At 46.8% G+C, this 141978-nt stretch overlaps 4 protein-coding genes and 1 long non-coding RNA gene across 7 annotated transcripts in view; 4 read left to right on the top strand and 1 right to left on the bottom strand.

Annotated features, from left to right (window-relative positions):
• The window catches only part of Galnt16 (polypeptide N-acetylgalactosaminyltransferase 16), an 89867-nt gene extending 88846 nt beyond the window's left edge, over positions 1-1021 (top strand). The window contains exon 16 of the mRNA XM_052739444.1: positions 1-1021. This exon is cut by the window's left edge and continues 1176 nt beyond it. The gene's annotated coding sequence lies outside the window, so the exon portion shown is untranslated.
• A 27512-nt stretch (positions 1022-28533) lies between these two features.
• Erh (ERH mRNA splicing and mitosis factor) lies at positions 28534-39686 on the bottom strand. The gene is made up of 4 exons (XM_052739443.1): positions 39471-39686; positions 37045-37132; positions 32310-32430; positions 28534-29232 (listed from the first exon to the last, which is right to left on the bottom strand). The coding sequence occupies exons 1-4, from the start codon at positions 39669-39671 to the stop codon at positions 29130-29132; spliced, it is 513 nt and encodes a 170-aa protein (XP_052595403.1). The 5' UTR covers positions 39672-39686; the 3' UTR covers positions 28534-29129.
• A 209-nt stretch (positions 39687-39895) lies between these two features.
• On the top strand, positions 39896-86845 carry Slc39a9 (solute carrier family 39 member 9). 2 transcript variants are annotated; one of them, XM_052739442.1, is made up of 7 exons: positions 39896-40697; positions 66129-66237; positions 70317-70517; positions 76766-76834; positions 79087-79172; positions 80197-80326; positions 82715-82926. In XM_052739442.1, exons 1-7 carry the CDS (start codon positions 40602-40604, stop codon positions 82924-82926), a joined length of 903 nt encoding a protein of 300 aa, XP_052595402.1. In that variant the 5' UTR covers positions 39896-40601. The 2 variants fall into 2 exon arrangements, with proteins under 2 accessions (XP_052595402.1, XP_052595399.1); XM_052739439.1 differs by having other exon boundaries at positions 39914-40697; positions 80197-80331; positions 82710-86845.
• A 10706-nt stretch (positions 86846-97551) lies between these two features.
• Plekhd1 (pleckstrin homology and coiled-coil domain containing D1) lies at positions 97552-124687 on the top strand. Of its 2 annotated transcripts, none has more exons than XM_052739437.1 (14): positions 97552-97941; positions 105982-106075; positions 106429-106518; positions 106715-106791; positions 107516-107607; positions 108538-108590; positions 117467-117561; positions 118763-118856; positions 120259-120437; positions 120896-121028; positions 121730-121874; positions 122178-122327; positions 122561-122729; positions 124441-124687. In XM_052739437.1, exons 1-13 carry the CDS (start codon positions 97793-97795, stop codon positions 122725-122727), a joined length of 1518 nt encoding a protein of 505 aa, XP_052595397.1. In that variant the 5' UTR covers positions 97552-97792; the 3' UTR covers positions 122728-122729; positions 124441-124687. The 2 variants fall into 2 exon arrangements, with proteins under 2 accessions (XP_052595397.1, XP_052595398.1); XM_052739438.1 differs by lacking the exon at positions 124441-124687 and adding an exon at positions 123451-124433.
• Positions 124688-138589: 13902 nt separating this feature from the next.
• The window catches only part of LOC128111153 (uncharacterized), an 11401-nt gene continuing 8012 nt past the window's right edge, over positions 138590-141978 (top strand). The window contains exon 1 of the long non-coding RNA XR_008218505.1: positions 138590-139013. This is a non-coding gene — a long non-coding RNA (uncharacterized LOC128111153). The remainder of the gene's footprint in view (positions 139014-141978) is intronic.

The raw sequence follows: 141978 nt of genomic DNA, 5'->3' as shown, positions 1-141978 counted from the left end.
GTCCTGTCTGTGTACAGAATTCCCTGTTCTCTCCTCTCTCACTACTGAGAACACAAAGAACACACATTGATATCATCCTGGAATCCCGGCTGCCTCCTTACCACTGGCTTACACAGTATAATCTTGGGTAAAAGACTGTTGGTAACCAGAACTCTTGGGGTCTTCCTCCAAAGCAAGACAGCCTAAGGAGGCCACTTCTACCCCAGGAACAACCAGTCTTTCCTTCAGAGACCAGACAGTCACACATTCATAGGGAATCTACAGACTCCAGAAACTCTAGAAATCCCCCAGAATATGGCATGTGTACCTACATATGCAATTTCCTAGATGGGGGTGGAGCCTGGATTTTCCCTGCTTCCTGGTTTCCAAAGGATCTGGTCCTCTGCTCTTGAGGAGCGCTTCCATCTCTCTGTGTCGCCGGCCTCCACCACCCTCCCTGCTGGGCCTGGCTTGTCCACCGCCAGATGTTAGGAGCCAAGTACCCGGTTTATAGTACCAGCTCTGGAAGGTTCTCCAGCAGTCTCCTTCACCTTTGGCTCTCACCAGCATCCTGTCAGCAGTTCTGTGCCAAATATGTGTGCGCCCTGGGCGCAGCATAGGGGCCTCTCACCAAGTGACCAAGCTTCAGCCCCTCCTGTGACAATGTCTCATACACGGCTTTCTGCAGAACTGGCCTGGGATCCCCCAAACCTCTGGGAATCCTCCTGCCGAAGTAAGGGGCAGAACTGGGGCCAAGGTAGAGGCTTTCCCCTAGAGACTTGGACTCTGCTCCAGCATGGACCTTGGGCCTGGGAACCTGGGCTTCTCTCTGTGAATGTACTGACAGCTGCTGAGCCTTGAGAAGGCCTCTCCCCGTTTGCTGTGGTCAGACCAGACTCTGCACTTGTCGGCTCTCCGTGGCGGGGACTCGGTCCAACTCTGTTTTTGCTTTTCTTCTTGACCAAAGCATGTGCCACTAAGCTGTCCTGGGGGACGCTGTCTTTATGAAACACACCCGGAATAAAACCACTTCTTACATGTCCACATGGGCCGGTGCCTTTACTTCTGACCTTGCAAGCACTCAGCTCGCTTCCACGGCCTGAGAGGAATCGGGTCCCTGTCCTGTAAGAGTGAATGAAAGTGAACATGGCAAGGTGAGTGCCCTCCTGTCCCTGACACAGCTGTTCTGAGGGGAGCCAGCAAGTGGCCTTGCTACTGGGACAAGCTGGGACCCGGGAAGCAGTGTCAGGCCGAGCCCAAGTTCCTTGCTTCATCACGCAGGCCCTGTTGCTGCTTAGAAATAGAAACCCGGGCCGGGCAGTGGTGGCGCACACCTTTAATCCCAGCACTCGGGAGGCAGAGCCAGGCAGATCTCTGTGAGTTCGAGGCCAGCCTGGTCTACAGAGCGAGTTCCAGGAAAGGCGCAAAGCTACACAGAGAAACCCTGTCTCTGAAAACCAAAAAAAAAAAAAAAAAAAAAAGAAAAAGAAAGAAAGAAAAGAAAAGAAATAGAAACCCAAGGGCTTCTCAGAATTGATATGGCCATCCCACCATGTTTACCTTTCAACAATTCTCTTCTTCCCTGGGAGCCAGCCTAGTCCCTCAGACCTGCCCTTCCTCCTGCTCTGTACACAGGAAAACATTCGGGCATGACGGCCTTCCTGGGTAAAAACAGCGACGTCATTCTAGAGGAGTCCCACCAGCCTGGGCTTGCTTGATCAGGTAGCAGATGCTCTACCTAACAGTTTCCATGGAAACTAGTCGACAAACTCCACCTTTTCTGTGATCAGAAGTTGAGCCTACCCAGATAAAAATAAGTACTGACGAGGTGTGTGTATAAAGTGCAGTGGAAATCCCCAGCACTCAGGAGGCAGAGATGGGTGGATCTCTCTGAGTTCGAGGCCAGCCTGGTCTACAGAGCGAGTTCCAGGACAGCCAGGACTATTACACAGAAAAACCCTGTCTCAAAAAATCAAAATAAATAAATAGCAACAACAACAAAAATAAACTGCAGTGGACAGACCAGAGTGTTGCTACCAACCCCTCCCCCACACATGAACACACACACACACACACACACACACACACACACACACACACACACACACACATCTCAGGGCAGCTAGTCTGGGATTCTTCAAAATGATTTCCAGACCTAAAGGGCCTAGAGCAAATCCCTGGCTGACTGCAGAACACTCAAGTTGGCTACAGTGTCTGGTCCTTGCTGAAGCTCCTGGCCACGCTCTTTGCTTGGGGCTGGTTTGTCCTTCCTTTCCCTCTGGGAGCCCAGCTCACTACCATCAACTAGTTAGCTCAGTGTCTTAGGTAGGGTTTCTATTGCTGTGAGGAGACACCTGACCATGGCAACTCTTATAAAAGAAAACATTTCAATGGGACTGACTTACAGTTCAGAGGTTTAGTCCATTATCATCTTGGCGGGAAGCATGGCGGCATGCAGGCAGACATGGTGCTGGAGAGGTAGCTGAGAGTTCTACATCTGGATCCGAGAGCAGCAGGAAGAGACCTTGAGCCACTAGGCCTGGCATGAGTTCTGAAACCTCAAAGCCCACCCCCTAGTGACACACTTCCTCCAACAAGGCCACACTTCCAATAATGCCTCTCCCTGTGAGTCTAGGGGGCCATTTTCATTCAAACTACCACACCCAGCTAACTACTGGCCATTCATCACAGTTCTCCCAAAAACCTGCAGGACAGTCTGGGGCTAGAGACATAGGAGCAATGTCTGTGCTAGGGTCAACCTCCTGCTTGTCCAGCAGAAGGCAGTTCGTGGGTCTTAGGATTTGACTTCAGTTCGTTGTCTTTTGTCTGTCTGGTTCAAGGCAGGTTTGTTGACTGGCTACCGTGGTACAGAGCACGGAACTCAGGTGCTCCCTGCCGACCTGTGCCCCCAAGTCACTTGGGTCCGGTCTTCAATAAGGCTCTTCCTTTTGCTCCCCATTTATACCTGCGAGAAATTATCCAGACAGTTCCACTGCCCATCAGGAGGCCTCAGGATTCTTCCACAACCCTGGCTGGGGTGTGGTCCTCTCCCAGCAGGGACCAGCAAAGAAACCTGGAAAGGCCAGAGTTCACAATGTCCCTATGACCACACCCAACTGTTGTCTGGTGTTTGTCCCCGGTGTGTGAGTCACACTGGTGTCTGAGTCACCCCTCTTCCAGGAGGGAGGGGACCCAGGCAGCTTCTCTCATGGTAAGAGGACCTCCCTGCCAGGAGTTAAGACCTGGTCATGGAGCAGTGGAGGGGCTGTGCTCTCCTGGCCAGCTGCTGGTAGAGTAGCCAGTAAACACACACACACACACACACACACACACACACACACACACACACACACACTCCCTGCTCTATACCAGGCCCTTTTGCTAAGGAGGTGTGAGTCAGTGAGACACTCTATCATTCTGAAAACGATGCTTCCTGACAGCTTCCGGTTCCATCCTGGCTGATGACTGACTACCTTGGGCTGGGTGGGTCTAGGGGAAGCCAGGCTGGGTTCAGGGGTCACCTTGCTGGGTGACTTGGGCATCTTCTGCTGTGTACACAGCATAGTAGTGGCTCAGACCAGTCCATTCCCACAGAAGGATCTGGAAGAAAGCTACAGAGGCCAGACCTGAACTAGTGATCATTTCTCCAGGGCTGGATTGTTTGTGTGGTTGGTTGTTGTTGTTGTTGTTGTTGTTGTTGTTTCTCTTTTCCTTTAAGGAGGCCTGGGAGACTCCTGTGGCCCTGAGTGGAGAGAATGGAGTGAATAATCCAGAAGCCCAAGAAGCACTTGTCTTCTCTTTGCTCTCTGGGTCTCTCCTATCCCCTCTAGCCATCCTGAAACCAAACCTGCCTTGTGGCTGGTGTCTTTCAATAAAGGCCTTGAGAGGACCACCTACTCAGAGTCCCTTGGGGTTCTAGTAAATGGGTGTGGTCCTGGTTCTGCCTTAGACCAGCGGTCCAGATTCCTCTCTATCAGAGGCATCTATGGAAGTCTTTTGTCCTCTGCATTGGGAGGGAGAGCACAAGGTTAGTATATTTGTGTGTGTGTATGTATATATATATATATATATATATATATATATTGTTTTTGTGTTTTTGTTTGAGACAAGAGTCTCACTATGTAGCCTTCACTGTTCTGGAACTTGCTGTGTAGACCAGGCTAGTCTTGAACTCACAGAGATCCGCCTGCCTCTGCCTCCAAGTGCTAGGATTAAAGGTGTGTGCCACCCTGCCAGGCTGCCTCAGCAAGATTCTGATGCATGCTTTTCTGGTTTGGTTTGATTTGGGTTTTTGTTTGCTTTGGTAAGGTCTCATATAGCCTAGGCTGACCTCAACTGGCCATGTAGCCAAGGATGACCTTGAACTTTTGCTCCTCTTAACCCCCACTTCCCAAGGGCTGGCATTACAAGCTGGAGCCACAGTACCCTGTTTGCCTGCTCCTTTTTTGAGTAAATTGGTTTGATGACTGAAGTAAGTTCTGACCTCCTGACTAGAAGTTATGGGCCAGAGGCCTGGAGCAGAAGGCTCCGAGCTATGTGCTGTGGCCTCATATATGCTAAGCAGGGTGCCTGCCACAGGATTTAGTTAGTGATGGATCTCTCTGGAGCAGCGGGGGGTGTGAGTCCAGGCTGAGGGCTGCCTCTGAGCCAGCTACCATATGCCAGCATTTCTTTCTGTGATTTATGAGTCTCTTCCCCGATAGCAGCCACGTGTGGCTGCCTTCCTTCTAGACAAGCTTCCACCCCAAAGACCCATTTATCAAAGAATCAGTGCCACACCATCAGCTTCTGTAAGTTACATGGTGGGTCCTTTCTATGGCTCCTTCACCCAGTGACCTCAGAGCTGTCCTGCTGTTTACTGGGCATACGCTTACAGTCGCACATTTTAACTTTCTCAGTCCTTCCTACAATTCTTTGAGGTCACACCATCTACAAGGTAGGAAAGGACTCCCCAAGACGTTAACACACTCATTCAAGATTGCCCAGTGAGGGCTGGAGAGGTGGCTCAGTGGTTAAGAGCACTGGCTGCTCTTGCAGAGTATCTGGGGGTTTGGTTCTCAGCACCCATGTGGCGCCTCACAACCATCTGTAATTCCAGTTCCAGAGGATCTGATGCCCTCTTCTGGCCTCTTCAGGCACTGCATATACATGGTACACAGACATACAGGCAGGCAAAACACTAATATACACATAAAAATAAATAAAATCTCTTTAAAAATTTTAAAGATCGCCCAGTTCACAGAAGGCAGAGTCAATGCTCAGATCGTGAGCTCTGGGCCAGCAGGATGGATTAACAGATGAAGGCACTGGCCGTCAAATCCGCTGACCTGAATTAGAAGCCCCAGGTCCCACATGGTGCAAGGAGAGAACCGACTTCTCCAAATCGTCCTCCGACCTCATACACATGCCATGCATATGCACTGCATGCACACAAAAAATAAACAAATGTTTAAAATTATGATAGGAGGCTAAGGTGGGAGAAGTCCTGTAAGTTCAAGGCCAGCCTGGGCTACAGACCTTACCCTAAAGCAAAGAAAATAAAACAAAAATACTATTTTGACCCAGGATACTCACTTTTTACCATACTGATGACTTTTTATGTCTTGGTGTAGTCAGAAGGTTTCTCCAGCCCCACTTATAAAATAATCACTCAGAGGTTTAATATTATTTATAACTGCGTGGCCATTAGCTCAGGCTTATTACTGACTAGCTCTTACACTTAAATTAATCCATAATTCTTATTTATGTTTAGCCACTTGGCTTGGAACCTTTTCTCGGTTAGACATTCTCACCTTGCTTCCTCTGCATCTGGCTGGCAGCTTCTGATTCTGCCCTTCCTCTTCCCAGCATTCTCCTCCTCTGGCTGCCCCATCTATACTTCCTGCCTGGCTACTGGCCAATCAGCGTTTTATTTATCAACCAATCAGAGCAACACACATTCACAGCACACAGAGCGGCATCCCACAGCATCTCGGTTCTGAGTTCACATCAACCCTGGAATGTTTGTGCTGTTGGCCCCATGGTGAGGACACTGAAGGCCACACACAGACTTACACACTCTCACACTGAAGTCTACCTCACCCCTGTGTCCCTCATCCCATCCCCTTCCCTGGATGGATGCTAAGAAGCTTCAGTTATTTCGGGCTCAGTTATTACATCATCTTTTACATAGGCAGAAGCAAGTGGAGAGGCTGAAATGCCCAGAGACACAAAGTCCCTCACCATAGGGCTGGAAGCGGCTGCTGGCAGTCTGCCTGACATCGGTACCTTCTGGAGCTCAAGATGGTGAAACCCCTGAATGATTCAGCCCTGAGGCCCCAGGCTGCTTGCCTGACTAGCCAGCTCCACTCCTCGCACCCCAGCCAGCCAGACTGCCTTCCCCTAGCTGGGCTCCCGCCATTGAGTCTGTCCATCTTCAGATGTTAGTTTGTGTTTGATCAGATCTGTATACACCAAGACCTGCGGGAACAGAGGTGTTTCATGGAGCGCAGTGGGATCACCCCAAGTGTGCACCAGGTACCTGGGCTCTGTGTACTTATCTTTACTTGATTAGAACCAAAAGTGTCCATCCCGATTATTTCCTGGCTGCTTTAATGTGGGACCACCGATTGGACCCCCGGGGAGGTCCAGCCTTGCAGAAGCAAACCATCACTCCAGCCATTTGATGGTATTTGAGCCTCAGTATCCTCAGCGCCCCCCAAAAAAAATGGTCATGGCATGGGGCAGATGAAGTGGGGCAATACTGTGCAGTGCAGGCCTTCTACCCTGGAAAGCCTGCGCAGCAATCTGGGGTGTATCAGGGCATGTTTCTATGACCCTGGCTGCCTACCCACAACATGTGGACTTCCCAGCTGTCTAGGACCTTCCCCAAACATCAGGGGAAGGCCTTTCAGCTCAGGCACAGTGGCCCAAGGGGGTGGAGGTCAGCCAGGAATAGAAACTGTGAGAGTCCTGGCGTCCACTTCTGCTCTGAGCTGGCCATTGCTAATCTGACTAAGGAAGCTTTCTTAGAGTATTGCTTTTCTCTTTGGGGAGGCAAGAGAAGTAAGTTGGTCAGTGGACTTCTATTCCAAGCAGGCCTTGAATATCCTCAGCAGATGGAGGCCAGGAGGAAGACCAAGAGGCAGGGAGGGTGCTTTTATGTGGGGGTCTTCAGAGCAGAACTGGTCCCTCCCTCATGTACATGCCCTAACCTGAAGCAAAGAAGAGGGGCTGTGGTCCTAGCCTGGGCCTCTGCCGGGGACTCTTGGAGATACGATGAGAGTAGGTGGCCTTTGAAAGTGAACTGAAGTAAATGCCTAGAAGGGGGCCTGGTACTCAAAGGAAAACCTGGTTCGTGGAGATGAAAATATTTGCCTTGTTCACAGCTGGACCACCAGAGTGTGGCACAAGAAATTTCATCAGTAAATATTTGCAAATGAATGAATGAGGCTCCATGTAAGGCAAAATGGATTCGTCTAGAAAGAAGTCGTGTGCTGGTTAGTTTTTTGTCAAGTTAGCACAAGCTTGGGTCATCTGGGAAGAGGGAGCCTCAAATGGGAAAAGGCCTCCATCTCATTAGCCTGTTGGAGAAGTCTATGGGGGCGTTTTCTTGATTAATGACTGATGTGGGAGGGCTCAGCCCACCGTGGGCTGTTTCCCCTGGGCGGGTGGTCCTGGGTTGTATAAGAAAGGAAATTGAGTAAGCCATGGAGAGCGAGCCAGAGAGTAGTGTGTTCCTCCATGGTTCCTGCTCTGGCCTCCCTTGGTGATGGACTGTGAGCTGTAAGTCAAATAAACCCTTTCCTCCCCAGGTTTTTGTGGGGTGTGTTATCGCTGGACTAGGAGGCAAACTGGGATATCTTTCTTGAGTCTGACCTGAGCCCCAGGTCAGTGTCTGTAGGAGTCAAAAAGGGAGCAAGCACATTGATGTTGGCATGGTGATAAACACCTGTAATCCCAGCATTGCAGAGCTGAGGCAGGAGGACTGGGAGTTGGAGGGTAGCCTGGGTTACATAGACTGTCTGACTCTCCTGCCTCCTCTTACAAAGACGGGTGTGCATTGAGCTTGTCAACTTTGCAGGTAGAGAAGCCTGGCCGCGATGGGTCCAGGAGGTGGACAAGTGGGGTGAGATAAGGCAAGCGTGCCTAGTACTGCTGGGTGTCATGTCTGGGATCCTCCGTAACCCTAGGACTTGGGAGTCAGCGGCAGGATGACCACCAAGTTTGAAGCCAATCTGGTCTATATGAGTTCCGGGTTAGCCAGGGCTGCATAGTGAGACCTTTTCTCAAAAATAAAATGAATAAGTAAATGGCGGGTGTTTCATGAGGTTTGCTACACACCTGGCTGGGGGCACCTGCGGGGGGCTCCCTGGCTGTCTGCTCTATCATCTTGAGTCAGGGTTGTATTAGAGCTGCCTGAGGTTGGTTTGTTTGTTTGTTTTTTATTCGTTGAATTACAAACTCCGTGAACACAGGCGTAGCCACGGCCCCGAGTACAGTGCCAGGCCCACGGTAGGTATTCAATAAATACTTGCTGGATGAATGAATGCATGGGCATGCATGACAATACAACTGCAGTCCCTTGAGTCTGCCAGTCAGAGTTTGAGGACACACGCCAGCTTGTTCTCGCCTTCCTCTTCTAATTTGTCTTGTTGACTTGGCTCTTTTTATGAAATCAGGTGAGGTTTGACCCAGTGCAAATTCTTTTTCATCAAGAGCAGGAGACTCAGCATTTGCAAGTTAATGCCAAATCAGTACCTGATTAAACAGACAATGAGTGTGAGTTCCCGGATTCCACAGCGGAGAAGATGCGCAAAGCCCACATGAGAACGGCCTCCCTCGCTAGTTAGCGGTCTGACATACTAATGAAGTCCCGAAAGGGCCAAGGTGGTGGAGGCTGCAGCTTCCAAACTGGGGAGAGTGGGGAAGGCTTTCCTTTAAACTGGCAGTGGAGAGAAGCTCACAGAGGTTTCTCTGCCCAAGCGGGGCCTTCCGCAAGCTTTAGCCCAGGGCTATATCTCAGCTCAGGACAGAGGAGTCTCATTTATTTGCATACAAATTGCAAATGTCTACAGTCTTCGCTCAAACAATTTTTAAGTGAAATGTTATTGCTTCCCCGAAGGCTATAATTCCTGACTTTTTCTCGTCAATATTCCTCTCACTTAAGCAGCTAACTCACATTGACCCAGATTTTCCATCCCAGGAGTGCACAGGAGAAAGGAAACAGGGAAAGAAAGGGGGTGTGGGTGGTGGAGAGAGCCTGCCTTTAGGATGCCCAGGACCCAGTCTGGGTGCTTATAGCATTAGTTCATCTAATTCTGCAGCAACTCGATGGGCTGGACCCTGTGCTCATCTCCATTTGTAATGAAGAAATCTGGGCTCTGAGGTCCAAAAGGCTGGGCCTGGAATCCTAAGATACCTGACTCCCAGAATTCATTCTTAAATTATACCATCTCTGAAAAATACCTATTCTTTACATTTCTTTAAATATTAAACAATCCTGTTAAAACTGTTGACAGTCGTGCTCAGGGTCTACTGCCTCTTTCCTGGACTGTTTGGAAATGTGACCATGCAGCAAACTCTCTGGGAGCTGCAAGCGTTTGAGAGATTTAGTGCAAAGGAGAATACGGGCCATAGTTTGTGTCTTTAAGGATTTCAAAGTGGCCCTGGGGAGATGCTTCAGTGGATTAAAGTGCTGACCTGGCCAGCGTGCAAGCTGAATTCAGATGCCCAACACCCACAAAAAGTCAGGCAGGCATGGCAGCCAGCCTGTAATCCCAGACCTCAGGGCAGCGGAAAGAGGCTTTCGGGCAAACTGACTAGCAAGACAGGGGACTGGCCAGTTCTGGATTCAGTGAGAACATGCTTGGCAAATAAAGTGATGAGCAATCACGGGACCTCCATATGTATGCACGCACGTGGGGATATGTACTCACACACATGTAGGTTCACACACATGCAAGCATGCATACATACATGCATGCACACTACACCCACATACATGCGAAGAAGGAGCATTTCAGAGTAATAGCAGAGAATCAAGCCAAGTGTGGGGCCTTCTCATTGAGCATCTGCCCTTCAAAGCTGCACAAGCCAGCCCTGAGGCAAGGCCCCAAGCTGAATGCTCATCTGCTATGTCCTGGTGTCTGGGACTAGCTCTGGTATATGAGAAATGTTCAAAGCCTGTAGGTAAAGTAAATAAAATGATACATGTTTATCACCCAGTGCTACATGTTTATCACCCAGTGCATACCAATAGTGCATATCAAGTACTGCTCTGGGCACAAAGACAATAGTAAACAATACATGTAAGGGCCCTGGGCTTCCAGACACACGTATTCTAGAGGCACAGAAAAAAAAAGTGCACTAGAAGATGTACAGGGTTGTTCTGAGATACAAAGGCAGAAAATAAAGCAGAATGATGGGACTGTGTCACTAAGAAGGAGGCCTCGAGGGGTGGGGGCTGACTCCTTGGGGCAGGAGTTGGCTTTTGATGCAAGTCCCAGGGCACCACCTGGAAGAGCTTCCAGGTGCAATATTCATGTAAAGCCTGGCGGAGGCCGATGCTGGCCCAAAGCAGGGAGCAGTGGTATGCACCAGAGCTGGGGTAAGGGGTGTGGAGCCAGGATGATCCCTGGAGCTTGCTGACCAGCCTAGCTGAATTGGTGAGCTCCAGGTTCAGTGAGAGACCCTGTTTCAAAAATAATGTAGGAGGCTGGAGAGAATGCTCAGCAGGGAAAGACCCTTGCTGCCAAGTTTGATGAACTGAGTTCAATCCCCAGGATCCACATGGTAGGCAAGCAGACTCCTCCAAGTCACACATGCCCTGCCCCCATGTTGTAGGATATTTGATCTCACTGTGAAACCTGAGACTGTGTTAATAAAATCAACCTTGGATCAGGGGGTAGAGCCAGCAGCTAGTTGACAGGAATTGCCATAGAGATTACTGAGGAGCCAAGAAGACGGACAGAGAGACACCCGGACAAGAAGGATAGGGACTTGGATTTTGTGGTCTTTTTTGGTTTGGGATGGCTGGAGAGACTTCTCTTGCTGGGTCTCTGGCCAAAAAGGAAGATTGGGTTGCTTCTCAGCTTCTCTGAGCTAGCAGGTTTTCATCCCAACATCTGACTCCTGAGTCTTTATTGGTAAATAGAACAAAAGAGACTTAGTAAAAACTACATTTGGCTGCAGTGGTAGAGCTGGTGCTGGCAGGACCAGAAATCCAGTCAGGCCAAGGCTTTAGCAGGGTGCAGACTGCAGGGCCGAAGGGCAGTTAAAATATCATAGATTCAGGTGCAGCCGCTAAAACCATGGGAAAACAACACCCACCCCCACACACACAATAAGTAAATTTTGAAATAAATAAATAAAACTGGGTGTATCAGTGAATACCTTTAATCCCAGCACTCAGAAGGCAGAAGCAGGCAGGTTTCTGTGAGTTGAAGGCCATCCTGGTCTACATAGGGAGTTCCGGGACAGCCCAGGCTATGTAATAGAGAGACTCTGTCTCAAAAATACCAACCAAACAAACAAATACATAAATAAAATTTAAAAATAAGTAAGGTGGGGAGTGATCGAGAAAGACATTCAGTGTCTAATTATGGCCTCCACACACATGTGTATATATGTTCTTGTGCATCCTATACATACATACACACATGAATATGTACATAGGTACACACACGCACACACACATCACGGTACAATTGGATGCCTCTATGGACAGCCATGTTCTTCATTGAGAAGAAGAAGCTGTTTGTTCTATGGGAAGTGTGAAGTGGCTGCTTTGGGGAAATGGAGGCCTTTTAATCAGGTGGCTGGCACCCCTGGTTCCATTGCCCCCCCCAGATCCACCCATGCTCAGGCACAGTTTGGTTACATGAGTCAGATGAGCTGTACCCCTTTTCTCATTTGGGTTTTGGTCCTTTGTGACAAGAGGATGTTGACTAGAGGTCACAGGTTACCTTGAGGAGGGGAAGCTGGCTGTCGGGAACCGATGAGGGGCCTGAGCCAAGGCCCTAGTGATTAGGGTCCAAATAGGAGGAGGTGTAAGAGCAAAGGCAGGGACTGGAGACCCCAAGGATTGTCTTTTTCACCTCCTAGCCCCAAAGGTCCACGTCCTGTCTCATGTAAGATGACTGAACACAGCGGGGAGACAAAAGTGAGTCAGATTTGCCGGCCTGGAGGACAAGAAGAAGAAAGTGAGAAGTCAAGTGAAAACAGCCCACTGCCTGCCCCCAAGGAAGCAGGAGGAGCAGCAGCTTTGGGTGGGCGCAGCAGGGACAGGGGTGATGGGCTCAGCTTGCTCTCAAGGTGAGGGGTGATGCCGTGGAATAAGGTTGTCAGCCAATCTACATGGGAAACATCTGGGTCTTTAGCCTCCCTTGCTCTGTCCATGTGACCTATGAAATGGTATAATTAATTGCTAGTCTCAAAGACCCACTTTTGCAAACCACCAGTGACCCCATCCACCCCAGAGACTGGTGGCTCTCTGTTAGGAGTACCTAAAGTTAGGATGACATTATGGGTCCCCTTCGTGACTGTGTACTGCCTAGACCACAGAAGACCAGGGAGTCACATTGAGAAGCTTGAGACTAGGTCAGAGGACACATGTGCTTTCTGCTTTGGGGATGCCCACACGGAGGCTGGGCTTCGTTGGTAGCATCATAAAAGCTGGCATTGTACAGTCATCAGATCACAATGGGGAATGCCCCTTTCAGCAGGCACTGTGTCTAGCCAAAGGGAGTCTGGGGAGGGGTGTGAGCAGGGGTTGCTAAGTGTCATCGGGATTTAGTTTGATTCATAGCCCTGGGTGAGGCTCAGGAGTGTGTCAGAAATGCAGCTTTGCAGCTTCCCAGCTTCCGGTGTGTGCCTCCAGCAAGCAGCCAGACCAAGAGTCCACAGCAAAAGCTCCCTTTCTCAGGTGTGGTGGCACATACCTGTAATCTCAGAACTCAGGAGGTTGAGGCCGGAGGACAGCAAGGTCAAGACCAGCCTGGGTTACATAGCAAGACCCCGTTATAAACACAAACAAAAAGACCTCCCGGCTGAAAAGCTTTTTGTGACTTCCATAGGCTCTGCTCTGAGAATTCAGCACTCCTCTAGCTAGGTTGCCATCCAGGAGGGACAGAGGGGAGGATGAGGGGTGTGTGTAAGAAGTAAAGGCTTAGGTCTGCCACAGCCAAGGCAGGCACAACTTCACAGTCCGTCCTCTTTACCTTCTTAAAGTTGTCAAGATGGGACATCTCACGTTTATGAAAAAGCGACTGTTACCTACCACCTAGTGTCAGCAACTACCGGTTTATGACCACTCCAGCTACACCTTCCTGTAGGGTTGTGTGGAGCGGACCCCGGGCATTGTGCCAAGTCATCTGTAAATATTTCCGTGTATCTCCTGAAAGATAACAACTAATAACCGTACGGGGGCTGGGATGTGACTCGGTGGTAGAATGCTTGCCCTGGCTCTACCTGCCGACATCACAGAGAATAATCGAAATGACAGTAAGGGGCTTGCTAACCAAGCTTGACAGCCTGAGTTTGATCCCCAGGGACCCAGATGGTAAAAGGAACTTACTGACCCCTGTAAGCTGTTCTGTTGTTCTCTGACCTCAACAAGCATGCTGTAGGGCATGCGTGCATTCATCCATGAGCATTCGCACGCACGTGCGCACACATAATAAACAAATGTAAAAAACAAAAAGCAATAAAAATGACAATAACTGTATCATTGTTATTAAAGCTTCAAAACAACAACAACAACAGCAAAGCAACCTTCATCCTGAGGCAACCAGATGCAGGAGCTGACTTCTCCTTTGTCTCCAATCTCTCTGCAGATGCAGAACCACTCAGGAGGCGATGGAGGAGCAGCACCCACAGCACAGTGGGATCTTACCGATGTGCTTGGCAGCCCCTTTCCAATTTAGAGCCCTTTGTGATATGACATAGTAGAAAGCCAAAGCCGCCCTCAGAGTTTACCAAACCTCCTGGCGTGAATCAGTGCCGTAGGGAGAACCACAAAGTGTCTACATGAAATGTGACTCCCTGTCTGTGAAGCTGGGCTGCCGGAGCGTCCCCAGGCCTCTAAGAGGCAGAGGCCAGTTGTTGGCAATAGGAATCTTCCCAGACTTCATTCTGTTTATTCAGTAGGATTTATCAGTAGCACTAAATGTTATTAAAAGCACAATGCATTAAAAGCCCAGGAGCCTCGTGGCTGTGTGATGGTTGGTTAGCACTCACTGAGCTCCCATCCACCCAAAGATGAAGCCGCGGTCAAGGGGGAAGGAGAAGCAGCCCAGCTGCCATCTGATGACTGTCACAGGAATGGGAAGTCACCTATGTGGATGTGTAGGGTTTAGCAGGGGGACCGTGCAGGAACGGCCCCAAGCGGGGGACTAGAGCCCAAGCAGAGAGATGTCAATGCAGAGGGTGACCAGAAGGCTAGCGTCAAAGCCTCTCCCCAAGTCCCTCCCTCCCTCCCTCCCTCCCTCGCTCCTTCCCTTTGTGTATGTATACATGTATGATGTGACGATGTGTGTGTTGACATGTGAGTGCCACAGCATGTGTGTGGAAGTCAGAGGACAGCTTCGGGTGTCGATCCCTCACCTTCCATCTTGTTCGCATGCGTCAGGCTACCTGCAGGAGTTCTTGTGCCTCTGTCTCCCATCTCGTCACAGGAGCTCAGGTTTTAGACACACACTACCGTACCCGGGCCTCAGTGGATTTGGGGGATGCAACCTTAGGTCCTCACATTGGCACAGCGATTGCTTTACCCATTGAATCATCTCTCCAACCCCAACCCCCAACCCCATGTTCCTATTAAACCTTTTGGTGCTTACCAGATCTAAAGGCAGCTGCTCAGAAAACCGCTCACTGGAAGGGAGGAGGTGGTCTGTGTGGGCATGCCAGAGTGACACTCCAATGGGGTAGCTCTAGGACAGCATGCTCTAGCTACTTTGGGGGTCACCAACACTGCCCCTGGTGATACCACGGAAATGCTCTCCTGTCACACAGGCCACACAAGTCTCTTACATGTAGTTCTGTTGGGCGCTACATTTTTCACACAAAGGAAAGAGGCCGTTTCTTTTCAGTCTCGAAAATGTTTGTCCTTCACGGCCTTTTGGTACCAGCGCCTCAAATCCCCCTGGTAACACTCCTCTGTCATCGAAACTGTGACCTGCCATTGGGACTGGAGTGATGGGGGGGTGACTGTGGCAGCCCCTCCTGGAACCACATCGTGGTGGAAGTGTTTTCTGACAGGCATCTGGGCTCACAAAGGGTCAAAGGAAAAGTAATCTCTGGGATGGCCAGGGCCACTGAGGGGACCAGTGTTGCTGGTGTTCTCCACCTAGTCACACTGGAGCAGACACTGGAAGGCTCACCCACACTTTCTTTCTCTGAGACCACAGGAGCAATACAGTTGGCTAGGTGTAGATGGTTTCTGTGTCTCGGCAGCTGCTCCCAAATAACCACTCAGAGACTTATTACTAATTATAAATGCTCAGCCAATAGCTCAGGTTTATTACTAACTAGCTCTTACAACTTAAATGAACCCATTTCTATTAATCTATATGCTGCCCCAAGGCTCGTGGCTTTTACCTCTCCTGCATGTCCTGCTTCCTTTCCATCTGGTTGGAGACTCCCCTGACTCTGCCCTTCTTCCCAGCATTCTCCCTGTCCTGAAAATCCTGCCTAGCTGTTGGCCAATCAGCTTTTTATTAACAATGAGAGCAATACATACTTAGAGTGTGCAAAGATTGCTCCACAGCAGCTAGGCCTGGAGTCCTGTAGCAGAGCAGGTACTCCTCAACTAAAGCCTGTAGGTGGAGGTGGGAGTTAGCATAACTCTCCATGGCAACTCTCCAGCCCCAGACTTCTGAGAAAGAAACCATGATCTATCCCATTTCTTTTAAATTACAGTCCAGAGGCCTTAAATTCTAACATCTGTTGACAAGGACCCAGGGCCTGTCTCAGCTAAGTGATGTAATCAGTTCTTGTTAGCTTCTCCTGTTCTCTTGAGAAGCATAAAGCAAATTACCTTTGGCACGAAGAGGCTTTTAGACCAACCTTTCCGCAGTGTGTCTGGGATCTGGCATCCAGTGCAAGTACAATAATTACAAAAGAGAAAGGTGTGTGAAGATGAGTTGGCACAGGCCCTCAAATGTAACACAAAGTATTGCTGTTGTCTTCAAAGACAAAACATCTTTCTTAGAGCTGGCTTCTGACTCAAACTGCAGATTGGAATAGACAGAAGAGTCAATCACCAGGAAACGATCCCCGCCACAAGGCTCCCATCACTGACCCCTCCCCATCATGAAACTTCTCCCAGCCTTGCTACCTCTCAACTGTCCTGATGACCTCAGACTCTCAGCGCCTCCACACCCCATCACCTGTCACTCCACTTGAATGGCCTATTGTTTGGCTGTCCTTCCCATACTGCACAGGTCGTCTGTTCCCTTGTCCTCTCCTCTCACACCAACATCCTCTCCCACAGCAACTCTATACAGCACCTGGGACTAAAGTTTATGCTCTCCCCTACAGTGCCCAAGACCAGTCTGTCTTTGTAGCTGATTCTGTGTCTTTCAATGTTTCATCTGCTCCGGTCACTAACGACGGTGCGTCTAAATGTACCAGGCACTTTCTTCTGTTACTTCCTGGAAAGCTGCATGATGTGGAGTCCGCCGGGCGGTGGTGGCGCACGTCTTTGATCCCAGCACTTGGGAGGCAGAGCCAGGTGGATCTTTGTGAGTTTGAGGCCAGCCTGGTCTACAGAGCAAGATCCAGGAAAGGCGCAAAGCTACACAGAGAAATCCTGTCTCGAGAAAAAAAAGAAAAATGATGTGGAGTCCGTTGCGACTCAAAGTATGGTCACCTGAAAGTTTTGCAAAATGTAGAGTGTTTTGCTTTCAACCTCAGGCCGATAAGTAACATACCCCAGACATTCAGCATTTAGAAGAAGTGCCCGTTGAATCTCCTCAGGAGCCATTTGTGGCATGTGGATTATTTGTTGTTTGGTTTGGAGTTTGATTCTTGAGACAGGGTCTAATGTAGTCCATGCTGGCCTCAAAATCCCTATGTGGCTGAGAATGACCTTGAACTTCTGATCTTTATGCCTCTACCTCCCAAGTGCCAGGATTACAAATATGTGCCATCATACATAGTTTATATAGTACCAGAGATTGAACCAGAGGTTTCAAGTATGATTAGGTAGGCAAGCACTCTACCAAATGAGCTATAGCCACAACTAAGATGTCATACATTCTAGTTGCTTGTTATAAACCCCACAGTATGTTTTTACTTTAAGCCATGAATTTTTTTTTCAGCATTTATTTATTTTTATTTTATAATTTAATTTAATTTTACATATCAGCCACGGATTCCCTTGCTCTCCCCCGTCCCACCCCACCCCCACCCCCCACCCCCCTTTTTTTTTTTTTTTTTTGAACAGGGTCTCTCTATATTCCTGGCTGTCCTGGAACTCACCATGTAGACCAAGCTGGCTTCCAACTCCCAGAGCTCTGCCTGCCTCTGCTTCCCAAGTGCTGGGGTTAAAGTTCAAGGTCACCTACAGCTACATAGTGAGTTTGAGACCAGCCAGGAATATGTGATAAACAGTCTCAAAACCTTCCAAATCAACGTGGTTGTACAACCTTGTAGTCTAGCATGTGCAAAGCTGTGTTTGATCCCCAGAACTGGAAAGAGAGTGTGTGACAAAGAAAAACCATATAGGTAGACATGCTCACATTGAGGAATGGGCTAAGTCAGGATAATTAGTATGTAATGTTACATATTTTTGTGGTAAACGACTTCAAATGAAAAGACACTGATATTCCCACGCCTTTAATCCCAGCACTCGGGAGGCAGAGCCAGGTGGATCTCTGTGAGTTCGAGGCCAGCCTGGGCTACCAAGTGAGTTTCAGGAGAGGCGCAAAGCTACACAGAGAAACCCTGTCTCGAAAAACCAAAAAAAAAAAAAAAAATTCCATGAGTGTTTTTTGATTGCGTGTATGTATGACCACAAGTGTGCAGTACCTGAGGAGGCCAGAAGATGGCGTTGATCCCCCGGAACAGGAGTTACAGATGGTTGTGAGCCACCATGTGGGTGCTGCCAATTGAACATGGGTCCTTTGCTAAAGTCGTAAGCACTCTTAACCACTGAGCCACCTTTTCAACCCTAGATATCCATTTTTCTAAGTTAATGATGGCTGTCTTGTGAAAAGAAGAATTTGGCTTTTTGAAGACTAGAAAATAAAGATGTATTTGGTTTAAAAACAAACCATTTGCCTGGCGGTGGTGGCGCACGCCTTTAATCCCAGCACTCGGGAGGCAGAGCCAGGCGAATCTCTGTGAGTTTGAGGCCAGCCTGGTCTACAGAGCGAGTTCCAGGAAAGGTGCAAAGCTACACAGAGAAACCCTGTCTCGAAAAACCAAAAGCCAAAAACCAACCAACCAAACAAACAAAAACAAAAAAACCCCGATTCACATACTTTCATATCATCCATCTTTGCTATCTGCCTAATTTATCACTGGAGAGTCTTTATCTTTTACCTTTGTTTTACTTATTTTTTAAGATTTATTGATGTGTGTGTGTGTGTGTGTGTGTGTGTGTGTGTGTGTGTGTGTGTGTACATGTGTGCAGGTGTTGGCAGAGGCCAGAAGAGGGCATCAGATTCTCTGAAGATGGAATTACAGGCAGGTGTGAGCCACCTGAGTGAGCGCTGGAAATTGAACTTGGGTCCTGTGGAAGGGCAGGAAGCACTCTTAAAGCCCTTCCCTTCACCCCAACCTCCTCCTCCTTCTTTTCCCAATATTCTCTGTTTCAGTCTTTCACTTTCTACTGCTCACCACTTTTTTCTACAGTGTCTGATCTGCTATAAACTGCATGCAATAAGTGTTTCCTTATATATCATTTTTATTATTTACTTTATGTCCTAGTTAGCTTGAACTGTCAACTTGACACAACCTAAAATTATCTGGAAAGAGAATCTCAACTGAAGAATTAATTATCTGTGGACATGTCCGTGGAAGACTGTCCTTTGTAAACTGAAGTAGGCGGGTCCAGCCCACTGTGGGTGGTACCATTCTGTAGGCTGAGCACATAGCCTGCTTGCCAGCCAGCCAGCCAATGAGCAGAAGCCTCTCTGTTCCTGCCATGCTTCTTTGATGGTGAAGTGAGTTGCTTGGTCAATACTGAATAAACTAGCAAGCAGGCCTGCCTCAAGTTCCTGCCTTGACTTTTCTCAGTGATTGACTAGGACCTGGAAAAACCCTTTCCTTCCTTACGTGGCTTTTAGTCAGGGTGTTTTATCAAGGCAACAGAAATAAAACTAGAACACTCTAAATATGGCTTTAAAATTACATTTTATTTTTAAACTTATTTAATTGATAGATTACATGAAATTACCATGTATAACATGTTTTAATTTATATATTATGAAATAGCTAAATCAAACCAAATTACGTATGAATCACCTAACATTTGATTTGGGGTAAGCTTTTTCAAGAATATAGCACATTGTTTTTAATTAAAGCCTACCAATATAATTTACATTTGAAATCTGTATGTATATATATTTAAGTTTTTTTAAATTTTATTTTTAATCATGTGTATATGTGTGTATATACCGTGTGGGGGGGGTATTCATGGAAATCAGAGACATAGGATCCCCTGGAGCTGGAGTTACAGGCAGTTGTGAGCTACCTGATATGGTTGCTGGGAATTGAACTCCAGTCCTTCTGGAAGAGTAATACATTCTCTTAACAGCTGAGCCAGATTTTCAGCTCAATATAATTTTTTAATCTTTAGAAATTACACTTGTTTAAAAAATTTTTAATTTAGAAATATCTATTTTTTCTCTAATACAATCATGTTAGCTTTAAGGCTCTGCATATTTATATATTTATTTATTTATCTATTTATCTATCTATTTATTTATTTATTTTTGTTTTTTGAGACAGATTTTTCTCTGTGTAACAGCCCTGGCTGTCCTGGAACTCACTCTGTAGCCCAGGCCGGCCTCAAACTCACAGAGATCCACTGCCTCTGCCTCCTGAGTGCTGGGACTAAAGACGTGCTCCACCGCCGCTCGGCTGGACCTGTCTTTATAACAGCCGTTTATAATAATGCCCTTTGCTGGCAGTTCATCCCTGCCATTTCGAGGCTACTTTCTGCCGACTGATTTTCATCTCTGGCTGTGAGCAACATCTTCCCAGTTTTTCTCTGACTAGTAATTTGAACGTCGGACCAGGATGAGTGTTACTTTATTCATCTTCCTTTAATAAATGTTGGCCTTTATTTTGGCACACGAATTATTTGCAGATCGGTTGGTTCGTGTTTAGACTCTGGTGGGGAAGTCTGGAGAAGGCTTGCTTTGAGGGACAGTTCAGTCCTGTCATGAGTGGGTCACACACTGGGGGCTTCAGTCATGCCCTACATAATCAGATAGGACCCTGTTGGGGCGGGTCACTCTTTATGACTCCTCACCCCACCTGAGTTCCGAGTTCCCTCTCTGTACTGGTGAGCTTGTCAGCTTGGTACAAACTGGTCATCTAGGAAGAGGGAACCTCAATTGAGAAAGTGTGGCCATCAGATTGGCCTGTAGGCAACTCTGTGGGACATTTTCTTAATGAGTGATGATGTGGGAGGGCCCAGCCCACTGTGGGCGGTGCAGTCCTTGGGTAGGTGGTCCAGGCTTGTCTAGGGGAACAAGCCAGTATGCAGTTCCTCCTTGGCTCCGCAGTTCCTCCATGGTCCCTTTTCTTAGCAGCTTCCTCCTGTCCAGATCTTTGCCCTGTGACTCCCAGCTGCCTCAGCTTCACTTAGATTCCGGAATTGTCTCTTCAATCAGCAAGGTGGCTGGCCCTATGCGGACCCCTCCCATGTCCGCCATCCAGAAAAATCCATCCAGGCAGAGGTGTGGGGCTCCCTCTAGTCTCTCCTCATTCGGGGTTCACAGCTCTGTGTCTCCCTGTTGATTAGAATCTCAAAAGTGGAACTGCTACTTGTTGGTCTGAGCTTTATTATTCTGTGATGGCTGAGGTGGAAGTCTGGGTAATTTTTGTTTTTCATTTTCCCTGGCCCAAACTCTGGCTGAATTCAGATTTTCTAGGGTTTGAAAAAACTGTAGCATGCAAACCAACATATTAAAAGCAAACAAATGAACAGCTGAGTCTGTATAATGTTACTTTATGTATCTGCTTTCAGGGCTGACCATTTGGTATTGGAAAACCAGTGGGTGTGCTCTTCCCTGGGGAACTGTTTTTCCCACTCTCAGAACTCCTTAGTTGCCTGTAGTTCTTTGTGTAGGGCTGAGGCCTCCTGACCTTTCCCTATACACATTAGCACATTAACATTGTTGATCTGTCAGCTGCTCCACCCCCCCACCCCACCCCCCACCCCACCCCCCGCAGGTTTCTCTGTGCAGCCCTGGCTGTCCTGGAACTTGCTCTGTAGACCAGGCTGGCCTCGAACTCGCAGAGATCTGCCTGCCTCTGCCTGTGGAGTCCTGGGATTAAAGGCATGTGTCACCCACCACCGCCCGGCTTATTATTGTTCTTGTTCAGCTCATGTTTAGGCAGCCATGTTGGTGAAACTTTATAGGTATAACTTCTGACATTCTCACAGCAAAATCCCCTGTTCTTCTGGCTCATAATTTTTTCAGGTTGTATTTAAATACATACATACATACATACATACATACATACATACACACACACACATATATATATATTTGAATATATATTCACACACATTTGTATATATATATTCATATACATATGTAATGACAATTAATGAAAAAAGAGACCATGGATTTGAAAGAGAGCAGGAAGGGGTATATGGGAAGGTTTGGAGGGAGAAAAGGGAAGGGTAAATCATGTAATTATATCTCAAAAGATTAAAGAAATAAAAACCTTAGACATTTCCTCTGCTTACATGTAAGTAAATTTCCCTCATTAAAAGAAAAAAGAAGGCCGGGCGGTGGTGTCGCACGCCTTTAATCCCAGCACTCGGGAGGCAGAGGCAGGCGGATCTCTGTGAGTTCGAGGCCAGCCTGGTCTACAGCGCGAGATCCAGGAAAGGCGCAAAGCTACACAGAGAAACCCTGTCTCGAAAAAAACCAAAAAAAAAAAAAAAAAAAAAAAAAAGAAAAAAGAATCCAGGCTTGCTGTGGGATGTTCTGTATGGCAAATGTGTTGCTGATTGGTCAATAAATAAATCACTGATTGGCCATTGGCTAGGCAGGAAGTGTAGGCGGGACAAGGAGGAGAATAAAGCTGGGAAGTGGAAGGCTGAGTCAGAGAGACACTGCCAGCCGCCAGGATGAGAAACAGCATGTGAAGATGCCGGTAAGCCACGAGCCATGTGGCAAGGTATAGATTAATAAAATGGATTAATTTTAGCTGTAAGAACAGTTAGCAAGAAGCCTGCCACGGCCATACAGTTTGTAACCGATATAAGTCTGTGTTTACTTGGTCGGGTCTGAGCGGCTGTGGGACTGGCAGGTGACAGAGATTTGTCCTGACTGTGGGCCAGGCAGGCAAACTCTAGTTACACAGGCTGGCAACAGCTCAGTGAGTGAAGTGCTTGCCTGATGAGCTTGAGGGCCAAGTTCAGTTCCCAGGATGCACGTTCTACAAACGCTACCTTGGACTTCCAGCTTCAGGAAGGCAGCGACAGGCGGATCCGTGGGGCTTGCTGGTCAGGCATTCTAGCCTCCTTGGCAAGTTCCAGGCCAGCGAGAGAGCTTGTCTCAAATTCAGAAAAGGTAGCTGGCACCTGAGCAATGTAAGACACCCAAGGCTGTCCTCAGGCCTCCCCATGCATACATATGCATGCACGCACATGGGCCCACCCTCCCAAGTTACCATTCCATATCACCACTCAAAATTTTAAGTTTTCAAAAAAAAATAAAAAAATTTTAAATTTTTAATGGACTTTGTTGTGTTAGTTACTGTTCCTGTTGCTATGATAAAAATCCCTGACAAAGCAAAAGCAACTGGATCATAGCTGAGGGCAAAGTCCTTCATGACTGGGAAGGGGTGTCGTGTGTGTGTGTGTGTGTGTGTGTGTGTGTGTGTGTGTGTGTGTGTGTGTGTTGTGGAATATTAAAGATTAAAGATGTCACATTTGTTTATGCTGTGGAACATTTGTTTAATGATGCAAAGATGTGTTGCATTTTTTTTTTTTTTTTTTTTTTTTTTTTTTTTTTTTTTTTGGTTTTTCGAGACAGGGTTTCTCTGTGTAGCTTTGCGCCTTTCCTGGATCTTGCTCTGTAGACCAGGCTGGCCTCGAACTCACAGAGATCCGCCTGGCTCTGCCTCCCGAGTGCTGGGATTAAAGGCGTGCGCCACCACTGCCCAGCTGTGTTGCATTCTTTTATGCCGCATTTTTAAACTCTGTGAAGCTGTGTTACTGTGCCTGCCTAAAACACCTGATTGGTCTAATAAAGAGCTGAACGGCCAGTGTCTAGGCAGGAGAAAGGATAGGCGGGGCTGCAGGCAGAGAAAATAAATAGGAGATATCTGGGAGAAAAGGAGCGAGAAAGAGGAGAGGAAGACTCCAGGGGTCAGCCACGGAGAAAGAAGTAAAGTAAGGTATTACAGAAATAGATGAAGATAAAAAAGCTCAGAGACAAAAGATAGGATAATTTAAGAAAAGCTGGCTAGAAACAAGCCAAGCTAAGGTTGGGCATTTATAAGTGAGAATAAACCTCCGGGTATTTATTTGGGAAATGGGTGGCAGGCCGCCCAAAAGAGTAAAGAGCCAAAGAGGAAAAAAAAGCAAATAAACCAATGTGTGTGTGTGTGTATGTGTGTGAGAGAGAGAGAGAGAGACAGAGAGAGAGAGAGAGAGAGAGACAGAGGAAGGGGAGAGGGAGAGCATGGTTACAACAAGGTGTTACTATGAAGCCCTCCCTGGCCTCAAGGGGGGATCCTCATGCCCCCACTTTCCAAACATTAGGATCAGATATATCATTTATCACACCCCATGCTCTGTAGTCTTTATCTGCAAATGTGCTGTCTTCCATAGTACACTGCTAAAAAGACCTGAAATGCAAAACAAAAGCCTTTTTGTAATTTCTCATCTTACCTGACCCACTGAAAAGCTCCCTTGACTTGACTTTGGCGATATTACATTCTCTGCCTTTCCAATCCTGTCTACAAAGCAGAGTCCTTAATCCTTCTCATGCAAAGGCTTGACAGGTTATGATTGAAAAATATTTCAAGGCTACCTACAGCCTACAGAATTAAGTCTAAGCCTTAGTTTGATTTCTAAGGCACTGCGGCCATAGCTTTCCTGGCTTTTATTCCATGTCAAATGGTCTCTTTGCTCCAAACACGATGGCTTACTATCCAAGGCCACATCCCTTCACTGCTTGTCCTCTCTTCCTGCTGTTCTTCCAAGCCCACTTTAAACTGCATGCCCTCTAGCCAGTCTGGGACTCCAGCTGCTCAGGAGATAGAGGCAAAGGACCACGTGAGCCCAGAAGCTTGAGGCTAGGTTTGGCAACAGAGTGAGAACGTTTCAGAAACAAATCCCTATCTTAGAAAGAGGTGCTTCTTTCATGGAGCTGGTTAGATGTGCTCAAGTGTCTGTCGCTAAGGGATTAACACAACTGCTCCACAAACTTGACTATGGGCTGGCTTTCACCTTTATTCTTGAGGATGTAAGGATACACTACTAGGTAAGATTTCCTATTATGTAAGTAATAACCCTCAAATGGCCAATTATAACTAAACTGGGGAAATGACAGACTCAAGGAGGGAAAACAGCTATTTCTCTCAATAGCGACTCTCACGACTGGGGTGCACCTCTTGCTCGAAGACACCTAGACAGTTCTGAGAGGTGATGCTTGTGTGTGAGGTGTCTAAGCCCTGGTAGCTCTTACACAAGTCATCTCTTGTATATGAGCTGCGTCTTTGTGCTGAGGATAATCCTTGGGACGATGGATGAACCACCAGATGGAAAAGAAGCACTTGCTGGGCTGACATGCTGCCTAGTCCTGTCAACTTGACTCAACCTAGTTAGTTCAGAGGAGGAAACCTCAGTTGTGGAAAAATGTCTTCCTAAGATCTGGCTGTCGACAAACCTGTAGGGCATTTTCTTGATGATTGATGTGGGAGCACCTTGCCCATTGTGGGTGGAGTCATCCCTGGATAGGAGGTCCTGGGTGCTATGAGAAAGCATGTGGAGTAAGCCAGTCCACATCACTCTTGGCCTCTCATCAATTCCTGCCCAGTCTGAGCTCCTGCTTTGGCATCCGTCAAAGGGATGCCTCACGGTATCTAAACCAAATGAACCCTTCTTCCTCAAGTTACTTTTGGTCATGGCGTTTTATTACAGCAATAGTAATCGTAAGACAGTCCAGTCAGCATGCTGTGTGCTTATGAGTAAACCAGTGCTAAGTATGATGTGTCAGGCTTGTGCATCTAAGTGAATCTGATCAGGTCCCTTTGACAGCAGTCAGATGCATTATGTAGCTCACAGCTATTTGTGGTGATACAGTGTGTCCCCCAATATATGGTATACCCTAATAAAACTTATCTGGGGTCAGAGAACAGAACAGCCACTAGAGGCCAGATAGTGGTAGCGCATGCCTTTAATCCTAGTATTCCAGAGGCAGAGATCCACCTGGATCTCTTGAGTTCAAGGCCACACTGGGAACAGAGCCAGATGTGATGGCACACCCCTTTAATCCCAGACTTGAGATCTCGTCTTTGCTTGGGAAGGACACACACCTTTAATCCCAGGAAGTGATGGCAGGAAGCAGAAAGGTATACAAGGCCTGAGAACCAGGGACTAGAGGCTTTTAAGCAGTTCCGCTGAGATTCCAGTGAGGACTCAGAGGCTTTCAGTGAGGAAACAAAATTAGCTGAGGAGTTGGAAGTGAGGTTGGCTGTGGCTTGTTCTGTCTCTCTGATCTTTCAGAATTACCCCAGTATCTGGCTCTGGGTTTTTTTTTTTTTTTATTAGTAAGACCGTTTAGCAATTCGTCTTACAGCTATTCAGTTTGTGGCATCTCCAGCTCCTGAAGATCTTTAAGGTTAAAATCTTGTCTTTTCCATCTAGCAAAGTCTACTGCTATGTAATCTGAGAGCGAGTCACTCATATTTTTTCCTTTACAGAAATGCAAGCATGCTCACGTATGCCTGTCATCCTAACACTTGGGTGGCTGAAGCAGGATTTTTGAGTTTGATACTAGTATAGGCTGCATATCAAATGCCAGGTCAGATAGACTGCAAAGGGAGACCCTGACTCAGGAAAAAACAAAGTCAAAATATCAAAACCAAATCAACCAAGTATTTAAAATGCACCCCCTCCCCCCAAAAAATTTCTACTTGTGATGCAGAGATGAAGACTAACCCTGCTTCCTAAACAGCAAAATGGTGGCCTAAGTGCTAATGCGTCTCATCAAGCTGGCACAAAAACATCCATCCAGAGGGTCTTCCTACAGTGCAGTGTTCCTTTGCCAGCACCCGTAACTGTTCTACACATTCCAATCATCAAATACCACCAGCTACAAATACAGCTTACCTTCACGTAAGCTGATGTGATAATGAACTCAGTCTGGGCCGTTTTTTTTTTTTTAAGATTTATTTATTATGTATACAGTGTTCTGTCTCCATCTATCTCTACAGGCCAGAAGAGGGCACCAGATCTTATTACAGATGGTTGTGAGCCACCATGTGGTTGCTGGGAATTGAACTCAGGACCTTTGGAAGAGCAGCCAGTGCTCTTAACCTCTGAGCCATCTCTCCAGCCCCTGGTCTGTTTTGTAACAAGTATAAAACTGCTTATCCCTCGCTGCACATAAAATTGCTCACCACCACGCCTACCTAACACTGCAACTCAGACGGTTTATATAAGTAGTGACTTGCTGGAAGTTTTTTTTTCCTCTTCCAATTTGTTAGTATAATCTGTGTGGGTGTACAAGTGTGCATGTAGAGATCAGAGTACAACTTTTGGGAGTTGGTTTTCTCCCTCCACTGTGGAGGTCCTGGGGATTGAACTCAGGGCATCAGGCTTGGCAGCAAGTGCCTTTACCTGCTGAGCCACTTCCCCGGCCCATGCTAGAAGTATTTGAAGCCAGAGAACTGGAAGGGAAACGAGAGAGTTGAAACCTCGCTTTAATACTCCTGGGCTCCCAGATTAGGTATCAGACAACAGACAGCCATTCTCAAGAAATAGTTTAGAAACCCTCAGGTCTATAGCATAAGGCAAATGAGTAATTTTTCAAGTTCCAGCCTTAGGCAGCAGAAATCAAACAGGTTTTGCTTATGGAGAAAAGCCAATCAATGACTGTAACTATCTTTACCAACACTGGGCAGTGGTAATAGCTGGGTCAAACCACTAAGTTTTATTATAGACCTTTAAAAGGCTAAATTTAAAGAAATTATATTTTAAATTGAAAAAATGTATTTTCAATGGGAGGGTCTGAGGCTAACCATATGGAATCAGTTTGCTCCTTCCGCCTCTGGGTTAGTGAGATCGACCCGGGTCACCAGATTTGCATGGCCAACACCTTTACCCGCCGAGCTATCTCACCAGCACCCTGACAGGCCAACTTGACCCTCGCCTCTGTGACACTGGACATGGTGCAAACATTTTAAGTCCACCACCATACACTACGTTGCGCTGGAGAATGAAGGTCCCGCTCCCTTCATACCTGCTGACATACCTTAAAAAAAGCCAAGACCATGCTAGAGAAATACAACTGTCAGCAGGACAGACGCTGCGAGAAGACAGCTACCTGACTCACCCCTGAAGAATCAGGCTAATTCCCAGGGAATATTCTGTCAGAAGCCCTAGTCAACCCTATGGTAGAGTGATATTTCCATTAAGATTAAGCAGGGCCGGGCTCAGTGCTAAGAGAGCCATGACTTCAATGTGTAAGGCCTCAAGTTCATCCCCAGTACTGCAATTTCTGGATTTGATTTTGCATAAAACATAAAAAGACTTAAGGTCTAATACAGGAGACAGGAGCAGGGAAGGGGAATATTAGGCCGGCCAAAGCTTCCCTGCAAACTACCAACCTCATGGTGTGAAGATGGGGACCACTGGAGAAATAACAGAATTAGGAGTGTGTGTGTACGCAATGACCGGAGGACAGTGTGGTGTGGTCAAGTCATAACAGAACCACTGTACTCCAAGCAGGATGGCTTTGTACTTTTTCTGTGGTCCTCCCTCCCCCTAATAGTGTCCATGGAATAGTGGGCAGTTAGTCGTCATCGCTGTAGACTCCGAGAAAGGCACAAGGACCTCCCAGAGACTCTTATAGAGGGTTCCTAACTTAGCATGCTGTGAAAGAGGAACATTTTGTGTTTTGAGTTCTATTTCCCCAAGCTAGTGGTATCAGGTCTAATACTCTGTAGAGATGCTGGGAAGCTGCAGTGAGCCCCAGCCACCAGGCAGCCAGGAGAGGAAGGCACTGCAGTCAGGGTAGTGTTTGCAGTTAGGATGCTCCACAGGTCAGGGGTACTTAAATGCATTTGGACTATTTCCAACTTGTCACGGGATGTATTCCCATTGTTGAGTCTAGAAACATCTTATGTTTGCATGCACAGTAGATACAAATATTGTCACTACAACTGAGATTTATTGATTGCTGGAAAAATGAGGTAAAAGCTTATTAGCTTCATATAAGTAAATCACAGCAAAATGGGCCCAAATACATAAACTGTCAAGTTCTTTATGTAGCTGCCTATTGATTTTAAAACTGATAAGGCTTTGCCAGACAATTCAATGTTTAGAGACAAAAACCAAAAATCACTCAATGAAAAAACACAGCTACAGAACATTTTTTATTTTTCACTAAGACTTTCCCAGAGGACATAACTAAGCTCGTCACCATCCCTACCCCCCACAAAGGGTTAGTGCACTCACTGCTGTAAAGCAGATACAAACAGTTTCCAGGACTGGAACCAACCTTAACTGGCAAAGAACACTTTCTCTCTGAATTATCATAAAAATGTTTAAGTAAAAAAAGAAAGGAAAGGAGCAAAGGGGCAACGGTGGTTTCGAATGAAAAGATCATTCACTATCGTGTCATACATTCAATCTTGGCTCTAGTAACAAAATGGAAACAGGGTTACTATCATACAAAATGTTCACTACAGCACGCTGTATGCACCTGTTCCAAGCCCACCCTCAGCCCCTAATGCTTCCAACTCAACTACTTCCCAGCCTGTTGGGCCTGTCGACGAAGGAGCACGTAGATCTTCTCTTTGATCCAGTCTTTGTTATAAGGCTGGTACGTCTGTGTATCAGCTCGGTAACTGAGGAACAGAAAGAAACATGCAAAGTTACAGAGGTCAGTTAAAGCCCACATTATAACTGCCCGAGTGTCTTCAATATGCACATTTTCACACATGAAGTGAAGCAAAAGTGGACGATGCTGTTGTTTTAACGAACAGATTTGCATCACTTAGTATAATCTTATGATAGCAAAAGCCAAGTTTCAGAGAGAGCTCTTAAGCACTCAGTTACATACCTATTGACCAAAAACCTTGTGTTCTCTCTCCCACATAGCTTCTATTTTTATAGTTCCTTTAGTGCTTAAAAAACAAAAAGCTAAACACTAGTATAAGTTTTAGATCTGCTAGATTTGTTTTGAATCAACTAAGAAATCTCTAAAAGAAAAGAATATTACTTCAACAATGATTTCCTGCTAATGTGTAAGGAACTCATAGTTTTAAGATTTGCCTTTTAAAAGGCCTACAGATGCCAGGCAGTGGTGGTGCACACCTTTAATCCCAGCACCCAGGAGGCAGAGCCAGGCAGATCTCTGTGAGTTCGAGGCCAGCCAGTCTACAGAGCGAGATCCAGGACAGGCACCAAAACTACACAGAGAAACCCTGTCTCGAAAAACAAAAAACAACAAAACAAAACAAAAGACAGGAAAATTTCAGGACATCTCTTTCAGAAGAGAAGGGTGAGACAGGAAGACCACCAGCGGCAGAACTCTTATTGATAATGAAGGTTTTCAGAGCATATAGTACCCTGAGCATCCAGCCAGTCAAGGTATCTTTAAGGGACTTGAATAGAGCAATTTTCCGGCTGGCCTAAAACTGAACTCTCTCTGGTGAGGAATCCATACTGAGGTTGTAGTCTAGGGCTGGAGAGATAGCTTAGTGAGCAGTTAAAAGCACTGGTTGCTCTCCCAGAGGACCTGGGTTTGATCCCTAGCACCGACATGGCAGCTCACAAGGGTCTGTTACTCCAGTACCAGGGGACTCAATATTCTCTTCTGAGTTCCAAAGGTATTGCAGGCATATGATACACAAACACACATGCAGGCAAAACACCATACACAGAAAACAATCAAAACAAAACCAAAGCACTGTAGCATAAAAGCACCAGGTGTGATGATAGAGAGTCCCAGCACTCAGAGGCAGGGGATCAAGTTCAAGGTCAGCCTGGTCTACAAAGTGAGTTCCAAGACAGACAGGGCTACAGAGAAACCCTGTCTCGAGAAACAAAACAACAAAGACAAATGGGGGTGGGGCTGTAAAGATGGCTCAGTGGCTAAGGGCACTTTCTGGTCTCCAGAGGACTTGGATTCAATTCCCAACACCCACATGATGGCTCATACTTATCTGTAACTCCATCTGACATCCTCTTTTGTCCTCTGAGGACACCAGAAATGCATGCAGTAAACAGACATACATGCAGGAAAGACACTCATACACATTAACAAAAAAAAAAAAAATTAGACAAGCGATAGTACTTAGTAAATTAAAGATGTTATTAAGTAGAGGGCATTACTTTTAAGTATCTGAATTAGCTCACTTAATCTTTTTTAATAACCCTGTAAGTATCTACTATCTTTAAAAATAAGAGAGGAAATCAAGGCTTAAAGGAAGTAACTGTTGTAGAATATTTTAAGGTCTGTTACTTTTGTTTATGTTGCATTTGTTTAACTCTCTGAGGCTGTGTTACTGTGACTGTGTAAGACACCTGATGGTCTAATAAAAAACTGGCCAATAGCAAAGCAGGAGAAAAGATAGGCGTGGCTGGCAGGCAGAGAAGAATATATAGAGGGAGAAATCTGGGAGGAGCTAAGATCTAGAAGCCAGAGAAGGAGTTAGACTCCAGGGGCCAGCCACCCAGCTACACAGCAAGCCATGGAGTAAGAGTAAGATTTACAGAAGTTAGAGAAAAGGAAAAGTCCAGAGGCAAAAGATGGACGGGATAATTTAAGATAAAGAAAGTTGGCTAGAAACTAAGCCAAGCTAAGGGCAGGCATCATAAGTAATAATAAGCTTCTGTGTGTGATTTATTTATTTGGGAGCTGGGTGGCAGGCTCCCCAGATATGACCAAAGACCAACCAACAAGCAACTTAACAGTTAAGTGATGCTGAGCAATATTCCCTTTTTTCTTTAGATCATAAATCTTGTCATCCACTTTATACATCAGAGCTAAACGTTCTTGGAATCAGAACCCTATTAACCTAGCTAAAACTCTACATGCTATGTTTTTCGTGGTACTAAGGACTGATATGGGGCTTTGTGCCTAGTAAGCAAGCAGTCTATAATGAGCTACATACACCCCAGTCCGCTCTTAACTTTTATTCTGAGACAGGACCTAAGTTGTCTAGCTTTACACTTTCCATCCTCCTGCCTCATCCTCCAGATTAGCTGGGATTACAAGACTCACCCCCACACATAGGGCCACTTTCCAATAATGAAAATAAACTCCAAAGAAGGAATGCTTTCTATAAGCAACAACCAATTTTTCCTGAGAGACAGGCCAGAGGTTTATTACAAACACACAGGCCATTGCCTAACACACCTAACCAATTACACTCAGTTCTTTGCTAATGCGGCTTTATGAGAAGTAGTTTAAAAAGTGAATCATTTTCTAGGATGTTCTCTGTTTATATATCCTAATTAAGTACCAATCTAGTCTACTTCAAGGTGTAGACTACAGTACAATATTTACATCAGCACTACTCAATAAAATTTAGTTATAATTATAATAGGCATATTAACATCTAAAAACCTCATACCAATGAAACAAAACAACAAAAACAAGTTCACACACTAAAACTTAAATCTCAAGAAAAGAACTTCTTTTCTTAAATGAAAATATGAAACCAATTACTTTAAGAAAAAGACTAAGAGGATGAGAAACCCAAGAAAAAGACTATTAGGTCTAGGGTACAAACAATATGAAGCTTTTAAATTAGCCCACCTTCATCCTACAATGTCAACTGACAGTTTCCTATGCCTTCGGCTTTATATTGCCAATTTAATTTCTAATCTACATGTAAATGAAAAACTATTAACTATATAAACAGACAAAAAGAGAGAAATAAATATAAATTTAAAAGACAAGGTTGCTAATACTTACACAAGACAGCTGAGATCTGCCAGATCATCGATAAAGTCAAACAACTGACTGATATCGTATGTGATGGAGGGGCTGTTGGGATTCATTCTCTTCAGATGTTCTTCATACATTTTACAAACACCTAAGGGGGGGGGGACAACACAAGAACTTATGATTGCATAAACTTCTACACATCGTAAGTCATGCTATATTGTCAGTTATCCATTTTAGAAAAACTGAGCTGGAAAAGGACTGCAGGTTGATCACTTGTTTTAATTTTTGGGACTAGCAATTTAAATTTATGAGAGTATTGATAACCATTTTGTGCTTTATAGTGAGAGGACTACTTTAAACCACTGGAGCTGAAAGACATTAAAGGTTTGGACTATGCATCTGGGTAGAGCCTGTGTTTGGCCCTCAGCAATGACCCTGCCCAGACAGGTTTTTTTTGCGGGGGGAAACAGGGTCTTTCTACATAGCCCTGGCAGTCCTGGAACTCAGAGATCTTCCTATCTCTGCCTTCCCAGTGCTGGAATTAAAGGAGCTTGTGCCACCACCTCCAGATTATACTGTGGTTCTTTTTTACCAGGTTTCTAATCATTCTAATGCTGCAGAGCAGAAAAACCCATTTCCTATTTTACCTTCAAATTTTGATGCAATGGAAAAAGTGACAATAACGGTCAATGAAGTTGGAGCTTATCTTGATATGGTGCTTAAGACCCTAGACTCTGGATTCATTAGGAATCCAGAAAGCCAGCTCATTTACCATAAAACTGAGGACCAATGACTCCACCCAGCAAACCTTACCTGGCAAATAGTAAATACATTTCCACAGGGTTCTACATATTATCTGAAATAATGCACATGAACATCAGCACAAAGCTAAGCTTGTAAATACTGATACAAGGAGATAATAAAACACCAGGTGTGGTGGGCACACCCAGCACTTAGAAAGCTAAGGCAGGAGGATCAAAAGTTCAAGCTCAGCCTCAGCTACATAGTGAGTTTGAGGCCAGCTTACAATACAGGAGACTGTCTCCAAAAACCAGAAACAAAAACCCCCAATCAATAATCACAGTATATTAACAATTATCAAAAGAGTACTTTACCTGTCTTTTTTTTTTGGAGAGAAGGCTTTGGTGCCTGTCCTAGATCTCGCTCTGTAGACCAGGCTGGCCTTGAACTTAGAGAGATCTACCTGGCTCTGCCTCCGAGTGCTGGGATTAAAGGCGTTCACCACCACTGCCAGGCCCATGACCTGTTATTTTAACCAGTCAAGCATTCTATAATACCGTTTCAGTCCATTGCTACCACCAACTACTCTAAGAACAAATGCTATCAATATTAATTACCTGTGGGCAACATGCCCTATACTGTAATACACAAGCCCTTAAGGCACCTCTAAAGAAACTCCTTAAAATTTCCAGTGACAGGCTACACTCAGTTTTACATGTTTTTATGTGTGTTTGCACACGTGGAGGTGAAATGTCATCTTGCTTCATCTTTGAAACAGGGTCTCTTCACTAGCCTGCAGCTCACTCAGGCTAGGCTGGCCAGTCACTAGGATCCACTTGTTTCTACAGCTCAGCATTAGGATTAGTACATGTTACCAGGTTTGACTTGTTTACAGGGGTATTGGGCTCTCACACTCACGGGTGCTTACTCCTTTGCTGACTAAGCTATCCCTCCACCCCCTTCTAATTGCTACTGACACATTACACTGAAATCATATAACTGATAAAATTAAAAGGAAGTGAAGCCCAGGAAAGTAAATTCACTGCTCGTCCCCATTGTCACGTTTAGTGATCACAGACCATGCTGATCTGCCACCACCAGAAAGAACTAACATTTACTCAGCACTCCACTACAGGCTGTAGCCAGAGCAACAAAAAACTAGTTAGAACTAGTAAATGAGGTACCAAGGCTGTAACATACAAGATCAATATATGAAAACCAGCCGGATTTCTATACAATTAAAAGTAAAAAACTAAACCCAAACCAAACAAAACCCAAACCAAACAAAAAACATTTTAACTCCATATACAATATAATAAAGCTCTTACCAATAAATTTAACAGAAGCTGACTTGTGGAGAGGAGGGAGGGGCATACAGGTAGATGTTCAAGGAAGAGAAAGTGTTTGCTATTGGCAGTGGGAGGCTTGAACCTAGGGCTTTATGCACACTAAGCAAATGCTCTACTCCTGAGCCACACCCCAGCCTCAGTCCTCCCACCTCGACTTTATCAGAAAGCACCGAGTGTCCAGCTCAGACTGTCAGGCTGGCTTCAAGTTTGTGCTCCTCTTGACTCAGCCTAAGTGCTAGGATCCCACGATGACGGTGATGACAGCGCTCATCTTTTAACTCTTTAAAATGGAAATTAAACCACCACCACTCCTCTTCTCAACAGTGTCATATGTAGCCCAGGCTAGCCTTGAACTCATTGTAGCTGAGGATAAACTTGAACTTCTGATCTTCCTGCCTCCACTTTCCAAGTGCTTACCCTTCTACCTGTGTATGTGGTGCCAAGGAACCAACTCAGGCTTTGTACATGCTAGACAAGTCACCCTATAAAATGAGCTACATCCCAGGCTCAAACTACAATTTCTAATCTAAGAAGGAAAATGGAGTTATAAAACACAGAAGAACCTGAAATGCACACTGCTAGGTTGCAGAAACCAGTACAAAAATGTGTATGCAATAATTCCAACTGACACAGTGGGCCTGTAGGGGATGTGTGTGGGGAGAGGGGGGCGGTGGTGATGGTGTTAGCATTCAAGGATTTAATTAACTATGGGTTGAAAACATTTGAAAATCAAATTTCACAGGTACTGAACATTTATAGAGTTTCTTATTTCCCCAAGAAAAAAAATGTGTAATAGTTATTTACAACATTTACACTGTATTAGGTATTACAGGTGTAAAGACTGGTTGCCATGGGTCTGGAGGGTGATACAGGTATAGATTTTAAGGGAATGAAACCTTTCTTTATGGCCATATATCAACAAGCACATCATCTAACCAATTTGGTAAAATTCACAGAACTGAACACCACAGAATGAACCCTAATGTAAACTAGGGAGAGTCACCAATGTGTCAGCCCCAGCTCACCACTGTTAACAACTGTGCCACACCAACGTAAGATGTCAATGGATGAGGTAGGAGGAGATGAAGGACTGACTTTATATTCTGTTCAATTTTTCTATAAACCTAAACCCATCCATCAGTTAAAGTACATTAATTAAAAACAAACCAAAGGCAGACACAGTGGTACATATCTATAATCCAAGTACTCAAGAGGCTAAGGTAGAAGACTCTTGCATTCTAGGTTAGCCTGGATAGGTATCAAAACTGTCATAAACAGACAAACAAGTTAGATTTTACTAAGATTAACAAAGGCCAGGAAATGCCACTGTCCAAAACCTAGACATAACAACACGGACATTATGCTAAGACAGTGTTGGGATTAAAGGCGTGCGCCACCACCTACTGGCTCCCCTTCATCTTTTAAGAGTAGAATTTAATGGCAGTGCCAAGGGTATTGCACTAGCTACCTTGAAGTGAAGTCACCTTTGATTGTAAGCAGCTTTTGGTTTTATAGGCATTATTAATCACTGTTAGATTTGGAGCCTAACCCAGTTAAGTTTTGAATAATCAACAGTTTTAGGGACTTGTTGAACAGACAAACCAAATCAACTATATAGCCTTTTGACAGACAGTGGCAAAGATGCCGGGCGGTGGCGGCACACGCCTTTAATCCCAGCACTAGGGAGGCAGAGCCAGGCGGATCTCCGTGAGTTTGAGGCTGGCCTGGTCTACAGAGCGAGATCCAAGACAGGCACCAAAACTACACAGAGAAACCCTGTCTTGAAAAACAAACAAACAACAACAACAACAAAAATGGCAAAGAACTAACAACTTCCTAGAAACAATGCAGGGCAGCACAACCTGTTAACCAGTCTGTGCTCTAATGGTTTACCTAGTGAAGAAACGTCGAAAGCTAACTGCTCCTTGGGAGGAGTGGGAATCTAGCAAAGGCACAATAAACTGTATTGATCTGCTTCTACGAACCTTGGCTTGCTCTGAGCTAACTTATTTTCTAACATTTTCATGGGCCTTTTTGGTTTTTTGAGACAGGGTTTTTCTGTGTAACAGCCCTGGCTCTTCTGGAACTCACTTTGTAGACCAGGCTAGCCTCAAATCATAGAGATCTGCCTGCCTCTGCTTCCCAAATGCTGGGATTAAAGGCTTATGCCACCACCGCCCGACTAGCTTTTAACATTTATTGATTTAATAGTCAGGTTACGAGATTTCAGAAGGTATTCTCAGAGCCAGCCATAACAACTCCCTGGTGCTACAGTTTAGTCAGAATACATAAGAGCTGTGTGTAAAATACCCATTCAGAACAATTTTTTTTTTTTTTTTTTTTTTTTTTTGGTTTTTCGAGACAGGGTTTCTCTGTGTAGCTTTGCGCCTTTCCTGGAACTCACTTGGTAGCCCAGGCTGGCCTCGAACTCACAGAGATCCACCTGGCTCTGCCTCCCGAGTGCTGGGATTAAAGGCGTGCGCCACCACTGCCCGGCTAGAACAAAATATTTTAATAGTCCATGCTAACATCAATTTTCCCTGCTTAAAATAGTAATCAAGAAATCTTGGGGGAAAACCAATTCCAGTTCTCATTATCTTGTGAGATAATGATATTTATCTCACAAGAGAACGGTCTCAGCCTTGATCAGTTTACCTTCGGTGACCACTCACCTTCCATGCACTCATTCACAGACTCATAGTCCGCGTAAGTTCTGCCTTCTGGTCTCTTGGTAGGCTGTACCAACAAAATGGTGTGAGACTGAAAGAGAAAACAATTTCAATGTACATCCTAATATGCATTTCAGAAATTCACATCATGACATAAGGCCCTAGCGTATGACACAAATGTTATTTATTAGAACATAATTAACTAGGTTGCTCTTCCCACAACACGGAAGGAAGCCTCTGTCCATGTTATCAGTGCTGGGGTGACAAACCCCCTAAGTCAGTCCCTTACTCTGAGTCATTTCTCCAACTCCAAATTTACGTGCCAGCAAGTACTCACAAAAGCGACCATGTACTCTTTAATATCTCTCCTTGCCAACCTTCAAAACCTGTTTTCTGTCGCCACTGGTCTCTAGTTCTATTAACTCTCAATAAAAACGAAGACAGGGTGATAAAGGGAGAGGAAGAGGGAATACTATAATCACTCTATCAACCCAAGGTCTTTTTCCAACTGGAGCACAACAGTGGAACCTCACTTTTATTCAGGAGTTACTCTCACATCAATGTGCAAGATAAATTAGTAATATAAAATGAATACAGTTAAATACCAGCCTTAAATGGAATCCTGGTCTTCAGTAAGAGGAGCCAATGCTCTTAATCACTAAGCTGCCACTCCAGACCCACTTCTTACTATCTTGAAAAAAAAAGAGCCAGGAGGTGGTGGCACACGCCTTTAATCCCAGCACTAGGGAGGCAGAGCCAGGCGGATCTCCGTGGGGTTCAAGGCCAACCTGGTCTATAGAGTGAGATCCAGGATAGGCACCAAAATTTAAACTATCAACAAATTGGAACCAAGATGTCTTAAGATCTAGGTTTTCTGGATAAAAAACAGTACTTTAAATCACGGGATTAGATTTGTTTTATAGGGGTTCATAAAGGCCAGCTACTCAAAGCACTTTCAGTATATCACTTGTTGAGAACTTATGAGAACTATATTTATACTCTTGCAGTGGCTTATCCTAAACAAGCTATTCATTCTTTGCCACATTTTTTAAATTTTAAGTCAAACTAAGAAATAATTTGAGAGCCGGGCGGTGGTGGCACACGCCTTTAATCCCAGCCCTCGGGAGGCAGAGCCAGGTGGATCTCTGTGAGTTCGAAGCCAGCCTGGTCTACAACACGAGATCCAGGACAGGCACCAAAGCTACACAGAGAAACCCTGTCTCAAAACAGACACACACAAATTTTTTTTTGAAAGAATACCATTTGAAAAGTGTACACACACACACAATCCTGCTCCAAATAAATCCCGCGAACCTCTCTCCCTTTTGTTTACTAAAGAACAGGAAGGGCTGGGGTACTGGAGAGATGGCTTTGAGGTTAAAAGCGCAAGCTGCTCTTCCAAGGGACCAGTTTTTCGGTTTCCTGCCCCTACAGGGTTGCTCACAATCATCTGTAATCCCAATTCTAGGGAATCGGGCGTCCTGTTTTGTCTGCCGCAGGCACTGAACCCAAGTGGCACAGACATGCAGGCAAAACACCAATAAACAGAAAAAAAAAATCTTTTAAGACTCCCAGAAGCAAAACAACAATACACGAGAGGGTTGAAGAGATAGCTCAGTGGTTAAGAGCACGTGCTACTCTCACAAAGGACCCGAGTTTGGTTCCCAGCACCCACATTCGCTTGTTCTAACTCCAGATCCTGGGGATCTCACACCCTCTTCTGGCTTCAGCGGGCACCTGTACTCGACATGCACAAACACAGATCCGTAATTTAACAAACAAAACAAAAGCCTTTACAGGACGTATAAACCACACTTTACTACATCCCTGTCAGATTCTAGGGCCTGGACCCTGGAGTCTCTTTTCAGGCTCCACTCTCAAGAAAAGCAAAGTAGAAAGAACAAGACCGAAGGCAAACCGGGGCAACTGAGGATACTGAAAAAGGGAAAATACTTCTTTTTTTTTTTTTTGGAACACTGCGGGGACGGCTGAGGAGGCACACTGCCAAGGAAACCCGACCCCCCAGCCCCACATGCGACGAACAAACAGTAAGGTGACGAGCGTGTCAGTTTCAGAAAAGGCCATTGTTCCCACAGTCCGCATCGGAAGAGAAAGAGCCGGCACCCCACGCCTCCCTCTTCCGGGCGGCAGCGATCCGCAGACGGTGCACCCCTTTGCCCACCGCACACCTCGCCCGCACCAGCAGGCGGGCGCGCAGCCGCAAGGCGGACCAGGTCCGGGGCCTACAGCGAGGCCCCGCGTCTCAGCGTCGGGAAGGGGAAGGGTCGATCCGCGAGCTGGGGGGGGGGGGGGGGAGGCGGGGAGCAGCTCGCTCGCGCTGGATGGGCGGGCACAGGAGGAGTGGGAAGATGGACGGAGCAGGGGTGGCCCCAGAAAGTCGGGGACCCCGGCCACCGCGGAGGACTCACCATCGCGCCAAACGCTTTGCTGCAGCCGCCGCTAACACCGCTGCCGCCGCACACGAGCTCAGCCGCAACGCCGCCAACAGCCAATCCCGCGAGAGCGGTCGCCGGAAATCGTCGGAAGCGCGACGCGAAAGAGCCTTTTTGAGCCATAGAGCGTCGCGCATTTCCGGTTTCTAGAGCGGATATTGACTCCGTTTCAGCCATCTTGGGTAAGGGCGCGGAGATGTGTAAGAATTTTGCCGCTTTAGAAACAGCAGTTTGTTTCGGGACGCTGCCTTCTGTACTTCAATTAGCCGACGGGTGACTGAAATGATGGAGAACACAACAGTGACACTAGTCTTTTTTTTCTTTTTTTTTTTTTTAAACCTTTCTAAAAAATGGCGGCAATATAACTACCGCGGCCTATAGGTCCGTTGTAACCCGGAAGTGTCCTGCTTTAGAGGGGGCGGTGAGACAATCCGGAAGTGGGAGTAATGAAGAGGTGCCACTTGGCGGCCATGGCAGCTGTAGTATTGGCGACTCAGGGTCAGGGCCTGGCTGAGGGAAGTACCATGGGCAGCACCCGGTGTAGGGCAGAGACAGCGTTGTGTCGACTTGGCTGTTGAATCCTCGGGGCCCACTGTTGACTTGCGGGACAGCTTGCTCGACGCTAGACTTGGAAGGGAGTTTGCTGGGACTGGTGGGCTGGTCCCTGGGGGCGGATCACCTGCGGGGCCACCCTAGGGAACCAGGTACCGACCGAGGTGAAGACACTTAGCTTTACTTTTTTCCTGCTGCTACCAGACACACTGTCTAGGGGAGTGGGTCGGTTTGCCACCCTCATTCCGAAGATTGAAGAGATCTCTTTCGCACAGTTTCTCCATCTGTTACCCATCGGAATCCCGGTGATTGGCATCCAAGAACCTGAGATTGAGCAAAGTTTTCTCTGGTGCTAGTGTCAGCAAAAAGGAGCCTGCTTCTTGGTACGCAGGAGAGCAGCGTGATTCGTGAACACACCGGCTGGTGGCAAGGTTGAAAAAAGTGGGAAACTCCCTTGTTCTCCTGGAAAAATCACACGTCTAAAGAGCCTAAGCGCCTTTTCAAACCGCTGGAATTTTGAAGCCTGGTGGTAGAGGGTCACTGCAGGAGGGCAGAATGGATGATTTTCTCTCCATTAGTCTGCTGTCTTTGGCGATGTTGGTGGGATGTTACGTGGCTGGAATCATTCCTTTGGCTGTTAATTTCTCAGAGGTAAGAAATTCTCGTTTTTTGCCAAGTGTTAGGATGGCGCTAGACATAGTGATATTTGCAAAGAGAAGCTGTTTCTCAGCTCTAAGGTCTCATTAAGGAAAAGATATGTAACAGTTCACAGTAGAAACAAAGTTCAGTTCTATAAATATTTTGTTTGTTTCTTTTGTTTAGTTTTATTTATTTTTATTTTATGTGCATTGGTGTTTTGCTTACATGTAGGTCTGTGTGAGAGTGCCAGACCTCCTGGATCCGGAGTGACAGACAGCTGTGAGCTGCCATGTGGGTGCTGGGAATTGAGCCCCGGTCCTTTGGAAGAGTAGCCCGTGCTCTTAACCGCTGAGCCATCTCTCTAGCCCCTTGTTTTTATTTGTTAAGACAGGGTTTCTCTGCGTAGCTGTTGCTATCCTGGAACTCTGTAGACCATGCTGGCCTCGAACTCACAGAGATCCACTTGCCTCTGCCTCCCAAATGCTAGGATTAAAGGCGTGTGCCTCCACCTCCCAGCTCTGCTCTGTAAATTTTAACGGAGAGTAGTGGATAATCCACTGAAGAACCTGGAGTGTTCAGACTCCTCTGAAAACTATATACAAAAAAACTGGGGCTCTGTGCATTTTCCTAGAGAGAGGCACGGTAGTTACATTCTGATGGTTCCCGGAGGTTTCAAGAGACCAAGGTACCAGATAAAAACAAATGGAGACTATGACTTTGTCCATGTGAGTCAAAATCAGTATAACAATTTCTTGAGAAATTATGGATTTTTTTTTTTTTGAGGAAAGCTTAGTTGTCAGTACTACAATCAGTGTGACAAAAAACAAACAAACAAAACCCAAACCAAACAAACAAAAAACTAAAGTAGGTTGTTATTATCATTTTCTTTCAAAGAAGCCAAGAACTGGAATGGATATTCTGAGATTATTTCAAATCTGTTTGCTTAGAAATAACTTTTTGGTTAATATGTTTGGACACTTGTTCATTTGTTAGGTTGTCTTCCCTTAAACAGGTTAGCTGAAGGGGAGAGAGGACACACTCATCTATTCTTTAGATTGTCGCAAAGAGTTCCCTAGGTGCACAGTGCTCAAAGGTTTAGGGAGAAAAACTACTCCATTCAAGAGAATTTCAGGGTTTTCCTCAAGATCAGCACTGAAATAAGCCCTTGCCTCAGTTCTATTCCTGAAAGGACTAATTTCCTCAAAGGAAGATGAGGGATAGATGAGGCGTGAGGTAGGCCTTGAAGAGAGTCAGAAGAAAGGACATTGATGGTGGAAACACCAGCCTGGGTGGAGAGGGTGGTGAGGCAGGCAGTGGAGGTCAGCCTTCAGCCAGGGAAAGGGACGCTTCTCTTGGACTGCGCTCTTCCTTTTCCTTTCCGTTTTCATCTGTGCCCTTTGGGGATACAATTATAACATGAAGACATTTCATTTTATTGTGTATATATGTTATGGATATTTTGCCTACATGTTTGTCTGTGTACCACATGCATGCCTCGTGTCATTGGAGGCCAGAAGTCCTGGGGTCCCCTGGAACTGGGGTTAAAAAGGGTTGTGAGCCACCCTGTGGGTGCTGGGAATATAATCCGGGTCCTCTAGAAGAACAGGTAGTGCTTTTAACTGCGGAGCCATCTCTCCAGCCCCTAGCAATAACACATTTTTAAAAAGTTATATATTACCTAACTTGACTCACTGAAAGGGCTGGGGTATAGCCAGATAGTGTTTGCCTAGAGCATGCAAGGCCTAGGTGTGGTATCCAGCACTGTCACAGGCAAAACCCACAGCAGACTCCCTGAGCTACAACAAGGAAACAGGCTGTGTAACTTGAAAAGTTCACCAAGTATCTTGGAATGGGCTGCTCTGACTCAGAGCTGTTCTCAGCCACTGTCCATCGTGGCAAGGGTACATAGTACATGTACTACGTAGCTCATAGACAGATCCAGCCCACAGACTTACTGTTAGATTAGCATATTTAAATTTTCGTTACTGTTTTTTCTCATGTCTTCTGTCAAGATAGCAGAGGCCGCCGGACAGTGCTGGAGCATGCCTTTAATCCCAGCACTTGGGAGGCAGAGGCAGGCGGATCTCTGTGAGTTCGAGGCCAGCCTGGGCTGCAGAGTGAGTTCCAGGACAGGTGCAAAGCTACACAGAGAAACCCTATCTCGAAAAACCAAAAGAAAAAGAAAAAAAAAAAAAGATAGCAGAGGCTCTCCTTGACCAATGAAGTTCTCTTTTGGGTTACTTTCCTGCCTAGGCTTTCTGAACCTCCTGTTTTTCCTCTATCATATTTTCTTTCTTTCTTTTAAAATATTTATTTATTTTATGTGTGTGAGTATTTTGTGTACCCGGTGCTCTTGGAGGCCAGAAGAGAGCATCAGATTCCTTAGAACTAGTTTAACAGATGATTATGATCCACCATATTGGGCTGGGAATCGAACTCCCATCTACTGGGAGAGCAGCAGTGCACTTAACCACTGAGCCATCTCTCCAGCCCAGCCTATATCTTCTTATACTTGTTTTAGAATTGGATTGGTGTTATTAGGGTGACATTTGTGAGGCTTGGATTGGTTTGTATATTTAAATACTTTAATTGAGGTAAAATTTATTTTTTTATTTTTTTGTTTGTTTTGATACAAGGTCTCACTATATAGCTCTGGCTGGCTTCAAACTCACAGGGATCTACCTGCCTACCTCTTTCTCCCAAGGATTAAAGGTGTGCACCACCAGGCCTGGCTTAGCTAGGGTAAAATTCAAGTAAGCAATTTATAGTTTGTTTTTTGGCTTTTTGTTTTGTTTTGTTGAGATAGGGTTTCTTTGTGTAGCAGCCCTGATTTCCTTGGAACTTACTTTATAGAACAAGCTGATCTTGAACTCACAGAGATCCAACTGCCTTTGCCTCCCAAGTTTTGGGATTAAAGGCATGAACCACCATGCTTGATGAGTTTTCTTTTTCTCAAACTTGGTTTTTGAAATTTTTGTTTGTTTATTTATTTTATTTTATTTTACACAGAGAAACCCTCTCTGTAGCCCTGGCTGTCCTAGAACTTGCTCTGTAGACCAGGCTGGCTCAGAGATCTGCCTGCCTCTGCCTCCCAAGTGCTGGGATCAAAGGTGTGCACCACCACAGTCTGGCTGTTTTTTGAGGCAGGGTTTCTCTGTGTAACAGCCCTGGCTGTCCTGAAATTCACTCTGTAGACTAGGCTGGCTTCGAACTCACAAGGATCCACCTATCTCTGCCTCCCTAAAGCTGGGATTAAAAACATACACCTCCATGCCATCTGAAGAATTTCTCAGAACAGAAATAAAGCCAGATGATTAATGGAACCATTAATTCTTACACACTAGTTCTCTGAAGTTGCTGTAGCAGAGGCCACTTGTTACACCCGACGATTAGAAAGTGTACAGCATTGATTTCTCCCACTTTCTCCTCATCTGCAAACCACCCTTATCCATGCTTGTGAGACTTTCTTTGCCCTTAGCCCTGGAGACTGTACCTTCGTGAATTTTTGATTTATGAAACAAAGAACAATTTTAATTGTCAAATTAATTATATATAACTATGGTAATGAAGATGCTAATTTTTCAGCATATGAGGAAGTGAAAAACTAGTCTTGTGATGGAGGCCATAGCTGGCCTTCCATAAATGAGGTCCTGTGTGGCATCTTGTGTTTTTTTAGATTCAGTTGCCTAGGAGCAGCTTGCTTTGGCAGTTAGTAACAGTGCTGTGGAAACAGACTGAGCTTATCTTACCTAGTTTACACTCAGCAGCTGCCCTGATCCTTGCATGAAGTAGATAAAGATGGCCAGAGTGGGATTTTAGGTTGATTGCCTGAGGATTATTTTTGTTTTAAATTTCCATTCCAATCCAGACCAGTACATTTGCAAAAATGAAATGAAGGGGAACAAAAGGCTAGCAAATGCAATCCCACAGGTGTTAATAGAGTCAGCAGACATAAAATTATTCCTGTATTTGTAATAACTATATTGTTAGAAAAGTTTCTGAAGCCAGGCGGTGGTGGCGCATGCCTTTAATCCCAGCACTCTGGAAGGCAGAGCCAGGCGGATCTCTTGAGTTCGAGGCCAGCCTGGGCTACAGAGTGAGTTCCAGGACAGGCACCAAAAGCTACACACGGAGAAACCCCGTCTTGAAAAACTAAAAAAAAAAAAAAAAAAAAAAAAAGTTTCCGAATACTTTGAGTCTGGGGACTTTTTTGTATGAGAGCAGTTTGAGTTTTCATCTGTTGAGACAGTGTGAGTCCATAGTAGATAAATGAGGATAGTGCTTGTGTTATGATGATTTTAGAGCTCAGTTCAACTAACTCCCGATCTCAGAGAGACGACACACTAGGTCACTTGGTATCAGGACAGGCCTGTAATCCCAGCATCAGAGACCAAGGCAGGAAGATCACAAGTTTGAGGCAGCCTCTGCTGCATAGTGAGTTTCAAGTAAGCCTGAGCTACTGAAAAACACCATGTTTCAAAAACCAAAACAAGAAGGAAGAGCAGCCAGGCAGTGGTGGCACACGCCTTTAATCCCACCACTCTGGAGGTAGAGGCAGGTGGATCTCTTTGAGTTCGAGGCCAGCCTGGGCTACAGAGTGAGTTCCAGGAAAGGTGCAAAGCTACACAGAGAAACCCTGTCTTGAAAAAAAAAAAAAAAAAAGAGGAAGAGCACACCAATTGGTTATTTAATATCATATAGTCATCCCTGAAGGCATATGTACAAGAGAGGTTATACAGACTGACCAGGTTATATTCAGGAATATATATGTATATACTTATACATGCAATAACAATGAAAAAAGACATGAGTTTGAAGAGAGCAAGGAGGAGTATATGGAAGGATTCGCAGGGAAGGAAGAAACGTAATTACATCATAACCTCACAAACAACAACACAAATCCAAATCAGCGTCATTGTTTGAGCCAGCAGTTCAACACACAGCTCTTGTCTGTGCTAGTCTTACAGGCTGCTGTAAGACTGAAATGGAATAAGCCTAACCTAGGCCTAGAACATGGTAAGGACATTTGAAATGTGTGTGTGTGTGGGGGGGGGGGGGGATTCAGTACTGCTTGTAAAGCCTTGTAAGATCTTCATCTGATTTATATTTGGGGGGGGGGGTGCAGTGAACTTTATTGGTGGTATTCAAGAGAGTAGGGTTCCCTAAGCCTTTTGCCTTCTTCTGGGGGTCTGGGATGGAAATGTGAGGTGATATGCTCAGTGCTGGGAGCTGAGTAGGGGACAGGGACTCCTCAGCCTCCGAGGGCCTCTCATCCTCTCATGTTCTTGCTGGGGTGTGTGGTCCAGAGCTTCTTACTCCTTAGAGACCTTGAGGTCCACCACCCTGTTTCTGTAGCCATATTCATGGTCATACTGGGAAATGAGCTTTACAGAATTATCATTGACAGCAATGCCAGCCCATAATCAAGGCTGGAAGAGTGAGTGTCAAGTCGCAGGAGATAGCATGGTCCTCAGTGTAGTCCTTTAGTGGGCCCTCCGATGCCTGCTTCACTACCTTCTTGATGTCGTCATACTTGGAAACTTTGTCCAGGCAGCATGTCAGATCCACAGTGGACACATTGAGGGTAGGAACACAGAAGGCAATGCCACTCCGATTCCCGTTCAGCTCTGGGATGACCTTGCCCCCAGCCTTGGCAAGTGGATGCAGGGATGATGTTCTGGGTAGCCCCACAGCTGTGATATCATGGACTGTGGTCATGGGTCCCTCCACAATGATAAAGTTGACATGAATGGCCTTGGCCAGCGGCCTAAGCAGTTGGTGCTGCAGGAGGCACTGCTGACAGTCTTTCTTGAGTGAGTTGTTACACGTCTCATGGTTCACACCCATCACAAACATGGGGGCATCAGCAGCAGGGGTGGAAATGATGACACTTTGGGCTTCACCCTTCCAGTGGGCCTCAGCCTTCTTCATGATGGTGAAGATACCAGTAGAGGCCACAACACACTCAGCACCAGCATTACCCCATTTATGTTGTCGGGAATCTCCCTTCCAGAAGATGGAGATTGTCTTCCCATAGTGACAAGTTTCCTATTCTCAGCTTTGACTGTGCCATGGAACTTGCTGTAGGTGGAGTCATACTAGAACATGTAGACCATGTAGTTGAGGTCCATGAAGGGGTCATTGATGACGACAATATCCACTTTGTCAGAGGTCAAGGCAGCCCTGGTAACCAGGTATCCAATATAGCCAAATCTGTCCATGCCAACCTTCACCATCATGTCTTAGGGATGAGGCTGGCACTGCACAAGAAGATACAGCTGTCTCTGAAGAGGGAGGAGCAGAGAGCCTGAGTTATAATTTTGAAAGTTTATTTTTATTAGCACTTGTTAGTTACACATGACAGTGGGTTTCACTATGGGCTGTTTATGCATACATATGTTTTTGTCATCTCCACCCTCGTTGCCTTTACCTGCTCCCCTTTACCCACTGACCCCCTTCTTCTACCTAGTCCCTCCTCCACTTTTATGTCTTTCTTTCTTTCTTTTTGATGACCCAGTGACTCTCATTAGGGCTGCTTACGGGATCCTGGGTGAGGGGTTAATAACAGGCATGTTATTGTAGCTGTACCACTGAAGAAATTTCTCTCCCTCCCAGACTGACCATTTACTATCTGTAGATAGACAGGGAGGGGCTGGGCTGTGGCTTCTGAGCCCCTCCTTCCCCAGCTGTCATTATCTGCTTATAGGTTCTACAGGAGGTGACTTTGGAAAGGATGGTTCATGAGCCTTTTTCCCTTCCATGACAGGATGTTGACAGGCCCAATTTTGTGCTGGTAATCACAGGTGCATTGTGAGCAAGAGTACGGTGGTGATGTGATGTTCTGAAAGCAGCATTCTACCTCATTCCACATAGGAACATGTTCTTAAATTTTCTCTCTCCTCTCTTCCATGATGCTCCCTGCAATTTGGAGAGGGTGATATAAAAGTCCTATTTATGGCAGGTCACTCACCAGTTTCTTATTCTCAGAACTTTGAATTAAGAGTCTCACAGTTATGACTGGCCACTGCTAAAAGAAGCTTTTCTGACCAAAGCTAACAGCAGCACTAATCTATGGGTATAAATGTAATTGTTTAAACAGTAATTTAACAGGCACATCACGTCTATCTAGCAAAACAATAGCAGAAGCTTTCCCACTAGTATTTATGACATGCCATCATGTAGATTTACCCTCCTGTGGAGAAGATCTCAACTCAGATAAGGGTTACCCCATAACTGACTTGCTCCTGTTGTACCACTAGGCACTTCTTGCCTGGCTGGCAGGTGGTGTAGCACACAGGATTCACAGCCAACTGAGACTTTCAGTGATGATTCTCCTCCAGCAGCCTGCCTAGCATCCTCTGGCACTGTGTGTGCTAGCTAACAGGAAGGAAGCTTCCAGCTCAGTTCCAGCTTGATTTATCTGTTCCTGCAACCAAAGTATATGCTGTCTTCTGCACCAGGGTCTTATCATCTAGTTCTGGTGGGCAACCAGCAGCCATGACAAATGCTTATATTGTTTGGGGGTCTTCAGAAGCCTCCTTGACCAACCACTGGTAGAAAGGTAGCCCACCTACCTTAGTTAGGGTTCCTGTTGCTATGAAGAAACACCATGACCAAAGCAACTTGGAGAAGAAAGGGTTTATTTGGTTTACACTTCCATATCACATTCATCATCAAAGGAAGTCAGGACAGGAACTTAAGCAGGGTAGGAACCTAGAAGCAGGAGCTGATGCAGAGTCCATGGAGGGGTGCTCAGCCTGCTTTCTTATAGGACCCAGGGCCACCTGTCCAGAGGTGGCACCACCCACAATGGACTGGGCCCTCCCCCATCAATCACTAATTAAGAGAATGCCCTACAGGGTTGCCTACAGCCCAGTCTTACGGAGACATTTTCTCAGTTGAGGCTCCTTCCTCTCTAACTCTAGCTTGTGTCAAGTTGACATAAAACTAGCCAGCACACCACCCCTGGTACTGGAATTTTCATTTAATAACTTACAGTTTTTTGAAGAAACTTTATCTATCCTTATAGGGTGCTTCCATTTACATTATTTATTTATTTTTATTAGCTTGACATTAATGAGGTTTTCTAAGGCTTTTTCATATAGTCTTAGTTTTGGTTGCTCCTCCCTCTGCACTTCCTCTCCTCCCGATTCCCTGACCCTCTCTGACAACAACTTCTTCTTCTTCTTCTTCTTCTTCTTCTTCTTCTTCTTCTTCTTCTTCTTCTGCTGCTGCTGCTGCTGCTGCTGCTGCTGCTGCTTCTTCTTCTTCTTCTTCTTCTTCTTATTATTATTATTATTATTATATTATTACTAGAGACAGGGTCTCATTTTGTAGCCCTGGCTGTCTGGGAACTCACTATGTAGACCAGGCTGGCCTCAAACTCACAGAGTGAGATTAAAGGCATGGGCCACTACTCCCAGCCTGTTTTATAATGTTTACTTTTTATTTGGGAACTAACTTTTTTGTTGTTGTTTTGGTTTTTGAGACAGGATTTATCTGTGTAGCCCTGGCTGTCAGGCTAGCCTTGAACTTACAGAGATCCACCTGCTTCTGTCTCTGAGTACTGGGATTTAAGGCATGCACCACTACTGCCCAGCTGAGAACCAACATCTAATAATGAGGAGCTTCCCTCTCATCTCCTCCACAATCACAGAAACTGTTCAGCATTTGTTTGTACTGCAGAGGTCTGTGGTGGTTGGCTTTAGCATTCACAGGTAATATTTCCCTTGGAGAGCCAAGCTTTGTCCTGTAGCCTCCCTCCGTTGTGGCAATCTTCTTGGCACTTAACTTCTTCTTCCTTTACTTAAATATTAGTTTTAAGCTTTGTTTGGTCCTTTCACAGTTTGAAGTTTTCTTTGTGTCTGATTATAATAAGTGATTCATTCATTCATCTCTGGGTATTTTGACTTATCACCAAATGAAAGGCTGTGTGTTTGCAGAACACGTTTGTTCAGTTTGCATTTTCTCTGGCAGTGGGTCCCCTTCGAGGTAGGTGTGACCAAGTGCAGTTCTAGGACCTTTTGCATTGTCTGTTGTCTTACTCTTTTATTGCCTTATGAGAATGTAATCTTTTGTGCCTCTTGAATTTCATTTCTGAGTTCTAAGACTTTAAATTTTACCTCAGTAAATTTATCCTTATGTGGAAAGCAACCAGTAACATGTCTTTCCTCAGATCTGAACTACAGATTATTGTTTTGTAATGCCCTATGGCTGATAAAACTAAGTTTAAATGAGACAAAATCAGGATATAATAAGATTCAATATTTTATGAAAATTTTATTTCTTCTAAGATGCTATATGGATATACATAATTAAAATTTACTTGTATGATTAAAATAGTCTTTTCTTTCTTTTTCTTTTCTTTTTTTTTTTTTTTTTTTTTTTTGCTGGGAACAAGGGTGTGCACCACTACCCCGCTGTGTACTTATTTAGTTCTTCCTGTATACCAGGCACTGCCTTATCTTATTTAATCCCCAGGACAAAAATCCAGAGGCATTGTTCATGTGGCTTTACAAGTAAGTGAACTCAGGTAGGAGAAGCCACGCACTTTGGTGAGGAGAGACCGTGGCTCCCAGTGTCAGAGTGTCTGTCCACTGGAAGATAGTGCCCTTCCTGATAGGCGCCATAAAGACAGCACGAGAACAGGGTTCTTGCCACTACCAAATCAGGAGCATCTTAACACCATTAACATTTTGCCTTCCCAGTTTCTCTCCTGTAGTGGTCTTAGTTGGGGTAGCAAGACTTCAAACTCCCTGGTACACAGTTGTGTGTGTGCAAGGCCCAGAAGCCTGTAACACCTGCCCAGTTGGAATCTGAAATAGTTACCATTTTGAACTAAGATTAGTTTCCAACTTGGCATCTTCACTATTTAATCAGTTTTCAATATTTTGGTGCAAAAAAATGATGTCCTTTTACAGGGAAGAAGAGAAAAACTATTCAGAATGTTCCTGTGGGGATAGGCTTAGCCTAGCCTCTAATTGAAAAGTGTATCTGTGTGTCTATGTCTGTCTGTCTTCCTCAGTTGCTTCTCCACCTTTTTTTTTTTTTTTTTTTTTTTTTTTAGGATAGAGTCTCTTACAGAACACAGAGTCTCTCACAGAACACAGAGCTTGCCCTTTTCAGCTGGCCATCGAGGCTCCCTTCCCCCTCATCCACCTGTCTCTGCCCCCAAGTGCTGGTGTTACAGACATGCACCATCACACCGGAATTTTTACATGGGTACTAAGGAACTGAACTCAGGTCTTCATTTTACCAAACTCTGAGCCATATCCCCAACCCCATAATTGAAGAATTTAGAGATGAAGCTTTTTTTTTTTTTTTCGAGACAGGGTTTCTCTGTGTAGCTTTGCGCCTTTTCCTGGATCTCGCTCTGTAGACCAGGCTGGCCTCGAACTCACAAAGATCCACCTGCCTCTGCCTCCCGAGTGCTGGGATTAAAGGTGTGCGCCACCACCGCCCAGCGAGATGAAGCTTTTTTGAATAATGAGATTTAACATCCTCTATGGCTCACTTTGAAATTCCAGGTAACAATAGTGCTGACTGTGGTACTTAGAATCTATGGTGGAATTTCAGAACCCTCAGCAAGGTGTGGTAATGCATGCCTGTCATCCCAGGTGAGATGGGTTGTCAAAGGCAGGTTTGAGTTCAAAGCCATTCATTCAGGTGTACATAGTGGGAATGCACTTTTAAAAAAAGAAAAAGGAAAAGAAGCATCAGGTGTGATAGCGCAAGCTTTTAGTCTCAGCACATGGGCAGAAGCAGGCAGAGTTTTGTAAATTCAAGCTTGGCCTGGTCTACACAGTGAGTTACAGGCCAGCCAGGGCTGCATAGTAGGACCCTGACTTTAAGAAAACAAGGGAAGGCCGGGCGGTGGGGGCGCACACCTTTAATCCCAGCACTCGGGAGGCAGAGGCAGGCGGATCTGAGGCCAGCCTGGGCTACAGAGCAAGCTCTAGGACAAGCACCAAAACTACACAGAGAAACCCTGTCTCAAAAATCAAAAAAAAAAAAGAAAACAGAAAGCTCCTCAATTATCCTTGAATACTAGTGTTTGAGTTCTAACTTCCTGAGCCAGAAGTATTGAGTTATTGTGTTAGAAATTCTTCTATCTCAGTTATATGGGATTTGGAGTGACAAGGTCTAGATGATTATATCAATCATGGGAAGTTTCTCCTTGCTGCCCTGATCCTAGGTATTTATAATCTAGCTAATCCTGGGCTCTCCATCTAGCTGTACACTCAGCCTTATTTCTTTATGCCTTTGACAGCCAAATGGGAGAAGACTGGCCAAAAGGAAAAACAAAACCAAACTGTTAAACAACAAAACAAGTTTTACCAACAGGCAGTGTAGCATGATGATTAAGATAAACTCTGGGGCTGGATGTCATAGGTGCGAGTCAGTGCTCTGCCACTTCCTGGCTATGTGAGGCTGGGCACATTACCTTCTAGGCCTCTGTTTCCCCGGCTGTACAGTGGGCATACTAGGATTGTTGGCAGGACTGACTGAGCTGGCACATACATGTAAAGGGATTAGAGTAGAATGTGTGTGGCTTACTGACAACTGCTAGTTATACAGCGATGGAAGAAGAGTATTGGTGATGCCTTTCCTGTCTAGAACTCAACCATCCTGAAACCTAGTTAATCCAAAGAACCGACAAGTCTGTCACTAGTCAGACATCCTGAGAGCAAGCGTTTTGTTTGTTCTCCATTGCCCTTGGTTCTCCCGAAGCTCCTGCTTCTTCTAGGAAACCACTGTGCCAGTTATCAGTTGAGTGCCTTTTGTTCCAAGTTCAGCCTTCATCCTCTCTGCAAAAATGTGTGCCCTCTAAATGTTTCCTTTTGCCAACTGGCAGGGTGTTAACTCCTTGTCAATAGAGGATACTGAAGAGACATTTAAGAGGGAGCTATTACCCTTTTGGGTCTGGCCTGCTTGCTCAGCAGGCTCCTAGGCAGTTTCTCTGGCACTGATGTCTGCAGCATACCAGCCTTCCTGTACACATGTCCTGCTCTGGCAGGGCCTGCAGCATGCCTGGAGTCTTACGCCTCTGGGTAGGCTTCTCTGTGCCCGGCACTTACACTGCAGCTGGGCGTTCAGCCTAGGCTCTTGGGGCACACACAGCTGCTCGGCACTCAGCAGGCATCAGTTTCCATTGGCACCCCTCCTGGGTGATTTTTATAGGATAGTCTCCAGTGAGAAACCCATGAACAGCTTTTCCCAGTGCCCTGGAGTGATGGTTCCCAGCGTTTCCACCAGCATAGTAACTCAGAAACTCCTGCTATTCATTGGACCCCAGCCATGCCCTCTTCTGCACTGTTTGGACCTAGTCTTCTTATTTTAATTTTGAGGTAGTCTTATCTCTGTCCTTAGGTGGCAGCCACCACTCCTTATATTTGCTACTTGTATATTCTTTAGAATTCTTCCTATCTAGCCAATTCCCCATTGCTTCAGTCCCTTGTTAAAGTTATTCTTTATGTTCAAATGACTTTAATATGGTTTCTCTTTCCTGGTTGGACTCTGACTGATTCAACTAGGTTATTGTTGGTTATTGTTCAGAAAATCATGCAACACCAAGGCTGAGCAGTCACTCCAGGCTGGCATGAGACACAGGAGTTTAACGGGGGCGAAGCTGGAGCCTGCAACAAGTGGATCACTTGAGCCAAGAAGTTGAAGGCCAGCCGAAGCAACACACAAGCTCCCATGTCCTAAAAAACCAAAGAAATAGGTGAGCAAGTCCAGTATCATGATGCAAGGCCGCTGACCTTTTGTGTCTGCCCTGGAGTCGTTAGGGAGTAGTGAGAGAGAGCTGTGATGAACAGAACCCACCCACTATTTGATACATAATGCCGGATACTGCCAGAGCGTTCTGTTTTCCAGAACTGGAAGTCTGGATTTTTGTAGGAAATCCTCCAAATGTCACTTTGAGACTTAAGATTTGAGTTGTGAGAGCACCTGGAGGGTCTGCTGCTTTTCCCAGTTGTCTACAGACAAAGGACAGTGACTAGTAGAGACAGATGGATATGACAGAGAGCAGAGATTAGCATTCCAGCTAATCACAAAACCTCAAAATGCAGTGTTTAAAACCACTCAGTAAAGGAGAAACTCTCTTTGTAAAACTACACTTAGGGGCTATGGAGACAGCACAGTATAACTGCATGTGTTCTTACAGATGTTTGGTTTCCAGCACCCACGTCGTGGTTCACAACCATCCCTAACTCCAGTTCTGGGGGCGTTATGCATTCTTCTGGCCTCCATAGGCACCAGGCATGTACCTGGTGCACATACATACATGCAGGGAAAGCATTCCTATGTATAAAATAAAATTTAAAATCTTTAAAATATTTTTATTAATTCTTGGAGAATTTCACTCAGTGTATTTTGATCACATTTACCCCTACTTCCTCCAAGATCCACCTCCTCCAGGAGAAAACATCTTAATGATCATATTCGAGACATTGCACTCTCTGATTCAAACAGAGTACAATAATTGGTAGTAGCTCACACTGTGAATTTACATGTCAGTTCTGTGTTGATTTTAGCGGTAACCCTGATGAGGAAGAAGTCTAAACCCTGTTAAGTAGGGATGAAACTGAGCTTCAGTATATAATAAGTTCAACGCCTGTTTATATAGTCTCTAGTTAACCTAGCAACTAAGAAAACGATTGATCTGTCTGTGTGTGTGTGTGTGTGTGTGTGTGTGTGTGAGAGAGAGAGAGAGAGAGGTGCCCACAGAGACAAGAATGAGGTTGCCGGATCCCCTGGGGCTGAGGTAACAAGTGTTCATAAGCCTCTGGTGTAGGTGCTGGGATCCAGACCTTCCCAGACAGAGCAGTAAGCACTCTTAACTGCTGAGCTGTCTCTCCAGCTCCCAGCAGTTTTTGTTGTTGAGACAAGATTTCACTATGTTACCCGGCTGGCCTAGAACTAACAGAGATCCACTTTCCTCTGCCTCCTGGGATTAAAGATATGCTTCTTTCCTCCCTTGAGACAGATCTGATGTTAGCCCAGGGTGCCCTGGAACTTGCTAAGTAGTTAAGGATGACCTTGGACCTTGAAACCTCTGCCTCCACCTTAATGGTGGAATTACAGGTGTGTGCCACCATGTTTCATTTTCTGTGGTGCTGGAGATTAAACCCAGTGCTTCATGCATGCTAGGCAAGCACTGAGCTACATTCCCAGCCTGTAGTTAGCATTTTAAAATGATTTATTTTATGTGTATGGTTGCTTTGTCTGCGTGCATGTCTAAGAGAGTATCTGATATTCTGGAAGTGGAGTTATAGACAGTTGTGAGCTGCCATGTGGGTTCTGGAAATGGAACCTGGGTCCTCTGGGTTAAGAGCCAGTTCTCTTAACTGCTCAGCCATCTCTCCTGCTTCCAGCACTTTTTATTATTTTTTTTTGGAAAGGCCTGTTTATATATATATATCTATATCAATTATAGATAGTTTGTTTGTGGGACATTTAATATAATGTGTAGAAGGAAAAGAAAATAATGTTTTCCTACAGCTTGGTAGGGTCACTAATAACATTTTATATCCATTTGCTTCTGTTTGTATTTTTAACATGGTTGCATAGGTACCGTAGGTATAATTTACATTTTCCTTTTTGTTGGGGAGTTATTTCCCTCTTGATTTCCTTTGTTGTTCAGATTTAATACAGGCATTTTCAAATGTCTTACTACATTCAATCATTTTATATACTGAAAGTCTTGTGTGTTCATTTGTTTTTGACATGATAAGATTCAGAATAATGGAGCCAGGTGTAGTGGTCTGGCTCACCCCTTTGGAGGCAGATGCAGGTGGAGGTCTGTGAGTTGGAGACCAGCTTGGTCTACACAGTGAATTCCAAGACAGAAAGGCTACAAAATGGAGAGACCCTGCCTTCAAAAAAAAAAAAAAAAGAATGATGAATAAAAGGTTCCTAAGAAGGTTCTTAATCTTTTAAGAATATATTTGCCAACAAATGCAAATGACACTTTATTTTCACATTATTGTTCATTAAAAAAAAACTTTAATAGGGAAAAAATACTATTTTAGTCTGTTCATTGGACTCTATATATTCTTGGTACACTTATTGCCAGTATTTCCCCAGCTTCTTTGCTAGTGGGTTTCTGCTTTTCTTTTTATGGTCAGCTGAAAGAATCTACACACAGCCGGGCGGTGGTGGCGCACGCCTTTAATCCCAGCACTCGGGAGGCAGAGGCAGGCGGATCTCTGTGAGTTCGAGGCCAGCCTGGTCTCCAAAGCGAGTTCCAGGAAAGGCGCAAAGCTACACAGAGAAACCCTGTCTCGAAAAACCAAAAAAAAAACAAACAAACAAAAAAAGAATCTACACACGATTTGTTTTTATGTTCAGTTCTTTTTGTTTTGTGTTTGGAGACAGGGTTTCTCTGTGTAGCCCTGGCTGTCCTGGAATGTTCTGAAGGCCAAGCTGGCCTTGAACTCAAAGACCTCTGCTTCCAAATATATGTCACCACTGGCTGGCATGTTTAGTTCTTTTATGTTTAGAAAGAAAAACAGATTAGTCTTATCTTCCAAGATTGGAGGAAGTGGCATTAATAAAGTGCATGCTTATCATTACTTCTGGGAAGGCTTCATTCATCTTTATGTTAAATGAATTAGAAAAGGCAAGTCTAGATGCCCCCGGCCACTATTTAAGCTGCTCCTCCACGCATATCCCCATTGTTAGAAGCTCTGTGTGTGTGTGCACCACGTGATGTTGAAGATAAGCACTAGCAGTGTCTCTGTGCAGACTGTGCTAACGTCCTCTTGCTGTGCGGTAATAATGGCAGTGTTTACAGAGAGGACACAGAAGCATGGGAGGTCATACAGCCGCCTCTTAGAGCCCAGGAGCTTTGGGGCACCTTGTGTCAGTAGAAGAACTTGAACAAAACCCAGATCTGAGTTACTAATCCTTAATGACAGATCATGTAGTGGAGAGCAGCGTTGTTGTTTGAACAAGAGTTATTCCATATCCTCAGTATCTCCTCAGTGCTTGGGTGGGATCTGTCTTGTTCTAGCAGATTGACCTCTGCTTTTTTAGGACACTGCTGATGCTTTGAGTACTGAAGTGGGCTCAGACACAAGGATAGAGACAGGAATTTTCAGTTATCAAAAGCTTCTAAAAGTGTTGGTTTGTATTTGGTTGAGCAGAATAATTTGTTGACTGTTTTATGAGCTGGAAAAGAAAAACTGTTTAATTTTCTTGCTGTTTGCCAAGAAAATTAAACAGACTTCAAAGCTTTGCACTGATAGCTAATGGCATTGATGCAAGCTGTTGTTTTAATTAATACAGCTGGCTGATTCTTCAGCCCAATCAGCTACAACTGTGAAGTTCTAAAGTGAGGTAACAAAACCAATGGCACTGCACAGCTCATGCCTCTCTCGAGAAAACAGTTCATTATTTTGACAGGCACTATTGCTTGGGGAGCTCTTGTCCCATCTTGAAATCTACCTGGAGTTTGTAGTTCTTCATTTAAATATACTCTTTTAGTGATTTACCACAGGCAGAGGAGAGGAGCTGCCAGCACTTTGTTAACTTTGATAAACACATAATTTGAGATTGAATTCCTGGTTGTAAAGTTATATGAGAGAATACAGCCATACAGACACCATAGAGCCATTATCTCTAGGCTTGAAATAAATCAGATTGAGTCTAAAATGATTGTGATGATGTGCTGGCTAGTTTTATGTCAACTTGACACAAGCTGGAATCATCACAGAAGAGGGGGCCTCAACTGAGAAATGTCTCCATAAGACTGGGCAGAAGGCAAGCTTTTAGGGCATTTTCTTAATTAATGATTGATGTGGGAGGGCCCAGCCCCTTGTGGGTGGTGCCATGTCTGGTCAGGTAGCCCTGGGTTCTATAAGAAAGCAGGCCGAGCAAGCCAGTAAGCAGCACTCTTCCATGACCTCTGCATCAGGTCCTGCTTCTAGGTTCCTGCCCTGCTTGAGTTCCTGTCCTGACTTCCTTTGATGAACAGTGCTGTGGAAGTGTAAGCCAAATCAACCCTTTCCTCCCCAGGTTGCTTTGGTCATGGTGTTTCATCACAGCAACAGGAACTCAAACTAGGACAGGTAGTTAAGGATTTTTTTCTAATCCAAGTTGACACTGCAGCTCATGGCAGTGGTGCTTACTTATATTGTTTGACGGGTCCTTTTCATCCGAGTGTTGCCTCTGTAATGTCGGTCACCATCAGAGGGCTCATGGAGATTACCAAGCTGGTAAATTTGCTGTGTGATAGTCTTTTCTTTCTCTTACTGAAGATTGAAACAATAAATGAACAAGGTTTTCTGCTCCTTGGGAAAAAACAGTTATGATTGAAGGTATTTACATTAATGAGACAAATGGTGGCTGCTTCACGTTTACTGTGATGGATCCTGTTATGGTCCTTTCTTAATTAAGTATTTGTATAGCCCTTGACTAAGACAGCTTACAGAAGGAAGAATTTGTTGGAGTTTACGGTCCAGAGGGCTGAGTCCATCACCATGGCAGGGAGGCATGGCATCAGGAAGACATGATGTCTGGAGCAGCAAGCTGAGAGAGCAAACTTGGAATGACACATGGCTTTTGAAACCTCAAAGCCTACCCCAGTGGCATACTTTCCCCCACCTGTTGCACGAATCCTAAATGGTCTTAATAAAAACCTGTAGCCGCTTTCAGGGTGAAAGCTGAAAAATCAGAGAAGCAGAGCAAGCCGCAGCTACCACCTCTTACCTTACCAACTCCTCAGCCTGAAAGAGAGTGAGTTCCTGTCTCCTCCTGCCTTATCTTCCTCTCTCTGCCCAGCCATATCACTTCCTGTCTCAACCGTCCTAGTGCTGGGATTAAAGGTGTGTGATCCCAAGTGCTGGGATTAAAGGTGTGTGATTCCAAGTGCTGGGATTAAAGGTGCGTGATCCCAAGTGCTGGGATTAAAGGTGTGTGATTCCAAGTGCTGGGATTAAAGGTGTGTGATTCCAAGTGCTGGGATTAAAGGTGTGTGATCCCAAGTGCTGGGATTAAAGGTGTGTGATTCCAAGTGCTGGGATTAAAGGTGTGTGATCCCAAGTGCTGGGATTAAAGGTGTGTGATTCCAAGTGCTGGGATTAAAGGTGTGTGATCCCAAGTGCTGGGATTAAAGGTGTGTGATTCCAAGTGCTGGGATTAAAGGTGCGTGATTCCAAGTGCTGGAATTAATTAAAGGTGTGTGATCCCAAGTGCTGGGATTAAAGGTGTGTGATTCCAAGTGCTGGGATTAAAGGTGTGTGATCCCAAGTGCTGGGATTAAAGGTGTGTGATTCCAAGTGCTGGGATTAAAGGTGTGTGATTCCAAGTGCTGGGATTAAAGGTGTGTGATCCCAAGTGCTGGGATTAAAGGTGTGTGATTCCAAGTGCTGGGATTAAAGGTGTGTGATTCCAAGTGCTGGGATTAAAGGTGTGTGATCCCAAGTGCTGGGATTAAAGGTGTGTGATCCCAAGTGCTGGGATTAAAGGTGTGTGATTCCAAGTGCTGGGATTAAAGGCGTGTGATCCCAAGTGCTGGGATTAAAGGTGTGTGATTCCAAGTGCTGGGATTAAAGGTGTGTGATCCCAAGTGCTGGGATTAAAGGTGTGTGATTCCAAGTGCTGGAATTAATTAAAGGTGTGTGATTCCAAGTGCTGGAATTAAAGGTGTGTGATTCCAAGTGCTGGGATTAAAGGTGTGTGATTCCAAGTGCTGGGATTAAAGGTGTGTGATTCCAAGTGCTGGGATTAAAGATGTGTGATTCCAAGTGCTGGGATTAAAGGTTTGTGATTCCAAGTGCTGGAATTAAAGGTGTGTGATTCCAAGTGCTGGAATTAAAGGTGTGTGATTCCAAGTGCTGGGATTAAAGGTGTGTGATTCCAAGTGCTGGAATTAAAGGCGTGTGCCACCACTACCTGGCTCTGTCTTTTAGACTAGATTAATCTTGTGTAGCCTTGAACTCACAGAAGTCCAGATGAATCTCTGCCTCTGCCTTCGAGTGCTAGGATTAAAGGTGTGTGCCACCACTGCCTTGCCTCTATGTTTAAGCTAGTGGCTGGCCCTGTCCTCTGATTTTCAGGCAATCTTTATTTGTTATTTGATAGAACAAAATATCACCACACACACCTCCTGAATCTATTCCAACAGTTCACCAACTGGGGACGAAGTATTAAAACATCTAAGTCTTATTTTGGTTTTTGAGATAGGGTTTCTCTGCATAGCCCTGCCTGTCCTAGAACTCACTGTGTAAACTAGGCTAGCCTTGAACTCACAGAGATCTGTCTGCCTCTGCCACCTGAGTGCTGGGATTTAAGGTGTGCACAACCAAGCCCAGCTCTAAGAATTCTTGACATGGCTACATGTGTAAGGAATATGTCAGGACTGTTTTCAGAACAGCTGTCTGAAGGGGCTCCATTGCATTCCTGAGGTAAAGCAGGGAGGTGGCAGTGCTCAATTCTCTCGTGTCTTGTTTTAAATAAAAAAGTGTATGACGTTTACTGTCAGACTAGATAACCCTTTATATTGAAAAACAGAAGCAGCCCGGAGTAGTGATGCACACCTTTAATCCCAGCACTCAGGAGGCAGAGGCTGTGAGTTCCCAGCTAGCCTGGTCTACATAGTGAGTTCTGGGACAGCCAGAGCTACATAGTGAGACCCTGTCTTGTGTCGGGGAGGGGGTGGGGCGGCGACACTGAAGCTTTGTGAAGCACTATTTCTTGTTCTTTTTACTTTGTTATGTACCTTTACCAACTGTCTTTAGACCTGATTATGGTTCTTGTTTTCCGCATAATGGCAGGATTTTCCTGATTTAAACAGCTGTGTGACACTGTCTTTGTGAGATGAGTTGCACAGGATGGACTGTAACGATGTGCTGGCTGTGTATTATCATTGAATGTTTGGAGAGTGCAGCTCTCCCATCCCTCTCTCATTAACTAGCTGTACAGCATGGTCTCGGATACATATTTCTCATCCTTGTTCTTTGATTTTCAGTCTGTATACCAAGGGAGGATCCTTCCTTACACTTTCATACAGTCTTACGCTCAGACTGGTTTTGATAACTATGGCATCTGCTTTCTAAATCACAGTCCTTCTGCCCCAGCCCCCACAGTAAGTATGGGTTACAAGTATGGGTTATAACACCACCACATCTGGCTTCTCTGAACCTCCTCTTTCTCCTTTTTTTTCCTTTGTGGGAATTTCATATATGAGTTACATAATGCCCCCTCCTCCCTCAAACTCCTCCTTTGTCCCATGTGAACATTCTGGTGTTGGTTTGGTTTTGGTTTTTCGAACAGGGTTTCTCTGTGTAGCCCTGGCTGTCCTGGAACTCACTCTGTAGCCCAGGCTGGCCTCAAACAGAGATCTGCCTGCCTCTGCCTCCCAAGTGCTGGGATTAAAGGTGTGTGCCACCACTGCCTAGCCATAAACATTCTTTTGTATGGGTGTTTTGCCTGCACCTGTATATGTCTGTGACCACATGTGTGCCTGCTGCCTACAGAGACTGGAAAAGGGTGTCAGATCCTCTTGGAACTGGAGTTGCAGATGGTTGTTGATTATCCATTTGGGTGCTGGGAATCAAACCTGGGCCCTCTGCTCCTAACCAGCCCATGAGCATTCTTGTACAGGTTTTTTCAGTTCTCTTTGGTAACTCCCGAAAAAGGGGAATGCTGGCTAAGCTTGTTAAGAGACTGCCTTCATTATATGCTCCCAGCAATAGATGAAGGTTTCAGTCACATTCTACCCTTGTCATTATTTCCTGATGTGATTTTTTTATTCTAATTTTGGGTGTTTTTAAATGGGTATGCATTTTCCTGGAAGTTAAATGTTGAGTATGTTATGGGCTTACTGGTCATTCATATCCTCTGTGAAGTCTTATCTACTTTTTACCAGGCTGTTTGTCTCCGGGTATTGAGTTGTGAGGGTCTTTGTATTTCAAATACAAGTCTTCTCTCACTGACTTAGGTGGGTTCCCCAGAAAATCCACTGTGAGATTTGTGTGTGTGCAGAACTTTATTGGGGAGTGCCCCATGATAACATCTTTGAGAGAACAGTAGGATAAAGCAGATGGAGAAGGTGAAGGGTCACTCGGTTGCAGTAGGAACAGGGGACAGATGCCTGACCTGAAACAGACTGAAATAGGCAGTGCATTCTAACACTGTGAAACTTACCTGTTCCTTTTCTTTTCCGTCCGTCCGTCCGCCCGTCCGTCCGTGTGTGTGTGTGTGTGTGTGTGTGTGTGTGTGTGTGTGTGTGTGTGTGTGTGTGTGGAAGCCAGAAGAGGATGTTGGTCACTTGAAACTGAAGTTACAGGTGATTGTGAACTGCCTAATGTGGGTGCTGTAAGCCTAGGTTGGGTCCTCTGCAAGTGTGACCCTGTCTCAAAAAATAAGGTGGAGAAGATACTTGGTGTTGATCTCTGTCTGGTCTGCATGTACATCCACACATGTACACACAAACACAACCCGAAACAAAAACCACAGAACTATGTATTGACACCTAAGTTTACTTTTTCATGTGTTTTTATAAATTATATATAATTATGTACTGTATATTGTTTATACCTTATGAAACAAAAATTGTTATATTTAATGTATGCTTATTTTTGTTTATTGTGATGGTTAATCTCAATTTTCAACTCCGTTTTCTGAACCGGAGGTTCAGAATCGCCTAGGAGATGGGCCTCTGGAAATGACACTAGGAGATGATCTTGATTAGGTTATTTGAGGTGGGGAGACCTGCCTACTGTAGGGGCACATTCCTGTATTGTGAAAAGGAGAACGTGAGTGGATCTTTCTACTTCCTGGTTGCGGATGTGCTGTGAGTGGATCTCTCTACTTCCTGGTTGCAGATGTGCTATGAGTGGATCTTTCTACTTCCTGGTTGTGGATGTGCTGTGAGTGGATCTCTCTACTTCCTGGTTGTGGATGGGCTGTGAGTGGATCTCTCTACTTCCTGGTTGTAGATGTGCTGTGAGTGGATCTCTCTGCTTCCTGGTTGTGGATGTGCTGTGAGTGGATCTCTCCGCTTCCTGGTTGTGGATGGGCTGTGGGTGGATCTCTCCACTTCCTGGTTGTGGATGGGCTGTGGGTGGATCTCTCCGCTTCCTGGTTGTGGATGGGCTGTGAGTGGATCTCTCCGCTTCCTGGTTGTGGATGGGCTGTGAGTGGATCTCTCCGCTTCCTGGTTGTGGATGGGCTGTGAGTGGATCTCTCCGCTTCCTGGTTGTGGATGGGCTGTGAGTGGATCTCTCCGCTTCCTGGTTGTGGATGGGCTGTGAGTGGATCTCTCCGCTTCCTGGTTGTGGATGGGCTGTGGGTGGATCTCTCCGCTTCCTGGTTGTGGATGGGCTGTGGGTGGATCTCTCCGCTTCCTGGTTGTGGATGGGCTGTGAGTGGATCTCTCCGCTTCCTGGTTGTGGATGGGCTGTGAGTGGATCTCTCCGCTTCCTGGTTGTGGATGGGCTGTGAGTGGATCTCTCCGCTTCCTGGTTGTGGATGGGCTGTGAGTGGATCTCTCCGCTTCCTGGTTGTGGATGGTCTGTGAGTGGATCTCTCCGCTTCCTGGTTGCGGATGGGCTGTGAGTGGATCTCTCCACTTCCTGGTTGCGGATGGGCTGTGAGTGGCTACTTCAGGCTCCCGTTGCCTGACCTGCCCTGTCATGGCAGACTGGACCTTCAACTGGGAGCCAAGGTCAGCCAAGGTCAGCTTCCCCTGACTTAAGTTGCTTTTGTCCAGAATTTTATTGCAGCAGTTGGAGAAGTAACTATAAATACTTTTTCTCACAGATATGAACTTATCACTCTACATTACCATCCTTTCCTCATCCCAACACATCATGGCCTTCCGAATCTGTCACTAGACACTGATCTCATCATTTTGTGGCTTAGGTGCTGTGTTGCTGTACTTTCTTGGACACTTAGTTTAAATTAAGTTTGAGCTCTTCATAAGTGCTTGTTCATTTTTGCCTAATTCTTTCTTTGGGTGAATTTCTAGAAATGAAGTTTGTAGATCAAAGATTTCACTTCATTTACAGAAAAGGGGATTTGGGTGGGAGGGTTGGGGCATGATGGGGAGCAGGGAGTGGAGAGAGCCTGAGCAAAAATTCACTTTTTAATTTTATTTTGAGTGCATATGTATGTATGTATGAAAGATTGTTGTATGTGTATCTGATATATGTATGTGTGTGAAGGTGGTGTGTGCATCCACATATACACATGGACACTAGAGGAAGACACCAGGTGCCCTGCTCTGTCACTCTGCCTTATTCCTTTGAGACTGGGTCTCTTACTGAACTTGGAGTTAGGCTGCAGCAAACCCCGGTGGTCCTTCTCTGCCTCCCCACAGCATTAGGGTTACAGGAGGCACATAGTCATGCCCGGGTTTTCACATAGTTGCTGGGATTTAAACCTGAATCTGAACACATGTACGGCAAGTGCTCTTACCCATTGAGTCATCTCTCTAGCTCCAGGTTCACATTCTTGAGACTTTAGGCCTAAAACGTCAAATTGTGACCCAAATAAGTTGTAGCGGTTCACATTTCTGTCAGGTTTAGAGAAATGCACTCACTGCTCCTATTCATGAATAGTAAATATTTCCCTACATCATTGCCAACTTTCTCTTTTTACTTCAAAGGTTGTGGTCTCACTGAATGATACTTGTAATCACAGCAGTTGGGAGACTGAGGTAGCATTATCATAGGTTCAAAGCCTGCTCAGTCTGGTAGCTCCTGGCCAGGCCAGTGTGAGACCTTACTACTCCCTGAGGAAGTTAATGGCTGATGTGGGGAAAAAGAAACATTCTCTTTAAAAAAAAAAAAAAAAAAATAGATAGATCTTTGTATTTTATGTGTGTGGGTGTTTTTCTTGCATGTATGCTGTGCATCACATGTGTTTAGTGCCCATGGAGGCCAAAACAGGAAGTCAGATCCCCTGGAACTGAAGTTACAGGCAGTTGTGAGCTTCCATGTGGTTGCTGGGAATTGAACCTGGGTCCTCTAGAAGAGCAGCCAGTGCTCTTAACCGCTGAGCAGTCTCTCTAGCCTGAGATGTTTTCTTCAGTGATGTAGCCACTGTGCTCATGTTTCTGTAAACAAACCCTCACTCATCTCCTGTAAGCGACCCTAATGAAACTCACTGAATCATTAAAAAAAAAAAAAGACCCGAAAGTGGCAGGGTGGCTAGTTGGGGAAGAGGAAAGGGTGTAATGGAAGTGAAATGGGGAAGGGACATATGCTCAAAATAAATTCAGTGCGATAGGCTGAAGCAATGACTCAGTGGTTCAATGTCTAGAGACCCATTACTTTGTACGCATGTTTTTAACTAATAAAAACCAGCTATTTATAAAAACAAACAAATGGACTGGGGATGTGGTTCATCTGATAGCGTGCCTACCTAGAATACATGAAGCCCTCAGCTTGGTCCCCAGCATGAAACCAGATCCACTGTGTGGATCTCACGCCTGTAATGTCAGTGCTTAGGAGATTGAGGCAGGAGGAACATAAATTCAAGATCATGTTGTTTTTTATCTTAATCTTAATTGTTCAATTTTACCAATGAAGACTCAGAGCCAGATGCTGGGGTGAAAACCTGCTAGCTCAGAGAGGCAGAGAAAGCTGACTTTCCTCCCACACTGTCTCAAACAAAAACTCAAACTAAATGTCCTTCCCTTCTTCTTCCTGTGCATCTCTCTGTCCACGCTCCTGACTCCTTCTTACTCTGTTTTTTTTTTTTTCCTGTCAACTGGTTGCTTGCTCTGCCTCCTATATGATTGACTTTATTTAATCCTATTTACAATATTCTAGCAGAAAGCTCTTAGATTAAAGGTGTGTGGTAGGGCTAAGCCACACCACAACCAGAAACAGGTTTTTCCAGTAAAGAACACAATCTCGGGGTTCGTGGTGTGATCAAATATCCTGCAACAAGGTCATCTTTAACTACATTATCAAGTTTGAGGCCAGCCTAGGCTACACAAAACCCTGACTCTCAAGAAACAAAGAAGTCATGATCTTGTTGCGTTTCCCAGGTTGTCTCAAAATTCTGGGCCCAAGCAGTCTTCCTCCATCAGCCTCCTCAGAAGCCAGTGTGCCTAACTTCTCATCTTTTAACTGGCATTATTTATGAAGCCAACCATTTTTCATGCTTACTGGCCATTGTGGCTGTTGGTTTCATGAATAGAAAATGTTCCCCATTCATCAGTCAGTCTTTCTAATACAGCAGTTCTCAGCCTGTGAGTTGTGACCCCTTGGGGAGGGTCGAATGACCTTTCACAGGGGTTGCCTAAGACCATCGGAAAACACAGATATTTCCATTAAAATTCCTCACAGTAGCAAAGTTACATTTGTGAAATAGCAACAAAAACAATCTTATGGTTGGGGTCCCCACACCATGAGGAACTGTACTAGAGGGTGGCAGCGTCAGGAAGGTTGAGACGCTCTAACGTTTCTTCTGTTGTCTTTCCAGGAACGACTGAAGCTGGTGACGGTGCTGGGTGCTGGGCTGCTCTGTGGAACCGCACTGGCCGTTATCGTGCCTGAAGGGGTGCACGCACTGTATGAGGAGGTGCTGGAGGGTGAGCGCCAAACGCCCGGCTTGAGAAGTGTTGGTAGAGGAATAGTGGATTTCTTCTGGGTACAGTTCATGTTTGTCCCAAATAGGGTGTGTAGGAGATCTCCTTAGACACCTCAGACATGGAACCCATCCTTAGCAGTCTTCTGAATGCCATAGTTCATGAAGACTACTTAATAATCATGTGCAATAATGAGTGATTTCAGCCTTTTTAAGTATAAGTTCTTATTTTGTATGTGTGTGATGCATGCACATGTATGTGTTTGTGTGCATGTGAGGTACATGTTACTATTTGTACACATGAGTATGGAAGCCAGAGGTTGATGTCAGGCCTCTTTCTCCTCTTTTCTCTCTGTACCTTTTCTTTCTTTCTTTCTTTCTTTCTTTCTTTTTTTTTTTTCCTTTTTGGTTTTTTGGTTTGGTTTGGTTTTTTGAGACAGGGTTTCTCTGTGTAGCTTTGGAGTCTTTCCTAGAATTTACTCTGTAGCCCAGGCTGGCCTTGAACTCACAGAGATCCACCTGGCTCTGCCTCCCGAGTGCTGGGATTAAAGGCGTTCGCCGCCACCACTGCCTGGCTTACCTTTTCTTTTTAATATTGTGTTTAATTATAATTTGATATGGGGGTGGGTAAACATCCTTTGGTGCGTGTGTGGAAGTTGAAGGACAGTTTGTGGGTGTCAGTTCCCCTCTTCTACCATGTGGGTCCTTGGGATTGAGTCAGGCTTGCTTACAATCATCTTTGCCCACTCAGCCATCTCATCATATCCTCAACCTTGGCTTTTGAGACAAGGTCTCTGACTAAACCTGGAGCTCCCCAATCTGACTGGACTGGGTGGTAAAGAGCTGCAGGGTCCTCCTGTGCCTGCCCCTCAGTGCTAGGAAAACAGGTACACACCACCATGCCTGGCTTCTTACATAGGTACTGGAGATTTGAGCTCAGAGAGTTGGGACATGTTCCCTTGTTGTCCATATTCTGGAAGAGAGATTACTGAACTGCTGTTTGTCTGTGAGTGTTTGGTAGAGTTTATTGGTGGGTTCACCGTCTGGGCTTGGTGTCTTCATGCTGGAAGGTGTTTATATTAGTAACTTTGCTCACTGCTGTGACCACATTCCTGAGGAGAACCAGTCTGATGGGAGAGAGGTGTTTTGGCTCACAGTGTGAGGGGATCATGTCCATCATGGCAGGTAAAGCCTGGTTGCAGGAGTGGCTCACAGCTATGGGGGCACGAGTGTGGAGTGGCTGGTACATTGCATTGGCTGTTAGGAAGTGGAGAGAGGTGGGGGAGAGAGACAGAGACAGAGAGACTGGCTCAGGCAGGGCTGTATAACCCATCAAGGCTGGACCAGCAAGCCCTTTCCTCCAGTAAGGAGTAGAGGGAACAAACTGTTACCTCCAGCCATCACATCCTGCCCCGGCTCTCATAGGTTCATGGTCATCTCATAAAATACGTTCAATATGTGACTTCCAAAGTCCCCAGACTCTTGCAGTTCTAAAACTGTTGAAAAGAGCAAAGTTTCCTCTGAGACTCAAGGCAGTCTCTTCACTGTGAGCCCCTGCAAAGTAAGAAACAAGTTACTTCTCTCTAGTATACAGGGGCACAGAGTAAACATTTGGAAGATACATGGAACAGTGGTTCTCAACATGGGAGTTAACGACCCTTCACAGGGGTTGCATATCAGATGTCCTCCTCCTCAGATTTTACATTATGATTCATAGCAGTAGCAAAACTACAGTTATGAAGTAGCAATGAATTAATTTTATGGACGGGGGTCAGCACATGAGGAGGAACTAACTGTACCGAAGGATCACAGCATTAGGAAGGTGTTTTAGTTAGGGTTTCAGGTGCTGGGCTGCAGCTTTCAGCAGAAGATGGCTTGTGTCCCCATTACCTGTGACACCATGTTGCAACTTAGGTTTTCATAGCTTCATGTACAGCCCACTCAGGGAATCGGGTCTTGTCGCACATTGCTTGGGCTTAGAGGATTTCTGGAACCTTGGTACAAATCTTGATCAAATAAAATAAAAATTAAAAAATTAGAGCCGGTTATGGTTGTATGTATGTGTGACCCTTGTGCTGGGAGGGGGAATGTTGGAGGGTAGTGCATAGGTAACTGATCCTGGGAGCTTGCCAGCCAGTCACTGTAGCCAAAATGGCAAGCTCCAAGCTCAGTGAGAGACCCTGACTCCAAAAATAAGATGGTGGGCCATCAAGGGGGCTCAGTAAATATGGGCACTTGCTGTCAAGCCTGATGGTCTCGTGAGTTTGATCCCCAGAACTCACGTGGTGGAGGGAGAGAACTAACTCCCTCAAGTTGTTCTCTGACCTCCACACATGCATCGTGGAACACATGCATTAATGCCTCTTCCCATACAAATAAATAAATGCAGAAAATACAGTGGAAAGCCATAGAGGAAGATGTCTGCCTCTGGCTTCCACATGCATACACACAGTTGAGTACATGCGTGTATAACACATGTATATACATGCAAAGATTTTTGGCCTTTGTTATAGGAGTAACCAGTCATTTTTGGTTGGATTTAAGACCTACTGCGGGAGATGGAACCTATACTTGACACTGCTAGAGTGCCCAAGAACCTGAGACTAACTAGATGAACCTAGGGGGAAAATCTTCTACTATTATTCTGCTAAAGGATCGTAGCAGGAAAATGACTTGTAGAGCTAAGACATGCCTGAGTGTAGTCTAGCTGCATGGCTCGCAATCTCCATTATACTGACATTTAAGGGTTCTTTGGTCTGCTTGTTTAAGAGATTCACAGCTGGACAGTGTGCAGAGAGTGAGAGGCTTTGGAGCACTCAGTCTTAAAAGGGATGTCTTCATCCAAGTCCTCCCCTCGGGATCTTTGCAGAAGAGGAGGCAGAAAGACTGTGGTGATGACAGAGGTGATGGACGGCTCCAAGGAAGCCCCATCTTCCAGACACAGCACATGTGAACTCAGGTGTGAACTCACAGAGGTCTGACACAAGGCCTGCACAGCTGCAGACTAGACAGACCCCACCGCTGGAAATGGAAGGTGGACACAGAGTCCCACCTCTGCCCCAACCAGGAAGTTACTTGTGACTGAAACCTGCCGGGACAGGACAAGTCATTCTCTCCAGTGGAAACTTAGTGTATCAACCCCTCTCCAGGGTGGGTCCCATCCCCAGGAGTAGTTGACTGACAGAACATAGACACTGTGGGTTTTGTGTGTGTGCTTTTTGTTTCATTTGGGTATTTTCTTTATCTTGTTGATTTTCTTTTCTTTTGGTCTGTTTTGATTGTTGGGGTTTTTTGTTTTTGTTTTTGTTTATCTTTGTTTTGTTTAGAGAGAGAAAGAATATAAAGTTGGGTGAGTAGGGAAGAGGGGAGGACCTGGGAGGAGTTGCAGGAGGGAAAGAATGTAATCAAAATATATAATTTTTTAAAAAAAATAAAAAACTGTTGGTCTTTAAGGATTTATGTTTGAAATGTCAAACATGTGACTATAAGTTAGAAATATTCTTTGGTTGGTTGTTCGTGTCTTAACCACCTTGATCTAGAAGGCTATATGCCTCTTCAATGGTGTGTGTGTGTGTGTGTGTGTGTGTGTGTGTGTGTGTGTGTGTGTATGTGATTGCTCACTAATATTTTATAAGAACTAAATATTTTTGATCCTGTTTGCTTTTTATTTGCAAATTTTGTATCAGCCTAGGTGTAAAAGTGTGACTTGGACTGCAGTTGCTCTCACTGCCAAGTCCTGCCCTCACCTGGCTTCAGAGTGAAGCTCCGTGTGCTTTCTGGGGACTGGCGTGAACTTCTCAGATGAAAAAGGAAGGTTTAAGTTTGGGGCCCTTGGAAACGTGACTGCATTCTTGCATGGCAATTTGCTTCCGTGTCCAGGATTTTGAGTTGGTAGGCAGTCAGAAGGAAGGTCTGCATGCCAAAAGCAGAAGGCACTGGGGAATGTTTTCTTTACAGCCTTTTAACTTCAGGAGTTTATGGTTGCCTCACTTTCAGTATAGGAATTAGGTGTCTTTGCAGGAAATTAAGTAACACTTAAAACACAAATGGAAGCTGTTACATTTTGTGGTTTGTTTGCTCCAGGAAAGCACCACCAAGCCAGTGAAACCAAGCAGAATGTGATTGCGTCAGACAAAGCAGCAGAAATGTCAGTTGTCCATGAACATGAGCACAGCCACGACCACACACAGCTGCATGCCTACATAGGTGTGTCCCTTGTACTGGGCTTCGTGTTCATGTTGCTAGTGGACCAGATTGGCAGCTCCCATGTGCATTCCACTGACGGTGAGTAGCTCTCAGGCTCTCTGGGCTATGCAGGCACTTTTCATTGTGGAAATTTACAAACAACTGAAGGATTCGGTCTACACCAATGGCCTTACTTAATGCTAAACTTGTTTTCCTCAGGTGTTGTGGGGCATTTTATTCAGTTGGGGGGAGCTAGTGAGTCGTGGCATGGCACAACTGTTGATTGATATCCCAACCCTGCTGGACTGAAGCAGTCGGTCTCATTTGGGTGAGAGTCTAGGGTAGAAGTCCTTAATCTGTTTTGTGCTGTGAACCCTTAGGCAGTCTAAAGCCTGTGGCCCACTTACTGGAATGTTGGTCTTTATAAACTTAGAACTACAGAGAATTCAAGGCTATCCTCGTCTACATATTGCTTTCCAGACCAGCCAGCAGATAGCACACACAGTGAGACACTATCTAAAAGCTAGCCATTCAACAAAGACCCCAAACCAAGCAAGCAAGCAAGCAAAAAACTTGATAGTAAGTAAATTCTGATCTGCTTATTAGATACAGGGAGGAAAGAAGTAAACAGGGTAGTCCAACAGTGCTTTGACCAAGATCAACGTTGCCAGCATTCTGCTTTTGGTGTAGCTCAGGAAGCTATCAGACCAGCTTCTTTGCGGCTAACTACAAACTATAAACCTTGCAGAAAACTATAAACTGGACGAAATGTTAAAACTACCATCTGAGGGCCTGGAGAGATGGCTCAGAGGTTAAGAGCACCGACTGCTCATCCAGAGGTCCTGAGTTCGATTCCCAGCACCCACATGGTGGCTCACAACCATCTGTAATGAGATCTGGCACCCTCTTCTGTATACATAATAAATAAATAAATCTTTAAAAAAAAAAAAAAAACTACCATCTGAAGCCAGCAGAGAGTCAGTCACTAAGAGCAAGCACATTCTGCGGAGCATAACATCTGGAACAGAAACCTATTTTTATAGGTGTTGGTAATCAGCATCCTTGGGGGCAACTAAAATTGTGATGGAAACTCAGTCTTCCCAAGTGTTATTACGTGTCTGTAATCCTCGCTCTTGGGAAGTGAGGTCATGAGGATCAAGGCCCACCTCCATTACGTAATAAATTTGAAACCAGCCTGGTCTACTTGAAACTTTGTCTCAGAAAGCCCCCAGTATTTCTGGAACAGACCTCAGGACAACCAGAGCCCTAAAAAGAAAGGAGAATTCTAGTGTTGTGGGGCATCCACCAGATAAGACTTCTCAGACATGGGTTTAAGCCCATAGGAAGTCTTTATTAGCCAGAGGGTGACCACACTGGGTGTTCAGGACCCCAGGGTAGTCCAAGCCTTTCTCAGGGTGAGCTTTTAAGCACAAAAACATGTCCTAGGTTGGCACACCTCGGTTAGCAAAAACGGTTAGCTAGAATTAGAACTGTAGAAGCCAGAAAGCAAGGTTAGTACATTTAGAGACTTTCCCAGAACTATGGACTTCGATGGATTAGGATTTTGTTCTTGTTTTGGCAGGTGGTGCTGCCTGTGTGCTGGCTTCTAAGGCCTAAATGGGCCTTTCTCTCTATGGCGTCAGTTGTGTCAAGGTCTGGGTGTCTGTTACACTAGACTCAGCCCCAGGTTCTGTGAGTAAGCTGTTCAGGTGTCTGGCTGGCTCCCAAACTGTGCTTATTTGGGCAGACTCCAGGCAATTAAGCGAAACAATTAAACTGAGCTGTCCAAAAAGGAGTTACAGTTTGAACCAAGCTAAGTTACTTAAAGCAAAACAAGTTCTGTAGGAAAATATAACAGAATTCAGAGAGTTCATGAGGTAGTACCACTAACAATGTCTGGTATATGACGCAGCACGAAATCACCCGTGGTCAGCAGAGGTGCAGCCTCTGAAAGGGGGGGTTATTCTGTAAAAGAAAAAGGATACAAGGAGGTGAATGCATTCTCCAAAAATGTCAGTCTCAGCGGAGTACAGTATGTGATGCTATAATTGCTCTTTTCTAGAACAAATGCTCTGATGGACGTTTTCAGAAAACTGACATGATTTGAATATGCAACAGAAACCAGAAAAATAGTGTTAAATTTGCTGAAGTTGATATCCTTTTTGATTATATATTTTCCCTAAGGAAATACATATTGAAGTCTAGAGATAAGCAGTTAGGATGTGTACAACTTATTCTTACGTGGTCAAAATTGGTATATAGAAAGTGTAAGTGGTGAAGCAAGTGATTCAAAATGTTTAGATGGTTAGTCAGGCACAGACAGGGGCATGTGAGTATTTTCTGTGAACTATTGGTGCAGCTTTTCTCAAGGTTATAAACTTATTTCCAAATAAAAGTTGTTTTGTTTTAATCATGGAATGGATGATTGAACAAAGCAGACTACTTGGACATGGATTGTAGCTCTACTATTGAGGATGTAGCTCTGTGGTTGTACATGGCATGACTTGGCATGCAAAGCTTTAATCCCAGACATTAAGGAGAAAAAGATATGGTACTCAGCAGATTGAATAGGCAAGTATGGTGGCATACAATGTGATCAGGGCTCTCAAGAGGCACAGGCTGGAGATGGGAGTTTGTAAGGACCAGCCCTGGCTACACAGTGGCACATGACACACTGTCAAGACTAAACTGAGGTCAGCAGAGGCTTTCCATCCACTGTAAAGTCCCATACGTCCCAGGCCGGCCTCAGACTCCTTATACAACCATTGATGACCTTTAATCACTGATCCTCCTGCCTCTGCCTCCCAAGTGCTGATGTGCCACTATGTCCATACTGTACGTTTAAAAAAATCTCCCCATCCCTGGGGGGTGCGGGCAGAGGCTGGCTGATCCCTGTGGGTTCAGGGCCAGACTGGCCTACATAGTGAGTTCCAGGAAGGTCAGGACTGCATAATAAGACTCTGTCTTGAGTCAAACAAATAAAGAAAACCCAACACTTCTATTTTATTTTGTTTTGTTTTTGCCAGGGTTGGAGAACTAGATCCCTAGTGCCCAGGTAAAAGCCAGACCTACTGTCACACATCTGTACACTCAGTGCTGGGGCAGGGGGCATGGGGAGCCCTAAGGAGCTCACTGCTTGGCCAGCCAGCCTGGTGAATCAATGAACAGTTCAGTGAAAGACTCTGCCACAGCGAAACAAAGCAAAGTATAGAAGGATTGAGGAAAGATGCTATCAACTTCCGTGGGGTACTTAACATGAGCTCACGCTAGCCAGTCATGAGTCTATCCTGTAATATTTGGGAACTAAAGAGTTAAAACTTTAGCTGGGTGGTGGTGGTGCAGGAGGCAGAGGATTTCTGCGTTTGAGGACAGCCAGGGCTACACAGAGAAACCCTGTCTTAAAAAAACCTAAAAAAAAAAAAGAGTTGAAACTTTTAAAATATGGCCTGAGAGCTATAAGCTCATTGACAGAGTGCTTGCCTGGTACATACGAGATCTGTCCATGATCCTCAACACTGAGAAATCAGAATTTTTAAAAAAGACTTTGGCCGGGCGGTGGTGGCGCACGCCTTTAATCCCAGCACTCGGGAGGCAGAGCCAGGCGGATCTCTGTGAGTTCGAGGCCAGCCTGGGCTACCAAGTGAGTTCCAGGAAAAGGCGCAAAGCTACACAGAGAAACCCTGTCTCGAAAAACCAAAAAAAAAGACTTTGTTCTTATTTTATGTGTGTAGGCATTTTGTCTCCTGGTATATCTGTGCAGCACATTCATGTAGTGCCCACAGAGGCAGAAAGAGGGTGTCAGATCCTCTGGAACTGGAGTTACAGACAGTTGTTAGCTGCTATGTTGATGCTCAGAACTGAACCCAGGTCCTCTGGAAGAGCAGCCAGTGCTCTTAACTGCTGAGCCATCTCTCTATAACCTCCTGTACTCCCCAAAATAATAAAAGAATTTTAAATAAATTATATAGGTCCAATAGTGCCCTGTGATCCTGCACCCAGAATTAAGTTAGCATGTATTCATTCTGCCTCCTGTTTTCCCCCAAGATCACTGTTTTTGCTGGCTTCAGATGTGTGTATCTTTGATTTTTCAGTTTTTGTTTTTTTGGAGACCTCTTTATGTAACCCAAGCTGGCCTCAAACACACAACCCTTCTGCCTTCATTTCCCAAGTGCTAGGAGTACAGGAATATACCACCATACACAGCTCTGGGTTTGTGTATTACTAAATGTCAATAAAAGTTAATTCACTTATCAACATAGTGCTCAACTGTAATCTCTTCCTGTAGATTTATAATAACTATTGTGTTTTCTTGCTTGATTAAAAAAAGAAAAAGAATTGTGTGTTTTTCTGTGTGTGTGTGCGCTCTCTCTCTCTCTCTCTCTCTCTCTCTCTCTCTCTCTCTCTCTCTCTCACACACACACACACACACACACACACACACACACACACACACACATGAGGGTCCCCACATAGGCCAGAGGTGTCACATCCCCCTGGAGCTGGTCACAGGTGGTTATGAGCGGCCAGATGTGATTACTGCAAGTAGAGCTCCATTGGGTCCTCTGCAAGAGCAGTAGGTGCTCTTAACTGCTGAGCCATCTCTGGCCCCAAAATACTGTTGAAAACCCCTAATGTTTTAAATAATATTTTTACTGATTCTTTGATAATTTCGTATAATGTGTTTTGATCATAGTCACCCCCCCAGCTTCTCCCAGATCTACCCCACCTCCTTACCCACCTGACTTCATACGTTCTCCCCCCACTTCCTCTCCTCCATGAAGTCTAATTTGTATTGTACTAATACTCCTGGGTGTGGGATGTGGAGGCTGCTCTAGAGAGTAGTTGACCTACTAGGGGTCACACTCTTTAAGAAAACATACTCTTTCTCTCCTATCAGCTACCAAATGCCAATAGCTCCTTAGCTAGGGCTGGAACTTTATGCCCTGCCCCCACCCCACCCCTGTGTTTCCCATAACAGCAATAACATCCCCAGCAAAAGAAGTTATAAAACAATATTGGGTGCCTAGTGCTGCAGTGCATTCTGGGAGACATGTTAGAAACAGAGAAAGAAGTACAGAGTGTCCTGATTACAGCTGCTCTGGGGTGGAAGACAGTGTTGTGGGTTTCTCTGTCTGAGGTGGACACAGAAGAACCTCTGCAGTGGCACGTGGGTCCCAGCTACACAGAATAGTAGTTGAGCCAGGAGATAGTTGTTTTGAGCTAGGATTATTCTCTGACCTTTTCTTGATGGATATGGTCCTAGGATTCAATTTAGAACAGTGTCTAGGTTTTGGGTCGATAATCTGGGAAGGTTGCCAGAACTAGAAGTGAGGAGATTTAGGGAAAGGAGGGTGAGAATGATGTTAGAAAGTGCTAGAGAAACTGTGCTAATTGGTCTGGATACTAAGAAATACTGTGGAACCAACTGATACATAGCTTAAGAACCTCCTCAAGCCAGGTGTGGTAGTGCAGACCTGTAATCAGAGGCTGAGCCAGGCAAGTCTGCATGGTCTTCAGAGTGAGTTCAAGGCCAGTCTGGCACTTAGTGGAACTCTATCTCAAAATTAAAAAAAAAAAAAAAAAAAGTCAAAAGGAGACTGGGGATTATAGCTCAGTGGAAGAGTGTTCAGATGCCTGGACAGGGCCCTGGGTTCAGTCCTCATCACTGAAGGAAAAGCCTGCCTAACTGTGGTGGCGGCTGACCTGAGCTAGCCAACAGCACAGTCGAAGGGTAGTGTCTTACAGATGCCTTGTGTGACTGGCCGAGGTGAGTTTGGGAGAGTAAGAAAAGCAGTAGAGAACTGTAGTGACCTGGGTTTAAATTGGTGAAAACACGTTAGGGTGGTAGCTGCAGAATGGAGATGGGATGAGAACAGAGTTGCAGGGGGGTTAGATGAGCCTGCAGTGAAGTAACCAGAGGCCGTAGAGCACTTTCTACAGACAGTGAGCAAGTTCAGGCAGTTGGGGGTTATGCATTGCAGGAATTTATCCCGGGAAGCCTGAGTCAAGAGTTCCTCACACCGACCTCTTTAGTACAAGAAGAACATCGAAGTATTCAAAGTAGAAAGAGAAAACAGCAGTGAGAAAACCAGTCTACATCAAAGTTCGAAATCTGAGCCTTCAAAATACTCATCCAGCTGGATATGGTCTTTTATACCCTTAATCCCAGTGCTCAGGAAGCTGAGGCAGAGGGACTTTGAGTTCAAGGCCAACCAGGGCCACACAGTGAGACTCCTGATCTAAAGTGACAATGATAATAATAAGAAGTGGACCGTCTCCAGACAGATGTTTCTATTGCTTTATGTCATATCATTACTACTTAGTGATCCTTTCTCATTCTCACGTAGATCCAGAAACAGCAAGGCCTAGCAGTTCCAAAATCACCACCACGCTGGGGCTGGTCGTCCACGCTGCAGGTAAGTCGGGATTGCAGTGAGCTGCTCCATGCCAAATGCTCTTCGGGGAGGTTGCTGAACAAGGCCCTCTAGCTTAAGCACAGCCCTCTTATGTCTGTGTTGAGTTTACCGGCTAAGAACGATTTCTATATTTTTAATACCTAAACACAAAAGTATAAGATGGGCATGGGGGCACACACCTATAATCCAAGCACCCAGGAAGTGGAGGCAGTAGGATCCAGAGTTCAAGACCAACTTGAGCTACTTAGTGAGTTCAGAGTTAGCACGAGCTGTATATCCAGACCCTGTCCAACGGAGTCTGGGCTGTAGCTCAGTAGTAAAGCATCTGTCTAGTGTGTGAAAGGCTTGTGTTCAATCCTCAGCACCACTACACAAAGGACATTTCATGTCACTGGAAAATTACGCTATTTAAAGTACTAGTGCTGCTCTGGAAGACAGCTGTACACATGTTTTAGGTCACCTGTGGCTTGTTTGTACAGTAGTAACAGTTGAGTGTTTACAAGAGGCCAAGTGACCTGCAAAGCTCCAATACTTCCTGCCTGGACTTTAAGAAGTTTGCTGATCTTTGCCCTCAGATCTATCTGGAAAAGAGGCTGGGTACTTGAGCATCAAACAGCCCTGCTGCTCAGTGCAGGCAGAGGTGGGAAGCAGAGGACTTGGCATCGCTGACAGGACTTGCTTTAGCACCATAACCCAAACCTAGACCTGATGATAGGATTCTCTCAGAGCCAAATAAAGGCATGTGAAAAGTAGCTCAGTCCTGGCCTGCAGTTTTCTGCAAAGTCCACCATGTCACCTCTCTAGAGGTGGTGGGACCTGGGAGACTGGAGCCGATAATTATGGCAGACTAAAGTCTCATGCAATAGCCAACTTTCTTCAGAGCCCCAGACAATTTTACTCTGAGCATTAAGAAAGGTCACGTGGGGCTGGAGAGATAGCTCGGTGGGTTAGAGCATGTACTGCTCTTCCAGAGGACCTGAGTTCAGTTCCCAGGACCCACATCAAGCAGCTTGTAACTACCTCTAACTCCAGCTCCAGGGTACTGTTGGCCAGTACACACTTACACATATATGTAATTTTAAAAATAATAAAAATATGTCTTTAAAAAAAGAAAGGTCACGTGAATAAAGTTCTCATGAGTTCAAGCTGTATATAATCATAAGGACAAGCCATACATGGCAAACACATGTCCATAGAGACATATCAAGGATAAACATTTAATTGAATAGCAACAGCAAGCAATAATGAGTAATCTGAAGTAAACTCACTCCTATCCACTACACCTGGGAAGAACACAAAAACTTTACATTCCAAGAGCAATTCCGTGTTTTGAACAAACAGAGGTCACAAGACTCTTGTCTTGTTTTCTTGGAGTGTTCTCACAAGCTCTCAGAATTCTCCTCACAGGACTCTAGTCCTGAACCATGTTCCAACATACCCATTCGGTCCCTGTCCTGGCTAGTTTTGTATCAGCTTGACACAGCTAGAGTTATCTGAATAGAAGGAGCCTCAATTGAGAAAATGCCTCCATAAAATCAAGATGTAGGACATTTTCTTAATAGGTGATTGATAAGGGAGGGCCCAGCCCATTATGGATGATGCAATTCTTTGGCTGGTGGTCCTGACTTCTATAAGAAAGCAGGCTGAGCAAGCCATGGGGAGCAAGCCAGTAAGCAGCACCCCCGTCCCCATGGCCTCTGCATCAGCTTCTGCCTCCAGGTTCCTGCCCTGTTTGAGTTCCTGTGCTGACTGACTTTGATGATGAGCAGTGATAGGGAAATGTAAGCTGAATAAACCCTTTCCTCTGCAAGTTGCTTTGGTCATGGTGTTTCTTCACAGTAATAGAGACCCAAACTAAGATAGTCCCCATCATGTGTGAATCATCTGTGTTAAGGCCTCTAGCCTTGAAGACAGAGAGATACCTCCTTGGAAATTCTTTAGCATTACTGTTATTACAGTTTGACTCATCAATGGATGCTTGTGTTTCATACTTTTTTAACAATAAAAACAGCTAACATATGGACTACTCAGGGTCTGATGCTAAGCTCTTTGCATATGTTTTTTCATTTTTAGCCCTCACGAAGCCTTAAAATGCATGTTTTATTGACCCCATCTTAAAGATGAAGTTCAGAGAGGTTGAGTAACTTCCCCAGAACCCAGTCCAGCTCTGGCTGGCTTTGAAGCCCATGCACTCAGCCCTGCACTGCCGTCCTTCATAGTGTCTTCTGTTTCCTTCCTGTCTCCAAATCTAGCGGATGGTGTAGCTTTGGGAGCCGCAGCTTCTACTTCACAGACTAGTGTCCAGCTCATTGTGTTTGTAGCAATAATGCTACACAAGGTAAGCCACGATTGGATAGTGAACATATTTGTAATTAAAATTCGTCTTGGTCCTTGGAGATTTCTGAAATGTGATTTTTTTTTTTTTTTTAAATTTAGCTTTGTGAAGTTGGTTTTCTCCTTTTACCTTTGTCTGGGTCCTGGGGTTTGAACTCGGGTCTCAAGGCTTTCACTGCAAGCACCTTGACCCATTGAGGCATCTTGATAGCCCTTTTTTTTAGTTTCTTAATTACTTTCCATTTAGGAGAATTAAATACGTCTGTTCATAGCTAATTTTTTTACTACTATTTTCTTAAACTCTTATTTGAAAGGGCTTTTTTTTGTATCACATACACAAATGGCTAACTTCTTACTGATGTCCATTTTTTTAAAGGTTTATTTTATTTTGTAGTTTGTGTATATGAGTGCTCTGTCTGCATGCACTCCTGCAGGCCAGAAGAGGGAACAGGATCCCATTATCATTGGCTGTGAGCCAACCTGTGGGTGCTGGGAATTGAGCTCAGGACCTTTGGAAGGACAGCGAGTGCTCTTAACCAGTAAGCCATCTCTCCAGCCCTCCATTTCTGTTTTGTGTAGAATTTTGTTCACATGGCTGATGAGATGGCTCAGTGGGTAAAAGTGCTTGCTGAGTAAGCTTGACAACTCAGGGTCCCCAGAGTTGTCCTCTGCTCACCACACACACTGTGCCACACACACACACACACACACACACACACACACACACACACGCACGCACGCACGCGCGCGCGCGCACACACACACACACACACACACACTATAACATAAATAAGAATTTAAAAACTCAAAATAATTTTTGTGTACAATACTACCAAGAAATCTATATACAGCTACACATAGCATTTTCTATGTGAGAACATTGATTCCTAAAAGGCAAGACTTGCTCTTGATGGGATGCCTCGGTTTCTGTTGTGAGAGCTCATATTCAGATAACACCACACATGTTTCTTATGTGGAAGCAAGCCCTGTTTGTCAAGTGATAATAAGGGTCACCTTGTCATTTACAGGCTCCAGCAGCATTTGGACTGGTTTCCTTCCTGATGCATGCTGGCCTGGAGCGGAATCGAATTAGAAAGCACTTGCTGGTATTTGCATTGGCAGCACCAGCCATGTCCATGCTGACATACTTAGGATTAAGTAAGGTAAGTGTGAGCATCTCTTACTATAAGGTCATGTATCTAGTTCCCCTCATAGGCATTCAGCCTGCAGCCGGTGAGTTGCATGGGGCTGAGAGCAATGGATGTGACCCAACACAAAACCATAGACTTACTGAAACATGATGTCATTTTTTGTTTTTTATATTATCTAATTTTGTTTATTGGTAACTCAATTGTATGATTGCCTAACATGAATGTTGTAGATGACAGCATTATGTCACGGTATCAAAAGACTCAACAAACCTGGGTATCTTAGGTTGAATTTTTTTATGTACAGGATTTCCTCAGACTAAGACAAAAATTGAGAGTAAAAAATCTGTAGAAAATAAATGGCTTAATTCCAAGTTGGTCCTTTTTTATGAATTTAATATTTTATTCATATAAATTGAAAACTTTGATATCAGTTCTAAGAATATTTGCATAAATATATAGTAGAATTTCAGTATTTAAAATAGTATCATTTGCCGGGCGGTGGTGGTGCACGCCTTTAATCCCAGCACTTGGGAGGCAGAGGCAGGCGGATCTCTGTGAGTTCGAGGCCAGCCTGGGCTACCAAGTGAGTCCCAGGAAAGGTGCAAAGCTACACAGAGAAACCCTGTCTCGAAAAACCAAAAAAAAAAAAAAATAGTATCATTTAACTGGCCATGCTTATTTTGTTTGGCAGATAAATAGGAAGTCAGAATCAACATTTAATGGTGAGGCAGGCACAGGAAGCATACAAGACAGGCCATTCAGTGGCCTACAGTAGAGCTGGAACAAAGGTGGCTGTAGGCAGCTGGGATTCCAGGTCCTTTAGTTCTTTATCCCTGAGCAGAGCTTCAGACTTGAAAGGTCCGTTTTCAGCGTAGAGCCCATATACTCCATTTCCAAGCCTTATAGTTCTGTCCATAGCAACCATCCCTCCTATTGTACCTAAATGTCAGTGAGTACAATCTATGGGGAAAATCTTGGAACCAAACTATCGAGGGCTGGTTGGAAAGAGCCCCCCATGTCCCCTCCGAAGGTCACTGAGTCATCATTATATAAACAATAAATGTGTTAGAAGGAATGTTGACTCACTCTTCTGGGTTTTTTGTCGGTTGGCTGGTTGGTGGTAGTGGGAGTGAACCCCAGGGCCTCACACGTCCTAAGCAAGCACTCTCCCACTGAACGGTAACCCCAGACATCTTTTTCTTTCTTCTCCTCTTCTGTTCTTTTCTCATTTAAAAACAGTCAAAAGGAAGAAAAGGAAAGATTTGAGAAAGTCTATATGGAAAATGAATGGTTAATGAGTAGTTAGATTCTGTTCACCAGGCCTTTGATTGTTGGTCCTGAGTCTAACAATGAGCTCTTTCCCATTTACCGGGAGAGCCCTAAAGCAATGGGTAGTTCTTTAGAAGTTATCCCCCACGGACAGCTTTTTTTGATACTGAGAATTAAGCCAGGGCCTCTCACATGCTGGGCAAGCACTCTGCACTGAGCCACCTCCCCAGCCTTGATGGTTCCTTTTCAAATACGAGGCCAGCACGCCACTGACTGCTGTGCTTCAGAACTTTCCATGGGAAGCTCCTGATACTCCAGAAGCATGGCATTATATGCTGTGTCTGGGGCAATTTTCTAAAGCTTTAACCTATTGCCTTGGCTCACAGGTCTACTCATTTTAATAGAAAAGACTGTGACTGGTTGTATAAAGATTAGCAAATGATGACAGGTATGGTGACCCACATCTGTAATCCTAGCACTTGGGAGGCTGAGGCAGGAGAGTTCAGAGACAGGGGCTCTCTGTGTAGCACTGACTGGAACTCACAGTGTAGACAAGGCTTGCCTCAAACTCAGAGGTCCACCTGCCTCTGTTGCATCTCGATTAGTCTGTATCTCAAGCACCTGGCCTAGTACACAGAGGATACTTGTTAAATATTAGAACAATGAACTATGCCTAAAGTTCTGAGATTCCATCTCAGAGGTGTGAGTGAAACCTCCTAACCAGCACTTGAAAGTTGCTTTGAAAAGCAACTGTAGTTAATATGGCTTTCATTTCAAAATGGTAAGAGTAAATTTAAATGTTCTCCCTGCAAAAACATAAACATTTGAAGTAATAGATGTTAATTAGCTTGATTTTATTATTTCTTTATTTTCTCAAATCATAGTAGCTGTAAAATGAAAATTGTGAATTTCAAATAAATTTTAAAGCTGTGATTGTATGTTGTCACTGGTGTTCTTAGGCCTTTATTTGAGACCTCCCCATAAATGACAGAGTTTCCAATCTCAAGATGCCTCCATGTACCAAGCAGCACCAGGTATAAATATTCCAGTTTAGTTGGAACATCCTCCTGTCTCCGACTCTGATGTGACTTTTTTTCCTTGTTGTCTCTTCTAATTCACAGAGCAGTAAAGAAGCCCTTTCAGAGGTCAATGCCACTGGAGTGGCCATGCTGTTCTCTGCCGGGACATTTCTTTATGTTGCCACCGTCCATGTCCTCCCTGAGGTGGGTGGAATGGGGCACAGCCACAAGGCTGACAGCACTGGAGGGAGAGGCCTCAGCCGCCTTGAGGTGGCAGCCCTGGTTCTGGGTTGCCTCATCCCACTCATCCTGTCAATAGGACACCAGCATTAACCGGTCAGGTTCTGGCCTCAGGCCATGGCCATTGCCATCCAGGGAGAAGAGCTAGCGTGTGACGCTCCTCACTCCTCAGTGTTTTGTCTCGCCTTGTCCGTCTCCACCGTGTTCCTAGAGCCCGAGGGAGATGAGAGTCCGTCATGGAGAAGTGGAACAGCGTGTAGCAGGAACATTGTCATCAGACAGACTTTGTCTTGTCTTTAAGGGACTTGGACATACCGAGTTCTGATGTTTCTCTTTACCCTATTCTCAGGGAAGATGGAATTTAGTTTTAAAGAAAAGTGGAGAACTTCATACCATGAAATAGCGATTATGAAAATACAGTGTTCTGTAATTAAGCTCAAGTTTCCCCTTCGTTTAGAGGCTCTACCACTTCCCCATTGGTTTTCGCGTGGTTCTCACCGTGTAAGACTGGTGCTTCAGCACCTGTGCCCCATGCCTTGAGAGAAGCGGGCAACACTCACCCTCTGGGTACTAAAGGTTAGAGTAAGGAAAAGCAGGCCAGGAGACACAGCTGGCCTGTACCTGAAAGAGACATCCATCGAGAGGAGAGGGCTAGAGGCTTGAACAGCTGCTTTGCACGTGCCTCCCTAAATAGAGTCTGCCCTTCCTTCTAGGAGAGCATTTTGAAGAGGGGTCTGGTGTCTTATAGCATGTTTCTGAAGTATCCTGTACAAGGTACCTGTCTGCAGCACATTCTTCCAGAGGAGCCAGGATCTGTTCAGGCACAGGCTTTCCTTCAACAACAGTATGATCACAGTGAAATTAAGGGGGTGTTCAATTTTCTGGGAATTTGGATAGTAACTGACATCTTTGTAGTACCCTTTTATAAAGTACCACTATTACAAAGTATGTTGTCCTTTCCTGCTAAGTCAATGGTTCTCAACCTTCCTAATGCTACAAACCTTTAATACAGTTCCTCGTGTTGTGGTGACCCCCAACCATAAATTATTTTCATTGCTACTTTATAACTGTAATTTTGCTACTGCTGTGAATCATAATGTAAATATCTGATATGCAACCCCTGTGGGGGTCACAACCCATAGGTTGAGAACTGATGTTCTGAGTATTGCTTTTAGCAGCCAGCAGCCCCCTGGCTAGGCCCTTGTCCAGAGTGGAGAGTGTTTCTGTCCACTCTCAGCTCCCGTGCAGGGGGCACAGGAGTGTCGGAAGGGCATGTCTGCCGCTGGCCTCAAGCTGCTCCCTGCAATCATGTCTGCGTCCTGCCCTCCCATGCTGTGCTCTTCTCCTGCCCCTCCATGTCCTGCTTACTGCTCCTGGTGACGTCAGTCCTGTGTGAGGCGAACGTCCATCAGGACAGTCACTCCTGAATCACAGTGACAAGACAGCATTGTCCCTAGTCTTCATTTCCTTCAAATAAGTTACCTGTGTGTCAAATCCAACTTCATCAAGCCTTGAAAATGTCACTTCCTCCTGTGAGCTGACACATCACTAACACTCTGAAAATTTAAGCAGTTGAGACAAAGTATTCAACAAACGAAGGTGATTTTTCCATGTTTGCCAAAATCTGTCTAAATCCTGTGTTGTCACATAGGTGTATAATACTGTATTAATTTACATTTTCTGTACCATTTCAAGACACTTTACCTAAAGAGAGAGCCAAGACTAGTTTCTTCAGCGCAGTGGGTGCCGTCTCTTGTGTTTTTCTCTGGCACCCATGCCAGCCAGCATGCCTGTGGTTTCCTCTATTTCTCTCCTGAGTTGTCACTGGGTCACAGCTGTGGAATTGAACTTGCGAGCCCTCTGCTGGCTGCAGGGAAGAAGGGAGCCGAATGGGCGGGCGCAGTTTTGGATGGAGGCTGGTAGCCATTGCCTCCCTGGGAAACTGAAGGCATGCGGGTTGTGCAAGTCGGGGGGGGGACTCTCCTGGTTAGGCACCCAACAGCCGACTCGGGGAAGGTTTGCTCTCGTCTAGTCCTTCCAAAATACTGTTGTCGTGATTCTTTCTGGAAACTCACTGTGTCGAGTAGGTAGCCAGTTCTGTGTTGGACTTGGCTTGAGTAGAAGTAACCCCGTCACCTTACTCTGTGCAGTGGTCAGGGTTTGTCGCACTGGCCAGAACCTCTCTCATCCGGCAGTGCCTTGCCGTCTCGCTTAAAAGCTTGGCTAGAATACCTTGCTGGGGAGGGCCTTGGACTCTGGCCAGGACTGAACCATCAAACTCCTAAATTTGCCTCCCCCCACCCCCAGGCCTCAGTAGTAATGAGCTTTCCAAAGCTGGGGCCTTTCCCAGGTCCCGAGCTGCTGCCTGGGGACTGCTCCTCCCTCCCTGGTCAGCAGGCTCATTAGCCATATGAATCTTAATAGGGCTCAAATGCATTTTAGGCAGCAGGAACCGTGCAGCAGGGCAGAAGCCTCTGTCTAGGGAGACAGAGGTCACTCACGTGTCAGGCGTTGGAGAGGGCCACCTTGATGTTCGCTTTCCAACGTGTTTCAGTTCTGTTCTCCTCCTCCTTAAAACTTCCTCCGGAGATGTGGATGCCTTAATCCGATAACACATTTGAACACATTGGTGATACTTCAGCTGCTGCCATATTACCAGTGGAATTATGGGCTACCAAAGAAGTAACTGAAAAAAGTTCGGGCCATCCTTCCTCATAACCAAAGCAATCTTAATTACAATTGGAGCCCCTTTCTCTGGGAGACGTAGATGGACTTCAGAGTCCAAGCATGCTTTGTTTTTTTTTTTTTTTTTTCCAAGACAAGGTTTCTCTGTGTAACAGCCTTGGCTGTCCCAGAACTCACTCTATAGCTCAGGCTGGCCTCGAACTCACAGAGACCCACCTGCCTTTGTTTCCTGAGTGCTGGGACTAAAGGTGTGCACCACCACCGCCCAGCCCAAGCACGCTCTTAAAAGGCAAATTGAAGTTGAAAACACTGATCCACTCCCCTCACTGGTCCCCGGTGTTGTCAGTCTCGATCAGCAGAGCGGCGATGTTCCTGTTTGGCTCTGCCTTCCTGTGTTCACTGTCCAGCAGGTGTCCTCCAGGCAGCCGGTCTGGAGTGCCAGTGGTGGGGACAGCACTGAGGGGTGTGTTCTCCTCCTCATTCCACCTTATTCCCCAGATTTCTCGATTAAAGACAGCCGAGTTGGCCTGCTCTGGGGTTTTGGATCATTAGAGAAAAGAAAGGGAGGGACTGTTCAGAGGTGTCATTTCCTGTCAAAAGGGGAACATAGATTTTTTTTTTTTTAACCAGTCTGTCACTGGCTGGCTCTCTGTTTCAAGGGTTAGAACTAGGAGGGACGCACCAGCAACAGAGTGTGTTAAGCCCTGAAACTCATGGTAGTGAAGTTCTCAACATGGGGACTGTATGCCAACAGCACAAACCTCTAAAATGCTCCTCCTGCCTTTGGGCCAGAGCCCCAGACTGTGGCAGCACAGGGCAACACCCTCTGCAGTCATTCTATAGGAGTCCTGCGGCAGCAGATTTCTGCTCAGTACAGATTGGGCCTCACCCCTGAAGAGCTCTGCTGGAGGTACTCTACAACACAACCTTTTTGGTCTTGAGACATTGCAGTCCAGCTCTGGAAACCTGAAGGTGTGTGGCTGGTGGGAAGGGACTGGCAGACGTGTAGTACTTTAGATGTGCTCAGCCCAACACAGCTCTAAACAGACTGGCTTCTCTCTCTGCCGGGTGGTGTCTTCCTGTAAGCTAGGAGTCTGGTGGGGTGGTAACATCACAGTTCTCCTGGTTTGGTGGCCTGAACGGTGATTTCAAATGTCCCTTTGTACACAACGGTGATTTCTGGATCCTTTGTACACATAAACTCATTCCATGGATGGCTGCCTTATAATTTTGTCTCTTTCCACTTTAATTGTGAATGGTTTAAAAATTGCTGTTTTCTGATTTGTTTATGATATTAAATTTTTATTAGTGCATATCTTATGTGGATGGCTCTTTATTTATACACTGACAATATTTGTGTTTGGCAACCAGACCTGATGCAGATTTGAACGTCAAAAAGGTGGGCAGTCGGGATGGCGCAGCTGGTCAAGGCACCTGTTGCCAAGTCTAATGACCTGAGTTCAATCCCTGAGACCCCCGTGGTGGAAGGCGGGAACCAACTCCTGTGCATTGACCTATGATCTCCACACGTGTACTGTGGCATGTGTGCCTCCCCCCCCATACAAACAAAACGAAAATATAATTGAAACATTTTGAGGTAACGGTAGGTCGTAAGAAACAGAAGAAAGGTACCTTAGACAGGAGAAAGAGGGAGGGGCAGTGAGGGACCCAGAATGCCATTGCTCCAAAAGAGATCCAGTGATAACCGCCTCCTCCCTTGTTGCTCATTAGCAGATAGTAATTTATAAAAGTAGCTTTTCCACCGGGCGGTGGTGGCACACGCCTTTAATCCCAGCACTCGGGAGGCAGAGGCAGGTGGATCTCTGTTAGTTTGAGGCCAGCCTGGTCTCCAAAGCGAGTACCAGGAAAGGCGCAAAGCTACACAGAGAAACCCTGTCTTGAAAAAACCAAACAAACAAACAAACAAACAAAAAAGTAGCTTTTCCAAAAGAGAGAAGCAGGCAAGTGGATCATCATCCACTCCTTTCAAAGGTCAGGGGTGTTATGTGAGCATGTAAGTGCTGTGATCAGTTGTCTCGAAAGAGATACTTACATAGACGTGCTGACTTTTGAATTAGGCATGTGGCGGGGGGAGGCAGAGGAGTGGGGGGGAGACAGACAAACCTCAGTGTGGAGGGCAGAGAGCAGCTTTCATGAGTTTCCCTCCTACCCTGGGTTGGTTCGAACTTGGGCTGCCAGGCTTGCTTGACAAGCCACAAGCACTTTTACGCACTGAGCCGTCTCACTGGCACGTAGAGTTTTTGTTTTCTTTCATTGAACATGTGTATTTGTTGTATTTGTTAGTGACATGCTCATGCCTGTTGACTTAGCACTCGAGAGGCAGAAGCAGATAGGCTGCCGTGCGTTCAAGGTGGGCTAAGGAGTGCAACAGAGATGGTAGTTGGTGACTGTAGTCCTAGCACTCAGGAGGTGGAGGCAGGAGGGTCACAAGTTCAAGGCTATTCTTCACTGCATGGTTCAAGGCCAGCATGGTTTGCGTGAGACCCCAATATATATATATATATATGTGATATTTATTGGACAAAATAATGGACTTCATTATGACATTTGCATACAAATATAGAATGCTGCTTCTGCCTCTCAAGTGCTGTGATTAAAGGTGTGCACCACCCTACCTGGCTCAGATAATTCCTAACTGTAATGCAGATTGCTTCATATGGCCCCTGAGTAATGAGGTAAGTGCTGTTGCACACGCAGTGGAGTGTTGAGGTAAGTGCTGTTGCACACGCAATGGAGTGTTGAAGTAAGTGCTGTTGCACATGCAATGGAGTATAAGGTAAGTGCTATTGTATACCATTAGAGCCCCATATGTATCTCAGGTGAGGTGCTCCAGAGTTCTGGAAAACATTTCTTCATTAAGAAAACCAACTGAAAAATGAAAGAGAGAAAGAAAAAAAAAGGAAGGAAGAAAAGAAGGAAGGAAGGAAGGGAATAAAAATTGTTTAGAGAGAAAACCAGCACAGAGGACCTGCTGCTTGTGGACCCTACCACCTCTGCAGGAGTCTTCTTAGAGAAGTGGAATCTGAAGTCTTAGGAAGTTCGCATTGTACCCTGCCTCACTTGTAGGAGAGAGAAACACACTAACTAGCCAAGTAGGCAGACCTTATTGTGTTATTTCCTGGGAAGATGGAGAGTTCAAGGTCAGCCGTGACTGCATGAGACCCTGCAAAGGGAGAAGGGGTGGGGAGGAAAACATAAAATTCTGTAGACAAGTGAGCCACTCAATGTGCCTTGCCGGGTGCAGACCTGCCTGGCCACCATACGGGTGCTACATGGATGTGGTAGCGGGGGATTTCTGGGTCGCTTCACTCTAGGGACTTTGGGGAGATTATTCTCTCCCTGTCGCTGCATCCCTGTCTCCCTAAATTCCACTAAGGCGTCCCTTGTTCCACATTCTGAGCAGAGCCCTGCTTCACCCTGGCAGGCTGCTCACCCTGCCTCTAACCTTCTTCCTGGTGTTCCTGTGCTCTCTGCCCCTGGGCTCTAAGAAAGGGTATGTCCTAGGAGTGACCTGCCCACCGCCCTCCTCTGTGCATAGACCTCTATCATTCTCATCAAAACCTTCATCTTTTTTTAGATTTTATTTTATATGTATAAGTATTTGTCTGCATGGGTGTATGTGCACCATTGTGCGTTTCTGGTACCCTCAGAGGACCAAAGAGGGTTTTGGATCCACTGAAACCAAAGTTAGGGATGTTTGTGAACCATCGTGTCAGTGATGGGAACTGAACCCAAGTCCTATGAAAGAGCAGCAAGTGTTCTTGACCCCCGAGCCATATCTCCAGCCTTCACGTTTCTTTCCAGCTCTCCAGCTTGTGGTTTAGCTGGGTCTTCTGGACTCAGGACAAAGGCAGGGAGGGACAGAATAAGCAGGCCTTTTAAAATACTCTTCTGTTGCAGCCTTCGCCCTACAACAAGATTGGGTGCATTTAGGGGATTAGCCTGAACACTGGCCGTAGGCAGATTTACTCAATACTTTAAGAACCAGAAGTCAACCTTCTGTGGGACTTGCACAAACATCCCAAGCTAATATGGAGCTGAGTGTTGGAAGGTCTTCTCCCCACTTACGGCAGGGTCTCACTGTAGTATAGCCCAGGCTGGCCCCAAATTCATGATCCACCTGCTTCAGCCTCTCAACTGCTGGGACTGCTGGCGTGCACTGCCTCACCCTGCTAGAGGACCCCCTTTTGGTGAATGAATTTGAGAGGGTTTCAAAGTAGCTTACCTTCAACCTTTTTATTGAGTAAAGATGGCGCTAACATTGGTGCCTAATCAATGCTATCTGGCCTGCTGAATTTCACATTCAGTTCTACATGAGGGACCAACTCACTGGCTCTCCCTCAAGCATGTTTTGGGAATGTGTGAGATTATAACAAGAAATGGCTTACGAGTTTACAAGCCAAACTCAGCACATCTGCCAAAATCCAAATACAATATCCTTCCTCTTCGAAGCTAAATTAATACATGTATTTTAATCCACACAGCACCCTCAAGGGGCAGCAGCATAAGCATTTTTGGGAAGTCTGCTGTCCCTGTCATGCCCCTGGGTTCCAAAAGCCCGTATTAGTGCTGGGAAGTGAATGGCCAGCAGGGCAGCAAGGTGTTCCAGCTACCCCAAAAACATCGACCCTGGAGACCTTGGGTGTGAGCACTTGTGGGTGGTTAGGGCAGCAGGCCACCTGATGATGAGACCAATCTAATCTCAGAGACTAGTGCAAGGAAGTCCTGGCAGGGAAATCCCTCATGGGGGTTTAGTAGAGTGGCTTTCGGTGGACTTACCCGGGCAGGCAAGCCTTCCTCGGGGCCTGTGGGGACCCTGATCACCCAGAAGGGCCAGTCTTCCATGCCGGTATAATGCTCTCATTTGCTTCCTCTACCTTCAACTTACAGGCCTTGCTCTGACCCACAGTGCATGTACCACTTTACCTCCTGCGCTGGTGAACTGTCAACTCGACACAAGCTGCAGTCACCTGGGAGGAAGCCTCAATGAGGAACTATCTAGAGCAGGTTGGCCCACTGTAGACATGCCGGTGGAAGACTGCCCTGACTGTTAACTGATGGAGGATAGTGCCATTCCGTGGGTGAGGTTCATGTGAGCAGAGAGTGCCAGCTGAGCACTAAGCAAGCAAGTGATGTGCTCTGCTCTTGGTCGTGGATGTAATGGGATTGGCTGCTTGAGTTCCTGCCTTGACTTACCCAAAATGGATTGTGATTTGGAATTATAAGCCAAATAAACCGTCCCCTCCCCTACGTTGCCTTTTGTCAAGGTATTTTATCACAGAAACAGAAAAGAGATGAGCAGACATCTCTTCAAGGTTACTCTGGAGGCAGCCAAGCCTTACACAGCAATCCCACCTGGCCTTACACAGTCCAATCACAGAAGGAAGGAAACACAATGAAAAGGAGTTTACCAGGGGAGTGACATGGGGAAGGGCATTGCAAATGAAGAGTCGTTTGACCTGAGTCTAAGCAGGACTGAGAAGGAAGAAAAGCAACATTCTAGACCAAGGGAAGGTCGAGCAGAGCAAAGACGCAGATATGCATGACAGCTAGAACATCGGAATTCGTGTGGCTAGAGAGCTGGGGAAAGGAGTAGGCTGAGTCCTGGGGTGTGTGTGTGTGTGTGTGTGTGTGTGTGTGTGTGTGTGTGTGTGTGTGTGTGTGTATTACAGCTGAAGGTCAGAAGTTGGGGGCTAGAGTCAAAACAGTGGTGACCAGCAGACCAACTCACGTGGTCAGCTTTGGGCTTTGAGATCAGATGGGGGACAGCCAGTAAGCCTGGACTCTGGAGAATCCTGCTGTGTGTTCAAGTAAAAAAAAAAATGCATGTGGATCAAGCTGGGAGCAGAGAGTGGCAAAGGCTGAGAACACAAAGCTCTCAGAAGCCCAGTGATTATCCTTGGTTCTCACAGCTAATGTCTCAAAGTCTGTCATTGAAAGGTGGCTTCCACATCCATTCTCAGGCACTCCACAGATTCCACTTTAGAGGAGAGGAAGCCAAGGGCCTGAGACATTGGTCTCCATTTGGTTGGCCAACAAAAGTAGAAAGCCACTGAGCAAAGAGCATCAGTGCAGTATGAGTGCCTGCTACATAGCCCGTCCCTGACCTGAAGTAGCTGGTATCCAGAGGAGCAGCAATCACGGGAGAGAAAACCCAAACTGAGCAGGCGCTGGGCTAGAATACAAGAATGGGCAAAGATCTGCCGTAACCAAGGTTACCCGAAACTGGCCACAGCCTTTATGTGGGATCCAGGGGGAGAGCCTGGGTCCTGGAATTAGGGTTAGACAAAGACATCTGATGCTGCTCCAAAGCTTGATGAAGCCCAGGGCTGGCCACCTCTACTTCCTGCTCCTACAGGGATACTTGGGGCTGAGGTAGCTCAGAGAAGCCAGAGTTGTGGCGTTCCTGGGTCCTTCCCTCGGCACATGCCTGGAGACAGTGGGAATGGCATGGTCTGTGTGCCTGTGGGTGGGGGTCAAGGACAGAGTGGGTAGGTGACACTGGGAAGAGCAGCTTTTGAACATGATGCTAGGAGCTTTGGCAGCCCAGTCAGGGTGTAACTCCAGGGGAACCCTTGTTTCCATTTCCCTGCAGGGAATGTTTATTGCCTTTTCCTAAGTGTGTACGTTAGCCTGTATCTAAGAGCAGAGAGCTGTGTCCCCATTAGGTTGTATTCACACAGCTCCTTCCTGGAGGCTGTTCATGTAGAGCGGAGCGTTAATACTCCAGTTCCAGAGGACCTGGCACCCTCTTCTGGCCTCCTCAGGGCTCCTGCATGCACATGGTGCACACAAAACTCACTCAATGAAACATATGTACATATGAAATAAAATCAGTCTTAAAGAATGGTATCCTACCACTTCCTAAATGTAACACCAGTAGCGCAGACACTGAGAGCAACAATTAATAAATGGGACCTCTTGACACTGAGAAGCTTTTGTAGGGCAAAAGACACGGTCAATAAGACAAAATGACAGCCTACAGAATGGGACGTCTTAAAATATTCCCATTATATACCAGGGGCCCCGAACCCTTTGCAGTGCCAGTTAATGTGGGGTCCTGTTGTCCTGGAGGGTTTCATTATGCTGGACTCCTGTTTAATGTATGCTTGGGACTCTGCGCTTCTCAGAGATGGCAGGATTGATTGATTGTGTCCAGAGGCCAATATATTTTCCTAGAATTAAGTCTTTCTCTGATTCTTAAAAGATATAAATCTCAAGGCCTGCATATCTTTACCTTCACCAACCCCACATCTGACAGAAGGCTGATCTCCAGAATATATAAAGAACTCAAGAAACTAGACATCAAAATACTGAACAATCCAATTAAAAAATGGGCTAAAGAGCTAAACAGAGAATTCTCAAAAGAAGAATCTCAAATGGCTGAAAGACATTTAAGGAAATGCTCAACATCCTTAGTCATCAGAGAAATGCAAATCAAAACGACTCTGAGATACCACCTTAGACCTGTCAGAATGGCTATGAGCCGGGCGGTGGTGTCGAACGCCTTTATCCCAGCACTCGGGAGGCAGAGACAGACAGATCTCTGTGAGTTCCAGGCCAGCCTGGGCTACCGAGTGAGTTCCAGGAAAGGCGCAAAGCTACACAGAGAAACCCTGTCTCGAAAAACCAAAAAAACAAACAACAACAACAACAAAAAACACTAATGACAGTCTATGTTGGAGAGGATGCGAAGCAAAGGGAACATCCCTCCACTGTAGGTGAGAGTTCAAACTTGTACAACCACTGTGGAAATCAGTATGGCGGTTTCTCAGAAAATTGGGAATCGATCCACCTCAAGACCCAGCCATACCACTCTTGGGCAGATACCCAAGGAATGCTCAATAATACCACAAAGATACATGCTCAACTATGTTCATAGGAGCATTATTCATAATAGCCAGAACCTGGAAACAACCTAGATGCCCGTCAACTGAAGAATGGATTAAGAAAATGTGATACATATACACAATGGAGTACTACTCAGCAGAGAAAAACACTGACAGCATGAAATTTGCAGGCAAATGGATGGATCTAGAAAATACCATCCTGAGTGAGGTAACCCAGACCCAGAAGGACAAACATGATATGTACTCACACTTAAGTGGATACTAGATATAAAGCAAAGAACAATCAAACTGCAACCCACAGATCCAGGGAGGCTACCTAGCAGGGGGGACCCTAGGTTGGCTGTGGCTTATAAGTTTTGGTTTTACTCAATCACTGGGCAAGCCTCAATGAAACATTTCACTATTAGGATAAGAATTTGTACTGTATCAAGCTGATGATAGAAAAAAAAATTAAATAAAATAATAAAACAAAACAAAACAAAAAGCATGGTCTCCTAAAGAACCCTGAACTGTAGATAAGTTGTCAACCGAGAAAAACACTCAGTGCTTCAACATTTCCCGAGCTCCCACTTGAGTTCACAAGCTGAGTGCTGCAGTGGGAAGGTGCAGACTGAGAACAAACCCAGCTGTCTGACAGACTGCACGCCCCGACTCCACATGCACACGCAGGTCCATCATGGTTCAGAAAGAGCCCAGCTGTGCAACCTTGAGTACACAACTTTTTTCTGAGACAATCTGATCTCCAAGCTGTGATCCTCCTGCCTCGGCTTCCTGAATACTAGGATTACAGAAGTGTTTCTCCTGAGTGGTAGATAACTTACAAAAAACAACTGAACAGTGCACCTCAAGGTCTTCAAAAACAAGAACAAGCGGAATGTCAAACCAGAAGATAGAAAGTAATAAAACAGAGACTAGAGAGATTAAAAAAAAAAATGAAACAGTTCTTTTAAAATAATTTCAAGATTATATGCATGAGTGTTTTACCTGAATGTATGTATGTGTACCACGTGTGTGCCTGGTACCCACAAAGGTCAAAAGAGGGTACCGGATTCCCTGGAACTGGAGTTAAGGGTGATTGTGAGCCACCGTGTGGTACTGGGAATTGAACCCTTGCCCTCTACAAGAGAGCAACAAACGCTCTTAACTACTGAGCCATCTCCCCTGCCCCTAGAGTTAGTTCTTTGAAAAGACAAACAAGATTGACAACTGATAGCCAAACTCGTCATAAGAAAAAGGAGGCCAATATTAGGGAAGTTAGAGCAAGGAATGGCGGCGCACCCCTTTAATCCCAGCACTCTAGAGGCAGAGGCAGGATGATTTCTCTAAGTTCAAGGCCATCCTGGTCTACAGAGTGACTTCCAGATCAATTGTCTCAGAGAGAGAGAGATGAAATGCATGGGGGGCGTGGGCATGGTGTTGTTCCAACAGATACTAATGGCACCCAGGATCATTTGGGAATATTTTGAAAACCTGTGTTCCAAAAAGATGGAAAATCTAGAAGAAATAGGTAAATTCCTGGGAACATATGACTCACCAAACTTAAGAGTTAGAGAAACTCTTTTAATCTTGATTTTTCTCATGGGGCATGAAGAATGAAATGTCCCCTAAGCCTCTTGGCACAGTTAGCTAAATTAGGTAAAGCTGCAAACAGCACATTAAAAACAGCAGCTCCACACCTAACCAGAGGGCTGGGGGTGGGGGGAGCACCTTTAGCCTGAGTTTCTACCCTAGTCTCATTTGCTTGCTAAGACTGGGCAATCCTGGCCAGGCAGGAGGGTGACAAATTTGAGACCAACTAGGCTACATAGCAAGATCCTGTCTCAAAAAACAAGAAAGGAAGTTAGAAAGAAGGAAAGAAAAAGGAAGGAAGAAAGAAGAGAATGCTTAGGTATTCCTGACCTACTTGGTCCTCGGCCCTGCCCTGTTTGTTTTCCCCCAGAACTCTCAAGGTGCATTAAGACTCCCATCAACTGGACAGAGAACACAATGGAAACAGAAAAGCTTTGCCCATGCCTGACCTGGCGTCATGTGGGCTGTTTGAAAAGAAGAAGATACTGAAGTATCTCATTGCTTGCCTCTTACAGTTTTTCTACCCAACATTCACTGTTAGCTGAAGGCTGTCCAGATGTCCTGCATGTCCATTTCTTCCATCACAGAACATTTTCCAGGATCCCCTGGGCTCCCTCAGCTCTTCCCTTTGAAAAATGTCTCGTGAGTGGTTCTACCCATGCTGTGGCTCACAAGCTCATCACTGGCCTTTACTCCAAGGCCAGAGCTGCCACCGACCTGATTCAGGAGAGCAAGAATGAATTTGCTAAAAGGCCGTCAGTCAGGAGGACCAGAGAGCCAGGCCTGAACAGTGCACTTCAAGGCAAAGTTTCCAGAACAGTACTTCAGGCCCTGCTTGTGCCACAGAGCATCATCAGCTGCTGCTGTCCTGTGCTGCCAGGAGTCTGACTCCAGGAAGGCCCTGAAGCCACAGTAACCGCTGGAAGCGAGTCAGGTGCCTTAGCCACCTGCTTCCCTGGAAAAGCGCATGCCTGTGCATGCTGCTTCCTTGTGCTTATCCCTGCAACTCAAGGTCCTGCTGTGCTCCAGGGAACACAATACCAAAGGCTCTTGGTGCAAGTTTTGTTTGGTTGGTTTTTTGTGTGCTTGTTTTTATCTAAGAAGAGCGGGACTCCTAAAGTCCTAAACTTGAGCACCAGCAAGGGACCAGAGGTGATTCAACGCTAGAGCAAATGCCTAGCATTCACCAGGCTGCAGGTTTGATCCTCAGTAAGACAAAAAATAGTCTTACAGACTATATAGAGAAGAAAAGCTGGGCAGGTAAGACAACACGAGATGATGATGGTGAGGTCTGTGAAGGATGTCCTTTAGGGCATTCAGGTCAAATATTTTAAGTCATTAAGCGAATGGTGAAAAGTGAGGAAAGCTTGTGGGTTGACTGGAGAAGGGTGCTAGGACTGGAAAGGTCTGTATCTTGCTTTGCGTGATGGTTACCCAGTGTATGCATTCATCCAATGAGCCCTTGAGATACGGTATACTAACTCTACCGCAATGTTGCTTGCTCAGGGCAAATTAATCAAGTCTGAGCAAGCTGATTTGGCTCTCAGACTAGCCATTTATTTGCAAGCTCTGATGCAATTTCACTTCATTTTACACAGAGGAATCGGAGATCCTGAGGGAGGAAAGTGGTTTCACTAAGGTGAATGATGACTACCTCTGAGGGCCGGTGGGTTCTCAACCTGGAAAAGACTAGAAGAAGGAGAGGGAGGGGAGCGGCTCCGGTATGCAGACAAACCCTTTTCTTCACCTTTGGAGTACTTTTCCACCTGCAGAGAAAGAGGCCAAAGGCAGTCAGTCCCCAGGCCTGGCCAGAAAGAGACAGGGCCAACAAATGCCACACTGAGAACGGAAGTGGGCAGAGCGCGTAGCCCTAGGGACCACAGGAGGCGCACAGATAAATCACGAACACAAACTGCATTGACAGTTTGAGATTGACACTGAGTGCCAAATGCCGACACAGACTGCCAAGTACCAGGAAAAGAAATTCGATCTGATCCAGGCAGACGGGGCAGCGCAAAGTGAAACCTACCTGCGAGAACAGAGAAGGGCCCTGAACCTTGCTGGAATCTTTTTTCGAAGCGGTTCCTTGGGCACTTACCTAAGTCTTAGCTGGCCACCGGCCTGCCCCAAGAGGTAGGAGCGTCTCTGCTTTTCAGGTGAGAAAAACAAGGTCCAGCGGCTTGCAGAGCCATTTAAAGCCTGGAGTTGGAATCACAAGTCCAGTTCCCTAACACCACGCCCACGCCCAGAGGCAAGCAGGTGTCTGCAGAGTGACTCCTGCCCATCACCAAGCACACCTAACCAGCGTTTTGATTTGGGCGCCACGGACCTTGAGGAGCTGGGGGATGCACTGGGCGCCTGGGTGGGGGTGGGGAGGTGCAGTGGCCAAATTCCCGGCCGAGCGACGACAGGCCGGGACCCTGCGGATTCACTGAGCTGGGTTGTGCAGCGGGCGCCAGCCCTGATTGGCGCTCGCAGCTGGCCTGCGGCCGGCTCACCTGCCACTCCCAGCCAATCCAGGCCACCAGAATTGAGGCTGCCCGCGCGGGAGGGGGTGGGGGGAGTGGATGCTGCGAGCCTGCCGGCCGAGCTGCCTTCCCAGCGGAGTTCCCTCCCGGCCGGCGGCGCTCCCGAGCTTCGTCCCAGCCTCTGGCTGCAATTCCCGCGCCCCTTGGCGTCCCGCTCCGCTCGCTGGGACGCGCCCCGACGGCGTCCGGAGCTGCCTTCGCTGATCGTGCCCACGGCTGCCCGCCGTCCTCCCTGTCCCTTCCAGTCCCACGAAGGGGGTGGGCCCGGCCCGGGCAGCGCCTCCGAGACAGGATGTTCACGTCCAAGTCCAACTCCGTGTCGCCATCGCCGTCCCTGGAGCAGGCTGACGCGGACGCGCTGGACATCAGCACCAAAGTGCAGCTCTATGGGGTTCTGTGGAAGCGGCCGTTCGGGAGATCGTCCGCCAAGTGGTCCAGGCGGTGAGTGAGTCCCCGCGTCCGGGGAGACCTCCCCTCCCCACCTTGGGAGGGAGCCCCGGGCCTCAGGACCCCTCCCACTCCACCAGTCACCGCCCTGCCTCAGCCTTCCTCTATGACCTTGGCCCACCCCGGCAGTTTCTGTCTGTGCTGTCCCCAAAATGCGACTTTAATTGGCCGCTGGAGCTAGAATGGAATCACGGGCCTATAGTTGCCGGGAATTCTCTGAGGAATGAGAACTGAGTCCCAGGTCCCAAGTGGCGCGGCTGCATATGGGCTAGAGAGACTGAGGTTAAGTTGGGCCAGACTGAGCAGGAGCCGCCCCCTTCCCCCCTTGCCCCCTAACCCTCCCCCTACCCACCCCCGTCTCCCACCGGAGAGTCTGCAGAGACCTCCACAGCCAATTCCATCCCTTTGTTGAGGCTTAAAGTGGGCTGGGAGATGGGCGCCACTCTATCCAGCAGATCATGGGCCATTCTGAAAGACTCAGGAGAGAGAACCACAAACCTTATGTAAGAAATTGTGTTGGCAACCCCTCCAACTGTGCCTTCACACACACACACACACACACACACACACACACACACACACACACACACACACACACATACACACACACACACACACACACACACACACACACACACACACACACACACACACACACACCCCTGAAGTTGGAGTGGGAGAGAGGGTAGATTGGTCCTGTCCAAAGGATTGATGTTTGGAGAGGTGTTGGGGAGAGCCAGAGCAACACTGGCCCCGTTCTCAGCACCAAACTCCAGTTGAAGGCTCCGGATAAACTTGGCTTTCTGTGTACAAACGGTCCTGACAGGTATCGGGAGAGGGGGAGCTGCAAGTGCAATGGACCAGTTTCTACACCGCTTTCCTCCTCAAGCCCACTAGGATTTACTGCTGGTGTATAGAAAACTCAGACTGCATCCTGGCCCTTCCCTGGAGGGTATGGCCGTTCTTGGAACCACAGCCCCTTCTCCACCCCATACCACGAGTCTGAGTGCCTCGGATGTTTTCAGGACCGCAGATCACGTGCGTGTGGTAGCGGTTAGTTTTGATGTTCGATTTTGATGAATAATTTAATATTCCTGTAAGACCTCAGGACAAATGGAGGTGTGGATGGGATTTTGCGTTTTGCAGAGATGGTTTCATACACTTTTATTATTTCTGGCTGATTTCTCTTGGGGATTTAATGGGAGGCAGGCCCCCTTGAGTCCCTCACAAGTTGAGTTTCTCTCCGATACTTTAAGTGAAGGCTTGGAGGAGTTTGAAGGTTATATGAGAGGAGGCTGGCAGGGTTGCTGTCTGAACTGCAGCCACTGAGGGCTGGGAGCGTCCAATCTCTGCCACAGCACTTGGATGAGTATGGGGAGTCCGGGAAGGAGTCAGGGAGGCGCTATGGTGGACTTGCTGTGCCAGGGCCAGTGTGCAGAATGTCTTGAGCTACCTCAGGCAGCCTTCTCTCTCCAGCGGGGCTGACTTTTTGTCCTCATTTAAGACTTTTTCTGCTAGGCATCTTGACCTGATTGCATCCATTACGTGGTAGGTGCCTTGGACCCCTCGGCTGAGTCTCCTGGCTCCCCTGGCTCCTATAGGTACAGGGGGACCTGGCTACTGCATATGCAGTTGATTTGGGGCTGACAAGTACCCGGAGGAAAATCTCTTAGCTAAAAGCATGATTGTAGTGGCCAGGACGCTTGGGGGTGGGGCCCTGGGAATCTCTGTCAGTCGTCCCCACAGCCACCCAAAACAAACCAGTCTAAGTCAAAACAATAAGTCCCAGTGCCAAGTCAAGTTCTCTACCCTTTGGAAGAGACTGTCACCTCTCACACCTTCCTTGCTCAGGAGTTGTCGCAATGCAAAGATTCTCCCTCCTCTGACCTGCCAGCTCTAGACCTTTGTTCATGTTCCCACCTCTGGGAGAATAGCGTCCCATCCTCCACCCCATACACACTCGATTTTCCTTTGAGTCAGCAACAGTCAGAAAGAGTATAGAAGCAAGCCTGATGCCCAGCCCAGCCTTCTCTGGCTTCCCAGTAGGGCCTCTGGGCTCCAGTTTCCCATTTGTGAAGTGCAGTCTCTGGACCTCAGCTAATTAGTGGCCACAGGAAGGCTTGGGACAGGGCAGCCAACACCCACCACTGCAGAGACTTACCATTAGGGAAATCGATGCTCTGGTGGGCAGCTGAGGGAAGAGGCCCAGAAAGGCTCCACGCTGCATTGTCGTAACCAGCCATTGGGCAGGACGGAACTGGCTGTGGCTGGCTGAGTTCTATAAGACCTCTCCTCCTCAGAGTCTGTCTTGGGGGAGCCTCCAGTACCCCCACCTTGCCCACACAGCAGTGGGACGATGCCCTCCTGTTAGTTTACTTTCCTGTGGGCAAAGGAAGGGATCCAAGTGTTCATTAACACAGAAAGGAGAATTTCCAGAAGGGTCTAGAGGGCAAATTGGCCACAGTCCTCTCCTTCTTCTGGGAGTAGCATAAACTCAAATGCAAAGACCTGTGTGCTCTGAGCAGGAGGAGGAAGATGGTCTTGGCTTCAGTCAGGGTCAGCAAGGGATACCTGGGATGCCTTTCTGAGACCACCATGGTGCCTTCAGGACTCAGCTCACCCTGTCCTAGCTGGGAAACCACACCTTGGGTAGCCTCTTGAGGGCGAGATAACTTTGGCTCCAAGATCAAAATCCCACAGAAGTCTAAATCCTGCATCTTGTCTCCGTTAATCCCCAGGAGGTGTTGAACTCAGATGTCCCGCTGTCAGGAACTCTGGTTCCTCAGCCTCCCCACCCCCAACCCAGCCATCTCCACTGCCACACACCTCTAATCTCTCACACATGGTCTTTGTGGGCAGAGCAAACCATACTGAAAGCATGGCAACATGGAGGCTGAGGGACATGACTTTCCCTCAGTGATGGGAGAGTGCTTTCAGATGGGCTTTTTCCTCTGTTTTCTGAAGCCTATTTTATTTGACACTTTATTTTTCAGTTTTTGTGTGTTGATTTTAGGTTTAGTTTATTTTTTTAAATTTACATCTATATGTGCATGCCTGCTTGTATGTATGTATACCATATGTGTGCAATGCCACTCTTTTGGTCCAGACTCAGGCATACTACTGAGACCCTCTCTCCTCTGCGCTTACCCATCACACCTCCTCCTTTCTGCCCTGCAGGATGTTCCCAACTTCCAATCTCTCTCCCCCAGGTCTATACCCCCAAACACTGGAGCATTGAAGAGCTCAGTAGAGCAGGCTGGCTACTGCTGCTGGTTCTGTTTCTTCTTCTTCTTCTTCTTCTTCTTCTTCTTCTTCTTCTTCTTCTTCTTCTTGAGATTTTACTTATTTATATCATATATATATGTATATGTGTGTGTGTGTTCCGCCTGCATGTATATCTGTACATCTTGTGTATACAGTGCTCACAGAGGCCACAGGGAATTGGATCCTCTGGAACTGGAGTTACATATGGTTGTGAGCTGACATGTAGGTGCTGGGAACTGAACCCAGGTCCTCTGGAAAAGTAACCAGTACCCTTAACCACTGGGCCATCTCTCCAGCACTGGGCTGGTCCTTCTTTAACAAGGCCTGTCTGATATACACTGCATCTTTGCTCTGAACATTTTTTCTCTGCCTCCACTGGATCTCTCAGGAGACCAGTGTCAACCACGGAGCTCTGACTGGACCGTTATTATACTCAGAGCACAGGGTAAAGGGAAAAGAAGCCACGCTATGAAAATCCTTCACTTTAGATGACATCTGTGTGTCCATCCTGTCACTCAAGCTAAAATCCTGGCCATGGTGTCTTTGGACTTAGGTCACCCTGCTCCTGTCTAACTATTCAGCATACTCTGCTGATTTTTACCTTCTAATAACTCTGGTTCACCCCTTTGCCCAGATGTGACCTCCTCAGGGCCTCCTCTCTTAATTCTAAAACCACAAATTGACCTCCCAGGACTTGTTTGATATCTGTGCAAGGTGTATGTATGTGTGTTGGGGGGGAGCTGCCTGCTCTCAGCCCCTGTTTACAGACCCACCCTCTCTCCTTCCCCTCCCCCTATGCCCTGGCCACCCCTTTAGCACTTATCTGCACATAACACCAGACATATTTTGATAACCTTGAGCACACTGTTCTCTACATAGGCCCCTCTCTGTCTAGAGAACATTCATTCATCCCCTTGGTGGCCACGCTTCTGGTTTTCACACAAACTTCCCTTGTTGCTCTAGGTCCTGGTGCTTTGTAGAGGCTGTGTATTCTCCAGAGCACTCTGCTGTGTTATAATGTCACAGTAATGGATCCTAGTGCTTCACGGGGTGATAGCATCCCCCTGGTACTTTCTACGTTGCTGTGTATCCCCATGGCCTGACGGTGTCACCCCATAGCCAAGTGCTTTATATTTTTAGCTCCCCCATTTACCCATTGTGTGATCTGGGACTTATTACTTGATTTCTCTGCAGACCAGTTTCACCACCTACCTTGAACAAGCAGTGAATGAATTACTACATGAACTGTTGGTGCTCAAACAGGGTCTGGTACAAAGACGGAATTGATAAACATGAGCTATTTTAAAATTCCTTCTTTCCACATGCTCTCTCCTGCATTCAACGCTCGAGCTCCTTGGGGACAGGGACTCACCAAGCTGTCAGGGCCCAGCACAGTACCTGCTTGGCTAAGTAACTGGTTCTGTAACAGGCCTCTGGCCTGAGCCAAGTGGGCACTGCAGCCGAACTACAGGGGTCAGCTCAAGGGAGTCAGACAGCTGGTGATAGCGGTGAGGAGGACCGGCATCACAGAGCACAGGCAGCTGAGAACTTGAGCTCTGTGAACAGAGCGCCGAGTTTACCACTCACCCGTTGCCTCCTCTCACTGTGGTCCAGTTTTCTTACCAATGTACTGGAAGACCAAAAACCCTGCCCATCACTTGGAGACATTTAAATAAGATAATATCAATGAAGTATGTGTAACAAAGGGCATACCTTCCTGACTTCTAAGTTCTTCCATCTGGAGGTGAAATAGCAGAGGGGGGGGGTCCTGAGGATATGGCTGACTCGGGTGGATCGCTTGTCTAGCATGCATGAAGGTCTGGGTTCAGTTCCCAGCTCTCCATAAACCAGGCATGGTGGCTCATGTCTATAATCACAGCATTCAGGAGGTGGAGGCAGAAAGGTCAGAGGTTCAAGGTCAGCATCAGCTATATGGTGAGTTTGAGACCAGCCTGACCACCTGAGTCTCTATAATAATCAATTAATTAATATTAATATTAATAGTAGACCAGAGAGAGAAGGCAGCCAGGACTAACATGAAACCGTTACCATACACAGACTCCAGGCTTTCTGAAAACCCAGGATGGCTAAAAGCAAACGCTGATGGTAAAGCTTCTCCAAGGACAGATGTTGGCCCTGGAGATGGGGGAAACTTCAGACAGGAGGAGGACAGGGCTGTGGCCTGTGATTGGAAAGCAGGAAGCCAGCCAGTTGGGCTGCAGCCATGTCCTCTTCAGTGACTGTTGTGTGAGCGCAAATGGGAAGAGGGGCGGGGTGCCTGCAAAGCCACTGAACTTAACGATAAGGAACAGCAGCAATCAGAATAACAACGAGCACGGCCTGTGTGTTTACTACGAACCAAGTCTTCATGTGATCAGACTCGTTTCCCTCCCAGCCATGAGAAATACCCTTTAATGGTCACCCACGCGGGACCTGAGGCCCAGGAAGACTAGATGTCTCTCCCCATCACTGCTGGTGACTGGCAGAGCCCCCACCTTGGCCATTGCAACGCGGCTTCCCACATCTCTATCCTAGGTGTGTCCTGAGCCAGGACAACAGCTCCATGAGCCATATAGGGAGCAGGAGGCAGGCCTGGTGGTCCTGAGTTCCAATCCTTCTTCTGCAGTTGTAAGGCTTTGTATGTGACGTCATATCTAAGCCCTTCTTCCCTCACCTGTGACCTGGGAGTGAAAGGCCCCGCCTCCAGCACTGGTCTGAGAGGCAGGTTCTCTGATCTTCACATAATATGCCTCACAGAAGCTAACACGTAGAAATTGTGACTGTGACCAGCTCTTACACTGGCTGCCCAGCTCTGTAGGGCCCAAGGGAGGTTGGCCCAGCCTTGGATACTGAAGGGAGAGTGTCTAGAACAGGGCGACTTTGAGGGAAGGTGTGGAAAGAGGAATGCCTCTCTACACAGTCTTACATAGACTTGCAAGGGCCCCAGCTGCTGAGGAGAAGCTAAAAGACATCCGCCAGAGTGGCCACCACCAAGGCAGTTGGATAAGCAAAGATCTTTTGGATCTTGTCAAATGAGCCACGGTGGGTAGGAGCTTACCCTCTGCCTCCAGGTCTGTGCCAGGTATGGCTTATGTGGCAGTCATGGTGACTCTCAGCCTGCTGAAATGTGACCACCATGGAGCAAAGGCCGCCTGGAGCATCTGCTCTGCCTTTCTGTGCTTGCTTTGGAAGGGGAGTGACATCTGGGGACACCCTGTATATTGGGAAGATGCTGGGAACTCTACATGCCTCTATCCACTCTACATACCTCTCGCCTCCAGTGATGTGTGGCAATAGCTTGTTAGCACATTCTCTCCTATGCCAGGACCATCTGTTTCTCATACAGCAACCAGGGCTAGCCTTTTACAATGTAAGTCAGGCCATGTGACTCAAAGAGGGCTCAAAGCCCTCCCATGGCCATTATACTCAGAGAGAAAGCCAATCTCTACCAGATAGTTTCAGCTCCTCACACCACCTGACATGCTAGGGTTAGAGGGATTAGAAGCATGTGCCCACGAGTGAGCCTCATGTGGCCAGGGCTGGCTTTGAACTCACTACGTAGCTGAGGATGACTTTGAATGCCTTGTTGTCTTGTTTCTACTTCCTGGATGTTTGGGGTTATAGGTGTGTACTACCATGCTAGTGTATGTGGTACTAGAGATTGCTTGGTGTATGCTAGGCAAACACTCTTCCATTAACTACACCTCCAGCCCCAGTTCCTCTTTTGTGAAGCTCCTCTAGGTCATGGTCCTGCCTCCTTATTAGCTCACTGAACCATAGTTACCTCCTAAAAATCCTGTTTCCAGATACAGTCCCTCTGCGGGTAGGGATTCAACATATGAAGGGGTGCATGAGGCACTATTGTGTGTGGGGGAGGGGCAGCACTCTTCTGCCTGCCTGCATTTCCAGCAGAGGGTCCTCACAGGCCATGCATCATTGAGACGGGGGAGATTGCTCAAGTCTATGAGTTCAAGACCAGCCTAGGCAACTTAGCAAAGACCTCCATCTCAAAATGTGTGTGTGGGGGGGAGAGGGTGGGATAAAATCATGAGCTCACACCAAAGTACAAAGTTGAGCTTCAGTTCCCTTGGGAGAAGGACTGCTGCAGCCATTCAGGCTGCTCCTCCACTCTGCCCCAAAGCCTCTGTGCTCACAGGGAAGATCACGTGGGCGATGGAACCTGCAGGGGTCCTCTGACTTCTTGACAGCTCCTCACCAGAAGTGAATGGTTTAATAACAGGCTCTTGGGGTGGTTGTGCTGTATTTGATTTTCACGGTACAAACGCTCCTGCTGTGGCCTCTGTTGTCACCACTGTCCTGTCACTGAATGCTGAGCAGGTAAGAGAGTCAGTCACACTGTTGGCCATTGTGAGTCTATCCTAGCAGGTTCCAATAAGTCGCTGCTCTGAACTTTCCCCTGCTAGGATAGACTCAAATCCCATTTGATTACCCTGAAACACCCGTCCAGAATCATGTGGCTCATCCTCCATCCACACCTGGAGAGGCGCTCCCACACGTCTGGAGTCCTGGATAGTTCACAGGGTAAAGGGACCCGAGTAGGACAACAGGTTTCTACTGTGCTGAGGAGGCCAGTCCTGGACGCGAGTCACGGGCACCCCTCCTTCACTGCCTGTACAGGAGGCCATCTGAGGCCACTCTGTGCAATGTGCAGTGTGGACTAGTGTCCCCATGGGCTCCCATGTGAGTCCAGGGCCCCCAAGGATGTTCTTGACCCCTAAGATCTCACCATTTTCTCACGCCTCCCCATAGGTTTTTTATCATCAAAGAAAGCTTCCTGCTTTACTATTCTGAGAGTGAAAAGAAGAGCTTTGAAACCAATAAATACTTCAATATCCATCCTAAGGTAAGGAGGCACCTTTCCAGGGCCACAGCGAGGGAGGGACCACTGGGGACGTTTGGGAATGGCAGGGAACTATCTGTTGCCTTGATTTGGCTTAGAATCTAGAGAACAAATCCTCTCAGGGCTCAAGACACCCCCTGTAGCCTCCCCATACACACACACACTTCCTTAGCCACAGAGCCCGCCCCAGCTCTTCTTCCTTCTGGGAATCCGTCTTAGTCTTGATGTCATAACCCTGGGATGTGGTCCAGCCTGAGGTCCTTGGCAAGCCCTTGGCTTTCTCCAGGAGCCTCCCGGGACTCTTAAGTGATGTAAGCTGAGTGAGGTGGGAGCTGCCTGCTCTGCTTCTTCCTCAGGGTGTCATCCCACTGGGCGGCTGCCTGGTGGAGGCCAGAGAAGAACCCAGCATGCCCTACGCCATGAAGATCTCACATCAGGACTTCCACGTGAGTGGGGACCTTCCCCTAGCCCAGGGTCCACAGGGCTAAGCATCTTCATCTTGATCCCCTGGGAACAGCCCTGTGCAGTCTAGCCTGAGAGAACTGTCAGGGCCCAGGCCTGTTGGGGGTGGGGAGCAGAGAAGAAATCGCCTCCCTTTCCTTTGGAGTGGACACCTCTCACTCTGGCTCCTCTTCCCGGCAGGGAAATGTCTTGTTGGCTGCTGAGTCTGAGTTTGAGCAGACACAATGGCTCGAGATGCTGCAGGAGTCTGGGAAGGTGTAAGTGTCTGCCAGCTGGGCCTCTGAGGGGCCAGGATGAGAGCGGATGGGCTAGGCTGGCCCTGCCCACCTGCCTGTCTGCTGGGTCCTGAGACAGGGCCGTGGGAGCTGGCCAGGGTGTGTGGGAAGAGACAGCTCAAGCTGTAGAGCATCTGTGAGGGTGCCCTAAGTGGTGAGTTTGGGAAGGTGTCTGCAATGATAGGTGGCAGATGTGGACACCATTAGCCTCCAATTCTTGGGACTTAGTCAATCATCACTCCTCATATTCCGAACCTCAGTACGTCCATCTTGCCCTCCCAGACCTGTAATTAACCCTAGTAAGGACCAGAGATGGTGTTTGCAAATCACAGAGACCGCCTGACCAACACAGCCTGTGCCCATGCTTCTAACCCAACCAATAACACTGAGTGCCCAGCCTGGAACCAGGTGGTGGGCATGCAGTGTGTAGAAGGCTGCAAGGGCAGCAGTCCCTCCCCTCCTCTGTGAGCGAGCGCTCTTGGCTCCGTCCCTGTGGTCCACTTTGCAATCTCAGCCTCCAGTTACTGTAACTGATCAATGCTGGTGGCGTGCCCAGAGCCCTGGGTGCCAGACTGAGCTGGGATTCTGCAGGTCAGAGGAGGGGCTAGCACAGAAAATGTACTATCTCCTTCTCCCTGGGCCTTCCTCCTGGTTTAACGGTTTGTATCTCCCCCTCCCCTCTCTCCCATCTGTCTTCCCTCCCCAGGACCTGGAAAAATGCCCAGCTAGGAGAAGCTATGATCAAAAGCCTGGAGGCACAGGGGCTACAGCTGGCAAAGGAAAAGCAGGAATATTTAGGTTAGTTACGGGGTGAACTGGAATCTGAAGTTTCCTGATAGCGGCACTTGGGGACCTGAGTGACAGATGGAGAGGGGCTTGGTCGGAGTGGTACGGGAGGTCTCTCTGGGGCTTGGGAGGGAGCTTGGCACCTAGAGCACTTGATGATGTGATAAGCATCTTTTTGATCAGAGAGCTAGAAGCAGGAGAGACTAGCGGCCAAGTGCTTGGCTTTGGATCCGGCCCTGTCACCTACCTACCTGATGTGTGGATCTGTAGGCCACTCAGTCTCCATAAGCCTCAGTTTCTTGCTCCTTAAAGAAGAGATGGAAATGGTCCCTGGTGTTAGAGGTGGGGTGGAGATCAGCTTAAAGGGAAAATCCCTGGGTGTGTGTATGTGTCGGGCCTTCAGTTGAAGGACCTAAAAATGGAAAAATACTATCCTGCCTGAGTCCCAGGTCCCTTCCTCTCTATCTCCTCACCAAATCCACTTTAAACCTAGCTTCAAGACTCCAGGTCCCATGCTCTAACTGTCTGCTAAATGCCCCCAGTTGAGAGATGATGAGAATGGGTTGATCCTCTTCCTGGGAACCCTGCTGAGACATCTCAGGCCCTGGGCCCTCTCTGCCTACTCTAAGCAGACCTCCCTTACCTGGAAAGTGCCCTCTCCAACTAACTAGGCACTAGTGGGGGCAGTAGAGACTGCAAAGACCCACCTGAGCCTCCATGGTCACGTCCCCTGTGGACCTAAGGATGCACAAGACAGGGCAGAAGACCTAAAAGACAGCTTGGCCCAGTGAGACAGCTTCAGTTCAGCAGAACAGGACCCCACCCCTGGTTAGGAGTGCAGACCTCTTCCCTGGGAGACGGCATAGGTGACAGAGGTCACCCAAGGCCCCTACCCTCAGGACCCCCGAGCTGTTTTCAGTGGCTGTGTGCTTGCCTTGGCAGACAAGCTGATGGAGGAGACAGAAGAACTGTGCCTTCAGAGGGAGCAGAGAGAGGTAAGCACATAGTGTGAGTGTGCAGAAAGACTCAACTCCCCCTCATGGCTGGCATTAGGGCAGCATTTCTCAACCTGTGGGTCATGACCCCTTTGGGGGGGTTGTTTTCACAGGGGTCGACTAAGACCATTGGAAAACACAGAGATTTACATTGTGATCCATAACACTAGCAAAATTACAGTTATGAGGTAGCAACAAAAATAATGTTATGGTTGGGAAGTGTTCCCACAACACGAGGAACTGTAATAAAGGGTCTCAGCATTAGGAAGGTTGAGAACCACTGCATTAGGGGATGGTGCTGGTGTGGGGAGGGGGTTGCTAGGCATCCAGAGACTTGCCTGAGAGACCTCAGACGGGATGGAGCAGTGAGGCCACCAGATGACAGTGTCTTTACCTTGCAGTAGCATCTTGGTGGGAAGCATATTTCTCTTGTGAACCCTCAGGAAAAGAATGAGTGAGGAGCAGGTCTTAGAGACAAAGCCATCTAAACATTTCATAAGAAGCTTGCTGGTATCCACAGGAGGTTGTAATGTCCTTAGTTTTGGTGGGGTGCAGGGGGGGCAGGGGGGACCCTTCTGGTACATAAGAGTGATGGGGTTTGAGAACCTCAGAGATCCATTCATTCTGTTGCCATCAACAACACTAGCCCTGTGGAGGCTCAGCCCAGGCTTAAAGCAGACTCTTGTCTCATTTGAGCCATTGGAATCTGCTCCATTCCCACACCTGAAGGGCAGGGCATGTGGTAAGCAGAGGGAAACCTGGAGCCAACCTCCTGTGGTTGTATTTGACCTTAGCCCTTCTAACTGGATGGTCCCTGACAAGTTACTTAACCTCTCTGCATGTCAATATTCTCATCCAAGAACCTGAGGAAAATAATAAAACCCGACTTCTTAGGGATGTTGTAATGGTTAAGCAGGACGTTACATCCAAAGCATCTGACACACTGTGTGTACAGGGTATGCTCAGTGACTAGCTGTTCTTCTTAGCTCATGCTCTATGCTCATGTTATTACTAATTATGGGCCACTCCTGCCTGGGTGAGGCCTGGCATTGCAAAGTGGTGCTCAGAGGAGCCTACATCGAGGAGACTGACCCAAGCCACTTCCTTCAGCCTGGTCCCTTTTCATTGTCCTCATTCAGGCCAGCCACAGGGCTGAGGCCATCAGCTGTAGCTCAGTGCCTGGCTGTGACTCAGCTCAGGAATTCAGCTCCTTCCCCGCCGCCCCTCAAGGGACTCTAAAAGATGCCCTAAAGCCAAGAAACACAAGTCTCCTTTGGACCCCAAGCCCTCCAAGTCCTGTTACAGCACCCAGCCTCAGATGAGAGCATGGTAACATGGAGAGAATCAAGACTGGGCTGACTTGACTCTTGCAACTTTACATTGTGGCTTAATTTCAAACCACTACGACAGTCCACTTTCATTCTTCTTCCAAAATTTCACCCCCTGTGCCCACTTATTCTTCCAAATAGACTTTAGAATCTTTTCATTGATTACAAATGAAAGAAAAACAAGGTTGAAGATTTTAATGTGGAGATATGGAGTTGAAAGTAGGGTTTTGTGTCTTTAAAAAGTATTTTATGTGTATGGGCACTTTGTCTGCATGCACATCTGGTATGCCTGGTGTCCAGGAAGTCAGGTGAGGGAGTAGGACCCTGAACTGGCCTCACCATAGTGCCTTGCTTCTCTTCTCCCAGAGTTTGAGCCCTAAGGTCTGTACACTCTCATCTAAATCCCATTAGAGTTTGGGCCTCTTCTCCATAGCATCCTAAGCATTTGCAATGAGACTTTGATATATGGTCAGAAACTTTAAGGACAGATGATTTGGGAGGCCCAGCATAGGATGGAGTGGGAGACACAGCCCCCAATGGGGAGAGGAGACTTAGCCAACAGAGGTTGAATCTGGGGCAGAAATTGGCCCAAGGAAAATTTAGACACACTATCTAGGTCTTAGCTTGGAAATGAGGGCAGCGGAGATCCAGGGCACACGGGCCTCGCTTCACGCCACAGCACTGAAGTGGGATGCTGGCAGCTACAGAATACAAGGAAGGTGCAAGCCCAGATGTTGATGTGGTGGGGGACTTCTGGAGCAGGCAGCAGGAAGGGAACCACCCCAGGTCTAAGCTCCCTGTCAGTGATGTGCTCTAGCCCAGAAACAGAGCCCGGATTCTGCTCCTGGTCTGGCCACACTGAGTCACTGTGCCTGCTCTTCCTTAGTTAGCTCCCCCATAGGGTAGGTAGACTTGTCCCCAGTACCTTCCCCTCCTGTTCTAGATCAGAGATTGGCAGAGGGGTTTGGGGCCGCATAGAAAGAATTCTGTATCCCAGAGACAAGATGGCTCTTCTGATGATGTATGAGGTTTCCAGGGGATAGCCTGACCCAGAGGGAGCCTTGGATTCTGCAGCCAGGAGACCTGGCAGAGTCTCAGCTTCAATACTCACGGTGTGAATGTTGTCTGATTCCTCTGGACTTCGTGTTCTTCATCTCTAATGCTTAATAAAAGTAACGGCTGCTCTCCGTTCTTCTGGGTTGCTGAGAAGCTAAACGGACTAGAATTCAGGGAAATGTGCCATGGGATGGCGTGGCCATGTACCTGTAGCCATGGCATTTTCCACACGTCAGAGAAAGCCTGGAACTCCTAGCCTAAGTGTTTTTAGCCAAGAATGCATACAGAGCTGCCTGGGCATATCTTCCAGGGCCATCAGGCTTTGCTCTTTTTTTTTTTTTATTTTTTCATTTATTTTTTTTTTGAGGGCGTGGTTCTCTCAAGACAGGGTTTCTTTGGGTAGCCCTGGCTATCCTGGAGCTCACTCTGTAGACCAGGCTGGCCTTGAACTCACAGAGATCTGCCTGCCTCTGCTCCCAAGTGTTGGGATTAAAGGAGTGCGCCACCACCGCCCAGCAGGCTTTACTGTTAGTGTAGCACATTCTGTAGATTTTGATAAATATAAAATGCCACTAATTCACCATTGTGAGATCACAGAGAATAGTTTCACTGCCTTAAACATTCTGCATTCCCTCTGTTTGTCTCTCCTACCACTAAGCCCAGCAACCACTGATCTTTTGACTGTCCCCAAAGGTGTGCTCTTTCCGGAGTGTCATGGAGTTGGAGTCATACACCAAGTAGGCTTTTCAGATCACCATCTTTCACTTAGTAAGGTACATTGAAACGTCCACTGTGCCTTTGTATGGCTTGAACACTGGTTCCTTTTCAGAGTTAAATAAATTTGTTTTGTTTTGTTTTTGTTTTTTTGTTTTTTGTTTTTTTTGGTTTTTTTTTTTCGAGAGAGTTGAATAAATTTGTTATCTGGGTATATACCTATTTTCTCATTGAAGGACCAACCCTCTGGGTTGTTCCAGGTTTCAGCGATTATGAATGGAGCCATTATAAACACTCATAGATAGTTTGTTGTGTATGGACAGACACTTGTCAGTTCACTTGAAAAAGAAACAAGGAATGTTATATTCTTTTTAGTTTATTTGGTGTAAATTCAATATTTAATTTGGTGGAAGAAATTGAAATCACTTCTTCAACTCACGTCACTCAGAAATATATTGTTTAATCTCCAGTCACTTTGTGGCTTTTCTTGCTATTGTTTTGATATGAGTTTCTAGTATAATTCATTACTGATTAAGAGCAAATGTTATATGGTTTTTAGTCTTTTAAATTTGTTAAGGAGTGTCTCCTCCTGTGGAGGCCAGGCTCTCTTGATGAACGGTCTATGCGAGCTTGGGAATAATGTGGAATATGCCACCGTTAACAGTGTGGTTTGTCAATCCTAGAAGTTTGATCTACCATGACAAAGTCAGGCCAAGTGGTTTCAACGAGAGCAATCTATTTCTCAGAGTTCTGGAGACTAGAAAATGAAAGATCAAGTAGTTAAAAAGGCAAGTTTTATTCTGAGGTCTCTCCCATAGGCAGCTGCCAGTTGATGGTGTACTCTACGTCCTACCTTGTCCACACATGGGACAACATGAAAAGCACGCTCTCTGGTGTATTTGGAAGTTTCTCTCAGTGGAGACATTCTTTATTCTTTCAGAGTGTGGCTTTGTTATTTTGCTTTGGGTTTTTGTTTGCTTGCTTGCTTTGTGAGGTAGAGTGACATGTAGTTTAAGCCAGCCCTGAACTCCTGATCATCTATGTTTCCTGTGTCCACCTCCTGAGTTCCGGGATTACAAGAGCACACCATCACACCTGGCCATTGTCTAATTAATTGTCTTGTGTTTTGAATCTTGCATTTAGGGGGTGTGTGTGTGTGTGTGTGTGTGTGTGTGTGTGTGTGTGTGTGTATGAAATTTCCATCTCCCCACATATATTAATCATCTATTTTTACATATCTATTTTTTTCTATTAAAGTCTTCAGCATATAACCCACAGTTGGGTTTGTTTTTAATTTTTAACTCCTGGTCTGATCATTTTAACAGTCCTGCTATCTGACTCTGGTTCTGATAATCTCTTCAAACTGTATATTATATTTTGTTTTGAGACAGGGTCTCTCTATGTAGCCTTGGCTGGCCTGGAACTCACTATGTAGACCAGACTGGCCTCCAACTCCCAGGGATCCACCTGCCTCTGTCTTCTGAACCCTGAGATTAAAAGCCTGACCTGGATGGCACTTGATAAGCACTTACTAATGGCAAGCCGTTTGCATGAATGAACTTGTGCGTAACTCTACAAGACTGTGCTTCCTCACTTCAGGTAGTGCTTGAAGTGCCCCTCCCCTCTCTGCTCTAGGTCTTAAGAAGTGATTTCAAGAGAACTCTCCCACCAAATTAAATATTGAGACCTAAGTCTAAAAAATAATATAACATTCCTTGTTACTTATTCAAGTGAACTGACAGCGTCTCTCCATACACAACAAACTATCTATGCATGTTTATAATAGCTCCATTCATAACTGCTGAAACCTGGAACAACCCAGAGGGTCGGTCTTTCAATGAGAAAATAGGTATATACCTATTTGGTTGGGGGGGGGGAGACAACAACAAAAGATCCTCACCTAAGCCTGCGGTCCTGCATGGCCTACAGTGTCTCCTTTGTCAGCCTCCCTGCATCTCCGACCCCAGCCTCTCACCCATCCTGTTTGCTCTCATGTTTCATATGGGCCTGGCTTGGTTCTTCCAGGCAACATGTTTCCATAGGGGCTTTGTATGTACTATTCCTTCCATCTGGAATGTTCTTTCCTCTTGTACTTAACTAGGCAAGGCACTGAGCTAAATCTCCAACCCATTTATCTACCCAGCTTTGTCTCTCAGCTCAAGAATCAACCGAATGCCCCTCTTTCCACCCTCCGTGAAGTTTTCTATTCTACTTACATCCAGGACAGATTGACCTGGAACTGGGTCCCTGTCCTGCAGGACTTGTATCTTGTTTTGTAGTACTCTCCGAGATACCGGATTATTTTAGTAATACTGGATTCCTACATTTGATCTGAAATCCTGGTCTGGGTTTCTTAGTAGCTACACTAGACCATAGGCCCTGTAAGAACATCTTCAGATCCCGCATGCAGAGCCCAGCAGGTGCTTGGAACGTAGGATGCACTTGGTAAATAGATGTAGCGTGAGTGAACAGAACTATGAGAAAAAAATCTCACTGGTCTATTTCCTGGAATTGCATTGAGCCTGTCAATTACTTGCAAAGAATCCTCCCTGTATTAAGGCTTCCTGATCAGGAGCCCCTGTGGTTGTATTCTCTTCATGGGTATAATTAGTTTTATTGAGGACCAGAAATCATGGTCTGTGAAGCATGGCAAACAAGAGGTGTTTAGCTTGGAGGACAGGAAACTTGGGAACAGAATTTTTTTTTTTTTTGGTTTTTCGAGACAGGGTTTCTCTGTGTAGCTTTGCGCCTTTCTGGGACTCACGTGGTAGCCCAGGCTGGCCTCGAACTCACAGAGATCCGCCTGGCTCTGCCTCCCGAGTGCTGGGATTAAAGGCGTGCGCCACCACCGCCCGGCTTTTTTTTTTTTTTTTTTTAATACTTGAAGGGAAAAGAAATTAGTCTTATTTGATGGCCTAAGGAGAAGCTAGATTCGGTGAGGGAGGCAGACTTGGGCTGAAATGGAACTGGCGGACAACATGGGCTGCTTGCTTCTCCAACTAGAGCAACCTGGAGTGACCAGGTGCTGGCTGCTGCTGCTCTTGGCCCTGCGGGTCTTCTGTTTGGCTTGGACTATATAGGCTAGCTCCTGTCTTGTGGACTGGGTCCCACCGGCCTCAGAGACTTAGAGAGAGCCTGGAAGAGAGTGTGACAAAGGCCAGGAGCGAGGCAGCTGCTGAAGGGAGAGAACGTTTGAGCAAGGGCAGAGGTGGTGGCTCGAGAGACGGGGAGAGGGGCAGTGTTGTTGCATGAATGAGGTGAGCCCTGCTGTTGGTTCCCTGTGAAGATTTCCACAAAACCTTCCATCATTCACCAGTGCTTTTGTGTCTGTGGCTTTTAGAGGGGGGTGGGGGTGGGGGCAGGCAGAGCTGGCAGAGGGCGGGGCTTTCTCTAGGTTGTTCAAAGCTGAAACCGATTTTCTGATTTCCTGCCATGAGATACTCAAGCCAACCTTGACCACCTGTTGGCAGAAAATCCTCAGGGGATTCAAGCATCCTGTGAAGACTGAACTTCCTTTAAAGTTGCTTTGGTGCAGGATGGCTCTGGTCCATGACACCCATTCTGCTGGCCCCTTGAGGCAGCAGCACATGCTTCCCTGGGCATCGCTAGTCATTGACACAAGCAGAAACATCTTACCACATATGCTTGAGACCTCTGAGTGGAGAAGAAAGGCCAAAGGCTGGCTTGTGTTTGTTGTCCTATTGTGTTCAAAGTTACTTTTCTCTTTAAGGTTCTTAGAGACACTGCCTAGCATCTGCCAGTCTCCCGAGGTGCTTGGGCACTAGGGAGGGAAGGTCTGAGTTTCAGACCCTGACTGACAGTTCAACAGAAGCCATTCCACTGTGATAACGAGTGAAGGGAGAAGGCTGTAAGCTGCAGGGCTAGGGAGCTTTCCGGGGAGCCTGAGTGCGTGAGGCTGAAGGGTAGAGTCCTCTAATAAGTCCTGGGTGATCATTTCTGAAACAGCAGAAGCCTTGGGACCTGTGAGAGCCATTATGGAGCTCAGGTGCTTCTGGCTAGTGAGTTCTGTGGGCCTCTCAACAGCCCTGGCACAACTGACAAACAGCACCAGAGGAGAATTGGTCAAGTGTGTTGACTATGGCCAGAGAGGCTCTCAGCAGCACCATGTGTATTAAAGCAGAGAGTTTCATGTTTCTTTTTTAACACTGTTATTATTATTATTATTATTATTATTATTATTATTATTATTATTATTATTATTATTTGAGACAGAGTTTCTCTGTGTAGCCCTGGCTGTCCTGGAACTCGCTCTCTAGCCCAGGCTGGCCTCGAACTCACAGAGATCTGCCTGCCTCTGCCTCCCAAGACCTGGGATTAAAGGCGTGTGCCACCACCACCCAGCCTCAAATTTCTTTTTTTAAGGTCTGAAGTTTTCTTCAGTTGTAAGGGGGAGAGGGATATGTGCAAGAATACAAATTTAATTTATATCTTATTAATATAAGATGTGTCAAATATAGATATGGCTAGGTCATGGCTTCTGCAGCAACCAAAAGCCCCCATATGTCCATGGCTTTTAACAGCACAAATGTGTTTTCTCACACAGCTACTTGGGCTGGCGGGAGCTCTGTTTCATGTGTCCTCATTCCTAGGGATCCAGGCTAAGGGGACCCCCACCTATGCCAGGGGAAAGGAACCATAGCCCACCACACACCATCTTTTCAAAAGATATCTGCCTTCCTGCTCACATTCCGTCAGCCTCAGCTACTCCCATGAGCCCCGCTACCCATAGCCAGTGTACTGGAGCTGTGCGTGTGCCCTGGAGCCTCAGAATGCCAGGGAGCAGCCCGGGTGGAGGCAACATTTAGCAAACACAGGCAGTTTGTAACCACGTGCCAGTAAAGATTTGATGAGAAGGAAGTCACTTACTTGGGTAAGAAACTTAGGCGTGCGGATTAAAATGAGACTCTCCCCTGTATCTATTTTATTCCCTTTTTGCATCTCTTCAAAGCCAGTGGTAACAGCGCCCTCCATAGGCAGTGCCATTCCCTACCAAGGGTGCCATTATGCTTGAGAATAAAGCCCCTAGGTGACCAGATTGTAATTTAGAACCGGAAAGCGAGAAAGCAGATGCAGAAACAATATGCTCCCACAACATAAAATGTGAAAAACAAACAAACAAAAACCGTGAGCTAAACTTCATGAAATGGATCCCTAATACCACCTGCTACAGATCCAGGGAAGATAGGATCCCTAGCCTAGAGGCTCCAACTTGCTGGGGGAAACATTGAGGCTGGCTAGCTTCCCTGAAGGGACCTGTCCTGGGCTTTCCGACACTCCTACTCCGGTAGGTCTGAGGAGAGGGAAGCTGCCCATCCCTAGAGATAAAGAAAACCTTATTGTCTGACTCCTGGGTTGGGAATAGCTTTGCTTTGCCACTATACCCGATGCCATTCTGTGTCCTGGAAATACACACTCCACGGGGTTGTTTTGCTTTTGTTCCACGCTTGGAATAACCGCTTCACGTTGGGATGTTAGCTCCCAGTGTTGCCCAGCGGAACCACATCCAGGTTTACAGTCATATCTGTCAGAGGACCCTTGTTGGGATCATTAACTGTTTTCATGGGCCAGGTTCATCACATTTTTGGGTTAGTTGAGACCACATGCCACTGAATGGCTCCTTGGGATTTACAAGTTTGCCCTTTTGCCCTAAACGGAGCCAAATTCTCGAGGGTCCCCTGGGCTAGCGAGAGGAGGGATCGTCCTGAGCCTAGGGGCCCTGCACGTCCTGTGACTTTCCTCTTCTCTGGTTCTCTTCAGGAGCTTGAACGTCTGAACCAGGTGCTGGAGGCCGAGAAGCAGCAGTTCGAGGAGGTGGTGCAGGAGCTGAGGGTGGAGCAAGAGCAGATCAAGAGGTGACGGCAGGCCTGGGGGCGGGCCTGGGGGCGGGCCTGGGGGCATGCCTTGTCCCGGGAGAGGCAGCTGGGAGGGGTGGGGTGGGGGGTTTACCCTGGCCCTGGGAGGGGCAACAGGGACGATACTCTGGCCCTGGGAGATGGGGGGGATGACGGAGTGAGGGATGCCCCGGCCCTAGGAGGGGCAACAGGGGGAATGCCTTGGCTCTGAGAGGGGCAGCAGAGTGATTTTCTAGCCCTGGCAGACCCATGGGCAGCCAGACCTGCAGAGAGCTTTACCAGGAAACCACTCAATGCTCCAGGTCTTGAGTATACCCAGAAAATACGCCCCCCCCCCCAAGTAGGTCATTTCCAAACATTGATAATGACCTCTTGCCAAGGTGTGAACAAAAGTGTGAGACACGGGTGACTGCAGCCTAACCTCTTCCAAGGAACAAGTCCCCCCACCCCTCCACCACCTTTGTGAGAGCCACTTACCCAAGTTATTGGCAACAATCTGGCCTGGCCTAGAAGTGCTGCCCACAAAAAAAACCCAACATTCTCCATCTCTCCTGGAATCCTTTCACATTTTAGTTCATGACACATTGGGATCTTCAGTCTGATGTATTATTTACAAATCTAGTTGCCCATGATAAGCATTAATTGCATTATAATCTCATAAAGGTGGGACATGTGTGTATCCCCAACCCAGGTGACTCAGATGTAGTCTATGCAGAATTTGGAAACTGCTTCTGTGATTGATGGTGCTCAGTGTCACACCACCTCCACCATCATCATCATCTTCACCACCACACGGACTATCAGTGACAGTCCAGAAACACTTACTCGGGACAACCTTATTTAAGGGAATCATTTAGATATGTGTTTGGGGGAGGGAGAAATACGGAGACTCTTTTTCCTAATTTTTAAAGTTAGTGTACAAGTAAGAGGATCTCCCTAAGTAAAACACCAAGCACTTGTTGGACACTGAATTAGAAGCTAAGTTCTTGGCTTCAGGACCTTTCTTTGTCCGGTAAGTAAATCCACATTTGGCTGAGCGTTCCTTGCGGCCCTGACTCTGCATCTGTTTTCAGTAGCCAGTGTTGCAGAGCACTGGCTGTCCAAGGGCCATACTGAGCCACATCAGCTATGACAGAAGCATGACTGTAGGCAGAGGTTGGCAAGAGTGCCCACTGCCATTCCAGCTCTCCATCCCCCACAGGGAGCTAGAACTCACTGCAAGATGCCTCAAGGGTGTGGAACAAGAGAAGAAGGAGCTGAGGAATCTCACAGAATCCTTACAGCGCACACTGGAGGTGAGAGGGTTGCTCGCCCAGGAGGGTAAGTTGGCGGGTTGGGTTACGTAATTCTGGATTTCTCGGTATTTCCTAAGGAAGGTACTTACAGGAGAATAAGCATGAAGGGAAGCTTATCTAAAGGACCCTGTCTGTGGATGGTTGGGAACTCTAGCTGGCACATGAAACCCAAAGCATGGACTGGTTCTTCCCAGACCCAGAACAAACATTCTGCCTTGTCCTTGTGACGACCGTGGCCTCAGGAAACCTGCTTTCTGTAGTGCTGGTCTTATACCAGAGGCAGGATTGATTAGAGTGAGAGGTGGGGTCACCCACCACATCCTCCTGTGGTTCCTTCACTTAGCTGCTCCTTGGTGAAATTGAGCATGAAGGGAAAGCAACTTCCAGGTCACCTTCATCTGATACACGAGACCGAGAGGGGGAGGGACAAGCAGCATGTGTCAAGGACAGAGAACAAACTTCTTAGCATAGCATGCAAGTACAACCTTCCAGCCTTTACTCTCCTGCTTCCCCTCCATCCCCTGCTCCAAGACACTCCAGCCCCTGCTCCAACCACTGAGCTCATGCCCCTAAGGAAAACAAGCTTTTTGATCCCCCCACACCTCTACCCTACTGTCGCTTCTACACAACATATCTTTCTCATCTCTTCTTTGGAGAACGATTTGTTTTCAGACTCAGCTAAAATGTCTCTTTAGTCAGCTTTCTTGACTCTTCTAGGTCGGTATTTGCTCTGTTCCCAAGCATTTTGCACATCTGCTGTAGGATTAACTCTGGGTTGTGTTTTTGAAACTGTGATCTCTACTTGGCCATGTCTTCACAGTTTCCCAAAGTCCAGCACCTGAAGTGAGCTTGGGACCATATACTTTAGTTGAGTCCATCAAGTGCGTGAAGGCTACAAGACTTTCAGTCTCCCTGGAGTGACTGGAGCCTTGGCTGGTTTAGCTTTCCCCGTCATGGGAGTGGTCACCATGGATATTTCCAACCCCAGAATTTCACTGCAGTGTTTTGATCCTGACTGATAAATGCAGAGAATGTCTAGATGCACTCTTGGACTGCTCCTTTGGGGTATTTTCACATGAGCCCAATATATCTCCTTTCTCCTTGAGGAACAAGGACCTCAAAAAGCCATGTTGCCCTGAGGCCTTGGGACCTGGCCCTGATAGGTACCATCTCTATTGGAAGTCACATTGGGTTCCTCCTTGTCTGTCTGTCTGTCTGTCTTCATGGAGGAGTAACCTGGACATGTTGTAAGGAAGAAGATCTTGGAATGAGGCACGTGAAATGTCCATCATGGAGGACTGAGGGAGGAGTAGATCACTCCCTGGAATTGCAAGGAGACCAGGGCAGCCATGCTGGAGAACTAACCCCTGCTCCTCCCCACCCTTCCTTGCCTTTGTGCCAGGAACTCTCCATAGAGAAGAAGAAAACCCTAGAGATGCTGGAGGAAGATAAGAACCAGCCACAGCCATCGACCAATCAGAGTGAGCAGCCACTTGCCAGTGATGGTCTCCATAGCAACCTCAGGCAGATTGAAGAGCGGATGCAGGAGCTTTTGGCAGAGAAGCTTCTGGCCGAGAAGCGGTGAGGCACCTGAGACCACTGGGTCCTCCAGTAGCTTGGGGGCTGTGACTGCCCTCAAGTTATACAACTGGACTTGAGTTCCAGCTGTCATTGACGAGACGGGTCACTTACTTCCTTTTTGCCCATGACCTGACTTTCCCAAAGCTGCCTTGACAAACCATTCAGAGCAGCATCAAGTCCTCAGAACAGTGCCTGTGGCCAGCCAACAGGTTCTCATAGCTTCTATCCACCTGACCCATGAAGAAACCGAGCCTCACTGGGGTTGGCAGACTTCCTGAGGTCAGAGAAGTAGCAATCCCTGAACCTCTAAGCCTAGGGCTCCCATCACTCCATACCACCTCCCCTCATCGCCTAGCTGACTGGACCCGAAGAGGGGTCAGTCTTTCTCTAGCCATGTCTCTCGCAGGGGCACCTCCCTTTGTAGGCGAGCACTGGGTAAGCATCCCTCCCGCCCACAGGATGAAGGAGAATGAAGAACGCTCACGGGCCCTGGAGGAGGAACGGGAGTTCTACTCAAGCCAGTCTCAAGCTCTGCAGAACTCGCTTCAGGAGCTGACTGCAGAGAAGCAGCAGGCTGAGCGGGAGCTCAAGGTATGCAGCCCGCATGGACCTTGTGCTCTGGGCTCTTCCCAACTGCTGGGGACTCCTGCCCATCCCTGTACTTCACAGCTACCCTCTCCCAGTGTGTTCAGCTGGCCAGATTCAGGGATGGGTTTATCACAAGAGGTAACAATCTCTCTATCACTGGTAGACAAGTGTTAGGAACAGGGCCATGCCCGGTCATCTGGGTCATGGGTAAGGCACAGAACCAAGATATGGAAACTTCCATCCAAGCCCATTGAGCCCAGGATGATCGGGAAAGGTGTGCTAGCCATTTTTCCCATTACTGTGATGAAGCTTCTGTCAAAAGCAGCTTAAGGAAGGAAGGTTCATGGTTTGGGGGATGTAGTCTGTCATGACAGGGAAATCATGATGGTGGGAGTATGGGGCAGCTTGTGTCATTGGGTCTGAAGTCAGGAAGCAGAGAGATGAATCTATACCTTTTCCCCTTTCCTTTCTGTTCAGTCTGGCACCCCAACCCATGGGATAGTACCACCCACACTCGGGGTGCACCCTCTCCCCTCCGTTAAACCTTTCTGGAGATGCCCTCACAGACACACCAGAGGTGTGTCTCCTAGGTGATCCTAAGTCTGGTTCAATTAGCAAAGAAAATAAACCACCACGGAAGGCTTCTGGGGAGGTGGAGACTGCTTCCTGGACTCAGCTTCCCTCTTGCCTGTCCCTCCGTCTAGGCTGAAGTGAAGGTACGCATGGACCTGGAGAGACGACTTCGCGAGGCAGAGGCAGCCTTGCGGAGCCTGGAACAAGGGCTCAATTCCAAGGTTCGGAACAAGGAGAAGGAAGAGAGGATGCGGGCTGATGTGAGCCACCTGAAAAGTAAGGCCTCCCCCTCCAGGGCCCAGCCCCACTAGAGCCTGGAACAGGGCCTGCATGTGTGAAGTGGTCCTTCCTAGAATCCCCTCTCCAGTCACCATCCTGTAGGAGTCCCTTTGCGGCAGCTGGGCCTGGGGTGAGGGTATGGGAGGAAAGCCTGAAGTTTCGTCCTCTTTTTCAAAAGCTCAGAGCTCTGTTCCCAGCGGATCTTCTCTCTGAGAGCTACAGGTTGTGGTCTGAGTGCTTAGGAGGGGAAGGACAGGCCCAGAGAAAGATGCAGCCAACTGCTCCTTCCCACCACCACAGGGTTCTTCGAGGAGTGCATCCGCAATGCAGAGCTTGAGGCCAAGATGCCGGTCATCATGAAGAACTCCGTGTACATCCACAAGGCCGCCACTCGTCGCATCAAGAGCTGCCGCTTCCACCGTCGCCGCTCCAGTACTTCCTGGAATGACAGTGAGCGCTCATGTGCCTCTGTGGGGTCGGGTGGCACAGGCTGTGTCGGCGGCGACGAGGCAGGAAGAGGGCTGGTTTGGGGACAAGTAGCCAAGGCTGGGTAGTATGCCCTTGAACCTGGCCCTACCAGACTTGGGGCCAAGTGAAGCTCAGCAGCCTGTAGGGCTGGACCGAGGGAGGGAGGGTGGGCTCAGCATGGGGGAGTGCCATGCATTGGTCTTTTGTCTCCCCAGTGAAGCCATCCCAGTCCTTCATGACCTCCCAGCTAGAAGCCAACAACATAGAAGAGCTAAAGGAGGTGGCCAAGCGGCTAAGCCGAGACCAGCGCTTCCGAGAATCCATCTACCACATCATGGCCACCCAGCCTGGGGCCACTGCGCTCCCCCGGGGTGGAAAGTGATGGTACTCCTCTCCCACCTCCTATCTCTCCTTGGTAGGGTAGGAGGGAGGCCTGACTCTCCTTGGCTCCTCTCCACCAGAGCACCCCTGGGGGAGGGGTACCCTTATTCTCAAAGGAGGTGATAAGTCCCTCTGCTTTACCTCGAGCCCTGACCTTGGAGATCAGAAGAAAGTGTTGGAGTCCCTGGAACTGGAGTTATGGATGGTTGTGATCCACTATGCGGGTGCTGGGAATTGAACCTGGGTCCTCTGGAAGAGTCACAAGTGCTCTTAACCACTGAGCCATCTCTCCAGGCCTGAGCCCTGACCTTGGGTCTACACTATGTAGGTGGCTCCACACTGGGAGCTACCTGGTTGTCATGATGAGGCCCGACTGTGTGTGGAATCTGTTGGTCAGGAAGAGAAAATATTCCACAAGGGTAGGCAGGGCCTGCCCACTGGCTGAGGACTGAAAAACTTCGCTGGTACCCACCTGATACCATCTGTGACTCCGCTGCTCTGCCCCTGGTCTCAGGACACCCCCTAACTCTCTCTTTGCCCCTGTTCCCCCTATACAACTTCTGTCCAGGCTCCTCACTTAGTCCATGTCCTTGGAGAGGGAAGAGCGGGTCCTAAGACACAACCCCATACCCTCTCTGCAGTATGCTACTTCCTGGGGGCTGCCCTGGCTGTAGGGCCATCCAGGCCTCCCTTCCTATTTACGAGTGAACTTCTCCGTATACAGTCTCAACAGAGGGAGCGGGAGAAGTGTGTGATCCCACCTGGGGAAGATCAGCCCTGATTGGGAGCTCTCAACCCAGGACGTTCCCCAAAGTACACACAGCCGGCTCAGGAGTGCGGAAGCCAAGGCTCCTGTATTTTCCACAGTCGGGCAGAGCTTTAGCTGCCTCAGGCTGTTGTGGCCCTACTGCCACAGATCACAGAGGTCTGTCTCCTTCCCAGCTGGCTCCGCTTGCTGCCTCCTCTCCCAGAAGCGGCTTCACTCAGTGAACCAATGCAGCCATGAACCCACCACAGGGGAACATGGGCCCGTGGGGAGCCAGTAGCCATTGGCTGGTTCATTGCTGTTGTCATAGCGACACTGTAACACCAACCTGCAGATTTTGTGGAAGACCACTATGTTGCAGGAGGACAAGGACCGCGTTCCTCATCTGTGACAGTCTTAGGGGCTCATCCCTCGGAAGCTGCCTGAGTCTATCATTCTCTCCAAACAAGACTAGGGGAGTGTAGTGGAGATGTGGTGCAATGGTTAAGGACACTTGATGCTCTTACAGAGGACCCAGATTTGGTTCCCAGCACCCACATGGTGTCTCACAACCATCCGTAACTCCATTGCCAGGAGATCCAACACCCTCTTCTGACCTCCACAGGCACCAGACACTCACATGGTGCATGTACATACATACAGACAAAACATTCATACACATAAAATAAATAAATCTTTAAAAAGTGCTTAAAAGGAGCCAAGTGGCGGTGGCGCATGCCTTTAATCTAACACTCAGGAGGCAGAGGCAGGTGGATCTCTGTGAGTTCGAGGCCAGCCTGGTCTACAGAGTGAGATCCAGGATAGGCATTAAAACTACACAGAGAAACCCCGTCTCAAAAAACAAAACAAAACAACAACAACAAAAAAACCAACAACAAAATGTTTAAAAGGGACTGGGTGCTAAGACTTTGGTGGAACAAAGGCATCCTTTTTTTTTTTTTTCTTCAGAAGACTGAAGTGTTCTGAGGGAGGGACTGAAGAAGCAGCCCCTGGGAAGAACCCTTGCCAAGGCTTAGGCTACCCTGTTCTCAGTGGTCACTTCTTGGTGGGGGTGGTCTCAGGTAGGGTACTTTGGAATCAATGCATTTGTGCATACATATAAAGCTTTAAATGTGTATAAACGTGCATAAACCCAGAGCTTGTCTATATAATATGTATGTGGAATGGATTTTGAAATGAAGATTTATAAAATCAAGAGTACTGGTTTTGTTTGTTTTTAAAGAGTTAATAATGGCTTGCTCTTGGGGGAAAGTTCAAATGCCTCTAGTTTTCCTGGGCAAGGTATTAACGGGGGTGGGGGTGGGTGGGGGGGGAAGTACTGCTGTAACAGAACACCTGCAAGTGTGTATTGATCCTGTTTTGTTTATTTATCCAGGGTCTTATGTAGCCCAGGCTGGACTTAAACTCAATGTTACTGAGAATGGCTGGCTTCCACCTCCTGAGGGCTGGGCTTCAAGCATACTAGGCAACACTCTACCCTGAGCTACATACCCAGCCGGACTAAATAATTTATGAAGAATGGAAGCTGCTGGGCCATAATCTCAGCCAGAATTCAGGACGCTGAGGCAGGGGCCCATCACAAATTTGAGATCAAAGTCAGTCTGGGCCGCAGACTGAGACCCTGTCTTGGGACAAAGCCAAGAAAACCTGCTGCCGTGACACCCCACTCCCGTAGGGACCTCTTAAAGCTCTAGGGTTCCCACTTTTAACACTGTTGTAATGGCAATTGAGTTTTAACATGAGTCTGGGAGGAGGTAGACTCAAATCTGCAGCGGGGCAGTCTGAACACAAGCACCAGTTCCCTAGTTCTTTCCCTCCTGTTTTTCACTTGCCTTCCATGCCTCAGACAAATCTGGGTTATCTCCAACCATACCTAACACAGTATATGCACACGCAGCATCCCTATATGAAAATCTGGAGGGCTGGAATTACTTACTGGAAACATATTGACATGGTATATAACATTAATATTATGTAGCAATTTCTAAAAGTAACTCTTATTCATTGGCCAATTAATTAAATGCGCTACTTCCTGCCGTGTCTTTGAAGTAGGCAGTGGAGTCATTTCTAGAGAGGTGCTGCCCCCTGCAGGCCACCCCTGGAATTGTAGCATCACTTCCTTCATGTTCCAGCTAAGAACTCTCCACGGCTTATCTCCTGTGACTGACTTCTTAATAACTAGCTGAAAAAATATGTGTTTCGACCCGAGGTCCTGGATGTCCCCATGGAATAGGACAATCAGAAGGATTTTCCTCTGATTTGAGTATAGGCTGAAGGGACAGCCTGAAAGAAAGAAACTGCCTGTTAGTTTCAATATCCACACTAGGAATGGACGGTCAGCCTGCTCTGGTTGAGAGTTTATGCTTTGTTCCATAATCAGAGGAGAATCAGAAATGAGTTACTGCATTCTCCTGTCATTCGATTGGTTTCCTAGCTGAGGATGGATGGTACGTGTCCCGCCAGGCCGCCCTGGTGTGTCCTGCTTCCCAGCATACCCAGTGGCTCTCCACTTCCCTATCATGAATGGTCCCCTGAGAATAGTCATGTTGTGGCCACTTGCTTCTAATGCTTTGCCACCGTTTTAATGACTTTTCTTGTTTCTGTGTCCAAATACCGGATACAAAACAAGGAAGGGTTTGTTCTGGCTTGCAGTTTGAGAGCACGGTCCCTTACTATGGTGGGGAAGCCATGGCGACAGAAGCTTGAGGCAGCCGGTTGTGACAGTGCCACCTCAAAGGAGAGAGTCTTCCTCTTGAGGCAATCTATCCCAAGAGCAATCCCAGACTGGAATTCTCCACTTTTCTGCCTGTGCCCATTGTCTGTCCATAAGGACTTTGCTCTGTAGTTATTGACCAACACAGAAAACATGGTGTAGGAAAGGATTGAGGAATAGCCTGACTTATTTTTTTTAAACCAGATTTTATAAGAGTTTACTTTATTGAACCCCAGTGACCCAGAATAGTGCTCAAAACTGCAAACCGATGTTATGAACCTATATCTACATGCTGTTTCCAACATTTATGGTGGACAATTAAATTATTGTTTTCGATGCTGTCATATTCATCCGATGAGTTAACTAATATCTCCCTCTCTCTGACACACCACACACACACACACACACACACACACACACACACACACACACACACACACACACACACACACACGGTCATGGACGAATCACAAAGGTCAGAGGGAATTTGGTCTGAGAGTAAAGCCATGCATTCAGTTTAGCTTGTAAAAGTGGGTTACAGGGCAAGTCCAAGGCCAAGGCCTAGTAAAGTTGGCTACATTGTTTTCTTAAAGCAAGATAAACAGGCTGAATACACAGTGAGGGAACAGGTTAAGCACACAGCTTTAAGTGATCTCCAGGCATATTATTAACTCGGTTGCAAGGCCAGCAAAAGTTCAGCCTCTGAAGTCAAGAGTGTTTCCAGAGAAAGCCGTTCCCACAGCTGTCACAGCTGTCACCCTGCCTCTGTAGTCCGGAAGCAGAGAGCCAGGAATACCACACTTGAGCTCTCGACGTTTAGCCCCAGACTCCAGCCCATAGAATCATCCCACCCACATTTCAGGTGGACCTTCCAACCTCCATGAACTTAATCTAGATAATCTCTTACAGACACAATCAGAGGTTTGTTTCCATGGTGATTAAATCCCAGCAAGTTGACGGTATTAACCATCTTACCCCTCAAAGACAGGTTAAAGGAGAAGGTACGTGACTTGGGAAGCACCCACATTCCCGCCCAGGGAAGGACCTGCTGAAGGGACTCTAGCCATCCTGAGCACAGCAAACATGGCTCTGGCAGGCCTTGCCCTTCTCTCCCACCCCCATTCCCTCATTTTAGCCTTGCTAAAAACTATTAGAATACAATCCTAAAGCTAGCTACCAAGGTCTGTTCCCTTATTGGCCACTTCCTCCAAGACTGACTACCAAGGCCCAGCTACCAAAGTATTGAAGTCCAGCAATCAAAAACCCCCTTTGGCTCACCTAATTAACACGCCCAGTTAAAATTAAAAACCTCGTCCTAACTCAGGACTCCCCTCTTGGACAAGTACCCCCTCCCCGCTCCCTGGTTCCCTTTTCCTTATCCCTCATCCTCTATCTCCAGTCTTTGTCTCTGTTCCCCGCCCTTTGTTCCTCTGGGGCCAACAAATCTCCTTTGTGCTGAGAACTTGATCTTGGGGTGTCTTGAGCTGACTCCGAGTTTCCCCGTACCTGGTACCCTTCCTCCATCTCCCTCAAACCACTGATGGCTCACAGCTTAGCCTGACCTGGGCAGCCTGTTTGGAGGACAGGTGTGTGTCCCAGTCTCAGGAGCAGCCTAGGATGTCAGATGTGATCTAACCAGACCACAGCTGTTAAACTACCAGGCAGAGCAGTCGCCTGGTACCTCCACCAGGGTCCATGGAGCCCCGTGCCCCTGCCAGCAAGGGAGCTGCTCAAATCTCCAGCCCTCTGCAGTCTCCCCCTAGTCCCACAGCTGGAAATGCAGTCTGTCTTGTGTCTCTGTGGCTTTGCCTTGGAGGTAACCTGGTAATCAGGTGCAGAGGCCAAGGTGACTCAGGGCTGCTCAGAGACAGACACTGTACATCTAAGGGCTCCAGGAGCCATCCAGGCGAGGTGATGTTTGGGATTTATGGTCCTAAGGGACCTGATACCTGCTTTCAGTCTTCAAGTCCTGCTGTTACCCTGTCCTAGCCGTGGCTGGTGAGCTTGGGGTGTCTGCAAAGAGACTGACCCTTGCTAAGCAGTATCGAAATTGACAAGACCCCAGGGAGGACCTGACCTCTTTCCCTGCTGCTGTGGAGAGGTGGTGGGAAGGCCCTGATGGTGAAGGTCAAGCCACTGCTGATCACTTGCTGGCCATGTGGCATCAAGGAGCCACGATTTATAAGGATACATATTTTGTTTTTCGAGACAGGGTTTCTCTGCGTAGTTTTGGTGCCTGTCCTGGAACTCACTCTGTAGACCAGGCTGGCCTCGAACTCACAGACATCCACCTGGCTCTACCTCCCAAGGGCTGGGATTAAAGGCGTGCGCCACCACCACATGGCATGTATCTATATATTTTTATTCAGCAGGAGAGAGGCCTCTTCAGTCTCATAAGAACACCTGGAGCCCTGGTGGCTATGGACTTCCATAATCCAGGATTTTACTCTCTGTAGCCTATAGAAAACTGGCTGTGTCCGCCACTAGGGGTCAGGAAAACAGGCCTCAGGGAGAAGGCACTGGTCGGGTGAACTCAGTGCCACACTGTCCTCAAAATTGTCTGATATAGAAAAATCTGAGCCAGTGGTGGTGGCCCACACCTTTAATTTCAGCACTGGGCAGGCAGAGGCAGGCAGATCTCTGTGAGTTTGAGGCCAGCCTGGTCTACATAGTGAGTTCCATGATAGCCAGGGCTCCACGGTGAAACTTTGCCTCAAATATCAATTAATTAATTTTGGCTTTGAGATAAGAACAGGAAAGACAACCAATTCATCACCTCAAGGAAAAAGTAGTAGTTGTCCTGTGGAAAGCTTTTCTAGTAAGGAGAAGATGCCCAATGTTGCCGTCACCCCGTGTCTGAGGCCATTTCCCCCACCTTCATTCCGTCAGTGTTTATTGTGGTTCTACTGTGTGGAGCCATGCACCTCCTGGGGGTTTGGTCCTATCCTTTCCTGTTTGTTTGTTTGTTTGTTTTTTATTGTGGTCAAATGTGCAAACAAGGGTTGGAGAGATGACTCAGTGGTTAAGAACACTGGCTACTCTTCCAGAGGTCCTGAGTTCAATTCCCAGCACCCACGTGGTGGCTCACTACCATCGATAATGGGGTCTGATGCTCTCTTCTGGCATGTAGGTATACATGCAGAGCACTCGTGTATAAGATAAACAAATTTTTTTAAATGTGCAAACAAAAATCTATCACTTGAGCTATTTCTACATGGCTTAGTGATGTTAGGTAGATTCACATTGTCTTGCAATCAGTTTCCTGGATGCTCTCATTTGGCAAAAACTCAAACTCTGAACCCATTAAGAAATAATTTCCCCACTTCATTTCTTGTGGGCAACCACCATACTGCTCCCTGTACCACGACAGACTTAGATACAGAAAAGCTCAGGTAAGTGAGACTCCGCAGTCTTTGTCTTTTTCTTTACATGTTTTTATTTATTGTGTGCTGTGCAGCACATGTGTGAAGGTCAGAGAATAACATGCTGGGATAACGTTATTAACGTTCTCTCCTCCCGCCATGTGGGTTTCTGGAATCAAACACAAATCATCAATCTTCATGTTTGATCCCACTGAGCCATCTTGCCGGCCCATTTTTTGTTTGTTCGTTTTGTTGAAGATTTATTTTATTTTGTGTTTGTTATTTTGTGTTTGTGACTGTTTTGCCTGCGTGTGTGTGTGTGTGTGTGTGTGTGTACAGTGTGTTGGTGCCTGGTGCCCAAAAGGGCTCAGGAAAGGACATTGGATCTCCTGGAACTAGAGTTACGGATGGTTATGAGCCACCGTGCAGGTATTGGGAACCAAACCAGGGTCCTCTGCAAGAGCACCCGATGCTCTTAACCAGATTTTTTTTTAAACTAGCTTACTTCATTAGCATAATACCCTCAAGGTTCACCCATGCTCTACAGTGTGTTAGCGTGTACAGTTCTTTCCTTCGATAACATCCTACCATTTAAACAATAAGAGCTAATGGAAATACTGTTGTTCTGACAAGGCCAGTGGAGGGAGCTCTGCCTGTCGCAAAGGACAAGAGGTCACAGTCCAGCTCTTATCATCCTTCTTCAGCGGTTCTTCCACTCTGGCCTCCGACAGTTGAGGGACGCTTGGCGGTTCACTTCCTCCTTCTTCCCAGCAGATGGCAGCATGCTCTGATCAGGCCTGCAGATTCTGGTGGGAAAGTCAGCTGGGGCTTCCGCAGCCCGGGGAGGGCTTTGTGACTGCGCGGTGCTGTGTGATTGGCTTGAATCTGTAGGTCATTCTTCCCCCTTAGAATAGAAAACAAAGGTTCTGACCATCGTCTGTTGAGTCCATTATATACCAGACGCGTCCACATGGATTTCTCTTTTGTGTTCTCACAATACCCCTTTCCTTGGTTTACAAGAGAAAAAAAAAAAAAGAAAAGTCCACAGTGGTTAAGGGACTTGCCCAAGGTCACATGACCTGGAAACGGAAGTTCAGGTTTTGTAGCTCAGGGCCAGCGTTCTTTGCAGCACACCCTTAAAAATGTTAACACTGACTGGACCACCGTTGCCACATGTGCGACTGTGGATGCTCTTACAGTCCTCCTCCAGGTCCGGTGTAGATGGTAGCTCCTCACCTCTGGAGATGCTTTCTAGGAAAAATGTCACCTTCCAGGAAACAAATAGCGGCACCAGTCATGGTGGTTTTTGTTTTTTTTTTTTTTTTTTGGTGGTGGTGGTGGTGGGGTAGCACCGCCTCCCAGGCTCTAACCCAAGGAATTCCATTGGTCCCTGGTGGCATTTGTCCTACTTATGTAGGGAGCACATGATCGCCTATATGGGCAAGAGGACATGGGGCAGAAGCTTCCTTATTATTTGTTGTGGGCACAGACTGTTAAAATGCTAAATATCGCACATTTAAGTTTTTCCGGGCGTATGATAAAATTGAAGGGAAAATACCAATGCTTCTTTGTTTGTTTGTTTGTTTTTATCAATGCTTCTGAAGACAACCTCAGGCAGCAATGAGCCCTTCAACAAAGTGGTCAACCGGTCTTGCTCCTGGGCCTGCCATCCAGGGTGAGAACCCAGGATGCTGCCTCCAGCTAAGCACTCGACAAGGACTATGTGGGTGAGGGTTGGTACAATAAAACCCACTCTTTCCCCTTCCTGTACCACAGAAGAAACTAATGACCACATTTCTCATGTGAAAATTCTATTGTGGCCTCTGATTTCTTCTAGCGATTGATGAATGATTCTGGTTTCTCTGCAAAAATGGAACATTAAGTTTCAATGTTAAAGGGACCTTGGGTGAAGCAGCTGCTTTAGAGTGTGGCTGCAGGGAGGGACTGAGGCTGTGGCTCAGCTGGTAGAGCGCTTGCCTAGCATGCCCAAAAAGCCCTGGGTTCAATCCCCAGTCCTGCATAAACCAGAAGCAAGAAGGTCAGACACAAGAGGTCATCCTCAGCTGCCTAGCAAGTTTGAGAGCCAGTCTCAAAAAAAAAAAAAAAAAGCAATAATGAATAAGCATAGTTGTAAAAGAAGCCCACGGAATAAGCCACAGAATAAGCGTGGATGTAAAAGAAACCCACGGAAAAGTGACCATTGTTCTTCTTATGGATTTCTGCATTGCAGCTTTCTTTTTTTTTTTTTTTTTTTTTTTTTGGTTTTTTGAGACAGGGTTTCTCTGTGTAGCTTTGCGCCTTTCCTGGATCTCACTCTGTAGACCAGGCTGGCCTCGAACTCACAGAGATCCGCCTGGCTCTGCCTCCCGAGTGCTGGGATTAAAGGCGTGCGCCACCACCGCCCGGCCCATTGCAGCTTTCTAAGAATGTACTGAAATGCCCGGCTTTTTGTTTATTTGTTTGGTGTGTGTGTGTGTGTGTGTGTGTGTGTGTGTGTGTGTGTGTGTGTAAAACATTCTTTTTTCCTCTACCTTGGGTAGGACATTGTTAGCCGAATTGTGTTTACTTACCATTTTGTACATGATTTATTGTCCTTCTTTACTGAAAACAGTGACTATAACTTGGTATAAGGGGGAATATTGATGCACTGTGGGAAATATTTTCTCTGACAATGTGGGCATGTGTATGGGAGTGGTACTAAACAACTTCTACAGTCAAATGTTTGGTGCCTACTGATGAGTACCTCTCACCACTGGGTCACTTCTTCCACAGGAAGAGCATCTTGGTTGGTTTCCAGGCATTCACCCCTAGAGGGAGGTGAGCTCTATTCCAGCTCAAGGATACATTGACCCAATGTAATCATGGCAATTATTCTTCTCTGCTGGAGATTGTTTCAGGAGGAGGCGCGTGGCCAAGAGGATGCAGGAGACCCAAGTCTGCTGGAGGACTCCCAGGAAAGGAGTTTCCTCCTTGAAATAAGTCACGGGAAAGCTACAGTCCCTTCTCTCCACTGACCTTGCCCTGTCTGACTGTGACACTTGGGACGTGAGGAAAACTGGCCTGAGGACCATGCCAGCATGTTCAGGACGGCAGGATGGCCAAGCAGAGATGGAGCCTGGCTCCCTTCAGAATCACTGAGATACTGGAGTTAACTGCACCGGACCTATCCAATTTCAGGACGTCTTGCCCTGTGAGCTCATTCTCTTGTTATTTGGCCTCTTTGGCTTTCTGCTCTCTATCGGGGCGACCTAGGTAAACAGTCAGCTTAGCTTTGCCACAATGGGGTTCCTATTCCTATACCTTTTTAAGGCTTTGGCCTTAAAAGAGTCAAAAAGCGTTTTTCAGTCACAGATTAGAAACTAGAGCCATCCACTCATTTCTTCAATGAATATTCTTTGAGGATCAAGAGCATATTTTTTAAAAGTTCTGGCCCATTTCCCCTGCAATTCAATCTCTGAGATTGGGACTTGCTTTGAGACACTCAACACGGAACTGAACTCAGGTCCTCTGGAGCAGCAGGTGCTCTTAATCATTGAGCTGTCTCCCCAGGCCCTAGAATTGAGAGCACTGAGAAGATCTTTAAGCATTTAACCATGGGCATTAATAGAAAAAGATGCTCAGGGAAAGGATAACTGCAAGGGTAGGTTTCTCAAGAGAGCGGTGGCTGTCTTAGTAACAGTCATATGTATGGGGTGACTTCTTAATTTTTTTTATATTAATTGTGTGTGTACCTGTGTGCGTGCCTGTGCGAGAGTACATGTGGGGAGGGGCTGATATGTGGAGGTCAGAGGACAACTTGCAAGAGTTGATTCTCTCCTTCCACCATGTGGGTCCCAGCTTATCAGACACGGCATTAAATGCCTTTATCTGCTGAACCGTCAAACTTTCTGGGTTTTGGTGACTTCTGAAGTTATGATGTTCAAAGGCCTTCTGAGGAATTGTTTTTTCTCTCTCTGTCAGTAAAAGGGGATCATAGGGTAGTTCCTGGGGTGCATTGGATAGGACTACAGGTGGACGAAGAAAGCTGCCATGTTTGTGGGGCACAAGTTAGGGAGATATAGCTCCTTACTGTCACCCTCAGCAACCGGAGGAGTTCCAGAATTCCAGGGACCTTGACTCAGGCCAAATCAGGATTCGTGGCTTCAATGCTAAAAGAGATTTCAGAACCAGCCAGTGCATTAAACAGAGTTTGAGATTTTATTCAAACTGTTTTAATATAGGTGTGACCATGAGGAGTAGAGAGAGAGTGTAAGACCTACAGAAGGGGGCTCCTCTGGGGGACACGGCTTGTCCTTTTTATAATAGTCACATACAGGATTTGGGTGGAATATGAAGTCACTGTCTTATTTCTGGTGTTTCCTGGGGGCACCTGGTACAATTAGAGTAAGACAGAACCCACAGGGAGGTGGGATCTCTTTATGGGAAACAGTTTGAAGGTCTTGGGCAATGTGTAGGAAAGGGGTGACACCCTACCTAAGGTCATAGGCATCCAGGCCTTAAGCCAAGGGTCACTGCTATTTTAACATACAGTATCTATGTATGAAAGGAATAATTAATGGTGGCAGGCTTCAAGTGTTGACTGTGTTTGAATTCTTGCTTCTCAGCTAAGCCATCAGACTCCGGGATGCAGGCTCCTCTCCCTGCTCAGGTCCCCATAATTACCCTCAAAACCGTAGGTCACAAGGTTGTGCAGAGAGATGGGTTTTTACTGTAAGCACAGTCTATAGACTTTTTTTTGGTGAAATTCCAAGCAATCTCAGGTTTACAGCTGAGAAGAAAGCAAAGCCATAATCCAGGTCATATATGCTTAGGCCTTCAGCATGATTTATTGCTACTTTAATTTTTTTAAAGAGATTTATTTATTTTCATTTATATATCTGTTTGCCTGCATGTATGTATGTGGACTGTGCTTAGGCCTGGTTCCTGAGGAGGTCAGTAGAGAGGGCTGGATCCCCTGGAATTGGAGTTACAGACAGTTGTTAGCTGCCATGTGGATGCTGAGAACTTAATCCTGGTCCCCTGCAAGAGCAGCCAATGCTCTCAACTACAGAGCTGTCCCTTCAGCCCCTATTTAACACTCTTCTTAGAAATAGTTCAATAAAGGAGATTGTCTTTATGTCGGCAACCTTCACAACAATTTATTAATTGTGCTTAAATTCTTGGCTCTTAACTGGCAACGGGTTTTAACCAGACTCTGGGGAGAGGATCTCTTCCCCTGTTCCCTTGACTTTCCCTGTATTCATTTTCACTTTTGGTTTTAAAATTGCCGACTAATCATACCTGTAGTATGAAATACCATATCCCTTTTCAGTGAATATGAATCGAAAGTTCTAAGTGTCATAATTTGATTGACAGCATTTTGTTTGTTTGTTTTTTCAGACAGGGTTTCTCTGTGTAGTTTTGGAGCCTGTCCTGGATCTCACTCTGTAGCCCAGGCTGGCCTCAAACTCACAGAGATCCGCCTGGCTCTGCCTCCTGAGTGCTGGGATTAAAGGCGTGCGCCACCACCACCTGGTAGCATTTTTGTTTCTTATGGGAATATAAAAATACTGTATCATGCTCTCCATGGCGTCTTGGGCTCTATGGGCTGAACACTGTTACAATGCAGGGTTAGCAATGGACAAGTGAGGTGACACCTTGGTTGTCCACCCAAATTAACTGTACAGAGTCCTTTACATGGCACCAGAGGCCTAGGTGACAGTCATTTTTGATGATCAACCTTAGGTTTCCAAGGTTATCCTGGGGTCATGTCTCCAGCTACTTGTAAGGATTTTCCCATTCATTGAGCCTCGACGTGGCCCAGAGCACATCTGTTCTCGTTTCATTGACTGAAGTTTGGCCTTGTCTTTTTGCGGGGGAGTTGGGAAATGTAGTCTGGCTGAGGGACACTGATGAACAAAAGTTACAACTTTGGTGTACACAGTAAGCAACTCCGTGGTATAGAGAAGAGTCCCAAGAGTCCAGAACTTTCCAGAGGAGAGAAAACAGAACCCCAACCTGTGTATCTTGTTGGTCTCGTTGGGGATGTTGTCCTGAGTGAGAAGATACTCATGACTCACAAAACTAGCCTTATGTGGTTAACGGAGTTTGTGATGCTTATTCTAGACCAGGAATCTATTGGGGATACCTTTAGGTGGAAGAGGGTTTTCACAAGTGCGGAGGAAGCTTGTCCCTTAACCAGCTGACTCTGCCCCCTCTGGTGGCTCAGAGGGGCTTTAAGAGACTGTGTTGTTAGTTCAGTGCAGTATTGTTTGGGTCAACCAGCCCCAGCATGGAGAACAGAGTGGGTGCCAGGCACTTTGGTCTCAAAATTAGGAACTGTGTGATTTAAGCAAATTCCTCAGCATTTCCAAGCAGTCAAGTCACTTGTTTGTTGTGTGTTTGCATAGGTGTATGGGTGCATGTGTGTGCAGGTGTATATGTGCACAGGTGCACACACACGTGCGTGTGTGTGTGTGTGTGTGTGTGTGTGTGTGTGTGTGCAGGTGCATGTGTGTGCAGGTGTTTGTGTGCACAGTGCGTGTGTGTGTGTGTGTGTGTGTGTGTGTGTGTGTGTGTGTGTGTGTGCAGGTGCATGTGTGTGCAGGTGTTTGTGTGCACAGTGCATGCGTGTGTGTGTGTGTGTGTGTGTGTGTGTGTGTGTGTGTGTGCAGGTGCATGTGTGTGCAGGTGTTTGTGTGCACAGTGCATGTGTGTGTGTGTGTGTGTGTGTGTGTGTGTGTGTGTGTGTGTGTGTTTGCAGGTGAAGTCCAGAGGGTAACCTGGAGTAATATTCCTCGAGTGCTTTCCACCTTCCATTTGAGTCAGGGCCTCTCACTGGCCTAGAACTTCCTTGAACAGGCTAGGATAGCTGACTTCTGCCCCTCTGTGCCTCTCATCTCGAGATCGCTGGGATTATAGGTGTGTATCCCACACCTGACTTTGTATTTAGCTCTGGAGATCTGAACTTAGTTCCTCACACTTGCAAGGCAAACGTCTCACTGAATGAGCCATCTCCCCGGTCCCTGTTGTTTCTGAGATAAAGTCTCATGTGGCCCTGGCTGGCCTTGAGCTTAACAATGTAGTGGGGGATGACCTTGACCTTGTAATCATCCTGCCTCTGTCTCCCAAGGGCTGTGATTTACAGGTGTGTACCATCATGCACAAATTCCTTTCTTTACTTAAAAAAACTTGGTATACGTGTGTGTTCAGGTGCCCACAGAGGCCAGAGAATGTTGAATCCCCTGAAACTGAAGTTAAAGTTGATGATGAGCTGCCAGATGTGGGTGCTGGGAATCAAACTCGGGTCCTCTACAAGAGCAGAGTGTACTCCGAACTGATGAACATCTCTTCAGCCCAAAGCTTCCTTTATAAATACACATTCACAAATGCGTATGTGTCTGTAACCCTTGCTCTTATTTCCTACCTCTCAGGTCACTGTGAGGATCCAGAATGAATCACAAAACTTCATCCACACACCATACGGTATTGAGAATGAGTATGGAGGAGAGATCGCATGAATACTCCTGTTTGGTGTGTGGTGATGGTATATATATGTGTGGAGGCCCGAGGTCAGTCTTCCTCTGTCACTTCCATTTTATCTTTGGAGACTGGTCTTTCACTGAACCTGTGAAAGTGATTTCAGTGATTCAGCAAGACTAGATGGATGGCAAGTTCCAGGGATCCTCCTTCCCTCCTCCCCAGTGCTGGGATTGTGGCTGTGTACTGTGGAATATTCCTTTATACTGTGTGAATATATGTCACTGTGATTGGTTTAATAAACAAGCTGACTGGCCAATAGCTGAATAGGCTAAGGTTGGGCCGGAGAGCCAGACTGAGAGTGCTGGGAGAAAGAAGGGAGGAGTCAGGAGTCACGAGCAGACTCAGAGAGAAGCAAGATGGGCATGCCATACTGAAAAAGGTACTAAGCCACGTGGTGAAGCATAGATAAGAAATATGGATTAATTTAAAATGTAAGAGTTAGGTAGTAACAAGCCTGAGCTATTGGCTGAGCATTTGTAATTAATATTAAGACTCTGAGTGGTTATTCGAGAGTGGCTGCTGGCACAGGAAAACTCTGTTTACAGTGTACCATCCCTCCCTGGTTCTGGGATTACAGCTGTGCACCTCCCCTCCCCAGTGCTGGGATTACAGCTGTGCACCTCCCCTCCCCAGGGCTGGGATTACAGCTGTGCATCACCCCCTCCCCAGTGCTGGGATTACAGCTGTGCACCTCCCCTCCCCAGGGCTGGGATTACAGCTGTGCACCTCCCCTCCCCAGGGCTGGGATTACAGCTGTGCACCTCCCCTCCCCAGGGCTGGGATTACAGCTGTGCACCTCCCCTCCCCAGGGCTGGGATTACAGCTGTGCACCTCCCCTCCCCAGGGCTGGGATTACAGCTGTGCACCTCCCCTCCCCAGGGCTGGGATTGCAGCTGTGCACTGCCCCTCCCCAGGGCTGGGATTGCAGCTGTGCACCTCCCCTCCCCAGGGCTGGGTTTACAGCTGTGCATCATCTGGCCCAGTGTTATGAAGTGCTGAGGACCCAGACTCAGGTCCTCAGGCTTGTGCTGCAAGCACGTTACCAACTGAACTGTCTCCCCGCCCTGTGGCTGTTTTTTGAGACAGCGTCTCATACAGCCCAGACTGTCCTAAGATTTGTTATGTAACCAGGATAACTTTAGGCCTCTGATCCTGTTGTCACCTCCCATGTTAAGATTACAAATATTGTCACCACACTAGTCAGTGAATACTCCTTGAATGAATGATGGTGACCTTGTTCCGGCTCATCATATCTGACATGTTTCATCGATTTTTGTTTTGTTTTGTTTTGTTTTGGATAGGCTCTCACTATACAGCCCTGGCAGGCCTGGAACTTGTTACACAGACCAGGCTGACATCGATCTCACAGAGTTCCACTTGCTTCAGTTTCCTAAATGCCAAAGGCTTGCCTGGCCCATCAGCTACTTGTTGAAAACTCCTTTCCCCTCCTTCTGAGACCCTTTGCACATTTGTACACGTGCATGTGTATACACACACACACACACACACACACACACACACACACACACACACACGATGGGGCCCGATCCTTTCAGCATTTAGGGTAAAATGAGAGACAGAGATGAGTAACAAAGGCCTGCTACTAGCACAGACTTCTCTGGGAAGGAGGAAGGTTGGGGTGGGAATGTCCTCTCTGGTGTGCCAGATGTGTGCATTCTTTATTGGCAGCAGCCTGTCAGTGGCAGGAGGTGCCCTTTTCCAGGTGTGGCCACACAGGTTTGACTTCCCAGCCTCAGGCCAGCCCCTGTGTCTCTCCACCGCGCCTTAACCGGAGCATCATCCCAGAATCCCCTGGTCTGGTCCTGACAGGGAGCCTTCTACACCTGCTCTGACTTCCTTACACCCTCTAAAGTAGAGAGACCCGGAACCAAGCTGCATTCTCTCCATCACTGGAGCTGTGGAAGGTGAGACACACAGAGGGGATGCGATCCCTTCAGAGGGGGCTGAGCATGTGGGAGCCAACTGAGAAGACTCTATCTGGGCTTTGATGACAGAGCACAGTGACCCACAAAGGGTGCAGAACCAAAGTGTTAGCCTCAGGAGCCGGGGCTCAGGGTTCAGACCCAGGGACTAGCTGCCACAGGAATGCTAGCTTTTCTGTTTGCCTCTGTGTCTTTGTGCGATGACCTCGCTCTCTACCACTGCAAACATCTGGTGTGAAGGCAAGGAAGGGTACAAGAAGGCGTGGCACCCACGGGGAGGAAGGAAGCTTCTTTTTGAGGTCTCCAGTGTTCGTCCCAGGGAATGAATGGTCCCTGTTCCTCAGGTCCTGTGCTCACCACTCGGTTAAATCACTGTAGTGGGTGGAGAGAATAAGCTCCTATAATTACTCAGGCAATCCGCCAATACTGCGGGGTGGGGGTGGGGGTGGGGTGGGGTGTTGCAAGAAAAATATGTGCAAAGGATAGCCACAGAAGGGGTGTGTGTGTGTGTGTGTGTGTGTGTGTGTGTGTGTGTGTGTGTGGTGAGATCTGCAAGCTGCCTTAGCTGCATCACAAGCTGAGTAATTTGGAGCTGCAGCAGCAGGACCACAGCTTTTCTGAACTGCAGCTGCTGCTTCCAGAAGCCTGGGTCAGCCGTGGTTGTCATGGTAACAGCCGGATGGAGGAAGGTTTCAAGAAAAAGACTGGGGTGAGAGTGTTTTGAAGGGTATCTGCCTACAGATGAGTCTTTCTCTCCCTGGGGGACAAAGGATGACAGGACTACTTAGATTGTCTCAGCCTGGGTAGAGGCAGTGATACATGGTGTGGAGTTTGGCTTTCCTTCCCCAAGGCTGCAGGAGAGAACACCCAAGCTCATTCTGCCTGTGCATGACTCTCAGGGGTTAACAAAGATGTGTTCCCATACCTAACTCGTCCCACAGGGGGCTGAGATGAAGAGCACACAGCCATAGAGCACATGGGTGTGCCGGGCTGGTGGAATACCCCTCTCTACAAGGCTTTCCTGCCCCTACCAGTTCCTGGTCCAGCAGCTGCCCACGCCCTCTTTCTAATGAGTGCACCTCATCACCTTCCTTTCCTGCTTCAATCCCTCCAGACTCCAGGTTCCCAGCAGAATAAAGCTTCGGCAAACGCCAAGCACAACCATTTTGGCCTCACGATCTCATCTTTTCTGGTATCTGCCACTCTCCCCGACTCATACTCCGCGATAGCCTGTGTTCCAAGGTAGCTTCTCCCTCTGGGCCTTAACAAGCTCTGTGTGTTGGCGATCTCTTCCTGTTTCCCCTGGAACAGTGCAGTGTCTTCTTCAGGTACAATGTGTGATGCAGGGGATGACAGGGGTCATCCAGCAGGGGTGACGCTCAGATGGGGGGAATACCAATCATGGGACTTTGTCCCGACCCTCCTGAGTCACATTTTCCCCACTGATTGCCTGCAGGTAGGCCCAAGTCTGCTCAGCCCTCTGCCCACCCCTGCCAGGCTAGCCAGCTTCCCATTTAGAGATAAGCAGCTCTCCCTTGCTCCTGTCAGGAGTGATTTATCTCTTTCCTCTAACGAAAGCCCATGATGTACCAAGTCTTTAGACATGTAGTGAACCAGCTAAAACCTCTGTCCTAAGGTGGATGTCTCCGTTACTTTTTTGTTGCTGTGATAAAATGGTATGACCAAGGCGGTTTACAAGAGGAGCCATTTACTTTGGAAGTTCATGGTTTCAGCAGGTCGGAGTCCCTGATGTCAGAGCAAAGGCATGGCACAGAGACAGCTGAGAGCTCGCCTCTTGATGCACAAGTTGGAGACAGAAAGAGGGAGACTGAGCGGTGGAATGGCCTTTTGAAGTCTTAAAACCTGCCTCCAGTGACACACCTCTTCCCACAAGGACTCACCTCCTAATCCTTCCCAAACAGTTCCACCCACAGGGGCTCAAGTATTCAAATATATGAACCGAGGCTGACCATTCTCATTCAAACTACCACAATGGAAATGATGTGTCAGTCCTGTAAGGGCTGAGTCAGGGGAATTTCAAGTTCAATGCCAGCCCAGCTACATAGTTAGATTCTGTTAAAATACACATGCACACACACACACACACACACACACACACACACACACACACACACACATCCCAAACCTCTTTGACCTTCATATAGCTTATGTTTGTGTGTGTGTGTGTGTGTGTATGTGTGTGTGTGGGGGGTGAATAAGCAATATATGTAATGAAAAAAGGTAATTATGTAATATGTTAAAAGACCCAGAGGGCTATGGCAAATAGAAGAAGTAGATGAAGGGAGTCTGGGAGCCCTGGGAGGAGAGGGTGAGCAGAGGATGTAGGCTAGCAGGATCAACCTTGTGTCCCTCAGCCAGGGCTGCTGTAAAACATCACTGTCTGGCAGTGTGAACAGCAGAAACTGATGGCCACGGATCTGGAGACTGGAGCCCAAGCTGCCAGTGCCAGGAAGGCAGGTTTTATTCCCACCTTTTCCTCACCATCTGTGTGGCTGCCAAGTCGCTGAGTGCCCCCATGACCTCCTTTGTGCTCGCACACATGAGAGTGAACATCTGGTTCCCTCTCCTAAGGATGCAAGCCCTAGCGGCCATGACTTCCTTCATCTTAGTTACTTCCTTGTAGACCCACGCCCAAACACTATCACACTGGGGGTTACCACTTAACATGAATTGGGGGAATTAAAAACGGGCCTTGCCAGCAGTTAACTCTGCAGCTCACACATGATTGAGCCTGTATGATAATGAGTATTCAGAGATGGGTAATTCCTGGGGGGCACTCACCAACCTAAGACAGAGTGCCTGTGTGGCCTGGGCAGGCATCTCCATGACGGGTAAGGTGACCTGCTGATGTCCCACGCAACCTAAGTCAGAAGCTCATTTATTAGTAAAAGGGGGACCTGTAGGGCCCTGGCCCCCGTTTTGGGTA

The sequence above is a fragment of the Peromyscus californicus genome, unplaced genomic scaffold (assembly GCF_007827085.1).
Source record: "Peromyscus californicus insignis strain IS unplaced genomic scaffold, ASM782708v3 Scaffold_15__1_contigs__length_86483966, whole genome shotgun sequence".
In the NCBI taxonomy this organism is placed as follows: domain Eukaryota; kingdom Metazoa; phylum Chordata; class Mammalia; order Rodentia; family Cricetidae; genus Peromyscus; species Peromyscus californicus.
The sequence above is the reverse complement of the archived record's forward strand: the minus strand, read 5'-3'. Positions and strand labels throughout refer to the sequence as shown.

What these genes read in the sequence shown, in the direction of transcription:
- Erh (XM_052739443.1), bottom strand. Translation starts at nt 39,671, where the DNA reads ATGGCTGAAACGGAGTCAATATCCGCTCTAGAAACCGGAAATGCGCGA. An exon ending in GCAAAGCGTTTGGCGCGATG is followed by an intron (nt 37,133 to 39,470) that starts GTGAGTCCTCCG and finishes TTTCTCTTTCAG; the next exon opens with TCTCACACCATTTTGTTGGT. An exon ending in GCAGATCTCAGCTGTCTTGT is followed by an intron (nt 29,233 to 32,309) that starts GTAAGTATTAGC and finishes TCTGTTCCTCAG; the next exon opens with TTACCGAGCTGATACACAGA.
- Slc39a9 (XM_052739439.1), top strand. Translation starts at nt 40,602, where the DNA reads ATGGATGATTTTCTCTCCATTAGTCTGCTGTCTTTGGCGATGTTGGTG. An exon ending in TGGCTGTTAATTTCTCAGAG is followed by an intron (nt 40,698 to 66,128) that starts GTAAGAAATTCT and finishes TTGTCTTTCCAG; the next exon opens with GAACGACTGAAGCTGGTGAC. An exon ending in TAGCAATAATGCTACACAAG is followed by an intron (nt 79,173 to 80,196) that starts GTAAGCCACGAT and finishes TGTCATTTACAG; the next exon opens with GCTCCAGCAGCATTTGGACT.
- Plekhd1 (XM_052739437.1), top strand. Translation starts at nt 97,793, where the DNA reads ATGTTCACGTCCAAGTCCAACTCCGTGTCGCCATCGCCGTCCCTGGAG. An exon ending in TCCGCCAAGTGGTCCAGGCG is followed by an intron (nt 97,942 to 105,981) that starts GTGAGTGAGTCC and finishes GCCTCCCCATAG; the next exon opens with GTTTTTTATCATCAAAGAAA. An exon ending in AAGCTTCTGGCCGAGAAGCG is followed by an intron (nt 120,438 to 120,895) that starts GTGAGGCACCTG and finishes TCCCGCCCACAG; the next exon opens with GATGAAGGAGAATGAAGAAC.